Source organism: Enoplosus armatus, chromosome 10 (genome assembly GCF_043641665.1).
Source record: "Enoplosus armatus isolate fEnoArm2 chromosome 10, fEnoArm2.hap1, whole genome shotgun sequence".
Lineage (NCBI taxonomy): Eukaryota > Metazoa > Chordata > Actinopteri > Centrarchiformes > Enoplosidae > Enoplosus > Enoplosus armatus.
Genome location: NC_092189.1, coordinates 5,895,921 through 6,033,332, shown reverse-complemented (window position 1 = coordinate 6,033,332; position 137,412 = coordinate 5,895,921). Strand labels below are relative to the sequence as shown.

At 43.5% G+C, this 137,412-nt stretch overlaps 10 protein-coding genes across 10 annotated transcripts; 3 read left to right on the top strand and 7 right to left on the bottom strand.

The window, feature by feature from the left end:
* Nucleotides 1-24,860: 24,860 nt before the first annotated feature.
* On the bottom strand, nt 24,861-30,085 carry LOC139290923 (transmembrane protein 182-like). The gene is made up of 5 exons (XM_070912748.1): nt 29,912-30,085; nt 26,574-26,697; nt 26,248-26,346; nt 25,422-25,559; nt 24,861-25,081 (listed from the first exon to the last, which is right to left on the bottom strand). Exons 1-5 carry the CDS (start codon nt 30,083-30,085, stop codon nt 24,861-24,863), a joined length of 756 nt encoding a protein of 251 aa, XP_070768849.1.
* Nucleotides 30,086-30,824: 739 nt separating this feature from the next.
* LOC139290922 (sodium/hydrogen exchanger 2-like) lies at nt 30,825-36,926 on the bottom strand. Its single transcript, XM_070912747.1, has 13 exons — nt 36,674-36,926; nt 36,178-36,400; nt 34,907-35,147; nt 34,572-34,822; nt 34,255-34,472; nt 33,971-34,167; nt 33,734-33,823; nt 32,797-32,867; nt 32,454-32,588; nt 32,050-32,146; nt 31,804-31,932; nt 31,373-31,436; nt 30,825-31,015 (listed from the first exon to the last, which is right to left on the bottom strand). The coding sequence occupies exons 1-13, from the start codon at nt 36,924-36,926 to the stop codon at nt 30,825-30,827; spliced, it is 2,160 nt and encodes a 719-aa protein (XP_070768848.1).
* Nucleotides 36,927-44,795: 7,869 nt separating this feature from the next.
* Nucleotides 44,796-55,299, bottom strand: sh3bgrl (SH3 domain binding glutamate-rich protein like). Its single transcript, XM_070913351.1, has 4 exons — nt 55,072-55,299; nt 47,932-48,117; nt 46,130-46,210; nt 44,796-45,739 (listed from the first exon to the last, which is right to left on the bottom strand). The coding sequence occupies exons 1-4, from the start codon at nt 55,114-55,116 to the stop codon at nt 45,704-45,706; spliced, it is 348 nt and encodes a 115-aa protein (XP_070769452.1). The 5' UTR covers nt 55,117-55,299; the 3' UTR covers nt 44,796-45,703.
* A 997-nt stretch (nt 55,300-56,296) lies between these two features.
* hmgn6 (high mobility group nucleosome binding domain 6) lies at nt 56,297-59,613 on the top strand. The gene is made up of 6 exons (XM_070913316.1): nt 56,297-56,418; nt 57,375-57,407; nt 57,599-57,628; nt 58,327-58,374; nt 58,467-58,586; nt 58,697-59,613. Exons 1-6 carry the CDS (start codon nt 56,404-56,406, stop codon nt 58,742-58,744), a joined length of 294 nt encoding a protein of 97 aa, XP_070769417.1. The 5' UTR covers nt 56,297-56,403; the 3' UTR covers nt 58,745-59,613.
* Nucleotides 59,614-64,620: 5,007 nt separating this feature from the next.
* Nucleotides 64,621-75,328, bottom strand: LOC139291685 (terminal nucleotidyltransferase 5C). The gene is made up of 6 exons (XM_070913789.1): nt 75,132-75,328; nt 71,860-72,130; nt 71,160-71,465; nt 69,906-69,911; nt 68,162-68,684; nt 64,621-64,718 (listed from the first exon to the last, which is right to left on the bottom strand). Exons 1-6 carry the CDS (start codon nt 75,326-75,328, stop codon nt 64,621-64,623), a joined length of 1,401 nt encoding a protein of 466 aa, XP_070769890.1.
* A 1,063-nt stretch (nt 75,329-76,391) lies between these two features.
* LOC139290989 (charged multivesicular body protein 1b-like) lies at nt 76,392-80,737 on the top strand. Its single transcript, XM_070912852.1, has 8 exons — nt 76,392-76,513; nt 76,880-76,977; nt 77,085-77,231; nt 78,443-78,511; nt 78,624-78,731; nt 78,871-78,914; nt 79,149-79,221; nt 79,936-80,737. Exons 1-8 carry the CDS (start codon nt 76,498-76,500, stop codon nt 79,981-79,983), a joined length of 603 nt encoding a protein of 200 aa, XP_070768953.1. The 5' UTR covers nt 76,392-76,497; the 3' UTR covers nt 79,984-80,737.
* An 8,982-nt stretch (nt 80,738-89,719) lies between these two features.
* tbx22 (T-box transcription factor 22) lies at nt 89,720-96,220 on the bottom strand. Its single transcript, XM_070913644.1, has 8 exons — nt 96,082-96,220; nt 95,376-95,631; nt 93,812-93,913; nt 93,536-93,710; nt 91,508-91,672; nt 90,659-90,723; nt 90,336-90,421; nt 89,720-90,252 (listed from the first exon to the last, which is right to left on the bottom strand). The coding sequence occupies exons 1-8, from the start codon at nt 96,218-96,220 to the stop codon at nt 89,720-89,722; spliced, it is 1,521 nt and encodes a 506-aa protein (XP_070769745.1).
* Nucleotides 96,221-109,832: 13,612 nt separating this feature from the next.
* LOC139291865 (integral membrane protein 2A-like) lies at nt 109,833-116,866 on the top strand. The gene is made up of 6 exons (XM_070913985.1): nt 109,833-110,125; nt 110,543-110,680; nt 112,964-113,149; nt 113,269-113,379; nt 114,385-114,529; nt 115,422-116,866. The coding sequence occupies exons 1-6, from the start codon at nt 110,054-110,056 to the stop codon at nt 115,514-115,516; spliced, it is 747 nt and encodes a 248-aa protein (XP_070770086.1). The 5' UTR covers nt 109,833-110,053; the 3' UTR covers nt 115,517-116,866.
* On the bottom strand, nt 116,802-131,704 carry LOC139291684 (uncharacterized). Its single transcript, XM_070913788.1, has 4 exons — nt 131,129-131,704; nt 130,527-131,004; nt 119,205-119,425; nt 116,802-118,058 (listed from the first exon to the last, which is right to left on the bottom strand). The coding sequence occupies exons 1-4, from the start codon at nt 131,702-131,704 to the stop codon at nt 117,225-117,227; spliced, it is 2,109 nt and encodes a 702-aa protein (XP_070769889.1). The 3' UTR covers nt 116,802-117,224.
* Nucleotides 123,177-127,449, bottom strand: p2ry10 (P2Y receptor family member 10). Its single transcript, XM_070913983.1, has 4 exons — nt 127,160-127,449; nt 124,929-125,203; nt 124,663-124,843; nt 123,177-124,486 (listed from the first exon to the last, which is right to left on the bottom strand). Exons 2-4 carry the CDS (start codon nt 125,111-125,113, stop codon nt 123,557-123,559), a joined length of 1,296 nt encoding a protein of 431 aa, XP_070770084.1. The 5' UTR covers nt 125,114-125,203; nt 127,160-127,449; the 3' UTR covers nt 123,177-123,556.
* Nucleotides 131,705-137,412: the final 5,708 nt, after the last annotated feature.

Genomic DNA, 137,412 nt, shown 5'->3' with positions numbered 1-137,412 from the left:
GCCTGTCCAGATGACCAATTAGTGCATAGTACACATGTAGAAATGTGACTGTTGTGGCTTAAATCAGATAAGAGAAACATATATAACCCTCCGTAGTTTGTGTGAGCTAAACAAACAACAAAGGATGGATTTCCAATGTGGAATAACTGCATTACATTCAGCATGTGAAAAGACTGTCTGCATTTACCAGCCAGGAGAGATGAGGTGCGGTTGACCTTGGCATGTGTGCGAACACATGCACACAAACGAAGCACACGCGCACACAGCATGTAGGTGTGTGTGTTGGGGGGGGGGGGGGGGGGGGGGGGGGGCTGACAAATGGCAGTTCAGCAGCTCAGTTAGATGGTAAATGTGTGTTTAAACAATGCAGAGTGACGCTTACACACGCAACACTTAGAGGCCGGTCGGTGATATAAGATTGATTTGGTTCACTCTCTCACTCTCTCTCTCACTCACTCTTTGAAACACACACACGCACACACACACAGTGGAATATGAGTGATGTGATTCAGGACACCTCTCGGCAGCCACTCTGCTTTCCATCCTAACGCCTGAGCAGAATACTAATCACTGGATCACATTACAGAGAGAGAGAGAGACAGAGAGATATGGTTGCGGCTATAGGAGGAGAAGAAGCAGCATGGAATAGCATGGATTATATCAGATAACAGAAATACAAAGGTGGGCTTCACAGGCCATGGTGTTTTTTTTTCTACATCTACACCTTCCTGTGAGCAGCATGCAAATACTGTGGGCTAGTAATGAAAAAGTAATGTCACTGGCAGGTGAGAGCAAAGCTAAACAGCAGGGTTGGAAACAGAGATGAGATCAGAGAGAGGAGAGAAGTTCTGTCCACCTGGATGAAAGTCATCTACGAGAGGCAGCTGCTATAGAAACAGTTCTTCCCTGTAACTGCAGTAGAGCTGCAACGATAGCCATTAGTTGATCGACAGAAAGCAAATCGGAAACTATTTTGATTGTCATTTTTCAATCGAAAAGTCATACAATTTGATTGAATTTGGATTTCCAGGTTCTCAAATTTGGATTTTGGCTTTTGGTTGGACAAACCAAGACATTAGATAAGGTCATAACATACTGTGATGTTTTATAGACCAAACGATTAATCGAATAATTGAAAAAATAATCTGCAGATTAATCGATAACAAAAAAAATCATTAGATGCAACTGCAGTTATAAAGATAAGGACATAAGGATAACTGCACTGCCTTTATTTGAGTACCTTCATTTTTATGCTACTTCTTAACAACATTAGAGGCAAACATTGTACCCCTTACTCCACTACATTAATTTAACAGCTACCAAGATTGTTTTTTTTGTTTTTTTACAGAACATATAACCAACCTTTAACATACAATGCCAATGTAAGCTAGCTGGTGAGAAAGCCGCAGCTAACTTTGGCAAAAACTGAAACAAAATGTACTTGTTGCTTTTTCCCTGCCTATAATGTCCATTTGAGTTTGTTGCTCCACATTACTAAATGGGGCAGCAGCAAAATCCAATCATGATGCAAAATGAAAAACCTAGAAAAACTATTGCTAAAGGCATCTAGCTTAGCAGAGTAGCCGTAGCCTAACCGCCATGTCAGCTTTGACTGTAGTGGCATTCAACATGGTGTCATCAAGATATATTAAACTCACATATTTAAATCTATTCAATTATAAACTTGTAAGACTTGTAAATATTAATAGTAGAAGGACAGACAGATTATTCTGACGTTAAAATATCCAACAGTGTGTCAAATAGTTTAAAGACGGCTAAACATCCACCAGCTACAACCTTAAAATGTTGCATACTAATATCAGTAATAGTAATATTACACTGACACGGGCCATTTTGCTGCAGAATAAGAACTTCTACCGTTTAGTTTAGTTTAAGACTTTAAAGCTGCACTAGTCAATATTTTCATGTTAGCAATGGGGAAAATGACCATGTGTAATGTGAAAGGGGTCACTTGTAGTGATGAACCCACAGAAAATTGTCACCCAAACCTGCAGTCCCCCTCATTTTAGCCTCTTTCAGCTCTTTGTTTTGGTTTTCTGCCCCACAACTTTTCTATTCTCATTACTCCTAATGTAAAATACCTTCCCAGCACTAAACAGCAGACAAACAAAAACCTGCTGGTGAACAAAGTTTACTTTATTATTAAGTTATTATACTGTATGACAATGTTGTCTTTAGAGCTTGTTGCAGGCTTGGGGGCACCAAGTGGCCAAAATGTATAAATGCTGCTTCAAGTACAGTTTTCTGATAATAATTATGTACTTTTACTTTTAAGCAACATTTTGATTTCTACATGTAATGGCATATTTTTGCACTGTGGTGTTGCTAAGTAAAGGATCTGAATACTTTTTTCTTTTTTACCGCTGTTGGAAACAGACGAAAAGGCAAAGAAAAGAAGCTGCATCCACCTGTACAGGACTCATCCTCAAGAGGCAGCCCGTTGTAGAGACATTTAGTCCCATTAGCTGAAGTAATCGGAAAAAATTGTTTGAGTCACGAGCAATGACTCAGATTAAAGCTCATTTTCGACTAATCTGGATCATCAAATGCCAGTTTAGGCAGGGCAGTGTCCTTTATTCTCAGCGCTGCAATTGCCTGTACGGCCAACATGCAAAACACAAACACTCACACTAAATCTCACACACACACTCTCCTTCTCCTCGCCCTCCCTCCTCCCCTCCCTCTCCCCAACCCCATGCTGAAGCAATTACGTCCAGTGTGTGAGTCTTCTACAGGCAGTGTGAGGGTGATTGATGATGCTGTCAGCACAGGGAACATGTTTTAACGTCAGAATAATCTCCCTGCTAATATATTACATCCACTGGATAGGGTTCAATCATTACTAATAGCGCCGCTAAGTTGGTGAGAGGGGAGCTGGTGTTGAGAGCACGTGCCTTCATGCGTGTGTGTGTGTGTGTGTGTGTGTGTCTCTCTCTCTCTCATTAATCAGAGCAGAAGTAGAGGCAGGGAAATCTAGTAAGGCTAACCAATAAACAAGTATGCCAGTGCGAGGTGGAATAAGCAGCCTGCGAGAAGTGTTTACTTCTTACATAATTACTCACTCGTATCCTATAGTCAGTGAATCAACTGAGACGCTGTTATTGTGAATGTGAGAGTCTTACCACCACTTGATATAATATCGTCTTATGAAATGAAAGAGGTGGAAAGAATGGAGCACAAAGGCATCCAACGCTTCAAAAAGAGGCAGCCTTGTGGTGTCTAATCCGCGCTGTCTAATCTCTCAAATTGCTGTGACGTTTGATGAAGGGGATCGAGCTGGTGTGAGGAGAGGAACGGGCCCCGTCACAGACTGTGTATGTGTTGTGGGTTTTTTTTTTTTTTTTTGCTGATGTGTACAGTACAGATCCTGCTGTGCCCTCCGCTTCTGAACAAATCCGTCTTTAAATACGAGCTGTGTTGTTTACAGCGGTTCTCTGCCTCCAGACACCATCCTCTCTCTGCCTACACTGCCTCTGTTCATTTGACACTGCCTCCTCTCTTATCTGCTTTACGTACTTGCTGATCAGATGCACCATCCCCCAACTTCCTATAGCTAGGGTAGAATATGCATGTTGACGCATGTTGCATGCACGGGCGTACACATGCATATACATCTGGGAACATGGGAGAAAGACAGACGGAAGGAAAGAAAGACTGCGTGTGTTTGCAGGAGGGAGTCTGTGGGGATTGGTGTTATATTCTGCTGGTGTCAGCTGGCTCGTGGCCTGCAGATTAATGTATGTGTCTGTGTGTGTGTGTGTGTATGTGTGCACACGCACATGTGCGTGGCGCAAACAAAGGCGCCCTCACAAACACCCGTAAACAGATTAGCTCGTCTGCTGAGAAACAAAGGGTTAAGAGAGAATGCAGATTTCACAGGGAAGGGGAGGGAGCTGAAGCTGTGCGTCTAGTTTTGGGGTGTGTGTGTGTGTGTGTGTGTGTGTGTGTGTGTGTGTGTGTGTGTGTGTGTGTGTGTGAGGGGTGAGCGGGGCCAGCGCAGCGGTGGAGCGTCGTGATCCCTCTCCCTAATACTGTGTGGAGAATCTCCTCGCTGGGCTCAGCTGCCAATTCTCCCCACTGTAACAGTTCCATTCTCCTCCTCAGCCGCTGAAACAATACGGCCATGCCTTTCTGTGCATCTCCACACAAAGAGCCCAGCACAGAGACAGACGCTCAGAGTGAACTGAGACACAGCACCAGGACAATAGACTGAGAACGGTTTTGTTCGGCATTGTGTTGTGTGTTTGTGGGGACAAACAATAAAGAAAGTTCCAAGGGACAAGCAACTTTCTCCTCACAAACTTTAAGAGGATGCACAGTTTACAGAAGTAGGAGCTGGGGATTTGCTTCCTCTTGAGAATCTGCTGGTCAACTGTGTGTCAGTCTTAGCTCAAAGAACATTTAGATAACTCAACTTGGAGTCACACTTGGGGGAAAAAAAAACATGTCTTCCAGCACCTTTTAGCATGAAATATAACTTAGGTCTGACCTATTGACAGGCCTCGATCACTCTGTGTTAGCAAGCTTTTCCTGCCAATCCACTTAACATTTCCATGGACACAACTCAGTTATACATCATACAGACATAATAAGTGAAAGCTCCTCTAAGATGTATGTTTAAAAGCAACAGAAAAAGGAGCATATATGCAGAATTTCCTACAACACACCTCTCATTATCCTAGACACACACACACACACACACACACATTGGAAGTTCCCCCTCTACTGGTGGCGGCGGATGCTGAGACTTACTGCCCCAGAGGACCACCTCCCTGGGACCTTGAGCCAATCACGACAGCCGAAACAAGCCCTTTATCTACAGGGGCTTATTAAGCTAATTCAATTAGCATGTTGTGGTTTCTGAACCCAAATACGATTAGCCTGTTATTACTGTGTTATCAGGGTCCCTTGTTACAGTAACAGCAGGTTACTTTTGGCTGCGTCATTGGCTCTTTTTCTCTCTCTGTCTCTCTTGCCTGCATAGCACTGGAGCTTTTCACATGTTCACACATATCAGCTCCTTATCTGTTAGATAGATACAGTGTCATGGAAATCAAAGATATAGCGCATCTCGTACCAGCTGAAGCTACACCTGCGTTCAGGCATTTATTATAGCGTTCTTAAAGCTGCACTAATCAATATTTTTCCGTTAATCAAATCAAATAAACATGTGCAATGTGAAAGGAATCACTTGTGATGAACTCAGATAATTATCACCAACTCTTCAGTTCCCTTACAGAGTGATAAAGCGTCTTGCAGCACACTGTTTTAGATTTACGGCCCACAACTTTACTGTTTTGGTTCACTCTTACCGCTCTCATGTTGCGGTGGCAGCTTGTTGCGCTGCCTTCAAGTAGCTAAAAATCAATGAATGCAGACTTCAGTGAAAAAGTGAACTGATAGAAACTATTTGTAAAATGGTCCGCTTAAACTAAAGGCATAGTGTGGGAGAATTTGATGATTTTGTTTTTCTTCTCCAAAATCTTGAGCTTCTACCTCCTACTCTCAAAGAGCACCACTTTGTTTAGTACCAATTTCTTTAACGGTAGATATCTAGCTTTGGAACGACACTATACCGTCATTACGTTTATCTTTGTATTTCATTAGCATTTACTCAGGATTATATAATATTAACAGTGCAAAGGCTGAGGTTTAAATCTTTTACAAGGAGGCTACAAAACATAACAGACTTATGATGAACTAGATAAAATATGAAAAGAATAAACAAAGATTGCAAAACATGTAACATCAAAAGGTTGAAGAAGAATAGATAAAAATAACACCTATAAACAAACCAACAAAGTAATTAAAAATGAAGAAATTAAATACATAAAAAGGATAAATAAAAGCCTTGTATATGTTGTAGTGTTTGGACCCAAAACTCCATGGATGTTTAGTCTCAATGAACCTGTGTGAACACAGCGTCCATTGTGCACCGAAGCTCCCTTTACCAGCTGGGCAGGGAGTCATAGAGGCCGGCTTCAGTGGGAGAGTGGGAGGTGGGCAGACTGGGTGGAAGGAGGTGCAGGGGTGAGGGAGGCAGGGAGCTGGGTGAGGGGGCTGAGAGACCAGGTTGGGGAGTCAGCTGGTCTCTCCGAGCCTGTGATTAATACACTGGGGCTGCTCTGCACCACCTCCACACCACACTGTCCTCACCTCCAATTAGCATGCTAATGAACCTGCACATGTGTGACTGTGTGTGTATGTGTGTGTGTGTGTGTGTGTGTGTGTGTCACCTGAGGGCTCTTTCTCACTGTGCAGCATAAACAGAAACAGGCTGGTAGTCAGAGGAATGGCTGCTGCTCTGCTAATTGAGACTGTGTGTGTGTGTGTGTGTGTGTGTGTGTGTGTGTGTGTGTGTGTGTGCGCGCGCGCGTTATGGACTGTGACCCTAGTCTTACTCGCTGCTGTTATGGTAACCGCTTGAATAGGAATGTTTTCTCTGTCTAGTTATACCTGTCATGGTGACCTTTGTTCTGTGTGATTGCTGAGAGGTGGACATGAGCAGTCACAGCTCGTTCTCCATGGGTAACATGATTTACAGGTCCACCATGACATGAGGAGGCATATGCAAATATTCAGAGGCTGTACACACACAATACACAGTCAACACGTACACACATGCAGATGAACACTATATCAAAATATGTGTTGAGGAAACTACTCGACTACTTTTTAAAGATAATTAACTTAATCTAATAATTAATGTAGTTAACTCAAATTGTAATCCCCTTTTACTTCCCCTTCAGTAGCACGAAGGTTGGAAAACCATTTCAGTGTTAAGATGGATGTTATAAAGCCATGTGAGGCAAATTTATACATTTCATAAATTAAATTGACTTAAAGGAATACTTTGACATGGGAAATGAATTCACTTTCGAGCAGCTGTTTAGCTTAGCTTAGCACAAAGACTGAAAACAGAGGGAAACAGCTAGCCTGGCTCTATCCAAAATCCAAACTGATGCTGTGGTGTTACGTTTTTTTTTTGACGAGTGCAGTAACTTCCTGGAGTCTCCACTGGTTGCCTGGCAACCTCACAATGACAAAAAAAAAGTCTGGCATAAAACCCCTTGTAAAATGTAATGTATTATTTTTACACTTTCGTATTATTTTTGTATGAATTAAACAAACAACATTTAAAATGTAAATTAATAAGCTTTGGAGGTGCAGGTATGTCAATTTTGTTCCCTTCAGTTCAAATGTATTCAATTTCAATCCACAATTATTCAAAATAAACATCTGTGGATTTGAAAAACATGTTTGGGTGCACAGTCTGTGTCTTTCGTAAAAGCAGATGGTATGACAGGCCATCCTCACTACTAAAGTGAAAAGAGAAACAAAGGCAGCATGGACGAGGCAGGACATGTAGAAGCATAGCTTTTCTTCTTTTCTCTCTTTACCAGTAGCACCACAGTTTATGGGTAACATGGTCTCTATAGAGTGCTGCAGGAAGGAGTCCTCAAACCCGGAAATCACAAACTAACTTACTAACAAGTGACTAAATGAGACTACAGAGGTTGTTGCGGACATTAAACGTCTTCATGTCGAACACGGAAAGTCATCTACTCACTAGTCCGCCTTTACAGCCTCGTTGTGTTTATACTTGCGCTCTTGCAAACTATTCTAACTCAAACTTTCTAACTGACACAGCCGTGACCACTGGCCAGATCAGGTCACGCTAAGAGGAAAGGCTTTTGTAGAGGAGGTGTAAGCGTGTAAAATCAAATAAGAAGTTGGAAGCTTAGTGGTGGTGATGTTGAAGTAATGCGACCGTGGTGTAGTTCGTTCATAGCCTAACATCAGCTTCTGGTGATTGAATCTACGCTTAAGAAATCATAAAGGTGGTGTTTATTTGTGAAGATTATCTTGCTGAACAGAACCTGTAAGTATCATAAACTTCAGTTTGCCACATGGAAAAAGTCCATTGGCTTTTTGTTGAGGGAACCAGGGCGATGCTAACTTTCTGGTTGGCCTACAAAAATACGTCATCCAGCACTCTATATTTAGGCAAACTCAAGCACTTCTGTACAATAAATACTTCCTTGTGCTTTTGTTAGTGGTGCTGCAACAAAACCATAATTTCATAGTCCAGCATCCAAAATGTAGAAAGTAGTAATCACACATTTCATCAGTTCTCAAAATCTCCGTTTCACAAGTGTATTTTGGCTCTGCTGAAAACAACAACAACAACAACAACAACAACAACCACTCTTTTCTCTGCCTTTTGGACACAAGAATAAGGATTAGTTCGCATGCTTTATGGTCAGTGAACCTTACAAAAACTGTACATCAACTCACAATTTAAACATTTGTGTACATGTATATCCAAGAATGTCTGTGCATTTAAGTGCCTGTGTGCGCGCATACTGCTTGTGTGTGTACAGACGCAGACAGGGAAACAGTAAGCAGCAGTGCTACAGTAACCTTTGCAATAATCAGTTCTGTCTGATGGGCCTCTTTAATTAACCTTGTAGGAAATTAATCCCAGTGTTAAATGGACAAGAAAAAGATGTTTGATTACCACCGCGAGCCAACTGGGACTTCTCCCTCTGTCTAATTGCCCAGGAAGAGAGAACAAGAGAAAAAGTAGCCAGAATGAGAAATGAGAAACAGATAGGCAGAGAGAGGCGAGAGGGGAGAGGGGAGAGTGAAGCGCCTCGAATCCTGTGGTGTCATTAGCGTCTGTGTGAATGTCAGTTAGTCCCTGGAGCGCTGATAAGGCTTCACCAAGAAGAGAGAGGAGAGGGGAAAAGAGAGGACAGGGAGGAGAAGGACATTGAGGAAAAAGGAGGAAACATTTAGTTAAACTGAGAGGGGCAAAACACTTTACATAATGTACAGACATTCCTGAGTAGTTGCCTGGTAATAAGTAAGGAAATACGAGGCGAACAGGTAGTTCCTAAATAAAAGCCCCAGCATGCTTCCAACTAACTCAACTAACTCTTGTACAACATGTCGTCGTTTACACCTGCTCTAAATGTAGAGCATCCTCCCATCCTATCTCCTGCGTTTCTTTGTAGCGTCAACACGATGATCTCACAAACAGAAGTAACAGCGCACACTTTGGGACACTCTCTTGAGAGAGACAAGGTTAACTTTCACACCTCTGCTGACTGGCCAATCATTTCGCAAAGTGGGTGGGACTATTTTCGAAAGTTACAAAAATTGGCAGAAGCTGACAAGGACATTGTAACGCGCTGAGGCCTTAACTCTGAATCAAGGACTATGTAGCAAATTAATTAAATTAATGAAGTCACTGCTAGACACTATGCTAATGAACCAGTGTGTAATTAGCTCAAAGATGCTCAAAGATATCTGATATCTGCGAGTCTTATTATTATTTTTGTGTCCCGTAAAAGTAAAGTGGATTATTTTACGAAAGCTGATGAACAACAGTTTTTAATGGGAATGTACTGTTAGTTAATGAATTAAAAATATGTAGGAATTCAATATCAGAAAGTAATTTAATAACATAGTATCTATAGCAGTCGGTTCTCAAGCCATTATATGCTATATAGTTTGGAGTAAGTCAGAACTACGAGGAGGTGATAGTGTGACACAGCTGTTCAGATCACAATATAAAAGTGTTTAATCTCACATCCATCCATCTACCAATCCACATCCCTGCGTTCCTCACAGCTACTTCGAGCCCTCTTTCCCCGAGGCCTGTTCGAGCAGGTGCTTCCCCTCTCTCTCCTCGCTAATGGCTCCAGATCTTTGCACTGACCTCAGCTATCCATGACTCATCCCGCAGCGTGCTGGCTCCGTGTGTCAGTGTTATGTGTGTTGGCTGTGTTCATCGGTGTGTGTCGACTTCCCGGATCCCTGCAGGTGTCTGTATCAATAATCCAGAGGGCAGAGCGAAGAGAACCAGCAGAGGCTACATCCGTTCGGCTTTGGCTGTTTAGTCTGTCCACTGAGATCGGGGTTCGTCTGATTGTTGTGTCACAGAGTTTGGCCCAGTGGTCTGTCTTCTCAGTCTATTTATTATAGACTAACTTTCTGATCAGTTAAAGAAAAAAAAAATATTGGCTATATGTTCCTCATTGGATTACAAGGTAACATGATAACACTGCAAGTTAACAACCAAATAAATAATAACTTTGAAATAAGGATTTAACAAGGATCTAATTTGGAAAATTACACCTTCTGAACAATGTGTCAGGTAAGTAGGCAATCCTGACAACAAAACAACAAAAGAAAATCTATTTATCCTAGGGAATGAAACAAGAAAATAATACATTGACCACATTTTGAAAAATGTCAGTTACTCATCACTTATTACTTGCTTTTTACTTTTGTTACTCAGCCCAGCTTCGTCCAAAGGTGTCTTCCAACAGCCCCGAAGCCTCTACACCCACTTGTCGCATCTTCAGCGTCGTGTTCCGGCAGCGACGCGGCCGCCGGAGTTGATCGCAGTCACTCTCGACAATGCTTGTGATTCCACCAAATGAGTGGAAGCTACGAAATGCCACAAATATTGCAACACAAATTGACTGACTGTGTAAACAAATGTTACCTATTGAATATGCAGGCTTCTCCTTTCTTGAGATGTAGCCTCTGACAAATATCTTAGAAATTAATATCTAATATGCATCATCTAATTACCAGGTAAAAGTTATCTTTCTCAAGTCTTAGTAACTTACACCCCATTTACTCCTGGTATTAAAACATGATCTGTATCCGGACACCTTATCCCGATAAAGAAAAATGCATGTTAATGCAAGGTGTTAATGCAGAATGTGATCTGGAGGTAGTCTGGCTCCCAATCTTAGGTAGGTGTAAAGTGAGTATTAATGCTGGTATTTAAAAAGTTAATTTGAATAATAATAAATAGACAAATACTGACCATGAGATGACTGACTTGATAGACATGACTCTCAGATTAGCATGTATATGTGAGTCTATTTGAATATTGTCCTTGTCAGTCGAGCGTTCACTAACTTCACTGTCTGCAGCTCACCTTGCCTCCTGCTCTTTACGAGCTTGTTAGTGTTAACTCATCAGCGGGGTCAAACGCTGAAAACACACATTACAACACAGCCAAAAGATCACGTTACACAATTTGAATAAATACAAGGCAATTTGTCACTGTCATGTCAGAGTTGCCCCTTTCTCTGTCTGCCCTCGCTGGCTCTCTCATCCTCCCTCCCCACCCCTCCTCTTCCTCCTCCACGCCCTGCCTCCTCTGCCCCGCCACGGCAGCAGGAAGCAGTAATGGTGATTGTATTAACCCCTCGTAGAGAGCACTGACCTTCGCTTCTGCTCAGCTGGAGGTAATAGTCCAGGAACACACACACACACACACACTACAGGATTCAGCCAAAGTTGAAGAATTTGGAGGAATTTGGGGAATTGTGCAATTAGATGTGTCTAGTGTTTTACAATATTGTGACAAATTATGTCAACAGTTTGGCTAAAAGTGGCTGTTCGGTTTCCAACAAGGCCCCTTTGAAAACAGTTTTGGACTTCCTTTTGGCTTAAGTGTAGTGTTTTCTCCCGGGAGGGAAGCCAGGACTCCCTAATAATACAGACAATCTATTATTGCCATTCTGGTAAACAAAGTTTAACCATTTCTTTGTCATATAAAGTTATGATATTGTATCACCTTCACAGTCTCTCCATTTTTCACATCCATCTTTTTCTCCTGATGGACAAGAGTCATAATTCCAACAGCTGACTTGTGAGGACAGTCTTTGAGTTTTGGTAAAAACTGTGCAACATTACCATAGCCGCAGGTGCAGTGGGAAATTATATCCCGCATATGTTATGGGGGTTATATTGCTAAAATGGTTGCTTATATGCTGTCCACACACACACACACACACACACACACACACACACAGTAGGCACCCTGCCAGGAACAACTTTGAATTTCCCCAATTTTGCATTAGTGGCAGCCTGTGCGGAAGACCTTCTGGTTGCTTGTTACAATTGTTTGAGCTCCTCTGTATAATAAATAATTGGCATTAATAATTAGCTAGATAAGGAATACGGTGGGCACCATATTTAGTTATGTTTTATATGTGGTTCATCTCACTCTACATTTTTATATACTTTGCTAAGGTTTCTCATGATTGTTTTATTTTATGTACAGCCCTTTGAGACATACTGAGACATAATATTGGGCTATAATAAACTTTGACTTGACTATGTCGGCTGTTGTTGTATGACACAGATAAGAGTGGTGTGTAAGTCATGTACTGATACCGAACTGAACATTTAATCATTACCAGTGAACATTTGAACATGTCCCACTTGAGGCCTTATTTTCTTAGAGGACTGTCTCACTTTGCTTCCTCACAACAGCTGGCCCCTGTTTTTTTTTTTTAATGGACCAGCATCACCTCCACTGGTAGCTATCTTAAAAGACCTGCAATATTTTCATTTGCCAGCTTGACAGAGGATTAGTGTATCTATCACCAGTGACTCCCTGTCCATGTGATATCTTGTCAAAATATCACCCACATTAAGCCAGACACCTTCACACAGAGATCTGCAGTCCAGACAAATAGAAAAGGAAGAGAAAGGATATAGAAATACTCAGAATGAAGATGTTCTTACTTAGAAATTGTAGCTGTTACAGTATAATAGAAGACATGTGTTGAAATATAGTATAAGTCGCATGTACACTTTTTGTGTGGAACAAACCACCTAATCTAGTTTGCCAGAAAGGAAAAGGCCTTTAATAAAAGAATTTCTCAGAGATGTGTGTGTGAGGCGGAAGTCAGACGGGGCACCTCCGAGTGTACAGGGGTTAGCACAACAGCCCAGACCTCCTGCACTCTTTCATCTGGCTGTTTCAACATCCCTCCATCCCCTCCACCCTTCCCACTCCACTCTCTTAAACAAATCCTCTTCTTTCTGACAACCTAATATTCACACACACACACACAAAGCCCCGGGGCAGAGCTGTGACCTATCCAGACTTTGACCTGAGTGGGTGAAACAGTCAAAGTCCTCATGGACCCAGATGTCCTCTCTTGGTTTTTAAAACCGCACAGTCTCTCCTTTACTTTCTTTTCTCCTCTCCTCTTCCTCGCTCGTTCTCCTTTCCCTCCAGCCCCTCTGGAGACTCAGTGATAACCAGGGTAGACGCGAGGAGGAAGGGAGCGGAGGAAAGAGGGGTGGAGGGGAGGGTGGGTGTGGGGGGTGTGGGGGGTTGAGAGGGAGTTGTGATGTCCCGACTCAGGGATATTTAATCCTCTCTGTGAGGGGCGAGCGTCTCTCTCCCTCTGTTTGGCTTTGAGAGATCAAAGAGGCAGTTCAGATCCTGGCGAGATCGCTCGCGCTCTCCTCCTGAGTGGACCAGAGACTCAGACTCACACACACACACACACTTAAGTACTTGGGCTGACTGGCAAGGACGTTGGTGGTGGTGGTGGTGGTAATGAGGCAGTGATTGATGGGACTTTATGCTACTTCGCTGCACTGTCTTAAACCACCAGTATACGAGTGCATTCCAAATAAAATCAAATCTGTGTGCAGAAGAAAAATGGCTGGTTAAGACAGAAAAGAAGACCCACATTTGGCTTCTATCAACAGTATCATGTGATTTCCTTTGGAGTTGAATTTTTTTCGTTAGTTTAAAAGTTAACTTCTTGCTTTAAGAGTCTTTGCACTCCAGCATGCTCCCACTGTGACTCACAAAGCTTCTTCTTTGGCATGGACGCAATAAAACAAAAACACACCTGGAGTATACTTTGTGCTTCAGGCCATGATCATAACGCTAACATGGATACATTTGAAAAAGCATCCTTTTTCTGCTTTGGCCCCCCACCCACACAGAGTTGATAATTCATCCACCAGAAACAGATAGTTTTGAGAGCACTCTCCAAAATGAAAACATTTGAAAATTCAGGACTTCCATTGCGATGTCTCAGGGGAAAGTTGAGTTTTTTGATGTCTTATTGTCACATGAAACCTGACATTCTGGTGCACTCCATTCTTAATACATAATGGAGGTGTCCCTTTGGGATAGTGGGCTAAGATGTATAGCATGTAATCACAACGTCACCAATCACAACATCATCAATTTGATTTTGGCTGGCGACCTCCGTTTCATATCTTGCTCTCTTTTTGCTTTCTTCCCAGTGTTTCTTGCCCATGTGTATTGTCAAATAAAGGCACAATGCATTTGAACATTTCTGTTCCCCTAATGAATTGTTTTTTGCTTATGACCAAATACCTACAAAACGTAGCATGCTAATATGTTAAATTAAGATGGTAAATATAGTAAACATTATACCTGCTAAACATCAGTATTTGTCCCTTGTCGCTGTGAGCATGTTAGCATACTGAGGTTAGCATGGTCAAGGCAGACCTCCTTCAGTGTCCATGGCTGTAAATGGTCCTCTGTGTCTTAGGGTACCCTGCAATGTGGCATTTAGTTTAAATGAAATAGGGTAGAACTATTTTGTCAGAAAGAAACACACTCTCATGGGAAGACAACCAAGACGTTCAAAGTAGCTACAAGGAACATCCGTTTGCTGTAACACTGAGCAAAACCTCAGAATATAAACAATGACAATGTTTTTTTTTTATTTTCAATGCCAACATTTTAAAACTGATCTCTTTCTACAATATCTGCTCATGGCAAATACAGTATGGTTTAAGGTGAGGGAAGGGTTGTGGTTGTGGCTATAGTTAGGATTAAGCAACTAAAACGCTTGATTACGCTCAGCAATCCAATATGGATGTAAAACCTGGAGATTCAAGCCTGATCTGCCTGTATAGGTGGTGGTCTATAACATCAGGTGTTATCCCTGGAAATTCCTGCAGACTTGGCTCAGAACATGTTAAACAACTCTGTGAATGTACTCAGAGGCGGGGCCCTTTATTGTTGGATGCAATAATGAAATGAGTTTCACACCCATTGCAGCCTTGCCAAATGTTTATTACTTAAAAGATATTCTCTGAGTCATGAAGTGAGTACATTTCAGCGCTTTCTGTTTCATCACCCTGGAGGAGTTTGTTAACAGTGGGAGCTAAAAACCGTATAGCTGGCGATAACAAAAGTGATGATTCCAATGTTTCCTTTCTATTTGTATTTTAATTTTGTACCAATCCCCTGAAACACACACACACACACACACACACACACACACACACACACACAGACTCAATGCACTTGCACACACACAAATGTAAACCCACGGCTCCCCTGCCACTCGGCTTCTGAGGTTTGCAGGTCTCTGATAGGAAGCCTCTGAAATGGAAAAGAGATAAGAGTAAATAAACAAACAAATACAATAAAACCGAATTTGTGCTGGTTCAGTGCACACAGAGGGAGAGGGGGAGAGGGAAATGGAGGGAGTGTGCTCTGCAAGGCCTGACGACGAACCCCACAAAGATGCATTCTCAATAAAGCAAAGCAAGGTAAATACCTAAGTGAATTCATGCAACTTCCATTTATTCAGTGAAATCTGTTGAGACTGTGCACTGATAGAGAGACACACCATTTGGCTCTCTAACAATGGAGCTATCAGTTACTGCCTCTGTGTTCCCTCGATATGATCTCCGTCCATTTTATACAACTGAATTGCTCCAAAAAAAAAAAAAAAAAAAGCATTTTATTTCCATCACAATAATGTCATCCGGTGTTGTCAGCTAATTCTCAATGGCATAACAAGCTTTTTCTTTCAGCCCTTTTCGATACCTTAGCGGAGGAACCGTGCTAAACCAAATGTTCCGCGCAGCCAATCTGCCTTTAAAGCAGAGCCACGGGCTTTGATGTGCGCCCACACCAACACGGCACTCCAACAGCCTTTCTTCTCAGATGTTGCTTAATTACACTATCATAGTCTGTTAATTACCTTATCAGTGGCGCATAATCCCATGGTCAGTGTCTGAACGCCATGTATCAAAGCAAAGTGAGTCTCTTTCATGTGGTTTTTTTTTTGGTCCTGATTAGTGAATTCAGTGGCACCAAACAGAAATGTAAAGACGATAAGATGCAGTTTTAAGCAGGGTTTTGTGTTGAAGCTATTGCTTGATGAACAACGGTTTCCCGCCCAGTACTTCAGTGTGGCAACTCTGGATATAGCGCAGGGGACAACTTGCTGGGAGAAATAACATAATCTCTGGGATTTCACTCTAAAAAGGGGGAACTTTGCCACTCGGTCCAACCTCTCATTTTTAAACCAAAATCTTTCAGGATTTGAGCAGAGATTAACGTTACTGTTCGATCACACTGTGATTTTACTTGACTCACTCTCCCACAACTCGACTCTCATACACTCACTTGCTGATTGTAATGAGCGCTGTCACGGCACGGGCTGAGATGGCCACAGAGCTCATCGAAGCGCTGCAAGTTTTTAGGGAGTCCCGCACCTTATTGATCACATGGTTGTGTTCGGATGGTCGTGGAGCAGATGGACTTTAACAGCAGGAGACTTGAGGCAGGGGCTAGGTGCAGAACAACCAGGTGTTTACTTCGCCCTCAATGAAGACATAGTAACAAATAACAGTCACACACATAACATTCTGTGGACCAGCAGCAGCGTGTGGTCCTGACAGCAGCCGGGCTTGATGGAAACTAGCAGCCTTTCTTTTTGTGTATGCTTTAAACAAAGATATCATGTAATAATTACTGAGCTTTAGAGCTGTTGGTAAACTTTGTTTTTTTTTTCATTGTAACTTCAAAAAGGCCGAGGCTAGCTCCCTGCTTCCAGCTGGCTAGCAGCTCCATGCTCTGTGCTACAGACATGAGATTTATCAATCTTTGCATCTTGGAAAGAAAACATATTTTGCAAAAATATATAACTTCAACTGTTTGAGCCGTCACTGACATGCTGCTAGTTTCCCTGTTGATTAGCAACACAATAAAACAAAACAGTGTGTGCATGAAATTGTGAGCAAAACGGCCATGTTAAAGACGGTAGTCCTTGTAGGCAGGGCCAGCCTAAGCATAGGCCGTCGCCTAGGACCCCACCATATCATAGAAACGTGTTTTGCATAAATGTCCGGCCAGGCACTTAAAAGGAGGCCAGTGATTGAATTAATTAGTTTTACACATATCTAGTGTATATTCATACATTTACGCTTATTTTGGCTAACATCTATCTATTACATAATTTTGTAGATGCACTTAGGAATTATCTGGGACATCCACAGCCCAGCGCTGCACAACCCGGCGACTCTGCTACTGAGGGAGTCAAAGTATAGACTCTTCATCTTCTGCTGCTCCATCTTCTGCCTGCAGCAGCTGAGTTTAGTCAAGTTGGTTTGTTTATTGTGGAATTGAGTTATTATTGCAAATCACAGTTGCATACACTCTTAAAAGAGATGAGGATGGAAAACGTTACCACCACCACATCTGTCACAGGAAACGAATAAATGGGGGAAAAATGAAGAGAAGCCGGCCTTTACTGCTTTTGCTGCAAGCTCTTCTCCCAGAGAAATTACAAACTGATCGCTGATCCCTGCATGTAGGCATGCACATCTGTATTGAGATGTTACGTGAGAGAATAAACTCCAAGCAAATATAATATCTGAATTTATGATGGAAAATCATAATCTTCTATGCTGTTGGTTTGAAATCATGGGGTGACTGTAAACACTTCTTGACTGGCATCTGTATGCTTACCTTGAGTGCATCTGATGTGTTGCATATGTGTGGATTTGATCTCCGCACAGCTCTGTTTCGATGTGGAGACGATAATTAAGAAATAATTGGAGGGGCTCGAGAAATGTTTCTCAAGCGTGGAAGATGCCTGCCTAAATGTTAATTCCACTCAGATTATGTTAACGTATGCACAGATGTTAATGTAGACTCCACGTTGGGCTCTTGTGTTGTGCACCTCAGTGCTTTCCCAGCGTGCATGTGTTCTTCCCCTCAGCTCTGCCAGCAGCCTACTGGATCTGTCAACTTGGGGAAAATTTCCATTTTGCAGCTAACTCTGCAGCCTTTTGATGGATACGTCTTGCCGACTTTTATCTCTCGGCGCGTCTGCAAACTAATTAATATTTTTTTTCTCGCGCTCTCTCTCTCTCTCCCCTTCAGGCAAATATTTGTTTCCTCAGAAGTGAGCGTGGGCAAACCTTCCTCACAGCTCCATATGCTGCCAGCTGCCAATCAAGTGGGCTGGAACCCTGAAACTAATCGCAACCCCCTCCTCCTCTCTCCTCTGTCTCCTCTTCCTCTCCTTCAGCAGAAATGAAAGAAGTGTGTGTGTGTGTGTGTGTGTGTAGGGGGATGTTTAAGGAAAATAAAGACATACAGTAGAGAAGAAGAAAGGGGATGGTTGAGACACAAGCCCAAAGCGATGTCTCCTCTGTTCTGTCCGTCCACACAGAGCTCTTCCTGCCTGTCTCTATGCTAAGCTCTTTGTTTTTATTTTACTTTATTGTATTTATTTGTTGTTCAGATGGATTGTACTCTAACTGTACTGGATTTGGTTTGTTTGCCAGACAGCTCCAAGAGTGAACAGTGCGTGTACACAGTGATTTGTGTGTGTGTGTGTGTGTGTGTGTGTGTGTGTGTGTGTGTGTGTGTGCCAGGGCCAAAACACAGACTGGGCAGAAACAGCTTTACTTCTCCCTACAGATCAGCAGCAGGTGAATGAAGAAGGCAGCAGCAACACAAATGATTCATGTTGTGTGGTATATCAGTCACACTGCTGTATTATTGGACCGTTTGTCTCTGAACCCCAACACAAACACGCATATACTCCGTGTTGGCTTGGGACATTTAGACACTAACCCTAATGTAACTTATACGTGGCTTGTTGTTTGGTCATGGGTGGTCCGAAACTGTGTTGGTAGATAATTGGTATTCTTGGTAAATATACCACCAGGTATAGTGTGTAGGTTAGGTCGACTGCTTGTTCATTTTTGTTTGTCCTCAAAAATGGCATCAGAGATAGATTTGAGGCGGGATTGTCAACCAGTGGGAGGACTTATCTCTCCGTGGTCCACATCACATGGAGTCAGACTGATGCATGGCGAATCCGAAAGGGTTCAGTTTGCTTCAAACTAACTGGGTTGTACAACGTGTTGTCCATTTATGTTCAAAGGCAAAAGTGTTTTGAAGTGTTCCCTGTATAAGTGGTCCAAAAGGCCAAGCTGTGACGGCAGGCGCTGAGGCCTTCACTTTGACCAAACTCTAGCAAACACAGGAACTATCTTAGCTTTGTGAAACACCAGGTTTGTCAGCAGTTACACAAACTGTGGAACACAAACCAACCATCCACTTTATCCCTAAATGTGGTATAATGCAGAAATGATGCTTATATATTCATATCATATCATTTTATAAACAAATATAGAAGCAACACTATAGTCCCTTTTCTTTGGCATTGCTGCTATCTGAACCGCGCCTCACCAGTCGAATGTAAAGACAAGCTGTTTCCATCTACTTTACATCCTGTATTTGTTTTCTTAAGACTATACACAACAGCACCTTTATTTGTAATGTCTTTACTGTTAATTATCAGCAGAAACTACATCTGCTGAATGTGCTGTAACATTTGAAAACACACATTATATTCATTAGTTTGAACAAGGTGGGTGATACACAGGAATGTTTGCACATTCTCTCAGAAGACATAATGGCCTTCACTAATAAGTTGACTATTGTATCATGCCTTGCTATGTGGTAGTTGAGCCTGCCTGTTGTACACATAGCAGCCATTCAGGCACACACAGACATACACACACACACCTCTTTACTGTTTCCCTCCTGCTATCATCAGATGTGTGTGCAAGTGATCCTGTCTTTGTGAGGTTAATTGAAGGCAGGAGCTCTGACTGTCTGAGACATAATCTGTCTGCATGAAAATGTGTGTGTGTGTGTGTGTGTGTGTGTGAGTGAGTGAGTGAGTGATGGGGGGTGTTTGAGGGGAGGGATGCCTTTAATAAGACCACACTAGTTATTTATACAAAAATAGAAAAAAGAAACACACACAGCAACTCTTCTTTATCCCTCCACCTGCTCCCTCTCTTACCTCAACTACCCCCCAATACAGATTAGTGTGTGTGTGTGTGTGTGTGTGTGTGTGTGTGTGTGTGTGTGTGTGTGTGTGTGTGTGTTGAGGGGGGGCGTTCCTGGGGATTTGGGGTGTACAAAAGAAACAAAAAAAGCAAGAGTGATGCCATAAGGCTTGCTTTTCTCTCATATCAGCTCTTATTATCAGTCATTTTTGACAGGGGAAAAACCTTTATCTGAGAGAAACTGTGTCCGTCTGGCCCGGCGCATGAGCACACACTCATGAGCACACACACACACACACACACGCACATTAAAAAGCCATGCTCGGGGGCCTAGCAGGCTGAGGCTCACACACACAGAGCAGGTAATCGGCTCACTAGTAGAGTAAGGGGGTTAGAGAAAGGAAGGAAAGCGCTCTCACCAAGTGTATCCCCCCTCTTTGACTGGATTAGAGCCCACCAGTATTCAGTCCAGGTGCTCCGGTGGACAGAGGGGTGAGGGGTCCACGTAGGGTTAATTTTCCCTACCTAGTGTGAGACCAGAGCCTGCTGTGTGCTGTCTGACACGTCACATATATGGGACCTTTAGCAAATACTGGAAAATTAGCAGCAAATAATGCTGCCATGCCATAAAATATACAGATCTATGCATTATACATCACACACACACACACGCAGTACACACTCATTACCCCTAATCAACAAGACGTATGCTCTTTGGGCTCCATGGGTCTGTTGGGGTTAATTTGCAAACCATTTATTACTTTATTATCATGTCATGTCTTAATTCACGTGATGCTCGCTATGCCATATGCATAATATTATAACGCCATAATTGCTGACACTTCAAGTGCAAGATTATTTCTTCCTTAAATGAAGTGATAGTGTGTTTCCATTGTTGTGGATGACAAGGGAGGAGACATACGAGTTAATTAACTATGATTAGGAAGAGCTACAGTCACTGAACAAGCCGGGGTTCTAGCTCAATACTCTGCTCGGTAATTGCTTCCTTTCCTTTCCTCCACTTTCCTTTCCTTTCCACTCACTGCTCCCTCATATTTGTCCCCTCAGTCCATACAGGCATAGGAGAGTTTCCCTTTGAGGAGGAGGGCTGGAGAGCCCTCTGCTGGCTGAGTGTGGCAATTCAACCACAGCCATGAAAAGAAGATGAAGACCAGTTACCGGCTACTTAGCTAGGTTGTGGATAAAAGCTCATTACTAGTTTGTCAGACAGCTGAATGTTTGAAGGAGAACAGAAAAAGTAATTTGTCATCAGTCCATCTTCATCTTCCTGATTTTAGGGGGCTATCTTCAGATAACTCAGTAAAGTGTGCCTCTTGGAACGAGCTGGGCCAGAAAGCGGTCAGAAACATTCATCTTTGTGATTAAAATGAGAGTCAAACCCACACAAAAAAAACAACAAATATTTCAAGACGTTTTAAAAACATTTTAACATAGTTTGACTTTAAATATCTTATGCACAGCAGGCAGAAACAACTCTGACACTTTATTCATACTGTATTTTGAGGGTCTTCATGTTCCATAATTGTTGACTTCTCGGCCCACAAGAGAATGGCCATATTCAAAGCTATCCGTCTTTACTCCAAAGAAAGATGTGTCAACTACTTCCTGCCAGATTTCTGTTAAATTTGCTGTGAATAGTCAGGACCCCCTGACCTCTCCACCCACAAGCCACTGTTGGGCAACTACTGTCGCATCACAGCAAGAAGGTCCTGGGTTCGAATCCTGACTGGGAATCAATAAAGGATAACTTCACTTACATAAAAACAACTAAACCAACTAATCAACTAAAAGGCAGATTTTGATGATATTTGTTAGTCACATTCATGCCATTTGACTTGAATGACTTTTCATCCAGTGCCACCGCCAGCGCAAACTTTACATTGTAGCCCCATTACTGGTAAGGCTCTAAGAATAGCTCATTCATAACTGCAGCTGCAGTTGTCCACAATTCCAGGAGCCAACATTGCTTTGACATTTGTACACCAATAAACTTCCCATCTCCGTGAAAGAGCAATGCACAGCTGCTTCCCTAAACATTGCAATAGGAAGCATCCAGGATTGTCTGCCATGCAGTGGATAAGATAGTCCCGAACTAGGCTTGTGAGTTACTAGGAGCGTCAGTGACAAGCACATCACTGGCATCTCTTTTACCACCACTGGCTTTCACTTAGCTTCTGCCAGCAGTCCTACTTTTGCAGTTGTACAGGTTCATAAAGAGAAAAAGAAAACTGCACACAGAAAGGACCAGTGTTCCTACAGCACCTCTGCTGAGAGGCAATGGTGCTAACCACTGAGCCACTGATGCAGCCAGTGTGTGTTGCACTAAAGAGTACCACCTGCAGTGCATTGCTCACACTCACTGCCTTTTCTTCTTTTTTCACTGCTACATTTCCACTGCTGCTTCAAATCCTTTCAGTGCTTACACCTTAGCTGCAACTGACACTTCAACTCCTTTTAGTGTTTGTAATTCAACTGACATTACAACTCCTTTCTGTGCTTATAAGTGCTTTTAAGTGCTTCAACCTTAACTGTACAGAACATGTACAGTTCAATCAGAAAATGTAGCCTTTTCCAGTTGTTGTTGCTCCACTCATCTGTATAATATGGTCCTATGAATAATGGTTTTTACTGTTCAGGCAGAAGCTATTGAAAACAACTTAAAGAGTCAGTTAAAAAACATCTTTTCTCACTCTCCCTTAGCAGTATCTAGCCATTAAAATAGCAGTTAAGTATAGAGGATTTGAGATAACCACCTCTGCATCCACCTCAAACCCATGGAGGTAAATGGAATTTTGTTTGCGGTGTTCAAAGCATTGAACAAGATGAAAAAAAGTGATGTGTCTTTCCCTATACAATGACAGATAGGGACAAGTCATTCTGTAAAAAGTAGTTCCAATGAAACATGTTCCTGTTTAATGTAATTTAAACGAACCACAACACACATTTAATTTACCTCCATTGTTTTGGGATGGTGGCAGAATACGGATACGGACATAAATAAAATAGCCCTCTCCCTGCTCTGTATGGCGCTGTATTTTCCCCTTGTGTTCTTTTTCTTTATCTTTAAATTGTGTTCATCTCTCAATCAACTCTGCTACTATTTTAAATTGCACACCTCACATTCTTCAGATGGAGTTATGTGTTTTCTTTTTTCCTCTCTTTATTTTATCTTTCTTCTTGGCTTCTTCTACCCCCCCCCCCCCCCCCCCCTTTTTTTATCCATCTGTCTGTCTTAAGGAGCAGAGTTAATAAGGCCTCATAGTTTGTGATGTCACAGAGGAGATGAGATATTATTCTTTCTGCTGCTGGAGACAAAGATGTATCCTTTATTTTTGTGTTTTGTTTTATTGAAACACTTTTATTTAAACACTTACAAACGATTAAAACATTTTTTGTCCTGAAAGCTACATTGAATTTACTGTTTTCTAGCCAAGCAAGGTAGCGATCATGCTGTTGCGGACAGACAGGCATAAAATATTCTATATATCATATATCTGTCATCAGAAATGATCATCAAATAAAATCACATGTTCTCAAATAACCAATAACAATCATGTAAAAGACCATAGCCACGATGTACCAAAATTAGAGGGTATCCTCTGACATTAAACTCAGTTGACCTATAGCATTTGAATCCTACGGTGCTATATTACAGCATTGCACTCTGAGGTACACTATCTTACATAAGTCAGATCTAGGATCAGCAGCGAATGTGCTGCAAAAGAATACAGTATATTTCAATTATTAAAATTGTTGTGTTCTGGACAGTTTGATCACAGCATGTGTGTGTGTTTGAAAGTGTATTTCTATGTGTTTGATCAGTGAGTTCTTTGATGCCCCCCCCCCTCACACACACACACACACACACACACCACCACTCCTGCTCCTCAGTAGAGCAGATGAAAGCTGATATTTGTGATTTCCACACGCTGCCCATTCAGACCAATGAAAAAGGAGGATGATCTAATATTGTGGCAGTTACGATACAATCACAAGTCTGTGCTTCCCATTCGGATAGCGGTGAGGAAAAGAAAGAACACCCATGAGGACATGGGTCATTTTGTCTGTGTGTGCAATAGATTATCTATTAGAGGCAGGGGCTTGAGAATTTCTGAATTGAAAGTTTCTGTAAACACATGGGGTGGTACAGAGGAACATGACAGTATGAGGCAGCAAAGAGAAAGCCTAAGGATTTCAATGAGGGAGTGAAATGTGATTGGGGTGAAGGGGGCAGGTGGCCGGCCTGCTGTACACCAACCAAACCCACAAACAGCTGTTCATTTCTCAAAGCCCCCCTTGTGCCCCCCTACAAGCATCAATTCTCTCTCTATCCGCCCTATATCCATCCCTCTCCTGCTCCCCCACCCTCTATCCAAAGCTACCGTTTCTGTCTCCAGTCCATCCAACCATTCCTCCCTCCCACCTCACCCCCGCTCCAGCTAGCCTACTTTGATCGTGTGCCAAAATCAGGATGGGAAGGAGGGGGACACAGCTGATTCACCCATACATTTCTCACCTTCCGCTCTATGGACTTGAAGCATTACTATAATATTATTACTTACGAAATATTGAAAAAAAGTCTTGGCACATCATGTATTGCTCCTTAATGCCATGTATCATATCCCTATCACACCACATGAATCCCACTGTAACACTCTCTTATTGTGGTATTATTATTCTATAGTAATTAGCAAAGCAAGTTATAGAAAACTGAAACACCAAATCAGTGTCTCTGACTGCATGCTACTTGACATCCAAAGGGCGGTGCTGAAATATTGATCTCATCTTTCCAGCCAGTATTCACATCCCACAAGTGTTCTGCTGAGTCCCAGTTGCAGGACATAAAAAGGTCAGTCCTCTCTTCCCCTACAGGCCAGATGGCAAGCTCACTTGCTGGCACGCAACGCACGGCCCACCAGCATGAAGACCAGTCCGGACACGAGCTCCAGAGGCACGCCGGCGCAGGCCACCATGAACGACAGGCCGTAGAGCACTGAGACCTGTGCGTGTGGACATGCCTCTCCTCTCTCCTGTAGGACGTAGCGCTTCACCTCCACCACCTCCATCCACAGCACGTAGAGCAGCAGCGTGACCAGGAACAAGCAGGCTGGGGAGGGATTTAAGGAGTGTCAGAGAGACAGTGAGACACAGATAGAGGCTATCACGGCTGTGAGCAACACCAGAGGAATGCAGCTCCTACTCATCTCTACTGTTACCACGGTAGCAGTGTTTAAACCTGCTGTTGTTATAGCGACAGTGACATCTGCTGCTCTGAGTGTCCGCTATGTGTTTGTCATGTGACAGGTATGAACAGCTGACAGCAGCAATGGCTGCAACATGTGTCTGTGTCTGTACATTCACATATCCCCCTGGCAGCACATTTCACATTGCAGATAAAAAAAAACTATGGTTATGAACTCCACACGTGCACACAGGCTGTATTTTACCAGCAGCAATGAGGAAAGCACCGCCCAGCTTGTACGGTTTGTGGCTGATGAAGGGGACACCACAGACCAAGAGGAAGCCTCCAGCTAGAGCTGCGACCAGGCCAAGGATTATCAGCACGGTCCAGAAACCCCGAAACACTGCAAGAAATACAAGCAGGCCACCATCAGAGCAGTTACCTATCTATGTATGAAGACACTGCAAATGTGGTCATTTTAGCAGTCCGGAAAGGAGTGAAGAAAGTAAAGAAGTGTACTGGTTTGCAGGTGTAATGAAGAACCATGAACACCATCTTTGCACTTATGGCATTCCTTTTCCCAGTCATTTATATGCTCCTCCAGCTTCTCACTGTTACTGTATAATGTTGATGATTTGGGAATTTAAGCTTATTTTACTGTTATTCTCACTGTAAATGGCCAAAAGTAAATTGTGATTTTTTGTTCATGTGTGTGAAGAAGTGGCTGTAAAAAAAAGACTGAGCCTGTGTGTGTATATACAGATGAGTGAATTGAAGAAAAAAATCAACATGGAGTCTCTTGGTAAGGTGTTAAGCCAACATGAGCCAACATGAACAGCTTCAGTGCTCTTACATAGATTCTACAAGTCTGTAGAACTATAAGAGGGATGAAACACCATTATTCTTCCTAAAGATATCACCTCATTTGGTGTTTTTATGATTGTTGATTTCATACTCATCAAACCGCTCAATGAGCCCTCATGTCTTGTACGAAAGCATCTGCATTCACTGTGTTATTTCACTTTCATTTATTCATTCAGTGTGTCCTTGACTTTGTCTCCTGTCTGTAAGTATGTGAGTGAGTGTGGTACCTGCTGTAGCATCATAACTTGGATGAGGCACCTGTCCAAGTGCAACAGGCAGAGGGAAGAGGTAACCATGGACGCAGACCTTGGATTCTGGCTGGTTTGCTACATGAAAAAGAGTAAAACGTGTACAGAGTAAAAAAAAACTGAAGAAAATGAGAAGTGTACTGGATGTAATAAAATACATAAGAAACACCACACGAGAGCAACATTTAGAGAAAAGCCAAAAACACAGACATTGTTCTTTCCTGCACTTAGCATGTCAAGCAGACCACACTGCCGAGCATGAGACGTGCAACCACATTGGACAAGCCCCAACAAAAAATGCATACTGAAGAGAGTGGCCAGGACTGCATGTGCTGTGGGCTCCACCTGAAACACACATCGCCAGAAGAAGCCCTCGTGGTGCAGAGTGAGAGATGGAGGAGGGACGGTGACGGTCTCCACCAACTGGATCTAAAGAAGACAAGAGGACAGACTGACATCAGCAGACAAACAGAGAGATGGACGCTCAAATGTCTGCAGATGGATGAACCTTAATTTCTGTCAGCTTTGTCAACGCGTCTCCGTTAGCTGCTCTTCGTGATTCTGTGCTTCAGTGGTGCCACGGCATCAAACGTGGTTCTGATTATGGCCTGCTCGCCTGTGAGGTTTTCAAGGGGAACTCATGAAACACGCATGAGCGATATACTCTCCATTTGCTTGTCAAAAGTATGATTGATGGTCCCGAATAACACACAGCAACTTTAATCATCCTCTTTTATTGAAAATGAAAGACTTTGTTGTGCTGTGATGTTTGGGAGGAGTTCACCGGGGGATTGGCCTTTTATAAATGTATCCCTGACTTTGCATTTTTGTGAATTTTCTCACAAATGTGGCATGGAAGAATAAACTGGAAAATCAAAAGGATCACTCCACTGAGTTTACACATGAGGATCAGTTAACTTGTTGCCTGTTAAAACAGTTGTGTGATGGCTCTGGAGGAGGTTTGTCAAGACTGAGAAAGTAGCCCCGATAATGTCATTGAAGCGACCATCACAGGAGTCGCAGGGAGGTGGTGGTGGTGGGGTGGGTGGTCTTGTACAATGCCAAGGTCCAGGACTCACATCCAGAGACCAGTTTGGTTTAATTAATGTAAAAACGTAATCAGGTCTGCTTTACGTTCCCTACTAAATGTATTTTCTGGTGCAAAGTAGTTGTATATCATTTTAGTGAGACCACTAGACCACCAGGGTACTCAGAAGCTACACATTTTTAGCCATGCTAGTGGCGTGTCTCAGGGACTTCAATGTCTGGTTGGTCAGTTGGTCCATCACTATGGTCGAGACTGAAATACTGTATGTCAACAACTATTGGATGGATTCCTATTAAATTTGTATAGACATCCATGGCTCCTACTTTGATTTAGTGCTAATTAGCAAATTAAACTAAACCAAGAAGCTGAACAAGGTAAACATTGGTCGCAGCGTATGAGCTGGTTCCTGAAGCGTATCGGCAATGTTTCAGGAATTTGAGAAGGAAGGAACATCAGACTCATGTTGAATTTGGGCGGGATTTGATCGTACAGTTTAATCGCCGGTGTTTTGTATCAGATGTTAAGACTTTTCAAGAACTGTGTGATTTAGTAGCACCTGAGCACAATATTGCGCAACCAGGTGTCAGCTTATCATCCCCAAAGTCAAGGTGCTTTAGAGCGCTTTCATCCGACCCTGAAGTCACTCTTGAGCGCCTCCTGCACCGAGCTCGATCGCAACCGGGAGGAGGCCGGTTCGGTTCTTTTCAAAACAGTTCAATTCATATCAGCTGATTTATTCGGTCATTGAGAAAGAGGCCCTCACATTAATTTGGGGATTACAGCATGTTGATGTGTATGTTGGTTCTGGGACCCCTCTTGTAGTGTACACAGACCATAATCCTGTGCCTTCTTCTCGCTCCTTGTTTGTCTGTCCTGCTCTCTCTTAAAATGCTCCTACAGGTATCAAGGTTGCTTGGGGGGGGGGGGGGGGGGGGGGGGGGGACCCCTCCCACTCTTGTTTGTGGTTCAGGTGTGTCAGGAGGATAATACTGATAATACTGATGTACAGGATTCACTGTATTATTGTGTATAGGTTAGCATTGGTTTACTACATTTGTTTTGTTTAATCCATCATTATCTGTGTGGTCTCTGAGCTGGTTCATGACAATACCCTCTCAACATCCACGTGTTAGCATTTTCATTGTGAGCATGTTAGCATGCTGACGTTAGCATTTCGCCAAAGCGCCACTGTGTCAAGGTAAAGCCCCATAGAGCCATTAGCAGGGCTGTAGACACTTAACCTCCTGAGACCCGGCCCATTCATTTATGTCCTTTATAATGGACATTTTGTTCACCTGTATCTTTCTTAATTAGTTGGAGTTACCCTTCCAAGTCCTATAGTATTCTGTAGGGGACATCCTGGGCTTTCCAGTGATGTGTCATGTGATGGGTTTGCATGCTGGGAACTTTTTATACTTTTTTCCTCTATCAAGATGGCTGCCATACCAACAACCACATTTTATGGAAAGAGGAGAGGCAAGTCAAATATTCTTTATCTATTACTATTTTTACCATGATAATTATATATATTCTTGTTCATAAACATGTTAAGAACAATATTTTTACATCTGAAAACAGTTTCATTATTTCTGTTTTGAAATAACAGGCATTTAATGAATGTCAACTGTAGTGGACACCAGGACCATTTTAATGTATTTAATGACTGCACATTGTTGTAGGAGAAAGAAGTGAAGCAGAGAGGATTCTATACCGGATAGTAGAGGGAGATTCAGATTTGGAGCTTTCAGATGAGGAAAAGGATGAGGAGGATGAGTATCAGCCTGTGATAGGTGAAGATGATGATGAAGAAGGAGAGGAAGAAGATGCAGGAGAATCTGATGAGAGTCAGAGGCAGAGAGGGAGCAGCAAAGTCGTCGTGCTCTGTGGGCCACGACTAACTTGTATGTTTTATTTAGTTTCAGGCTAATGTATTACATTTTATGATCATGTTAAGATTATTATTAAAATAAAAAATATATTTAAAAAAATTTATTTAAAAGTTTTTTTAGGCCCAAATAGATAGGAAATCACACTAAAACAGAAATTGTAAGACACTTTTTTCCCTTGGTTCTCAGGAGGTTAAGTCTTGTTAGCTGACTACGTTACAAACTGGGGGCATGACGTTTGAAAGACATGGGCGTACAGAGGGTCTGACAGACAGATTCTATTGGTTGCATTGTGAAGAAGAAGAAGCGAAGGATCCAGTATTTTTCGAGCTTGATCCATACTAAAAGTCACTAAAAGTCAGGATGTATTCACCTCTTCTGCATTTTGATCCATTCCCTTTTAAATCCATCTCACTCAAGTCAACCAACTTAATGAAAGTGCGAGACTAAATTATTTTGGTACCTCTTTAAATATCCTGTAGTGGCATAGCGTGCACACCACTGTCACACAGCATCTGATCAGGTTCCACATTGGTATCTTTGTGGTTCCACATGTGATGTTTCAGTGATGAAACTGCTCTGACTATTATTATAGACACTTGTTTAGCTGGAGGTCATTGACCATTTCTGACAGCAAGCAGTAAGATCTGCAATCACTGTGTGTATCTGTGAATATCTACAGTGATGTGCACACATGTATCTGTCCTACCTCAGTGCCATTGGCATCTTTTTCCCCTGTCAGTGTTGTTTGCGTCGGCCATGTATACGGTCCACAGTCGTCACTGGCCACCAGCCAGTAGTCTGTACCAAAGGCTAAGAAGAAACACAGAGTCCCCACTACCCCAAAAATCCCCCCTGCCAAGGTTGCAGCTCCCACCCTCATAACTCCAGCCTAAATCCTCCTTCACTGTGCTGTTTCTCCTCCGCTTTCAGTCTTCAGCTGCTCACTGGTGTCCACTCTGCGACCCTCTGCCCAGCCCCAGTCCTAAAGAAAACAACCTGGCTCTCCCAGCCACTCCCTGGCATGCTGGGAGCTGTGGGGAAAAGAAGCTTCAGTAAATGAGGGGGTCAGACGGGGGAGGGGTGGGGTGGGTTATTTTAGGAAAGCAGTGAGCCTGTCCTCGTCAAATTACCCGTGGGTGTGCTGTGCATTTATAAAGGAAACAAGGAGAGGCAGGATTTGTGTGTGTGTGTGTTCTTATAACGTGGACAGCGAGTATCAGCGTTTATGACTGCGAGGTATTTCTATGGTAGGTGTTACACTTGGAGCGCCACTTTGAAAATGAATTAGACTAGAGACACCAATGACCCTCAGACCTCCACCAAAAGGTATTCAAGAGGTGAAACATGGAGCTAAGAAAAGTATTATTGCAGCTGGAAAACACTTGAAAGGATCAAGCCAGAAAGTTGAATTATTTAATCCATTTTAAAAGTTTTAATTAGAAGATATCCATGAAATTGCTAAAACCTTTCATCAAGCCAGTCTTGAAACCCACAACTCTAAGGCTAAATAAATATGAGGTACTTATCACTTTATGGAGCCATTTTGAAATGACTGAACACACTGAATTCATTGATTTACATTTCTTTTCCTCTCTTTCTGTCTTTCTCACAGTCTGTCTTCACTGCTGCTTCTCGTTCTCCAAAACAAAGCTGAGTTGTTTCTTTGGGGCTCTTCCCACAGGTGCTTGGTGTTGTGGAGAGAGCTGGTCCTCTCTGGCAGCAGCAGATTCTGGATCCACTGGCCCCGTCGGAGCTGAGGAAGCCGGAAATGATGAGTCCTGGAGGAGAGACCTCGGGCTTATGGAGCACACTGGCCAAGAGAAGAGAGGCTACAGTAAGCTCAAGACCCACAAAGTCAGAACAGTCACACCGTTATTGTCAGGGTCAAAGGTCAGGAGGGACAATCTGATGATACGTCTCTATATTCTTAGCCTGTGTTTTCTAGTGAAAACAGAGAGAAAACAGAAGAGTGGAGAGAAAAAAGTTGCGTATGGATAAAAACAGCCTCTCTGTCATCCATTTACCAATACTTGTCTTTTCCCACAGCAGTGTCTTAGACACACAGAGAAACATACATAAATACATACATACAGTCTGGGATAGAAGTTGGAAACCTCAAGTAAAAAACTTTTTTTTTAAATAGGTCTTGAATTGTCTTTCACGTTACCTGTGTGAGACCTGCTGAGTCCTGCTCTCACTCTGCGTGAGCCACTGAACTCTCCATCCTCCCCCTGTCCCAATGGAAGTACACAGTAAATATTATATTATATTCATAATAATAATTAGAACTAAATCCATAATCAAGCTCATTGACACTTCTTGAGTAAAGTTGCATTTTCATGACATAAATAATGATATATATCAAAATAAATGTCACCCTCTTTTTATTTTCATTAAGTGCTTTCATGAAAAGTCAAGTTTGAAATAAATCTTGAGGCATTTGCTTATGAAACATTCTGTATAAGATATTTTGAGGATAAAATCATTTATGTTTTTCAATTGAACAATTCATTACAGGTAGTCTGCAGAATGGCAACAATATGTGTCAGACTGAATGACTTGCAAATGTGTACGTGTGAGTGTACATGGATACAGTACCTGTGGCCAGTGTGTGATTGTATTGTACGTGTGTCTCTCTCCCAGACTCTGGTGTCTGTGAAGAGGCTTCCTCGCTCTGTCCGTGGTGGCGTCCTGGTGCAAAGTGTGTCTGCTGTAGGCTGGTGTCTGCTGGAGTGACAGCACATACATGAACCCCAATAGTAGATGAATGGTACATACCTATAGTGCACGTTCAGTGATGCCTTAGACAAAACAGAAGTACACAAACCGAAGCTGTGAATGTACCTTGTTGTTGAAGTTTTGAAGGTTTCTGGAGAGAATACGCCTGATGCTGTCCATCTCCTCTGGTAAGAGGGGGCGGCTGTGGGAGCGAGGGTCCACTCTGAAAGTGAGGCGTGAATATTCACATCCATTTAGCCAAAAACTGTGTTGTGAAGACTGACATATTTAATCAGTTCTCAGTGGCATGACTGGAGAATTGCCAGGGTAGGTGGAGATATTCTGTAACTTTTAACTTTTAAACTGATGCAAATATTATTGTGAGAGATTCTCATGAACCGTGATGATCTTGAAACTTTCCTTCGTTCTATACTCAATCCTATACTCAATGAACTTCATTGAAGTCCTGGAGATCCCTGAGCCCTACTACGAGAGATGCTGACATAAAGTAAAAGAAAAAGTTTCCTCACAGTGGTGGCGCCTCCTCGTCTCCCCTCTGCTCCCTTCTCTCCAGCTCCTGGTAAACTCTGAGGATGCTGGAGCGAGCCTGGTTATCCTCACGGATCAGGAAACGACGAAGGTACTTCTTGTTGAACTGCTCAAACCTCACATACGCACACACACACATAAAACACATTACAGTAACCAGGTGACATCATTATGAGTCCGAACTGTGGAAAACGATCAGGAACTTTTGCATGCGGTGTTTGCTGCCACCTACTGGTCATTTCAGGTCCTATTTATTTTATGGCCACACAAACACTTGTAGGGGAAACAGAAGATAAAAGTAAAAATAAAACAAGAAAAACTAACTTGTCCTTCCAGTAGTGCTGCCCCCAGTAGCCAACCACGTCCTCTATTCCTGCCAGCAGGTGATCAATGAGCTAAGAGGAGACATGATGTGAGTATACCATTCAAAGATTTGTTTGGCCTCCATATATCACTTTCCATAGAACATTTTGAATGCGTGTCATGGTCTGTGTTTCCAAGTGGGCATCCATCTCTGCATGTTGCATATCTGCTGAGAAAGTATAATCAGACAATAGATTGCACTTTCTATGCTGGACTGTCACTATCACTTTCATTTTCACAGATAAAAGGGAAAAGGTCACAAAAGCAGAAGATCTGTGTTTACACACAGAGGCCTGACAGCAGTGAAACATTAAAGACTCATTTCTATTAGAAAAAACTACTAAACTAAAGCCCATCGCTGTGGCAGCTTTACACACAAGGAGGATCGGATTTTGCACTATACAAGATACTGTATGATGAACCAAAACAGCTAGAAACGTATTTGAAGAAACTGCTACGTTATACATACTAACACCAAATGAATCCTTCCACTTTTGGTAGATACTTTTCTTTGATACATGAAAATTAAAAATACAGTGAAGGCGTAAAGCTAAATAGTAAGCACTTTTAAATGAAAAAATAGCAATAGATCATGTTGTTTCGTTAAAAATGTAAACTATGTCATACTGAGATAATGTCATATAAATGAAAAGTGTTGTATTAATAAATCTCACTGTGTTATCTTTATTGCTATAAAAACAGCTGAGATGTAAGTATGCTGCACCTGAATGATCAGACATTCATTATTTTAGTGTCTACATTCCTCTCCTTCAATGGATATGTTGACTAATTACACCTGGAATGCAGCACACTAAAAACACATATACAGTATATGCTGTATTCCTTAAAGCCCATGTTGCAGGCCCAGCACGTCGCTGTAAGTGCTGTCATTTCTCACCCTGCTGTGGATCTCCTCACTGACAGTGGGCAGAGCTCTCTTCTTCCTCTTCACATCCAGCAGCTCTACGAGAGGCTTAATGGTCATCCCCTGGAAACCAGACAAAACCAAACTCAACAAACGGAACCAAAGAGTGCTCCAGGAAGCCAAACAAGTGTAATGCAAAGAAGAAAAACTGCTATCTGAAAATACAGGGATTGGTCTTTCATCAAAATTCACACGACATTATTCCCCCACCTGTACAAAGACAGTGAAGAGGATGACCACAATGGTAGTTGTGATGAAGAGCCTTTTCTTCGGGAAGTCATCGATCAGGAAGACGAGGGAGAAACAGATTGCTCCTCTCAGGCCTCCGTAGGCAATGATGAACTGATCTCGAAAGGTCACGGTGTTCCTCCGGAGCTTGTTCACCACAGCAGTCAGCAGCAGAACACCTTCAGAGGAAGGTTGTTCATCAAGCTCCCGGCCAGGGCATCATTGTCAGCTTTTTTAAAGTGCAGGAAAGATTTTTTTAAAGCTACCTGTGGCCCTCCAGATGAGGCAGAGCAGCAGCGTGGAGCAGACAAAGGGCCAGCTCCACATGTGGACATCCTGTATTGTGGACACGCCAAGGAAGATGAAGATTAGGGTTTCACTCACGCTGCTCCACATCTTCAGGAAGTACTGAATGCTGGTGTTGCTGCGCTCAGACACGTTAGCCTCCACATACTGCTTCATGGTCACAGCGCAGGTCACAATGCTGAAAAACAAAAATGTATAATCAAATCACTAACCAAACCACGCTAAACATATGCAAAAGGAGGTCTTTGAGTTTAAGTTGGTACTCAGCAGCACTCACGCCATGATACCAGAGAGGTGAAGCATCTCTGAGGTCAGGTAGGACAAGTAGGAGTAGAGGAAGACAAAGAGCGGGGCGATGACCTGGGCTCTGGAGGTGAACCGTGAGGTGAGGGCCGCCACCAGACCAAAGAAGAGGCCCACACACAGGCCGCCGAGGCCCACCACCACCACCCTGCACCCCCCCAGCAACACATCCAGCCCTGACACTGACGGCAGACGGAGGAAGGACTCAAACAGCTTGTAGAGCACCTGAGAGGACGAGAGACGTATTATGCACAGAATGAGAGGTTTTATTTTATTTTGAGATCCCCTGGCGACCGCCTCTCCCCTCACCACGGTAACGGCGTCGTTGAGCAGCGACTCGCCAAACACCAAGATATGCAGCTGTTCGTTAACGTGCATCTCCTGGAAGACAGAGAGCACGGCCACTGGGTCGACGGCAGCGATCAGAGAGCCAAACAGCAGGCAGTGGAGCAGAGAGATATCTCCCAGGGAGCTCTGGGCCAGCAGACACACACCGTACAGGGACAGGCCGATGCCCAGCACGTTCCACAAGGTCCCCAGCACCGCGTACCTGGAGATATATATACAGAATCATCAACGTTACAGGAAACAGGAATGATACCGCTTGGCAACGTGCTCAAGTTAACATCAAAGAAAACTTGAAGCCAGATGTCCCCAATATAACTCTATAAACTCTATAAATTCCCTTAAATCAGCATTAATTGATTTTGTTGGTCAGCATAACAAGCTGTAAACACAACACTGACATCCCCTTAGTTAACTGAAGAGCCGGAGAACTGTCTGTCTCTTTAGCTGCTAAATGCTCCAATATGTTCACCAGTTAGTCGCTAACTTTGTCTGTCTGCCGTTCAGTGCAGGTCAGGTAGTTTACAATCAGTTTGTCAGAACTTTTTGCTGAAAACAGCTGCCTGATGTCTGGTAACCGAGCGTGCCTGGCACTGAACCAGTAAAAAACAGTAAAGTTGTGGGCCGTAAAAACCGAAACAATGAGTTGAAAGACACAAAAACACGCTGAGGGGAATTGCTGAGTTGGGTGATCATCATCAGTGGTAATATGCTGATGTCTGGCAAGCCATAATGTTAACCACGTTCACCATCTTGTGTGTTAGCATGCTGACATTTGCTAATTAGCGCTTAACAAAAAGTATAGTTGAGGCGAATTGGAATTTTTCAAATATCTGTCTATCTATTGAATGTCTGCACAAAAGATTTGTCCAACAGTTGTTGAGAAATCTCTATCTGGATCAAAATGGACTGACCAACAACATCCATACAGCAACACATCAATTATGTTTAATTATAATACATATAATAATTAATTATGTATCTATATATCTATACAGGGATTCATTGATGCTGTTGAAGTTCGATGGAAAAGTGTATGTATTTCCCTGTAATTCAAACATAGTTGGCACATTTGAAAACTTAATCATAACTGGGGAACTTCATTTTGATTTTAAAACAAAACAAAAAGTCTAATAATATGTTAAAAAGAAAAAGTGCACTCAACATATTTTGCACACAGACCCACACGATCATACACACACACATAAAAATGAAAACATTGACCGTGTACCAACCAGAGGATGGTGCCGAGGTTTTCAAAGAACAGCCTCCCTGGCAGGAAGTATCCTGCGTCCAGGACGATAGGGGGGAGCAGAAAGAGGAAGAAAGCATCAGCGCTGAGAGTCGGGGGAGCAGAGTGGCGAACCCCATAGATCACTCCTCCGACCAAGAGGCCCACCATGATGAGGAGACAGCTCTCGGGGACGACCGCTGGGACTCGACCTGACCAGTGGAAACCTGGAGGTTATGAGACACACCATACATAATACATACACACACATCTGGGTAGTGATGTGTTGCTTGGACTGGCTTTATATATTCTAAATATAAAGACAATTTCAATACATTCCTTTATTACAACTTGGGAAGAATGACACACTCTTGAATGTCAATATGTTTTAAAGTAAAAGTAAAAAACCACATTACTTCCTAAAACACATCTAACCACCTCCAATAGTATCTCATCTGATGTTGGCTTTTCATGTGAGCAGAAAACCAATTGAAGCTTACCCAGCTTGGCCAGTGAGGCCAGCATGATCCACAGCACAATCTCAAAGGGGGCCTGCACATGGTGATAGTCCACACTGAAAACCCTCAGAGCCATGGGCAGATCCACAGACAGGCTGCCGTCGCTGCTGTTGAAGCCCAGCAAGGGGGGCAAGTTGTGAGGCTGAGGGAGCTCAGCAGAGGGGGTCAGGGCCAAACATGCAGGCCAGAGCAGGCAGGCAGAGAGCAGCAGAGAGAGAGTCCACAGAGCAGCCATCCTGCAGCCATGCTGGGACAACAGGAGAGAGAGACGGGGAGAGAATAGGCCAGGGGTTATTGAGATAGGGGGAGGGCGAGCGGCACACACTCATACACACACAAAACAACCTGACCACAACTCATGCAGCCACTAATGTGCACAGGAATCCCTGAGCTAGCAATGATATCCAAACAGCAGTGCTCAACACACGCACACACACACACTCGCTTAGGCAAACTTTGGGGACGCATGTGAAAACTACTCATCTTGGGGACACCTCTTTCTGAGTGGTTCAGTTCAATAGACTACAAACGACACCCACATAATGAAAATTACTTCACATTTCAGATACAACCATCTTTTGTTCCATGTGAAACTATACCTTCAGTTTTGGGACAAGTGTCATTCAACCAAGCTTTAAGGTCACATGGTACACTCACATGGCACTTTGTGTTTTAATTTTTTTTAAGTATGAAAGGTTGTCATTATGGTCTGCTAGTAACAGTTATCAATTAATCTACTGATTATTTCCTTTTGCATTTAACTGATTATGTCTTTAGCCTGTGAAATGTAAACCATAGTTACAAGAGCTCATCACAAGTTCCCAAAGCCCAATGTGATGTCTTCAAATTACTTATTTTGTCTTGACAGACACAAAACTGAGAGAAACAATGACCAGATCTTCATAAATGACTAAGATAAGAAAAGATTTCAACTTTATTGATACCACAGAGGGAAATTGAAGAAACAAGGGATGGGATAATTGGATTGATGTGATAATCAGTATTGTCACGGATTGATTTATTGACTAATCGTTTCAGCTTAATGACTCTCACCCAGGACCACCATTACAATAACATTAACTGTAATTTATTTTGCAGAAATTGTTTATTGCTTATAAAGACCAGCTCATCCTAAAACATTAAGATGGGTCACTAGTGAGAACATTTAAGTAAGGTACCTGGCTTGTCTGTTAGCGCTCACACTCTGTAGATCATTTCTATAGACTATTTAATAAGTAAGGAAACATCCAAAAAAAGAGCCAAATTAAATGTTGTTACTGACAACATTTCAAAGAGAAGCTATCTGGCTCAAAAAGACAAATACAGCTACAAGCATCATAAATACCCCAAACCTGTCCTTATGTCACTGTTGTTTGAAAACAGCGACCTTGAAACCCAGAAAGCTTGCTTATGTCTAAGCCTAGTATTCTAAATCTGGTAGCAGTATATCACTCGTTAGGCTTGTGTCTTTTTCTGTCATGGTGCATTAATGCTGGAGTGTCAATGTGGCACCATGCTATCGAACACTTGTGTCGTTCTGTACAGTCCAAGTGTGACTTTTCTTCTCTGTAATGTGCATGAACCTTTATTTGATCATTACGCAGAACATTTCACATTTTCTAGTACCATAATGTCAATATTCCAAGTAGGTGCTATTATAGTATTTTTGTTGTTTAACTGACTTGTTTGTGCACAACACTCCTTTATCCAAAAAGCAACAGTGCCAACCCTGCTGGTGCCACATTACTAGAAACACGGACACATGCACAACCACCCCGGTAACAAACCGTATGTAACATCGGAAGAAAGTTAGGCAAACAACCTTTCTAACCATCTCAAGCTTTGTGTTCAGTGGTGGTTGGTAAAGACTTTGTTGAGTTCTTTAATACATAATTGTAATTTTAGCAACGCTAGATTACTTATCACAACGTCCCCATCTCTGTCCCCCTCTGTTCAGCCACATCTCCATTTTCCCAGACTCCTTTGGCGCTATTCTTTACTTGTCCACCAGATGCCCTCAGACTCTTCTACCTGCCCTAGTCTCTGGACTCCCACATACACCTGCCCACCTACGTCTCATCGCCCCGTCAGTACTTAAACCAGCCCCTTTTCCCCAGTCAGTGCCAGATTGTCAATATTGCTTATGTCTTTGCCTTCCAGCCATCAGAACCCACCCAGAACCCTGCTCACCTGTCGTGCCCCTCAGGATTTCCTGACCATCGCCTTGAGTAAATTTCTCTTTATCCTACCTGCTTTCTGAGAGTGTATTTGTCTGTGTTTGAGTCCTCCTCCCCTTGTCAGTATTAGCGAACAGGGGACTCCTATCAAGCTGTACAATAAAAGTGTTCCTCTTTTTCTGTATCAACAAACAAATTGCATTCCGATATGAGTAGACTGAGGATATAAGTACATTTCAAAATTGATGACCTGTACTTGTGAAAACTGGTCAGTGTAGTTGTTTTTGGGAAAGTTTTAAAGGTCTTGTAAGTCTGATGTGTTTTGAGTGATTTAATTTAAATGAAGTGTTCATTTACAATAAATACTTGTAATAAATACTTGTTCATTCTTCTCTAGAGGCAACAAAATGATTTAAATTTGCAGCCAAGACAATATATTTCCCTCCAGTGTCTTATAATTAAATTCAGGAGTTTTTCATCTTTCCACATAGTCCTCATTTCATTTCAATATGCTTGCAGTACAGTCAGTTTCATGGCCAACATAAGGACTGGTATCAGATTAGGTCCTCCATTGAATCACCCAAAATATAGCGAGAGCTTACTTGTTCTGGTCATTTACACAAAAAATTAGCTGTTAATACTAAAAATATGTTGCATGTGCAAGCTTGTGACTCTTTCCTGTCTTCCAAAATTTCAAACAGATGGCATGTGAAAATATTTTTCTTCAGCTGTTGGAAAGTTGTTGCATGTTCTGCTCTAGTCTACAAGAACAGACTGACCCTGAGTTTGACTTTTTCTAAAATCTGTTTTTTGATAAATCAAACAATAACCTGCTTAAAATTAACCAGTTTGCCGGAGCACCTCAGTGCAGATGACCTCGGGGAAATGGCTCGTCATTTGAAATCTAAATAGGATAGTTTGTTTTAATTCAATAAAAAGGAATACAGAATAATAAACCTAGAACTCAATTAGAACATGTTGTATATATTCTTTCTTAAATTCTTCATCAGTGCTTAATAAATGAGTAATGAGAACAAAGTTTGGGACACCAGATTGTGAAAAGTCCATTTATCCTCCTCTAGCATTACATGCTTTGTCTCTTTAGCTAGCTTTGCAGTGGAGAGGTTAACCACTACCTTATGTACTATGCCTATTCTAGTACATGTATAAACAGGAAAGTGTTACAGCATTTTGAAGTTGTGTAGCCTCTAGGATTGACAGCTTTGACTGAGGTCCTGCTGTCCTCAAACCCAGTTTGAGGACACACTGAATGTGACGTTGTCTTCTCAGGACTGTGTGGGCTTGTACAAACTGTGCTTCATAGGCCTTTCTCACAGCAGACATTTGACTTGTAATAACAGTAAAAGCATAGATGCTACTAAAAACATTAACAATGGCTCTGCTCTGTCCACGTGTCCCAGTAAGTCATGACAGTGTGCCAGCATGCACAGTACCAGGACCCTGAAACTGAAGCAGCAAAATGGAGTTCACACAAGATTATAGATTTCCTGTAGCTCCTAGAGGTTTCGACTTTGATCTATGTATATCCCAAGGGTTAAATCTCCCTTTTCCTCCCCTTTTTGTTTGTATTTAATTTCTAGATTAGCAGTTGTAAATTACCTGGAAATTAAAAAAAGAAATGCCCTAATCTCTACATAGAGGCTGCATGTAACAAAGCCTGATTAAACACTGTCTCCTCAAAATCTGTTAATTAGAGAAAGCCTTAGTGAATCTCTGTTTTCTATCTCTTTGCACGGATCAGTGAATCATGTTTCCAGAAAGCCCTACGTGTCACTATTACTTTCACTGTGGGTACATGGGAAGACCAGCTGTGAGGATTTGCCCTTTGCAGGTTACAAATCTACCTTAAGCAGATAAATGCAGCATAAATCTTCAGGCTATGGCTTTTGTCAGTTCATTTTGGATCATACTGTGATGTGCAGGTGCTTTTAGGAAAACTGATGACTCCGGCAAAAGAGTCAGCATGGTGTAAATTTGGAACCTGTCAGGTTGTGATGCACAACCATCACTATGCCTTCTCTTGGATACTTTAGCAAGAATTTATTTACTGTCAACTTTTATTCATTCATAATCCATTTAACCATTTACAGTATTTATAGTCTACTTACAGTATTACAGTGATGTGAATACCCTGGACCGCTGGACAGGTCTCTAGTCCTTCTCAGGTTTCATACAGACAGGCCAAGTGATGTGAGGTATGACCTTGAAATTCATGTGGACTTCAGAGGAACATGCAAGCTCCACATAAAAAGTAACTTCTGGCTTCATCATATTGCCTCAGAATAAAGGGGAAAAAACACCCTGAAACAGAATTAAAATTCTGCTATTCTAATTATACCTGGCAGTGAAGTCAATATCTACGTACACACATGGACAACTGTCACCCTAATGTGGAAATCAGAGCATCAAGATTTAATTTACGTAATCAAAGTTGGTCCATTGGAATCAAAATTTTCAAAATTTGACTGTCTTGGTAGATTTATATATATATGTGTTTGTGTGTGTGTGTGTGTGTGTGTGTGTGTGTGTGTGTGTGTGTGTTTTGTTGTTAAATAAACCTCTAACAGAAAACTTCCATAACTTGTGTTTTGTTAATCAGTTTGTTAAAAGACATATGAGTTGAAGTGACGTTATTATTATTAAAAGACTGACATGTCACTTAAAAAAACAAGACATGAGTGCACAATATTGAATCTGAACATTTCTTGAAGACTGAATATCTTGCTATGACAGAACATATGACCAAATATAATACTTACCAGCAAATAAAAACAGCACATTAAAAGAAAATTTAAAAAATGACTACTTATTTGTTGATTCTTCTATTTTGCTTCATTCAGACCACGTGGATTACTTTACACTAGGTTACATCTATATACAAGGCAACTTCAATGTGCAGCATAAGCTCACACTGGACGACAGTTTGCTTCAATTTAATAAATACATTACACACACTCCCACTTATAATGTCAATAGAATAAATTCATATGTATGTCTGGTGAAGTCAGGATGGTGCAGTACTAAAGTTTAACAGCAGATGGCACATGAGAGCAGGTACATTTGAGGCATCATTTCATCAAGCAAGTAAACAAAGACATTGTGTAAATATAGGTAAACAAAAATAAAAGCATGCACTTGTTGTCACGTCTCAGTTGCATGGCATCACATTTAATACTTTTGCATGATTGCATTCACTGCAGATGAGTATTGTCAGCCTCTGAAATCCTCAGCACAGGGGAGCTGAAGTTGGATGAGCAGGGAGGTAAGTTCTGGGTGCTCAGATAACTAATCTTCTTGCCACTGTCCCCCCCTGAACCTTCCTCCAGACTGGCCTCCAGTGAGTCCGGCCCCTGAGGCTGGCTACTGGGCTGCGGCGGAGGCACCAGGCCGTGCAGGAGGCTGTTCCCCAGGTGGGAGTTGCATCGAGCCAAGTTGTCAGTCAGATGCTGCATGTACACCTCCTCCAGCTGTTTGTCCAGCAGCCCATTCAGCACCGAGTTAGACATGGGCTCCAAACCCGATCCAGGCAGGTCCAAGCTGATGTTCACACTGGCCCCCATAACCAGATAACCCTGGTCTGGTATCGATGAAACAGCCTTGCCTTGCAGCACCTGTTGGGCTGCCCACTCTGGTTGACGGCAGACTTCAGGGACAAAACCAGGCTGGGTGAGGGTGGCTCTCAGTAGGTTGTGTGAGATGCGGCCCGAGTCAGCCACCTGCAGGTCTGGATACTGTACCAGGAGGCTACAATCGTCTAAGCAAACAGTAAAGTCAGGGTCCAGGGTGAGGACAGGTGGACACCCAGGGATTGAGAGGCCCACAGGACCTTGAGGCACCACTTTCAGTCCCTGGAATTGGTTAGGGTCTAGTTCTTCCTGGTGTGGACCTGATTACAGAAAATAAACTGGTCAATTTAATTTAGTCTGGATTATATCTGACAAAGGAAAAACATTTTAGCAAAAGTGAGGCAAGGGAACTAGACAGTGAAAAGTTAAAGTTAGTACTTGAAAGCAGTGCAGAAAGCTGAACTTATCACTACATGAGCAGTTCTATCAGGCTGTTTACCTGCTTCAGCTGAGTCTGTCTGGCGGTCAGTGGCATTTGAGTCGGAGAGAAGGCAGTTGAACGGATTCACACAAGCAGTGTGTGTCTGCGATCTCTTTAGCTTGGAAGCGGAGGCAAACTTTCTCTCCTCCCTGTAACGCAGCACTCTGAGAAAACCTTCACCCAACATGGCACAGAAGTCCTGTTCTTTTCTGCCTCTTTTTACCCAACTTCTTCTTCTTAGGATTGTCAGTCTTAAGCGCAAATGTGAGGCACAGTGTGAGTACGTATGTAATTGTACAGCTCTACTGGCTTGTTTCACTTCTGCAACTGAAAACTGGCCCATCCACGCCCACCACGTACTTCTCTTATTCGTCTGTAACTGAAAATCACAGTTGAGAGAAAAGAGAACAGTACACTTATACACCAGCTGAGAAACCTTACCATGGTAAGCCGAGGGGCAGAAGTGTTCAGATCTTTTACTGAAGTGAGAGTACCAATACAACGCAATCCAAAAATACCAATAATATTATAAGTAAAAGTCCTGCATTAAGAATCCTACTTCAGTAAAAGTATAGATGCATTATCAGCAAAACATATTTAAAGTATCAAAAAGTACTCATTCTGCAGAAACATGGCCCCTGTGAGTGTTATATTGTGATAAATTACATTATTAGATTGTTTATACTGATGCAGTAATGTGTAAGCTGATTAAGTTGGAGGTACTTTATGTAGTTTAGTGGTTCCATACTCAAGGGTCGGGTCAAAAGATGAATCTGAGAGGTCGTGAGATGATTAATGGGGAAGAAGAAGAAGAAAAAGTTCTGCTACACAAAAAAAAAGCTCACATTAGCTTTTTTTGTGAAATATTGAAGAGTTTAACCAATCAAACAATTATTTAAATGAAGCCATCTGAGAAGAAGGGGGAACTGAAGACAACTCACAGAAAAATGAAACAAGACACTGCTGTTGCGGTCTTAAACGGAAAGCAGGTTTGATCGTTAATAAGTTAGAGAAGTCATGTGTACATCCACAGAACCTCAGTGGGACAGGTGCTGGATAATAAACAATCAATATAATCACAATACAAGGGGCACCCACACATTGCCATCACAGCTGCTATTCATTTTATTAGTTTCAGTTACAGTATTAGACAGGAATAATCATCTTCACTGTATTCAAATAGTGTCAATACTGAAGAAGCGGAAGGCAGAGCGATATCATGAAAACAACTGAGAATATGTTTGAGTCGTGTGCACATCCACCAAACCTCAGTGGGAAACAAAGGGAGCTGTGATCCCAGCGTGCAGAGTGCTCCTTGTATTGCAATTTTATTCTTTAATGTTGCATAAGCTTAGCATGTTATTTTATGTCCAATCTAATTTCTGAAAAGTAAGTTGTCAAGTAAGTTGTTGTAGCTGTCACAAAAATTGTAGTATGAAGTGCAATATTTGCCTCTGAAATGTGGTGGAGTAGAAATCTAAAATAGCACACCATGGAAATACTGAATAAAGGTCCAAACACCTAAAACTTCCGAGAAGCACTTTGAGTGGTTGGATAATATTCTGGGGAAATCTGGAGAATGTTGCACATCAGAAATAACAGTAACTCAACAAGGAGTGATGACATCCTACTGTCTCTTTCACAATGTTTATATCATAAAACCAAGGAAATCCCCCGTTCCAAATGCTTTAATTCTTGCTTATGGCAGCACACAAGCCATGTTCAATGAAAGATTAGTCACATTCTGTAAACTTAAAAGGATTTATTGTGCATAAAAATAACAGTGTGCTGTAAGAAGGCAGAATTTATTTCAAATTTGTTTGACTGTGTCAACTCATTTCACGACAACCACCACGGAGCACTGAGAGTCAGACTTGCAGTCTTTTTTTGCAGTCTTATCTTTATTTTATTTTAGGGAAGATATCAACTGATGTAAGACAGGGATCACCAACACAATGTGAAACATGAAGCGTGTAGTGAACTGAAACAGCGATCCAACCCCCCTAAAAACAAAAACAGCAAATAAAAAAAAATCCCTACAACCTCAATTTCACATCCCGAACATGTTTGCAGACTTGTAATTTTGGCAGGTATTATCATTTTTAAACATACATCATCTTGTAGAAAAAGGTTTGCTATTAAAACAGCATTAAGACAATATAAAGTAAATCTAAACATAGACAATGGGATTGTAATAAAGAACGTTTACAGAAGGTGCTGCAGTTTTGGCGATGACATGACTGGCAGGAGCACAACATGTGACTCAGTGTTGACTTGTACTAATTAAAGTTACATAAATGTCGAGTTGCATAAATGAAAATAATGTCTGATGTCAACATGGATGACTTTTCTGTCGGCCAAATGATTAATCTGCGTTACACTTCTCAAAGTGTGGACATTTTGTTGTGTCTGATGATTGTTCTCAAACAGGAAGCTACACGTTCATGCTAATAGTTGATTGACATGTCATTAGGCCAATAGGCTTAGCAGGCTGAGGTTAATGGGAGGGAGCAGAGCTGTTTGTAGTTACCCATAATGCTCTGCTTTGGTACCTCCTTTCACTACGGCTGACAAGGCACAGCTGAACACAGATTAATAATAAAAAAAAACATACTGAAAAGAGTAAATCAAAACCGTCCACATATTTATAAGCTGAGTGAAATGTTGCTTCTTTTTTTTTTTCCTGGATCAGTTCCAGGTCAGTCTGGGTCCAGGTCTGGGTTTTACGTCTAGGCCTGAGGTCTCAGGTAGAAACGGTGGAAAGCTGCTACTGCTGTGCCTTCTTCGCTAGAGCCTCGGCCTCCTGCAGAGAGACAGAGACAGAGGGGGAGAAAGGAGGACTGTGTTATATTAAAATGGAGGATATTGGTTTATATATCCCCTGCCACAGCACAGAGGAAAACCCCTCTGTTTCTATGGTAACTGGCACACCTCCCTGCAGGGCCTGTTGTGGCAGAGAGGAGGCGCCAGCGTGCAGGAGTGAGAGGAAAAGGAGAAGAGGCCTGCTTGGGTGTAAGGATATCATGAACAGATGTATTATGTAATATGTGTGTTTTCTGTATGGAAATCACACTGTGAGGATAAATATATATTTAGGCACATAAGCTGGTGTTACAGGAAATATGGTTAGGCCTTAGGAATGCCGTTCAAAGAAAGGACAGACATCAATGTGTCTTTGTGTTCATAAACTTACCTTTGAGCCCGGGGGAGCAGTCAGACCCAGAAATGCATACACAGCGTTGTCCTCTCTGGCATCGAAGAAGGCCTCATAGTTCTGAGAAAGAAGAAGACACAGAGGGGAACTTCAGATGCCGATCGATCAGAGGATCAGCTCGCCTAAATCTGACCTCCAACCTGTGGAATGATAATGTGAAACAGGCTTTGGATCAGCGCCTGAGGGCGACAATCTGCACGACAATGCCAAATGGACATGTCTGTGGGAAACAGTGGAGGTTGTGTTATTTGTCTAGGGAGAGGCCTCGGTAGTCAATCTGATGAGGGGGGGGGGCGGGTATTGTCTTTGAGAATGTAACCCAGAGTAAACAAGCCAACACATTCACCCAGTTACTGTTCAGTTGCCTGCAGTCTGCCTCAGTCTTGATCCCTCACTCCTTCTCATTCCTTTGTTTCCCCTCGATTTTCTCCCACACACACATACCGGTACACAGACAAACAGCTGCAAGTATCCCAAGTATCCTGGGAAATGCCGTTCTCTTTGTCTGTGACATTCAATACAGCCCATCCTGCATGTGGGACTTCACTTCCAGGCATCCCTTAGCTGCACAGCATGGCGCCTCAGTGTGGCCTGGCTAAAGGCCCTGCATCTTTCCAATGGGTGTAAACTAGCATCTGCTAGCACAGGACAGAGGGCTAGGGTACATGGTGGAGTGTATCTGAGCAAGGCTGTAGCCAGGATATGAGAAACACTGCAACACGTTTCTGAGAAGCTACCCAAAAGCTGTGGGATATTCTGATATTCTTCTTTCATTTTTTCCTCATTTTGTCAATTCATTTAACAGTTCACATTTCAAATCTCCGCACATGATGTTTAAAGGAATCGTTTGACAGCTTGAGAAATACGCTTGTTCACTTTCTGGCAAGAGTAAGTTGAGAAGGCGCAAGGTGACGATTACCTAAAGCTAAGTTAACCTTAAGCACAAAAGCTGGAAGCAGGGGGGATCAGTTAGCCTGGCTCTGTCCAAAGGTAAACACATCTGCCTACCAGCACCTCTAAAGCTCACTAATTACCATTTTATATCATGTTTGTTTAATAATAGTACAAAAATATAAGTGACATTTTTATTTTTTTTTTTACAATTTTTACATTTTGCAGCTTTTTTACTTTGGTTTTTCCACAGGTTAAACAAACGAGATATAATGTGAGCTTTAGGCAGATTGTCAGCTTTGGACAGAGTCAGGCTAGCTCTTTCCCTGTGTTTCCAGTCTTTATGCTAGGCTAAGCTAACCAGCTGCTGGCTTCAGCTTCATATTTAACAGACAGATATAAGAGTGGTATAAATTACATTTTGTAATGCAACACTTATGGATACCAACTGCCATGAAACTCAACAGAAGATGTAGAAGATAGGGCCAGGCCAGATGTACGTGTACGGGACGGAAGACGTCTCTTTTTACTTTCAGGAACATGGCGGGCGAGGAGCTGTGCCAATGTTTTTGTCATGTATTTAATATTCAAGAGGTTTTCAAGTTTTCAAGTTTTTAGTTATCAACAGAACAGATTTTCCTCAATATCGATCCCTGCTCTCATTCACACATGCAGTAAAAACCTTTCAGGGACAGACCGCATGTGTGAAAGGGGCTTAAATCTAAAAACATCAGAATCAGCGTTCGATACCCACCATGCATGATTTGTGTGTACTGAGAACATGAGCTTGATGTCCTCAATGGTAGCTACAGGTCTGTATGTGACCTATCAGAGTACATGAACAATCATGTGCCAATAATTCACAGCATCTGTGTGCATATATGCCTCACCCCGCAATATTCGCTTTCGTTAAATATCTGTGGGGGCAGAGGGTTCCCCGTGGCCGGCCTGGACTCCTCAGGAACATTCTCTCTCATCCACTTCCTGTTGGCCTCGTTGGCAGCGATGTCACACTCCTCGAATTCGATCTTATTGGCCGCCAGGAAGCCCATCACATCCTGCTGCTGCTTTTTAATCTGCGTGCGGGGGGAGATGAGAGAGGGGAAGTTGTCAGTTAGACATTTGTTAACCTCAGCCTTATGAGGAAACATAAGGGCCTGGTTCACCATACTGTCATCAGTCTGCTGCAAAAATAAGGACACTTCTTCTCTGCTGTGAGTAATGACACTACAGAGATCGCTGGCTGCTCTGTTACTAAGTTACCACTCGTTTGCTGACAAGTGAAAGAAGTGACACAAGAGTATTGAAGAGGGTGAACTTGGGCAAGGATAAGCAGGGACAGATTGTGTTTTATCTGAGTGAAAAATGCCAGATAGTGAGGAAGACGGCAACTCCCAAGACTGGACTCCTGTCATCCTGTTACAATTTAACAGGATGTTTCACTTTATTGTATAAAATGGGAGAATTTCAAAAGCATTTGTAATGTGTTAATTTGACAAATTGTCAAAGACTATCATTTTTATACAATAAAGTGAGCATATTTCCCACAAAGAGAGACTGCGTTGGCAGTCCACACATGAGAGTTCCTGTCTTTATCACTATCGGGGATTTTCATGCAGATGTGATTACTTCTGACAGGCACCCAGTTGTCACAAAAGGGCGTTCTGTTGCACTGACACAGCAGCACCATATCTAACACTTTTAAAATAGTCCTTTTTCATCTAAGAGGAACTGAGTGTAACAGGAGTGTATCAAGAATGACACAGTGACATCCTCTGGGATCTCACTTACATGAGACAGTAAAGAAGCTACAGAATGGATAGATATGTGTGCTTGTCTGGATGTGTTGTTTCTTCTTCTGCCTCTATCTACATGGACGTGTGTGTGATTTAGAGTATGAAATTGTGGTCCAATGAGGTCTCAGTGGGTGTGTGTGTAAGAGGGAGGATGGCCCTACAAGGCCAGACGGAAACAAGAGCTCCTCTGGGACTCGAGAGGAGGTAACTGGTCAAACACGAGCCAAATAAGGCCTGCTGCAAGGAGACACACACATCCAGCCTCAGCTGCACACACACACACACACACACACACACACACACACACACACACACACACACACACACACACACACACACACACACACACACACACACACTCACACACCTAAAATCAAACTAAGCCAACTTCATGGTTAAAACACTACAAGGATAATCAATTTATTGTCTTCCTGTCAGTCCAGACACCTCCATGTGAGGTCCCCTCTCAGCTTTATAGTGCGCAGACGAGGCAGGTGGATTATTTAACAGCCATCTGCGGAAACAACACCGAGGCATGGAAATGAGGGAGCTGACAATGCTGGCAGATTAGCCGTGGTGCAGTTTGAATCATTTAATGGCAGTTGCACTCCCGGGGCCAAAGTCCTAAAACCAGCTCTTTCCCCCCACCTGCTCTGGAAAGCAGCGCGGGACGAAGCAACGGAGTGGAACGCCATGAGCTCAAACTCACTCTGTCTCTAAACACAGACAATCCTCTCTCTGATGGAGGAATCTGCACTGCCTCCTCTTTCTCCCTTCCGGCTTACATTAGCATAGCACACAATAAGCCGGTACTCTTACCCAATGCAACAATAAATAACTTTCACCTAAACTGCTAAAATGACAAGTTTAACAGAAGGATATACTTTCTCCTCTTTTCTCCTTTCTTTCGGAGCACTCTGGCCATTCCCCCAGGAAGCCTGCATTGTACTGTTGCCAAGCAAAATTAATTTGTAGGGCAAACTGGCCTCATGCCATCTGCCCCTAACTCTAATTGCACAGTGACAGTTCCCAGCTCTGCCCCTTTTAGCCCTTTGAATTGCTCTCTGGCGTCTTGAGTGGAGCTCCTGGTGATTTTAATGTGGAAGAAAACAGACTGTCCCCGGGTTTGGGTGTGGTAATAAACAACTACTCTTCTCCTGTTGCCTTGTATTATTCACTCCTTATCAATCTCTCTGGAATGCTAGAAAATTACTCCTCCGTCCTTGCAATAAAGACAAGAGAGTGAGAGAGATCAGCCAGGCAGGACCCGTAGGCCTCAAGCCTTGATTTCCATAACTCATGCTTTCTCTCACAATACCTAAACAACTTGCCTTGGTATGCAAATATAAACTGACATTTAGCTTGACATGCAAATGCAGGGGAGAGAGAGTGTTTGTTTTGTCTTGACATGGATCACACAGTAACTCTTAGGTGTTTTTAGCCATGCTAGCGTCCAAACTGAAATATCTCAACAATTATCGGATGGGTTACCACAAAGTTTTGTTCAGACATTCACGGTCCCCAGAGGAGGAATCCAGATTTTCTTTACTGCTACATTGACCTGCTGCAATGTTTTCACTTGTCATGACCTCAACATCAACTCGATGGAATGGCATTCATGACATTCATGGTTCCCAGATGATGTACTGATGACTTCGGTAATCCCCTGACTTTTCCTATAGCGCCACCATGAGGCTGGCTTTGGCTGAAATGTCTGGACATTGGATGGATTGCCATGAAATTGGGTACAAACATTCATGTCCCCCTAAGGATGAATTATAATAACTTAAGTGATCCCCAGACTACACCTCTAGTGCCATCATGAGGTCAAGTTTTAATTTGTCCAATACTTTGGTTAATGACCAAACACCTACAAAACTAACGACATTCCCGTCAGCCTCAGCTGTACTCTGTGTTGTGCCAATTAGCAAATGTTACATGCTCATACACTATAGTAAGATGATGAAAACATTATCATACTTAGCATCAGAATGATAACATTGTACAACTTCCCCCCCGGGATCAATAAAGTATATCTGTCATTGCAAACATGTTAGCGTGTTGATATTAGCATTTAGCTCAAAGCACCACTGCACAGCCCTCCCAGAGCTGCTAGCATGGCTATAGACTCTTATTTAATGAATTAGTGCTGCCAGGAGAATTGTTACTTAGGAGCTTACTACACTGATTTCAAATGTTTTAATACACTGATACAGAAACTGCACGAAACAAACACTTGCAAACATTGTTTGACACTAATCTGTTTTTTACTGCACAGATATCAATTTTATCAACACTGACCTGGCTCTCTACTTATCACATCCCCAGCACAGACCATGTACACACCTATGGATGAGCTGCAGCAATCATTAGATGATTCATTGTGTCCACAAAAATACGTAAGTTTGAAATGACCAAAACTGCATTTGGGTATTCATGCATTAATATGAGCACACTAAAAAGTTTCTGATTCATGCAATATCTGTTATTTTGTTAATTCAATTTCTAACAACAATTCATTTACAATGTATTTACTGTGGAAACTAAGGCTTATAAGGGATGTTACAGAGAAGCATATCTATTGTGGCATGATTAAGTCAAAATGACTCCATGTTGAACCTAAGAAAGCCACAGATGTGGAGAAGGAATCTGATATGCTCTTTGGTTTACACTCAGCATCGTCATCATCATGATCATCATCATGTGAGTTATGGCAGGGCAATAAGATCAGATCCCTGAAAATGAGATCAGATCCCTGAAAAAGGGCAGAACTCTGGCAGACAATGGCAGGCATTGATTGGATGCACTGTGTCCACAACACAGGCTCGGATCAATATGGTGGAGACTGATTCGATCAGTTATGTCAACTCGGAGTCTGGGTCAATTCACGTTCAGTTCACTCAGATGAAAAGGAAAAGCCATTTAAACTGAATTTGTCAAAACTTCTTGATAAATAAGACTAAATCTAATGTCTCAGGAGTCCAACCCTTGAAGGAAAATCCACCATCTGGACTACAGGAAACATGAATCAAGCCCAGCCCTGTGTGTTTGTGGGGGATAAAGGTTTCTGTCTTGATTAGATTAGAGTTCAAGTTTGATTTGTGTTGAAAACCGACACTTACTGGAATTTTAGCAACACCAGTAGCCTCCACCCAACCCTGAGCTCAGTCAGCATTACAACATCGTTACAAAAGAGCCTTACGCTGCTGCTCTGGCTGGGTTCCCTCACTGCTGCCTGAAGGTGAAACAACAGCAAACGACCTGTCTGACTCACTGTAGCAGCCGCCCAACTCAAGCCTGACCTATACACCCTAATGTCAAACCTACAGTGGAAGAAGGGCAACAAATCTGAGGCAGAAGACATCTACTGTACACACCGAAAAAATAAGTCATTACAGATTCTTAGTACATTTATTGTGGCAATAAAATTGAACAATAGTGTAGCTGCAATGCATAAAAGGAAATGAGGCAGTAAGTATGCTGTAAATGTTTTGGGCTTTTTGCACGGACGTACTTTCAGTTTAAAGTTGGCCATGTGCTCCACAGTCTAGATACACCTCTGCAGGTGTATGTGTGTGTGTATTTACATGAGTGTATTTAGACGAACATCCTTATTTGGTATCCAAATGTGGCCTCAATGTAACCTAAGAACCAGGTAAAACAAGAATAAGTGGTACTATTCTCTCAAAGACACTGTATGTACAAATATTCTTTACTTTTTTGTCACAGCTAAGGTTAAAATAAGGATATTGAGGGTAGTATGACTTCATCTTTACAAAGCCATTGACGGTAACACACAGTCTCTCTGGAGAATTCACAGTGAGTCGCCATTTCTTCAGGTGACTCAAACACTCTGCTTCTCATTACTGGGTGGAAATATGATGTCAGCTCTCATTCACTTTGCAGGGATACCACCCTCCACAAGGGACCAGCACAGGTCAGAGGTCAGGGGGACTAAGCTGGCAATCAGCGCTTTGCTCAGGGACTCTAAACCACACTAACTGTGGCAGGAAACAGACCTAAAATAACCATTTTTTGTAGCTTATAATGTTCCTTTCTGAAAGGCGTTGATTCCACATAATGTATCTATAGAGCCAATGGGCACACACACACACACCCAACCTAATCTAGTCACCATTCATGCACATTTGAAATATTGAGGAACAATCATGTTGACACGGCGCGCCTCAGTTCTTGATTATTTGTAATTAGCGTACCATACTTCTCTCCTACTGACCTTTGTGCATTGTTACACATATTTTGTCAGTCAGCTGAGGCTGTCTTATATTAGAAATTGAAGAGTTCAGTCCAGTCAACCTTAAAACACATGGTTATTGAGATGTTTACCAGCCTTGGTGCTACGTGGAAGCATTTCTGATAACTTTTGGCTGTTATACGGATCAGACTCTGCATGAAATCAATGAGCGTTAAAAGCTATAAATGGGCTCTAACATGGAACAGAACATTATGTCTTTAGAGAGTACAACTGTCTGAATAATGCTGATGGTTGTAGCTTGTCAGGCGCTGAATACATCCCTCTGGCTGATTTTACACTGTCACTGTCTCACTGACCTGCAGTCGCTTCCTTGTTGTTTTTGAAATACTCCTACTTGTCTCCCTGTCTTTGTCTGTTGCTCCATCACGTGCTGAACTAGATTGGAGTGATTAATGTAGCGGCAGACACCGCTGGATAGCGGAATGCAATCACATTGTTTTGTAGTGACTGATGCAATCGAACTGCAAGCTTGGTGAGGGCAGAGGGCTTCCACCACAATGTGACACTCTGCAGCTTTGTAGTGTTCTGAATGTCTTTTTAAAATGGTATTACATAAAAGATAGATCTGACATGGAGATTCTAACATAAATACTGTATAACTCAGAAGTCCTATGAACTTTGTAATGTTATCTAAATCAATCCAAAGAAAGTACCATAACAGGATGAAGATAAACCAGACGTAATGTGTGTATGGCACTTTAGTCAGTAACACTGTAAATGTAGAATGGAGATGATAAAACGAGTGTGTCTGTGCAGCATTTAGGAGGACACGAGCTCGTCCACTTGCTCTAGCGGACTCTCCTAGAGGCAGATCAATGGGAGGTAATGCATTTTCCCAGACAGCCTCCGGCACAGTGATGGCATCATTGGCTCTGAACTGCGGCCGCTCTGACTTTACAGGAAGCTCCCTGTCCTGTAAGACTTGCTCCTGAGCTTTTGCAAAATGTCATTCACTGTGAGGGCAATAAAGTCACTCTGCACCGTCCAACTGAAAAAAGGCTCTGTGTCTGATCACCTCCTCTGTATGTGAGCTGTGAAAAACAAGCTGCTCAGGGTAAATCATCCTCAAGGTGGTCTAAACCACAGGATGTGACAAAGGGACTTAGTTTGCACTGTGACAGCAAGAAAATATGGCCAAATTTGCACGATTTAAGATTTTAGTAACAATTCACAACTTACGTGAATACCGGTAATATTTTTTTAATATATTTTGCATCACTGATTATGTTGAGGATCTTGCAGTAGCTGTAAGCTAAATTGTATATTCCTACAAATCCAGACTTCCAACGAGTCCTAAACAGAGCATAAGTGTTCCTGGGCTGCAGCTGCAGGTCTAAAAGGGGGGCCCTGGAGAATTGCATCACCATCATTCCTCTACACTCTGCAAGAAACTGGCAGGAATGAATGCTGAAGGTCTTCTAAGCTACAGGGCAGTGAAGGCAACACTCAGGACTCTGCTCTCTAGAGCAAGTCAGATCTGTCCCCCTATCAAAACACACAGACTGTGGACCACCCTATCCTGGCATCAGGTGACAGGACAGACTACTCTAAGTGCATTTCTGGGTTTTCACTGCATGCCTTTCCTGTTGTTCGGCCTGGTTGCAGCTGCAACACTAAACTGTCACGTCAGGAAACACTGTGACAAACCACAGCTGAGAGAGAGAGAAGTCACCGGCCTCAAACTTCCTGTCTGTCTCTGTGACAAAGATAAAGACGGCATAGACTTTGAGAGACCCCCCCATCACAGTCCTGGACACAGTCTTGAGGAGGGCAGAGCAGCATGCTCACTGATGAGTCAGACCTCTCCAGACTGAGGGGATGGCAGCTGGACGGACATCAGTTAGTGAGTTCAGTAAAAGTTCAGCTGCCTTTCTGTTGCCTAACAAGCGCTGGATGCTGCACATGAATCCAGACCTCACACATTTAAAAAAAAGCCATGCCAATCGTTTATCCCTTACCGAAGTGGATCCAGAGGACGATGCTATGTACACTTTGATCACCATGTTAAATCCCTGATGCTGGCACGGAGTCCGGTAAGCAGCGGTGGGTTGGCCTGCTCCTCGCAGACACTTTGCAGGCGGGTGGCTCGGCAGCGGGACAAAAGACAACAACAACAACAACAACAAACTTCCCCGGCTGAAACCCTGCGTGTCTGATGAAGGCAGCGCAGACTATCTGCGCAAAGGCTCCCGTTCTCGGCACTGGATGGAGCTTTGCATTCCTCCTCCGCCTCTCCTCTGCCTCCCCGCCCCTTCTGCTCTCTCTCTCCCTCTCTCTCTATCTCTCTCCCTCTCTCTCTCTCTGGAGCACACACACTCGTACAAGACACGTACAATCCCGCGCAGAGAGGCAATAGGCCCATCGTGATGGCAAGACAACAGGGTTATATTGTCTGAATATCGCAGCATCGACCCCCATTGTCTGCAAGCCAGCCAGTGGCCATTGTTCTTTTAACCTTGCAAATGTGCAGTTGCAGGTGTTTGTACCAAATGCTCGCATGATAAATAAACGAGGCTGTGAATAAAAAAAAAAAATCAAATCTGCTGTCATTTTGAACACTTCTGAGCGCTTTTGTGTAACAGCACAGCCTCTGGAGCGCCGTCTTGAGCAGCCACATCATTAGACGGGCTTTGTGGGCCCCCTGCAGGCGTCTGGGGCAGACGACGCAAAGGCTTTTCCCTGAAACGAATTTAGGAAAGCCGACTGACAAACAAAAAAAAAAAAAATGTGTCGAAGAGGAGTGGGCGCCATATTGGACTCAAACACGGAGTGAATTTATGGTGAAATTCCTCCTTGCTGGCCGCTGCAGAGGCAGTGAGCCCTGGGTTTTTTTTGGACGAGCCAGCGAGGATGCACGGCTTTACACTGGGGCTTGTTGCCCGCCGCCGGGGCCTGTACAGCGGTGCACACAGGGCCGGCCGTGCGGCCTCGTTCTCACTGTAATCGAACACACTTGCATGAAGGCAACATGTCCTCGAATGCAACCCTTTCATTCTTGCAGGCTTCCTCCCATCTCGCCCTGCAAGAAGCCATTCGCGCAGACCCCAGATCATCACCGGCTCCAAAATTCCAAGTGTTCTGCAGCCCCGAATGGCGTCACCTGATTGGCCGAGAGCCTATCAATCATGCCTTTAGCCGCACCCCTCCCCCCATTCAACCACTCGCCTCTCTGTTCCAGTGTGTTTACTACACTGCCGAGCATAAGGGAGACACTCGTCTTCACATGCACTGAACCCACTGAGAAAAACAGTTTTTAGTTGTATTTGTAAGAAAACCTCCACGAGCTCAACATGCCCAAGAGAAAGGTACGTATTCTGAAAATACTAAAAATAGTTTGAAGGGGATATCAGCTATTAATGCAATGCAAACGATTGTGAAGACATCCCTCTGAGACATTACTTAATTATAACGCAATGTATAACCGTTATTTATCGCCGGTAATTTTTGCCTATTTTCTAGATATAATGTACATTTTTTGTGTGTTAGAATGAATATTTTCCTGCGCGGACGCGGCTTATAAAACGCGTTTTCTTCCGAGAGCCGCTGTCCTTTGGAGAGTCAGAAGTCTCTTTCGGTCTCCATGCAGTTAAAGCACAAGCAGCAGCCATGCTTTGCAGCTCTTGTCCACCTTCGTCGCCGACCTACCGAGAACAAACGCTCCACTTATCGTCAGTTCGCCACCAAACCGGCCGAAAGTGGCACCAGAAAATGCTTTAGTGCCTTTACTTTGCGTTTTGGCCGCAAAAACAAACATTCGCCGTCGCGTTTCGATAAAATTGTATATTTTCTCTCTTTGTTCATAGTCCCAAATGGCTGCGATGACGTCGCTCTGCCGCCGGGTGGCGCGCGCGAGCCGTAGCAGGTCCCTCCCCCTACTCAAAGACTCCCGCGCCAGCTTTCAAATCTGAGCTTCATGCATTGAATGAGAGAAAGAGATGGGGGAGTGAAAGGGAAAAGCAGGGCCTGGGCCCTCAGAATATGGCTCCAGAGGCCCACATGGCTCGGCTCTCACAGCCCCATACTGAAATCACACATTGCCCCAACATTTCAGGCCTGTGATGCTTTAAAATGACCTCTATTTCAAATAAATTTTACTTTTCACATGAAACTGAAAAGTTTTTTCAGCAGGTCCATAATTATTCGTAATACGCGCCTGAAGAATTTAGCAACTCTTTCCTGTTAATATAAACACTATTTAACCTCTTAGTAATGCTATTTTTCATTTTTCCTATTTTAACCTGTTTGTATTTGTGTTTTTCAGTCACAGGGAACAGAAGGAGGAGAAAAGGAGGAGGTAAGAGGCGGGGGGCACGTAAAGTAACACCTCACACACATGATTAAAGGGACATTTTAGTCAGTATGTGGGATATGTGAGGGCGTCATTGGGAGGAAAGTCCTTTTGGTGTTGAATTCAAATGTGTGTTTCCTGAATACAGTCCCAATCAAAATAAAAGCCCCGTGATAACACTCTTTGTTCTGTTTCAGCCCCAGAGGAGATCAGCTCGGTTATCAGCGGTAAGAAGACACACACACAAACTCGACCAACTCATTTACATGAGCAGATTCGGTCAGAGAGCCATGTAAATCATGGTAGAGTGCTTAAAAGTAGTAACACACATGTGATTAATTAGATCAAACAGAACTTTTAGAGAAGCAGAAACGGGTATAGAAACAGGTTTTCTGTTTATAAAACACTTAAATTTCATTCCTAGCCGTACAACACTTCAAAACGTGTAATTTTGACATTATTAAGCTTAAGAATTAGTTAAGATTATTTAAGTAGTGAATTAGGTGGTAATTAAGTTGACAGACATACTTTAATGTTGACACAAAGCCTTAATACACAAAGAAAACATGATTTGGAAAGTGAAAAGAGCAGCGCTGGTACTATACATACTAAATTCCAACAGTGGGCATAATAGAGGCTCTCAGGATTATTACTTTTAATATCTTAATATTGTCCAAATTCCTCAATTATTAGGTCGAGGGCAGTCATATTAATGTTATAAACCCTCAGACAATGTCTGTAGTAAAAGAAGTTTCCTTGTAGGGTGCATTTTTCTTTGTCGTCCACTTAAAAAGCATCATATGGGAGCCAGGATCATCTCGTACCTTCAGAACAACAAGAAAAAAATGTAAATTAGAATGGAAAGTACTTTTTGTATTCAAATGTAGCTGTTCCTTGATCCCTCTGCCTTTTTTTCTTTTCCCAGAAACCGGCCCCACCCAAGCCGGAACCAAAGGCCAAGAAGGCAGCAAAGGTGAGCGATACCGAACTCGCATCACAAAGCTGAAGACACAGGTAGCGTGTGAATATTCAGCCTGCTAACTGCCTGTTTTGTGGCCGCCGCAGAAAGAAAAGGCTGTGAATGATAAGAAGGAGGACAAGAAGACCAAGAAGGCGAAGGAGAACGCAGAGGCAGAGGCAAACGAAGAAAACCACTCTGAGAACGGAGAGGCCAAGACCAACGAGGTGGGTAGACTGCACAAGAGAAAAGTTTGCTGTTTCAGACTTCACACTGACGGTTGCAACTTGAAAATAGCTCAAAGTTTTGACCTTGGCCCGTCTGCTTTGTCCCACAGGTGGAGGCAGCCCCTGAGGAGGCCAAGGAGGAGGCAAAGTCCGAGTAGCACCACTGCCCAAGCTTCCTCCTCCTCTACAATCCCTGTCCCCCCTCCCCCCGAACCCCCAGCCAGCCAGCCAGCCCCCCCAAGTCTCTCACATGGTTTCCCTCCAAGGCGTATTGTTAACAGAGGAATATTTTTATCAATGATTTTATAAGTATCCGTACAGATTTTTAGCACAAAAAGCAAAGCTGATTATGGAGCACCTTGCAGATTTGCAGTGGTCATATCAAGTGTCTGCAAGCAAGATGAACACACTAAAATCTTTTTTAAATGGCATTTCATGATTGTTGAAGGCTTGTGTGGTGTAGAAAGTGCGTCCCTGCCGGATTGGCTATGTTGTGAGTTGTGTATTCCTGTGTTTTTCCTCCTTCCCCAGATCTCCCACCCTCCTCCTCCCCTCTTCTTCCTCCACAGATTAGACCTTCCTCCCCCCTACAGTTCAGCCTTTATCCATGTTTTATTAACGGTTCAGCCATGTTAACGTGGGTGATTCTTTTAGACCTCTAAATGTGCAGTGAGTTCCCTTTTTGCTTCTGTCTCGTTTTCTTTTTTTTTTTTTTTTTTTTCATTGAAATCGTGTTTTAAAAACAAAAAAAAGCGTGTTGAAGTGTGTTGTCCATAAGAAAGAGGAAGACGAAGAACATGTGAAACATTCCGGGAACAGCGATTGCCTCCGACCTGTCTCCTAGACGACCCTGCGTGTAAAAACAGCTCCTGCTCCATCCACGCTGTCACGTCAGCTTTTCTAAACACTCTGGTTTTTTTAAAACAATTGAATTTGGAAACCTTCTCTGACAAATGCAGGTGTCTGATCCCTCTCTTATGTTCTGAAATTCTCTTAATAAAAAGAAGTCCTGGGAATTTTCCTCGAAGCAGTGTCTCCAGTTTGTTTCTTTAAGACATAAAGAGTGAAAGAGGAACGGTATTAATAGTCGATAAACTTTGTAAGCATGCATCTACAGCCAAAGTCAACTTCAGTAACGGCTCAGTCTCAAACTCCAGGGGTCATTTTGTAAGTAACTGAGACGTATGTCCTCTCGAAATGCCAATGTGAGGCTACATACCGTAGCCTGTAAACCTGTACTCAACCTAGTCCCAATGCAGTCTCCATTATTAACCACACGTGAGAGCCTTTCTGTGTCGTCCTGTATAAAATCAGACCTTTAATGCACAGGTTGCATTCATTTTAATAGATGCCAGACATCAAACGGCATCCAGACTGTTGCTGTGACCTCTCACTTAATGAAACATGCCTGTAACGTCATTTCACTGTAGACGAATCCAACATTTCCTTTTGAGGATGCTGCTGCAGGATACAGATTCTTAACCGGGGCGACTCGTGCTATTTACTCGCCTTGTCTAATCAAAGTTTGCTGATCCTCCAAACTTATTGTAGCCGAGGATTGAAACAGACCTGTTGCTACAGATCCACAAGGAGGGCAGGTTGGCAGAAGGTCAGCCATGGTTGGGACACTTTGCCCAAGATTCCATGATAAGGAGTGTGTGTCTTACTGGGAGACATTTGCATCTTCATTCCTCATCCTTAAAGAATGATTCACCCCTGTTGTGAATCAAGTAAAGGCCATTATACTCAGCAACTGAATAAAGGCCTCTACTGAAGCCTACATCTTGTAGCCATCACAAGACAAAAGGCAGTGATGGTGCTCAGTGTGTCTTTCCCTACAGAGGCCTGTACCCATCTGAAGGAGCAGACAGTGTCCGTCCACCCTGCATCTGTATCCCCCTGTAGGCTTCACACACTCAAGATTTAATTCTGCATGAACTCAAGCGAGAGCGCCGTGACCCACATCCACGTCAACCCCTCGAACTAAATATCACAGATTTCATTTAGCAGCATCATATATACAGAGAGAGAGCTCCTTATTTAGCTTGTGCGCACAAAGCTGCATGTTAGAAGCCTGGCAGGACAAAAATGCATGTAGTCTATTAAGCAAACACAGCATGAATAGGCTACTTTTTTTATGAGCTTTGTGTGTGTGTGTGTGTGTGTGTGTGTGCACATTTGCCTGCAGCATTGACACTGTGTCAATGTGAATGTGTATGCATGTTTGCAAGCCCGACCCTCTCTTTGCTGTGCATTAAAATATGCCAGTGAACATCTTCTTTGATTACATGGTGCAAAGTATTTGCAGTGCTCTCTATCAAAAAGATTAAACAAGATGTCATTGGCTGCAGCTGCCTGCAGCGGGCCTTCTTTCTTACAGACTGCAGCACTTGCGAGAGTTCATATTACTGTGAATCACTGCCTGCATTTCCCACAGATTGTGACGCCGCGTTTCTTTTCCTCCGCTGTTCTGTGCAGCAGTTGCAGCCCCTCTGACCTGCATTGTCATGGCCGAGCACCGGGCTCCATTTTGTCGATATTTAGCCGTGTGCAGAGCGTTGCTGCAGCGCGCCGCCGCTAGATGGCAGCCTTGTCTTATCTTTGCTCCTGCAGACGCAGAGGAGCTTTGATTAAGCACACATTTTATTAACTGATGTGTTAAACCGTGTTGTTATGTTTCCTGAGGCGCATCGCCAGGGCTCTTTGAATGGATTTCTTCGTGAAAAAGCACTTCAAACACTCAAAAGTGCTTTCATTAAAAAAAAAAGTCTTTTCATTCACATCTCCCCTCATACTTTCTTTTAATCATCTGTCGGCATCTTGTTTGTTTACTTTCATATTTAACCTGCATTCAGCCAGGCGGCTCAATTAAGAGCAGCTTCTCGAGCCCGGGCTCTGACTTCAGCATCCTCTGTGTGAGATGTGCCGGTGATGTGATGGGGGGAATAAAAGGAAAGTGCATTATTGATCAGACACAAAGTTTCTGATCTCGGCCCCGGTGGTCTCTCTTTTCCCGCGCCACCTTCTTTCATTCTGGCAGTCCTTGTGATATTCCCCGGCTCCTGCACCTTCATTGATCCGTCCATTCATCCTGTCTCCTGTGATCAGCCCTCTGACTCGTTAACGGCTTGATGCAGACACACGCACACACACACACACACACACACGCACGCTCTCTCTCTCTCTCTCTCTCTCTCGCGAGGCATTCTGACATCAAAGAGCTAATTACTCCAATATTATTTCATCTTTCGTCTGTGCATGCTCGCTGCCTGGCCCGCCTGAACTGAATGTTTGTCTGCCCGCTTAACTGTCTGTCTGACCATCTGCCAGTCTGCCTGCCTGCTTGTCTGCAGTTCATCCTCCTCTGCCTCTTTTCAGTGTCTAGTAACCACAAGGGAGTTTCGCCCCCCCCCCCCCCCCAGCGGTGCACTCTCTCCTTCTGTCCCCTCTAACTTTCACTGATGGGTTATGATTTGTTGACTAAAATAGCTCCCCACTTTCCCTTTTAAAACATGTGCATATCCTATTCTGTCATCCCACGCATTTCCAGCCTCTGTCTCCTCCCCGCACTCATCCATTCACATGCGCTGTCCGCATCATTCTGATCAGGGTCTCGCACGCAGGATGGGCTGAATGAGGAGTGTGTGACTGTGGTGTGTATGTAGTGCGAAGGGTGTGGGGGCGGTGGGGGTTCTCTGCGTGAAGGATGAGGATGACCTTTTACGAGGAAGTGATTTAAATGATGTCCTGTCGTCACCAGGGATACCAGTGTGTGAATGTGGATGAGCATTTGTTGTGGAAAGAACGTCACACCTTTGCACATGCTTACACACACACACACACACACACACACGCACGCACGCACGCAATAGCGAGAGGACAGTATGCGCACACACACACACAAGTTGCCCACAGGTACACACTGACATGTTGTGTGGAGAAGCCTGAGTCAAAAGTCCTCCCTCCGGACCGGACCTTAGTGATGCTTGAAATGAACAGATGTTTAGTTGCAAGGTCCTCCAATGCGCCACTCTGAGAGGATGTTGCTGTCTTAAATTGTTTGTGTTCGACTGTCTTGTTTATCTGCGGGCTACGGGGGTGGGACGTGCAAGAGCGAGGGAATGGGAAGAGGCAGGGTGAGAAGGAGAGGAAGAGAAAGTACCGGGAGGTGAGGAAGAAGAAGAGGTAGGGAGGGGGCAAAGAGAGGAGAGGAAGTGTGCGGGGGGGGGAGAGCTGGATGCAGATGGGGATCTATTCTCTCCGCGCACGCAGACGAGATGGAAATGAGTGGGCGTCTGTGACGTCAATCAGTGTAGACACACACACACACACACACACAGTGAGACACTCCCCTCCTCCTCCTCCAGTCCCATGCTAATACATGCTTCACTGCAAACAGCAGCATTGCTACGGATCACAGGCATAAACATCAGCAGCACACACAAACAGCGCCCCCCCCCACACACACAACTCACACACCACCAAATACAAACACGAGCATAAGCACACACAGACACGCAGATCTGGGTTTCATCTGTGACCTGGCCAATGATGTCAGGCTGTCATTTGTCTCATTCAAAAAGAAAATCAGTTTGGTGCCATAGGCAGACTTAGAAACCAGTGGTGGAAGAAGTGCTCAGATCTTTTACTGCATACTGCTTTACTAGTAAAAGTACAGATACAACAGTGTAAAAGTACTCAATTTCAAGCGAAAGTCCTGCATTCATAATCATACTTAAAAAACAAAACATGAGGATAATCAGCAGAATGTACTTTTACCAAAAGTAAAAGTACTAGTTCTGGATGGCCTCTAGTTTATAGGTTATTATTATTATATATGACATTATCAGATTGACCATCACTGTGTAAATGGCATATTATTGTTCTTGAACTACTTCATAACCAGTTCTGTCCAGCTGTTTCCTCCAAAAGGTCACAAGATACATTGGGGAGGTTGTGAGATGATTGATGGGGTGGTAAAGAAGAAAAATAAAGTTCTGCTGAAGAGTCAAGAAGCCATCGGAGAAATTTAGAGAGGAAACATCTCTGTTTTGGTGGAACTGCTAACAACTCATAGATATGTTAAATGTGACATGGAGCCCCAACTGGATCCTGCTTTTTTTTTAAGCCTGAAAGGTTGGGAGCCACTGGCACATGGGCTGCTGTGTGAGCTAAAATAATTGGTAAACTTCTACACCAGCCAGCTGCATGTACAGCTGTGCAGCCTTCCTCAGTAAATTGTACCCCTCACTCGGTTGTAAATCTGCCTTTCTGTCCGCCTGATTGATCGCCTGTTATGTAAGCTTGTGTCTTTGTCACATGGCCGACATTATGATCCACGATGCTGCGTTTGGTTTGCATAATTAACAAAGTGCGGTCTCAGTGATCCACAGGTTCCTGAATGGATTTGATGGCCGAGAGACAAGCAGACAGGAGACACAGACACCATTCAGGAAGCATAATCGTCTCTCGCTACACTCCCCCTTCTGCATCACTGCACGATTTGGACTGATGCAAGAGGGGTTAAAGTAATTGTGGCACAATCTGAGCCTGAAAATAGCCCCGACGGATTGAAGTTGTAAGTGGAATAACAAAGTGACGTGATCGACAGGTTCGATTCCTCAAGGGTGTCTGATTCAGGCTCCATGTATGGCGTGCATTTGGCATGTTCGCCTTTAAGAAATCATCCATCCCTGTCACAGAGTCGTGACGACACAGACTTCTATCTAGAGAAATGAAAAACTATTTTTGAAACACTCCTCTCTGCCTTCCCAATGTTGCTGTTAAGGATGAATTAGCGGATAAAGTAAAGAGTGAATCAATTTCAATGTGGGGGCGGTGTGTGTGTGTGTGTGTGTGTGTGTGTGCGTTTCTGATGAGGGGGGATTGGAGGTGTGTGTGTGTGTGTGTGTGTGGTGGGTGGCATTAAAACTAAAGATGCAGCAGCCACTTGCCTTGCCAATTGCTCTATTTCTTTGAGTAAAATGGTTTTCTTGGCTGTTTTTCATCAAGGTTTTTATCCTCTTACCCTCAGCTAGAAGAGGACTGAGTCATAGCAGTCAGGGAAGCAGGTGGGTGGGAGGCACAGGGAGGGGGGCGGTGGGGAGGGAGGACTTGGGTAGTATGGGTTAAGGGGGGGTGAGGGGGAGGTTGTAGTGAATGAAAAAAAAAATTATGAATGGTGTATACTATGGATCCATTTCATTACTTGGTGTTCATCAGTCACAGAAACAACTATTCTGTCTGCAGAGGAGCATAAAACCCTCACAAATGATTATGGCTTCTATTAGTTGTGTGCCACTAAGTGTTTTATAATAGCAGGCTTCAGTGGTGACTGTAAACACAGCTCTCACATGACACTTTAAAGGGGCTGCTAATTGACAGAAAGTTACAGAGGAATTCATTTGGACGACAAGACGAAGGGAGATTCGTGATTATTCTTCATTCACACTTCAGATAGAGATAACATGTTTCGTGCCTTCAGCCTCTGCAAACCTCGACTTGATGCTTTTGTTTTCATTTGTGCTGCAGAGGCTTCATGTGCCCACAACCCATTCCTATTCGAACTCTGAGGCGTGAAAAAGACTTGGAGATCTGAACAACATAAACAGCCTTTTGCTTGTTTGTCAAACCTGTATGGGAGATTATGAAATGATTCAGAGAAGACAGTCAAATCAAATGTGTTGGCCAGAGCATGTGAGAGGCAGATGTGTGGGTGATGTTCTCTTTTTGTCTCAGTGAGTTTGTTGAGGGTGGATGGGTGGGCAGGCCATTAGGAAAATTGATGTGCATGCAGCTGTGTACGTGCGTGTGCTCGTACCTATGTGTGTGTGTGTGTGTGTGTGTGTGTGTGTGTGTGTGCGCCTGCTCTAACATCACTGCTGCCGTCACTGCAGCCAACTCACAGTGACTGACTGAAGGCCTGACAACCTCCCACGCTCTCCCCAACAACTCCCCTGCTCCTGCTCCTCTCGCCTCGCTTTATCCATAACCTCACCCCGCACTCTCTCCCTCTCTGTCCTTTTGTTTTCTGTCTCCCCCTCATCTCTATTTTCTCATCCATCCATCTCTCTGTCCGCTATCCTTATCTCTCATTTCACCCACCTTTTTTTTCCCCTTCTTTTTGCTTGTTTTCATCTCTCACCCCCTCATTTGGTGTGTGGGTCTTCCCTCTCTTCCGTCATGCTCTCTGCGCCCACCTCGCTGGCTGTCTCTGTCTCTATGGAAACCCCCGAGTGGACAAGAGTGGCTCAGAGGTCTGTGAGACACACTGATACAGACCCTATTAGATCACACGCTTTCTTTCTGTCCCAGAGAGCCGCACCCTTGCAACCTTGCACACACAAGTGCAAGCTTATACTGTGTGTAAATTGATGTTGTGTGACCATGCCACTAGCTGCCATCACACACGAGCCCCCCTCCTCACAGTGAGAGACGCCCCATCTCCCCTTGTGCCCATGACTTATCAGTGGTGTAAAAATGGAGGAAAGGGTGGAGGCAATGAGGGAGTAAGGAGTGAGCTCTATTGTTTCATTATACTGTAGGTCTCTTCAATTACCAGGTGGAGAAAGGGACCACCTGATGCCACCTCTGCACATATATTCCCTTCTGAAGCGCGCGCACACACACACACACACGTATACACATACTCTCTGGCCCCCTCCTCCCCTTTCAGTCTCACACCTCACGAACCATATTCTCCTCACATTTACACATTGTTGAGCCTGCTGTGTTGCGTAGAGCGTGCGTCATTCGTGTCCAAATACATCTAAAGGACAGGTGATTTGTGATAAGAGGCCTCAGACAGACAGAATTTCACAGCTTTGGGTCGCTCTCCTGGGCACCATCGTGATTTGACGGTCACGCTTAAGTGGATCATTGCAGAGCGCAATCATGGGGAGGATACGTCAGCTGTGCAGCGGGAAAAGTGGAAGGGGGGAGGTGGATGAGAATGGAGCAAAAAGACAAGAAAGTGATGTTGTGAAGGTTTGAGTTTCCCCTTTATTTTTTTATCAAAATGTACATGAATAAACTACAACAAAGGACTACATTAAAGAAGACATCAAAACGGGCAGCAATAACAGGGGTCAACAACTGAACACACACCCAACCCAGCCCCAGGCCCACCCCATTAAACCCCCCAGTGCAGTGAGATAAAGACATGCCAATGATGTCTCACATTTAGGCACTTGATTTCCCTACCAAACCATCTTTGGTCAGAGTTGTTGTTGCACTTATATTCAAACAGGTTTGAGGTGGATTTGAACTTGTTTCATGTTGATTCTGACTGCGTGAATTAGAGGATGCTTTGATTCATGCTGAGAGGAGTCACACCAGTTTAAATGTAATTCCTTCGGTTTAAGACAGATCTGCATCTGCCACTGTTTAGCGATGACCCAAAGATGGTTGTAACCTGGCCACCTCGGCAGAGTAAACTTTAGCATTAAATAAATCAACACTAGATGGTACAGTACTTCACATGGTTACAGAAAGGACTCCACAAGGAAACGAATCAAGCACTACATCTTAACACAATTTACCTGAAAACAATGCAGTGTATCCGCACACGATATACTGTAATCAATACGCTGTACAGTCTATTGCAAAGGCATTGTTGTTGGCATTTTTCTGTAGGAACTAACCAGTCTGTTTACCACTGAGTATTATCTTGGAAAGTCTTGCAAAAATAGATCAATTTTTATTAAATTAAAAGCCTTTGCTTTGACTTCAGGATGTGATGTATATATATATTTAGCTACTCATGCATTGTCTAACTTTGTGTGCATACAGTATACTGTATGTATGTTTGCGTGTATGCATGTGTGTGTGTTTGTCTGTATGTGTTGTGCATGCATGTGTGAGTTCTGATGAAAGTACTGTACACACTGGTAGACTTGTCCCTCAGTATTTTTTCTGAACACACCCCTTCAGTAAAGGTTTAACAAAGTTACATTAAACTGTTTAAGAAGCATAGTAGTCACACAGTATTTGGCAGTGAGAGAACAGTCCTAATTTATCCATGCACAATATCAACCACAGGCAAGGTCCACATTCTGAACAAACCCATTAAGAACAACACAGTAAGAACATGAAAAGAGTGTACAAGGATTCAAGAACCTGGAAGTGTGTATTTTGTGTGTGTTTGTGTGTGTGTGTGTGTGTGTGTGTGTGTGTGTGTGTGAATGTCAACAGCGCAGTTGGTTCCCCAGGGAGACCAAAGGGCTATGACTCATGCAGTGCATACAGCATTTTCTGGAATTTTAACAATATCGGAAGAATTATTATTTTCCCACAAAGCCCAGATAATTACATATAATCATATTAGAACCTTACAGAGTACTCAGGGAGTTTACTGTAAAAACCCACTCAATCCCACCCCCATAGGTCTATTATAGACCAAACAGTTTATCCCTGGATTATATTTCCATTCTCCAGCTCTTTCTTCGTGGCAAGCACCTTCCCCTTGGTCGACTGTGTGTTTTGTGTAATTGCGTGTGTTTGTGTGTGTGTTTAGACTAGTCCAGTCTGTGAGTGCAGGTGTAAGGGGTACGGTTGGTAAAGCAGAGTTGATCCCCCCTGGGGTATGTAATAGCTGCAGTAGCTGGGTTCTGCTAAATAGGGGGCACTGTGCTCAGCAAGGTATGGGGCAGGCTGGTAGAAGCATGTCACATGGTCTGTGTTGGGGATAATGTTCTGCTCTCCTAGAACCTTCAGTGCCAGCACTGTGATCATGTTCAGCGTCTGACGCCTCTCGTGTCCCATCAGACACACTGTGCTGTCGTCTACCACGCGACGCAGCGTCATCAGGTACTGGTACTTGCTTCTCTCCTCGCCGATAAAGTGGTTCTTCAAGTAGGACAGGATCTTCCTCTGCTGCTCCTGCACATCAGGGAAATCGATGAAAAAGCGTGAGCACATGTAGCGCTCCAGTGTCTTTATCTGAGTCTCGCTGGCCGGCCGGTAGTCCCTGACCAACAGGTTGCTGTATTTCAACAAGCCACCACCTCGAATCTCCTCAGGGTTCCTGGTAGCGATTAGGCGGTAGCGCAGGTGGTCCATAGCTGCCTCAAAGTCACCGTACATGCTCTCTGCCAGGACCTCGACAGCAGGGACCGAGCCAGATGCCTGTGGAGCGTTGCTCTGTTCAGGCATGTCTATGGTTACCTTAGGGGCCTCTTTGTTCTCAGGCACGGAGCTGGATGCCTCATCGACTTGTGGAGGGGCAGATTCCCCTGGGCCTCCAGACTGAGAGTGAGGCAGCACATGTGAGGTTGAGCTCGGGATTGTGATTGGAAAAGAGACAGGCTCTGCAACCCGAGGCAACGATGAGATATAATCTTGTTCCTTTTTATCCTCCAACTGTAGGAGAGGAATTCCTGGCTTAGGGGAGGACTCTTTAATCTGTTCCTCACTGTCTGTATTCAGTATCAAAGGCTCCATGTCTGAAGATACCTGAGGTACAAGGTCCTCTGACTCCACCGGCGGAGTGAGGCAGAGGAGGGGAGGGCTGAGGCAGGGTGAAGGGGGGCTAAGACAGAGTGGAGGAGGGCTGAGGCTTAGCATAGGAGGGGTGAGGTAAGGAGGTGAGCTGAGGCAGGATGAGGTAGGGCTGCAACTCAGGGGTGGAGAGCTAAAGCTGGTAGCAGGGCTGATGGTGCTCAGCATCGGAGATGGGAGGCAGTGAGATGGTGGGGTCAGACATGGGGGAGGGCTGAGGCTGGGGGGCGAGGGAGTGAAGCAGGGAGGGGAAAGACTGAGTACGGGAGTGGTGAGACAGGAAACAGGAGGGGTGACACAGTGGGAAGAAGAGGGTGAACTAAGTGTGGTCTCTTGTAGGCTGCCGTTTGGCTGATTCAAGTCCATCTTTTTGGTCGGTAGTTCTCTGTTTTCATCTTCATCGCTGAGCTCAACTTCTGAGGTATGTACAAGTTCTTGGGTGTTTGAGCTGGACGTATCAGTGTGTGAAACTAATGTGTCCACTGAGTCAAGAGGCTCTGATTGTTCAGGTGCAGGGACAGTTTCTCTAGGGTTGGACTGGCTTTGCTCATCAAAAGCCACATGTGTAGATGGTGTCTCTTCTAGGCTCTGAATACTGGTCTCACATGAACTCTCTGTGATTAGCTCAGAGGATGATGGCTCTTGAGGTAAAGCTGATATGGGATCTGCAACGAAGTCGGAGGTTATATCAGGGGCTGGATCAGGAGCTGAGGTAAGGTCTGGGTTTGAAGCTAGGTTACTGAAAAAGTTGGGTTCAGGCCCAGGGTTTGTTTCAGTAGAGATACTGGTTGTTGGGGTAGTTGTAGGGTCTGAACTTGGAGCTGTTGGCTTTGGGTCAAAGGCTATCTCAGGTTCAGGGCTAGGGCAGGGATTTAGATCTAGACAGGGTGCTATGACAGGTTCGCTTTCAGAGACTGGACTGGGGTAAGGATTGGTGGCAACCTTTCTACACATCCTCCGAGGGGGTTTGGGAGAGGAGTGTTTGAGCACCACCATGTGAGATAGTCTATCTGAGGCCTTACTAGAGGGAGAGGAGGAGGTCTTTTTGTCAGAAACAAGGCTGGGTGGTGCAGGTAAAATATCCTGAGTATCTGGGGGGCTGACGGAATCAAGTGTGTTTGGTGTTTTATCTGAGTTGTCTGTGTGTAGTGTGCTGTGAATCTCAAGTGTATCCTGTGTGTCGTGAAGTGTAAGAGATATGGAAGAGGTGGAGCAGGAACAATCAATATCCTGTGCGTCTTCTATGTCTTTTGCTTCTGATGCAAAAATCTCTTCTGTCATTTCACTTATTTCTGTGTCATTTTCCGTCTCTGCTTCCTCTCCTGTCTCTGTTTCTACTTTCCTTTCATCTGCTAACTGTGCCTCCATCTTTGCATGTGATGATGTGCTAGAGTCTGGAGCAGACACATGTTGTGTTTTATCTTCCTCGTTGCTTCTCTGATCCTCGCTGAAACACTTAGAGAAGTCTGTGCTGTGCCATTCTTCTGCCAGGTTTAGAGACTCTGTCTGGGTTTTGTTTGAGGTTTTTGGCGGCTCGGACTGTCCCATCTGCTCTGTGAGTTCTTTCTGTTCCTCGGGGGGGTTCGTGTGGTTAGATTGTTCTTTCTGGACAGAGAGTTCCTTGTGATTTGAGTGTGCTGGTTGTTGGCCATCACAGGGCTGTGTTTGCTCTGACTGTTCTGGCTCGTGTCTGAGTTCAATCTGAGCTGGTGGTTCACTTTTCTCAGAGGTTTGTTTCTTTTCTGACAAAAGGTTTAGAGATGTCTGGTCAGAGACGTCTGTCTCAATGAGGTTTTCTCTGTGTTCTGACGCTTCTTTCAGCTCTGCAGGTGTTTCCTCTTTGTTGTCTTTTTCAACTTCGGAGGGTTTTGTCTGGTTCGAATGTTCAGCTTGTTGTGAGTGGTCTGTCTGGGACTCCTTTTCATGTACCTCATCTCTCTGTTGTGTCTGGCTGATCTGAGTCCCCTCTTTGCTGGATAAGTCTCTACCAGTGGACTTCTCTGTGTCTGGAGCAGTGGCCTGTTTGAGCAGAGAGGGAGAGTCTTTAGTCTGATTCTCAGCAGGCTGGTCTTTAACATCAAATGTATTTTTTTTGTGCTGTGAATCCTGCTGCATGTAGGACTCCAGGAGTCGATCCAGAATAATCTGGAAGGAGTCAACGCTGAACTCAAACTGCCGTCTCAGCGTGCTCACAAATTTGAGCTCCAGGTTTTTGCCGCTGTTGTTTGAGAGTGAGATGAGGCTCCAGCGGTCGTGTTCGTTGAAGACCTTGACCATTTTCTGGACGTAGGCCTCCTTCATTGTAGCGCTGCTTATCCGCTCCCTGTTGACCCCAGCAGGTAGACAGTCCAGCAAGCAGCCCAGCACTGACTCTTTGATCACCTGCAAGGAGAAGACGTCAACAACATGACAGCTACAACTAATGACTGCAATCTGAGTGCAATTATGCTTGTATCATTCAACTGATGCTCTTGTGGTTTAGTTTTCTGTATAATGCAGTTAAAAATATTAAAAACCAGTACTATTGATTCAGCCTTATGGTAAAATGTTCCACAATTAAATTACGGTTTGGATTACAATAACTTTATTAAATCATTGTCAATAAAGCACCACAAAAATCATTACTGCAACACTCTAGAGAAACCAGAGATTCAGTGCTGTGCTCAATACATAATACAGCAGAATGAATGCTGGTTAATGCAGATGATTGAACCCCAACGCTCAACTCTTATTATATTGACCATTGACCATTGGCCAAGTAGTATAGTAATTATACCTGGAACTCCTCCTGACTGGGCAACTCCACTCCAAAGATGATGTCCAGGTCCTTGTAGCTCGTTCCGTTGTCTCGGACGAGGACGTGGCTGGCCGTGGAGCCATTCAGACGAACATCTCTTACTGTGATTCCCTGCTTCTGCAGCCTGGCCCGCACAGCTATGATGATGTCTCGAGGACGCAGCTCCAGAGTGGGAAAGTTCCCGCGGCCGTGAATGGGAACCACATCTGACAAAACCTGATGGAGGACCTCCACCTGCTCAGCGTTCAGGCTGTGGAACCGCTGACTGGATTTGGTTTCAGACATGCTGCTGCCCTGAAGGGAGGGGAGGAGGACGACAATGAGAGTTTATTACAACTCCCCAACAAAATGTGCTATGTGTCTCTCTGTCTCTCTCACACACACTTAGCACTAACTCACACTCATATGCACACTCCCTACCAGTCTGCTGTCTGCAAGTCACAGCTTGGCTGACAGCTTTTCCACAATGCTAATGTAACTGCTGTGTTGACAAGCTGACACATGGAGCGATCCACATAGATGTGCTTTGCATAAATATTCTTCCACTGCTCAACCAGATCACCACAAATCAAGAGGAAGTGTTTGACTGAAATCACAGAATAAATATAAAAATACACTTATACTCAATTATTGTGAAGGATAATAATAGTAATAATAATAACTTAATTAAATCTAAACTAAATCTTTGTTTATTGTTTCCACCAGAGGAGCAAGGGTTAAGCAGAATGAGTCATCTCCAGCAGACTGCATTAATCACACCAACGTCACTAATTAAAGACACACATCTGTTTTTGTCTCCGTGTTTGCAGCACATGATGTGTATACATTACAAACACTGACTCCCACACGCATTCATGTGAGTGCACACAAGCTTTTGTATAACACCTTTTGTAAATTGTTGTACAAATTGGAACAAAGTGGGATTTAATATCGGCCAATTATTTTTGTTTGGCTTCCACATGTGTAATCCTCCCAGCAGTTAACGCACGCAGCCTCTGCATCCACCAAGTCCATCGATCAATCTCTGCAAACTAGACATATTTTCCAATAAACCAAATAACATTTGCCAAACCAAGTCAGCCAGAGGAGTCTCTGTTATGGGATTGAGTGTGTGATTGTGGGCACATGTAAATGTTTCAGGGAATGAGTGCCCGTGTTTGAGAGTGCAACTGTGGTTCATAGCAGCCCATTATGATCTATTGTTTGCTTTAATCAATAGATGTCACTCAGTGCTACAGCTGAATGCTGCTGATTGCTATGATTTGTCAATACCAGCAGGGTAAACATTGGGATACTAATGAGCAGTAATGGGATGCTTTCTGGTAGCAGTTTGTCAGACATCAGAGGGCTATAGTCTGTAACAACCACAAATAATCTATTATAGGGAGTGTTTATAAAGCCTCTAATTCATGTTGCGCACATTTCAATAAACACTAAAGAACAGTACTTCACTCCATAGCATCTGTAAAGCTACAAAAGGCAACATCTCTGCTCATTCAAAAATAACTGAGTGTGCTTACCAGGAGACAAAGAAGTTGAGTCTGAGAAGCTTCTAAAAAAAACAGTTGTGGATAAGACATCTGTCTGTGCCCCCACCTTAATAAGTTGCAAAAAGCAGTAATCATACATCCAGATGCGATAAATACAGTTCCAGATGTTGACACTGATCATATACACAATGAAACAATGTGTTGAGGAGGCAGAGAGGTACTGCGGGACTGTTTTCCAGCTAGCCCCTGTGTCTCCCCCTCCCCTTTCGCACTCTTCTGCAAACTTGCAGCCTGAGTGACTCATCCAGGCGTATCGGCTCAGCTCGCACATAATCTATGGCCACTGGAAACCCAACAAATCGGAGGGTCTCATACACACTGGACTAAATCCAAAACAAACACAAACAATAATGCTTCTGTAAACTTAGGTTGCCGTCTCCAGTATAAAATCTATCTAAGTAGTCTACAGGAAAACAAACAATTCTGTCCTGTGGACATAAACTCTAGATAAAGCCAGAGTAGCCCTCTGTGTCCCTGACTTTTTAAATTATATAGTGATCTTGTATGTATCTAAACATCATTTTTTTCTCTTACATTCACTTAAACAATTATGATCCCACGAACTATGGTTAAACAACTCAGTATTTGTTGTCAAGCAATGTTGTATAAAATATATATAGGCTAGAATATAGGATCATTAAAATGTTACTGATAAACTTGTGCCCTGACAATACTTTTCCAAAGAATAATGGGAGTTGTTTCCCCATAAAATAACCACCAACTGGAGGTTATAGTTTATCTTCTGTACTGTTTCACAGTCTGTCAACACTGGAACTGATCCAGTGCCCTGCTGAATTTCACCTTGCCCTGCTGGTCTTCACTCTAATCACCTAATCACGCACTTACTACTCCTGAGATACCGGTTGAGGGCAATTAACCGCAATTAAGTGATACAGGGCAGACGTACTTCTGAGTAGAAGGATTAAAAACACATTAGACACCGGTTTGTAAGCTCCATGCAGTGAATTACACAACTTTACAGAGCTGAAGGTTCTTACCTGTTGCTGTGGCATTTGAGGGAGCGACTGGCTCCTGGCTTGACAGAAGGACGAAACCTCGGGTATCCACCGAGCTTCAGGTCCGAGGAGTCTGTGTCTCTTGTACGTGGGTTTGTCTCTCTCTTGAAGTCCCTACCCACTCCGGTTAGGCTCGTTGCTGATGCGGCTCTGTCCCTGGCTATAAGGCATATGAGGCTAGAGTCTGTGCGCGAGTTCATTCGGGCGCTGTCCAGGAGCTCGCGTGGTGCTGAAATGAAGACTGAAATGAGTCCTCGCGCTCTTGTTTTCTCCTCCGGCCGCCCGGAGCGTAACGCAGTTTCCATAGCGACCTGCCGTCATTCAGTTATGACTGGGGAGTGTGTGTGCGCGTGTGTGTGTGTGTGTGTGTGTGTACACCAGTCTACGGTCACAACAATGATGGTGGAGTTGTGTGTGGTGCTGGTGGCGCGTGGGGCGTTAACAGGTGTAATATAATGTGTGCCCGTCTTAAAAATAAATGTTTAAAATACGAGCTAAATTCAGAACCGAGAGCAGGGACCTTCAGCTAAAGCCTGAGCATTGTACTGCCTGAATGAATGACTGTACAGACTCTCCGGGTAATTACAACCTTAAGTAAGCCGGTCGAATGGAGAAGCACTTTATTGTGTGCCTGCTCTGGTGTGTTTAAATGGACTGAAATACACAGCGTCACCTCAAATGTTACACCGTGGCTGTGACGGGGTTGAGGCCAGACCTAACCCTAACAGCTAGCTCAAACCTCAGGGAGGCAACCTCGGAGGACCCTGCTATTAAGCCGTCAGTTGAACTCGTAGGCTGGTTTTGGGGGACGTTTTTGAAACACCTCTCATTCACTGCTTCACTCTCCCTCGCGCACACATCTATATGTAGTGCTGTGTCCATTCAGAGTATCAGCAGATACAGTATGAGTCATCCATGCTGCTCCCTCCCCCTGACCCAGCCGTTAATCCCCCCTACCCCAGCCCCCTTAGGCTGGCCGGTGTACGCACACACCGGAACCTTTTTTTTCTCTCCGGACAACCACAGATCCTGTTTCTCCTCATGCTGCCTTTTCTTGTCGTGTGTTCCATCTCTTCAGCACCAACTAGCCTAAATCCCTCTAAGTGTCCCCGTCAGCTCACAGACCAGTCCAGACTACCATTCTCTCCATGCAAAACTCTACAAAGAACGGTTACAGATGTTACATACTCAGAAATAAAGAGAAAGAAACATGTTTGAAAGCGTTAAAGCAGGCAGCGAGTGTCTCTGTAGAAAAGGTCAATTTACTCCTTCGCCAAAAAAGCACAAATGACGTCACTAGACGTGTACCACAACCTACCGATACCGGGTACAAACTATTTTTAGCCAGGATGGAACTTGTCTGCCTTGGACACGCGCGCCCGTCCACTTCTCGAACAGTCGTGACGTAGGAGGCGCGAGCACGCCATGCAAAATCGTGACCGTGTGACGACGGTGAAAGGTAGACAGTAGCGATTGTATTCAAAGATAAAGACAAGTCAAGATAGTTCCCGTATCATGGTCTAGCCACATGTCTATGGGTCCAACCATCGCTCCGGCGAATCGATGCTATTATCCAGTAGAAAAGGCAATTCATATCGCGCATGGACCCATTATAATTAACTCATAGGCTGGGTATATAATATGAAGGGGGATTTGTGAATAGTGAGTACTGCTTAAACATCAAGTGCCGCGCATGCGTCACATGAGAACGTCTAATTTTCAATGTTGCATGAGCTGTTTACGAAGTTTTTTCTTACCTGAATGAATTACAAAAGCTCTACCGCACGAAAAATTATGTTCCAGCAATTACGAGACAGTCGTTTTGACTGCGAGACAAATGCGGAACTGCCACTCTGCCCAACTGATTTTGAGCAAATGCGGAAGTACGCAGAAGTGAAGACTCTGGCCTTGCTACAGTGACGAATGTACGCTAGCTTGGAAATAAAATCAAAACAAACAGTTCTGGGAAATAAGTGAGTGGCTGGATGTACTTTGTAACGTTAACGTTACATAACCAGACTGAGTAGTTGTCTCAGAAAGAGACCTTCATCATGTCGAATATGGAGAGTATCCTTTCATGTGAAGTCTAACATGCATAACGGTAGATACTGTCTCCTAGCAGTAGCAGTGGGTATACAAATGTAAGATTGGTTTGGTATCTAACACTTAGTCCTGTTTTGCAGTAACTGTTAGCTTGTCAGTTCTGCCCAGTCATTCAGTGATGAAGGAAAACGGTGGTAGGCTAACTAGCTCGCCCAATTTGATGACTCTTTGATTAAATCTGTACTTGTTTAGGAAAATCAATGTGTCTTGCCTGCACTGAGTTGGGTTGGATTAGCTCAATGTCTTTGGGTGCTTCAGTTTATATTCAGTATATGTTTTATCATCCTAATACCACTACTAAAATTAACCATCCCTTGACTAGCCACACAGAACACTTGTTCAACCTCAAGTTTGCTGCCAAGGAGCTGCAGCGCAACTCCAAGAAATGTGACAAAGAGGAAAGGGCAGAAAAATCTAAAGTGAAGCAGGTGGGCATGTTAAACTGTGGATTTACTGGAGACGAGGATCCAGGGACTAGCTGGGCGATCAGTGAAGCTATAGACGTGTATGTACTTCTCTTTACTTTGTTTCTCAGGCCATCCACAAGGGTAACATGGAGGCAGCCAGGATCCATGCAGAGAACGCCATCCGTCAGAAGCACCAGTCCATCAACTTCTTGAGGATGAGTGCACGTGTGGATGCTGTGGCTTCCAGGGTCCAGACGGCTGTCACTATGAACCAGGTCAGGATTGCAGGTCAATGGTTTATAGAAGACTTGTTTTCTGATGTTACGTAAAACAGTTAAATGACAACATACCTATTCTTTTTGCTGCAGTCACTCATCCGTTTTTCAAGATAAACTCTTCTTCAGAGTGTTGCCAGATAATTTATGTGCAGAGGCTTGTACTGTCTGCTGTAGGGAAAAATCAACTCCACCACGAATGATGATTCCATCTTGTTTCCTACCTTTTACATTTAATGTCATGCCTGGTTAACATTATTTTTGGGGCCATTTCCTGCCTTTATTAGATTGCAATAATAGAAAGAGATGAATAGAAAGGAGGTGAGAGATTGGCAACAAAGGCTCATGGTGAGTGTCTTAACCCCTAAGCCAGGGTGGCGGCCCAGCATTGTAACTTCTGAAAAACAACAGATCCAGACAGTAGCTATCCACTTTATTAACCCAACGGCCTCCTGGGTAGATATATTGAGAATGACCCTCTATATTCACTGACAAAGATGTAGAAATCAAATGGCCTTTCCCTCATAATAATTATGTGCTTATACGGTATATGTACATATATACATCTTATTTCAGAAGGTGAACAGCTGCAGAGTGTAATTCACTCACTCAAAAGTCCTACACAAAGGAGTCAAAGGAAGAGAGTGAGCGGAAAAAGGCTAGCAGACATGCAAACAAAAAGCCACCAGTTACATAATGTCATTAGATGTGCTTTAGACTTAAGGCTTTTAACTTCTAGCTCTTATGAGTGACAGCCTCTTTAAATTCCTTTCATTATCTACTCTGTTTCATAGAATATAACTTGTCTATAGAGATGGAAGCACAGTGTGAGATGGCATTGCCGAAAAACACCCCTTACAACCTCAGTATGTTGTTGTAATACTGCTGCCTGTCTCATGAAACATTAACACAATAGTATTATATGATCACCTCAATTACCATAATTTTGACATCTATTTGTGCGCTGGTTTTCCTCCTTGAAACATTAGGGATGCTTTTAGGATGAGAGGTAGTCATGGCTGAGTATCTGGTTAAAAAGGTAAAAGTGACACCTAGTGGAAATTTAAGGATACATCACTTTAAGCTATTCCATGTTAACATCCATCTCCCTTTCTGACTTCAAATACCCTGATCCTGTTTTGAATCACAAGAAAAGTAAAAAGTGAGAAGCAGCCTCAGCACTTTATTTTATGCTGTTTTTTCCCCCCCAGGTATCTAAATCCATGTCGGGAGTGGTCAAGTCTATGGATTCTACACTGAAAAGCATGAACTTGGAGAAGGTAAAAAGCTGACATGAGCACAGACAGACACATACACACAAACAAAGTGGAACAGAATATGTTAATTAAGATTTTTGGGAATGTTGTTTTCTGTGTTGATCTTTCTCTACAGATCTCTGCATTAATGGACAAGTTTGAAAACCAATTTGAAACTCTGGATGTGCAGACAGCTCAAATGGAAGACACAATGGGCAACACCACTACTCTGACTACACCTCAGGTATTATAAGCACTCTCCTCTTACAACCAGGGAAGACTCTGCGCCTGTGGCCACTTATGAAGGCTTAACCCCAGTAATAATTCAGACATTGAATCCTCTAAACACATATTTTTGAAATTATTGTTTGCTTGGTTCCTAGAATGAAGTGGATATGCTGTTGCATGAGATGGCTGATGAAGCAGGGTGAGTATGGCCCATATCCCCAAACAATTTGAAAATAATAACAGTAGTTTATTTATACTTTATTTAAAGGACTTTCATATAAAAATCTTGGAAGGAAAATCTCTTTACAATCTGTTTACAAAAAAGCCCCTTAAGAATAATGCTACAATTTTGATATCCCCCATTTTGTTGATTTTCTTTAAGAGCTAAGCAGCCAAGCAGAAATGATGGTGAAACTGTTGTGTGTTTTTTTAGGTTGGATCTTAACCTGGAGCTTCCTGCAGGCCAGACTACCTCACTGGCTTCATCTGTGGCATCACCAGAGCAGGTAACACATCCACTCTTATCGTTATGCTGTTGCTATTTTTGGTGTTTTTACATCCCAGAAACAGAAATTCACACATTATCTTCAGTTACTAGTGTCACTCAAATGGAAATTTAAAGTGATACTCCACTGAAACACTCCCTTTAATTATGTACAGTACATAGGTTCTAACATTGACAAGTCTTCCCAATGAACAAAATTATTAAAATATCCACAGAAAGTTCTGAAAACACTCCTCTGTCTTCATGGAGAGTGATAGCGTGACACAGAAGCCTTTTTTCATCTGAACAATGACTGGAACATTGCGATCATACGGATCAATGGCAGAAAGGTGGATTGTGTGGCAGGAAGTATGAGCAAGTTGTTCCTAAATATGTTTTGATACATTTTCCATTATGACAACTCACCAGTGGAATCCACTGTAACCAGCAGAATTCAAGATGACCACAGCAGCTGTTCGTGAGACATAACTACAAAATGTATGCCTCCACCTTTCAAGCCTGTTACGATTGACTGATATTCTGAGAAGTATCACTTTATGTGCCATTTCTTGAGCTGCCCCACTGACTGATTTTATTTCAGCCACTAATACTATAATAAGATAAAGATAGGAGTGGAGTTTGAGAGGAAAATATTTGTCTCAAAATATTACCAATACAATAGTATCTTTGTCCAGATCTGCCCGTTACTGTTTTACCTGTTTTGTGTTGTTTTCAGGATGAGCTCTCCCAGAGGCTGTCCAGACTGCGAGACCAGGTGTCATAATGACGTAGAAAATGACGAGATCACGAGGAGAGAGGAGAGCAGGAGAAGCAAGAAGAGACAGGGAGTGAAAAAGTGGAGAACAAACAAAACGAAAGGTGCCATGTGCCTGCAAGCTCTGTGCCCTCCTCTGAGCTGCAGGAGAAATAAAGAGCTGTCTCATAACAGAAAAGGACCGAGAGGAAGCAACATGATATTTACAGTCCTTCTATAGTAATGTTCATATGCACACTCATATTTAACATGTATTCTGATTATTTATTAGCTCAGCAATAGGACACTACTGTGCTGGTATGGTTCTTTATTTTAAGGTGGTGTAAGTTGGACATATTCCCTGATGGGATTCTTTGTGCAAATCATTGAGGAAAAAACAATTGTGTACTGTTTAATAGCTAATACCTCTTTCCAAACTGGTTATGCACTATGTATAAAATGCAAAGACCAATATATTTATTTATTTATTTATTTATTTACTGAGTGACTGACTGGATATTGCTAAGAGCATGCTTGTATCAGAATGTCCTGCATGACTGAAGATGTGGGGACCTCTAGTATTGCTGCCTTGTCCTTTTGTGTTTTGCTCCAGATTTTGGCTGCACTGCTGGAACTCAAACGTATTTTATTTGTTATATTTCACCCAAAAAGAGGGCTCATTGTAAATGTTTGCCTTGAGTATGCTTTTGAGAAAGCTGGAATATCATTGATTTTCTGCATGTAGCAGTAACCACTCTCAAACCACGCACTTATATGCAGCAACAGAGAGTCATTAAAAAAGTTTTTAAGACGTTTTACTTGTCACATTTTTTGACAGTTTATAGCTGTGTTTTTGCATCTCTGCTGCATGCCTCCCTGTCCCTCCTTTTTCCATTTTACCCCTCCTCTTTCTCTCCTCCAACAGGGAACAGATGAGAGGTCAAAGGTGTCACCTGTAGAGGAAGCGGCCTTCTGCCGCTCGCATGCCAGTGCCTCATTTTACACACACACACACACACACACACACACACACACACACACAGAGTTTTCCATATTCCAGGGGGAGGCGAGACTCAGCTGGGAGCCATTACAGGTGCTGTCCAAGCACACACAAATATCTATACATGAACACACCCGCAGCCCCGTAGCTGATGGGAGTCCTCCAGAGTGACACTCAGCCACCTCTGACCCTCTTTGTGTCCTTCCTAATCATCATCAGCACACACTTAACTACATTCACAATCATCATCAGTGCCCCCAGACTGACACAAGTCTCTATTTTGCCTATTACGCACATACTTCTTCAAGTCCTCAGTCGTTATAGTTATCCAGAAAAACACTGGCCCCAGTGATCCAGCAGCTGTCAGTCATTTCTGCCAGGAGTTAGATCACCTGGAATTAAAATTCCATGTCCCTCTGCTGTCAGAGCCACAAAATCTATTTGGTAAGTTTTGTTTTAAATCTATTTCTAACCTTCAGTGGCCATCTCTTTAAGTATGATTAAAGCCAGGAGAGTCTTTCATGGCCTGTTTTCTCTCCGCTTTGTGCATCTCAACATGTGTGCAGGGATGCTTCTTCCAGATGTGCTGGAGACAGCGCCTGCATGAGCACTGCTCTGGGGGAAACCTGTGTTTGTGGATGTGTGGGTGTCAGGTGTTGATACCTAGTGGCTTTCTTCCTCACTCCTAGAGGAGCGGTACTTGCTGACAGGCAGGGATCCGGTGGGCCGGTGGTCTTGTCCCTGTGGCTGACCTGTAGCTGCTCAGAGCCACACACGCTGGCTCTGTGAAAAAGCTCTAATTACAACAAGGGGGATTGGTTAGACTACTACATGATTCACACACAGGATATGAAACAATATGTCCAGATGGTTAGTCACGAGCTTTTCAGCAGGAAAAGATGCGTGTTGCTGAAGCCCAGTTTCTTGAGAATAAAATTTGATGTAACACTATTTTACAGGTCTGTAATTTCTGAGTCATTTTCAAGAGACATTTTCTTGAAACAACTATGTAATTTGACACGTATTGGAAAATGGAGACAGTGTTCACCAGGAAAACTTGCCATTGTTTATTTCAGCATAACTTAGAGTGTCTTTTAGTCAGTGCACATCAGGTCAGCTGGACATGGAAAAATGTGAAATTTGTCTGCGGGCAAGCGCACAATTAAACATACAGAATATTAATGATAACGTTTTCAATAATAAACTAATAATGAATTAATGTTTATGTGTGTTTTTGAAAGAACAATAAATCAGATGAAGACATTTGAAGATGTCACCATGGGCAAGTTGGCTCTGGCAAGTTGTGATGAGCATTATTTCACTACTTTTTAAGGTTTCATACACTAAATGATTAATCAATTATTTGAAAAAAGAATGCAGATTTATTTATTCATTATTTATCGAAATAATCTCTAGTTGCAGCCCTACTTGCGTTTAAATGGAGCAGTTCTGTCTAGAAAATTCCCATTTCCCCCAGGATTAGTACCAGATTACATGGTTATTCCTAGGAAACTTCCTGAGAAATTATAAAAAAAAATTTAAGAATTAGTGACCTGCAAAATATAGTGTTACCAGATGTCCTTATGTGAACTTCAACTTAAATCTTTATGCTGCATATTTATAGTATATATTATGAGAATTTTATATATAGCACATATAATATAAACAAGTATATGTGTATATTGTTTTTTGTTTTGTTTATATTCTTTGTGGTGTACCTTTTAAAGTTGTTTTATAGTGACAGTTCTTCTGTTACAGCGTATCATCAGTTCAGTGTAGACAGTTTAGAGACTCATCATCTATTTAAGGTGGAGTTTGAGATGGAAAAGTTTCATACAGTGAGGCAGGACAGGCTCCTTTTTCCTCTTTTCCTCTCCTTGTCCTCTGTCTCCTCCTCAGCCTCCAATTTGAAATATTCTATTACAATGCGTGAAGGGTCAGGTCAAACACAGGAAGCCGAGCTGATTGGTTCTACTTGGATATCGACGGGCATGTGTGACCAATCGTTGCTGCCCAGGGCTTTCCCCACTCTCCATCTGCTGCTGCTGCTGCTGCTGATAAGTGTGTGTCTAATCGTTCCAGTCCAAGGCTCTCCCCAGTTTCCACTCACCTCTTGACCATTGCTTCCTGTCAGATGTGTTAACGCTGCTTTTAATCAGTTTTACTGTCTCGTGCACACACACACACGCGCATGGATACAGCTGGCCCTATCCATCCCTGCTCTCCAGAGCACGCTTCATTAAGATTTCACCTCACCCCATCACCCACCCCGATATCTCTTACAGTCAAACAACCCGTGAACATGGACATGTAGCCTTGGCTTCTACTCTTTATTGAGGCTGTCTGCCCGTCTTTGTGTCTACACACATGAATGCAGCATGGACTGTGTGCCACGCCTCATTATTACATTACAGTTCATCACCTCACATAGGCAACTGCCGCCTCAGGCTAAATCAAACAAAGAGAGAGTTCTCATTTGCCCCATGTGCTTCAAACTGTAAACACTTTTCTTCTTTCTTTTCCTGGTTTGGCTCTCTAGGGTGCTCAGCAAATGTTAGCATGCTAACACACTAAACTAAGATGGTGAACACTATACCTGCTAAACATCCGACTAGCATTGCCATTGTGTGCATGTTAGCATACTGACATTAGCATGGCTGTAGACTCTTAGTCTTGTTTATATATCTTGCATGTTTCTATGTAGTATCAAAACAATGGAAGTAGTCGATATAAATGTGATCTTTAACATGTGGTGTCTTGAAAAAAGTATACACTATGTTAAAATGCAATTCAAATGAGAAATCATCCTCGTTAAATCGTTGTGCTTGTATTTACTTTCTTGTTGTAACCGACAAACTTCCACCCAGTTATTTCAAATTGAACACGCTGTAACTACAGCGTGTCTCACTTTGCTGGATTGTGTTGTAAATTCATTCTGGGTTAGGCCGTGAAGTTGAAGGGGTTAATAAGGTGTTACTCTAGTTGTTGACTGCTTATAATGAGAAAAAAAGGAAGAGATGAGATCTATTAATAGGACTTGTGCCTCTGGAATTACATTATTATTATACCAGTGGATATGACTGTTAGGAGTGTGTGTGTGTGTGTGTGTGTGTGTGTGTGTGTGTGTGGTGCATATGGTAAAACACTCTGCAGGTCTGCTGTTAGTCACACTCCCGCGTCTCAAATTGAATTAGCGTTGACAGCGCACAGCGCCAGCCGCGTGTATGTGTGTGTGCACTGGGGGCACTAGCTGTTGGCAAACTGTCTGTGTGTGTGTGTGTGTGTGTGTGTGTGTCTGTGTGTGTGTGTGTGTGTGAAACAGAAGAGAAAGAGGGCCTTCCCCCCTGAAATCAATTAAGCGAGTATAGGTCTGTAGTTGTGGGGGTAAGGGGGGCACATCCTGTAGAGGGCAGCCCAGACAGACAGCACCATCTGGGGCAGCAGGCGGGTCGACCCTGGGTTGAGACATGAAAGAAGTGGGGCGAGGATAAGAGGAGAGGAGAGTCCAGGCCAACATTAAATCATTCTTTTCTCTCCACCCCGTACCCTCACCCCAGCCCCTCATCTGCCATCCGATACATCAGCCACGGAGCATCATTCTCACTCAATCACTGTCCGTCTCTTTCCTTATTCCCCCCTCTCTCTGCTGTATCTGTCCCAGGAGTGATAACCTGTCATACACAGGAAGCAAAAAGAGGTACGAACCATCTATTCCTCTGTCAGAGATATGGGCAAAGAGAAAAAGAATATCTCACATCTCTTGTTCTAAAAGGGTTGATTTATAGTTCTGCATAAAATAAAAACACTGGCAGAGGTCCTCTCTCTCTCTCACACACACACTCACACAAATGCACACATGCACCTGTAGAATCCCCCTCAGGTCCATCAGACGGGGGAAGGAATTAGCACATACACTCTCTCTTTTGGGGGGAGGGATGGACCCCGTGTGATGGACAGCCAGGGTCAGAGTGTGCGTTGTGTTTGTTGGTCATGAGCTGAGTGCTGACAGCCTTCTTTCAGCCACCCTGCACTCAAACACACAGCTCCACTGATGACTAAACGATCAGCCGAACAAGAACGGGTAAAGACTTTAAGTACATTAAGATGCCATGTTAAACAGGATCATTCATGTGACCCTGACTGTTCTAAAGCTAAAGTGAAGGTGGGTTTAGCAGATACAGGAGAATAGCAGTAATCAGATCCTTTAATCAAGTAAAAGTAGCAATACCACCATGTAAAGTACAAGTGTTATCAACAAAAGTAAAACTATGCAGAAAAAAATGGCCTCTGTCATTCTTATGTTAGTATAGATTAAATCATCAGATTTACTACAGATGTGTTAACATGGAATTTTAATATTGTAGCTGGCCGCTGTAGCTAGTGGAGCTAATTTTTTAACATAATGTTAATATTTTACATAATGTCTGGTAATTTTATTTACTATCTAACAATGCAGCAGATATTTTATGTTTGTCACGTTTTAAAATCTTAATCTGTAAAGTAACTACAACTATATAAGTATACTATATAAGTAGAAAAGTAGAAATACTCCACGATGAGTAAAAGTACAGCAGTTTTTGTAACGAAATGTTCTTTTTTTTTTATATTATCAAAACCTTGCTGTTCAAAGAAAACCATGTATTTGGAAATGTGATAATTTCAGGAAAATTGAATGATTAAGTGTTTCTTTATGGATTGAGAAAATTCTCCTAATTCTTAAAGTTAAGAATTAAGATGATCTAAAAATGCATTGTCACACAGCTGAAAGCGATGGTGTTTTTCTTCAACCATGTTAAGCAGATGTTCACAGGACGGTGATGAAAAGGCCCGCTCAGTGTTATATTATCATATTATTATTGACTCCATTTACATGTAAGACATACTTTAATATTGTAGTTGGTTACTGCTTTATATACTTTGGGGTGGTTAATTGTAAATCCGTGCATCATATTTTATATGGGACAAAACATATGTTTTGTATGTAAAATCTTAATCTGAAAAGTAACTGTATTAAATGTAGTGGAGTAAAAAGTGTAATATATTCCCTTTAAGGTGTGGCACAGTAGAAGTAGGAAGGAAGTATTGAAAAACCTCCAAATTCACTTCACAGAAATGAGGGCGTAAAGGTGATAACAGAGAGGTGAGGGAAAGTACACGAGCTGTTTGGGTCATTAACACTTTCTCTGATAATGGGAAATTCACACACACACACACACACACAAACATGCAGGCCAGGTGCCAGGCCACATGTTTAAGCAGTTTGTCCTCCACTCATCTAACCTCTGCTCCTGTTGGACAGGGGCCTGTCAGGGAGCACATGCCGATGTAATGCCCCAGTGACCCGTGTCTACACACACTTGTGGCCATACTGCAAGCAGTAAGCATATACACACACACACACACACACACACAAATACAAAACAACATGCAAATCCATGTAGGCTCCTGGTCCTGTCAGCACTCCTGTGATCTAATGCTGCAAGACTTCTGATCACAACAGAGGAGGATCTCAGAGTCTCCGTCCGTATTTAAAACTAACCTGCTGATGTTCCCAGCAGCAGAAGAGGTCTTTGAGAGAAAAAGAAAACAGTGGTGCAACGAGAGGAGAGGAGTTTCACTATCCAGGAGGCAAAACATAGTTTGGGCAGTGTGTGCCTGCTGATAGGGCAGTGGAGGAGCGCTTAATAACTGTTAAACTGCCCTTGCTTTTCACATTACTCACTCAGAGTAATTCAATTTCAGCCACAGCTGGTTTCACTTTCAACTTTACAGCTGAGCTCAGTCACGTCCCATAATCTGACCTGATAAATAACCAGCTTTTATTGAGTTTGCAGAGAAAATAGCGTCCAGTGTAAACCTTCACAAGAGACTCACAGAGCCGAATACGAGCGAGGCTGGAGGGCACGGAGCTGACTGGGCAAAGGACTGTGTGTGTGTGTGTGTGTGTGTGTGTGTACTTCTGAGTGCTTGTGAGCGAATGTATGGCAGCTATTATTAGGAGATAACTGACGTGTGTGTGTGCCGTGTATGTTAATCTAATGAAGGCAGAGTATATTTACACGTCCCGACTCTCTGCCGAGCTTCTCTCCTGTTTCAGGATGCCATTTCACATGATTGGAAACAAATGACTTCAGAGTCAAATTTCTCTCCCTTTACTGCCTGTCAATCACTCCGGGAGCGGCCCAGAAACTTCCCTCCTTGTGTTATTACAAAGTCGAATCAGCGCAGTTTCCATGTTATTCCAGCCACCACCTTCAAGAGGATTATGTTGACACATTATCAAGGAAATTAACAATGTTGGGGGAGGCGAACAGCGTGGTAAATCATCGACAGGCTGATAAAAGGTTAACTCAACAGTGGTTTTCAACTGACTCTGGGGTCTTTGATAAGATAAGACAGACCAGTATGAACGGAGCAGTAGCAAATACCACTTTACAAACTAACAAAGGAATTCAGAAGGAGTTCGACACTTTGCGAACGTTTAATCACTTTCTTGCCGAGAGTTAGATGAGATGATTGACACTCTCATACCTGACCTGACTATTAAATATGAAGCTACAGCCAGCAGCCGGTTAGCTTAGCCTAGCATAAAAATTGGAGACAGAGGGAAAAAGCTAGCTCGGCTCTGTTTGTTTAATCCATACAAAAGCCGAAGTGTAAAAATGAAGGATGTTGCGGCACCCCGCCGAGAAATAGCTCGCCACATAACTTGTCCCAAGACTACAAAATGCCGTTTTTAAACTTTGTTTTTTGTACGAATTAAACAAATGAGAAAAGGCGTGTTAATTAGTGAGCTTTAGAGGTGCTGGTAGGTAGATTTTGTTTCTTTTGGACAGAGCCAGGCTAGTTTCCCCCGTTCCCAGTCTTTATGCTAAGTTAAGCTAACCAGCTGCTGGCTGTAGCTTCATATTTATCGTACAGACATGAGAGTGTTTTCGATCTTCTCATTTAACTCTCAGCAACAAAGCAAAAAAAGGTATTTCCCATCACGTCAAACTATTTCTCTTACTAGGAAAGCTGTTGTAAGTTGAGTGACTCGTACATTGTTACTCATTGTTTCATCAAGCACCATTTGTGCTGCTGCAAAATACAAAGTACACAAACACCCTAATCAAAAGCTAATCTTCCGAACGTTACCGCTTGCAATATTTAGACACTAATAATGACAGGTGCTCACATCTTATTCTATGTAATGTGTGTTTCTGTATTACTCTGTTGGAGAGCGGCAGGTGCAGATTTCAGCTCTCCTGGTATGAAAGCAATTTGTCTAATTGACAGATCAGGAATTAGTCGGGAGTTTAAAATGATTGTCCTGCACAGCCAAACATGGAAATGACAGACAGTATCGAATAACCAGCACAGATTATGTCTGTCTGCAGACAAAGGGCAGGCTGTTTGATAGCAAGCGCACCTGACCGCGCACTGAAGCCCGGGCCATCCCCTGCCTGAGTTCCTCAATTAACTCCTTCCTGCTATTTCCACGTCCAGCGCGCATTAGCTCACTGCCTTTGCTTGGCCATGACAAGTAAATTGCTGTTTGGTTATGACCGTTTGTCGGGAAACAGGCCATTTCCCCCGCTTTGCCTAAACCGCTGTTCCTAGCTCTGCTGAGAGGGAGGGAGGGATGGTGCAGGGTTTTGAGTCTGAGCTGAAGGCAGGAATTATCACATCAGCGGCTGAACGGGCGTGCCCCCTTTGGTATGGACAAAAAAACACAGCATTATGTTGGCCCACAGGAGTGAGAGGGTTTCATTCGGCACACTAGAATTCACTTTTCTGAAAGCCTCCCACATGAAGCCTTCACACAGCAATATTGATTCACTGTTGGTCCTGGAACAATGTTACAACAATCACTACAATGGCGATGACGCGGCTGCTTTAGCACATTTTAGAGGCCAAGTAGCCTTATTCCAATCTGGTTAAAGACCTCATAAAGGCATGTATAGAATAACCCTTTCACCCCCATGCGTCTCTGATTAGCCCTGTTATTGGTAATAAAGTACAGGAATGGAAACTGGCCGGCTGAATCCTGGCAGCTGTTGTTCTTCCCCTAAAATCACAGAGACCTGATGAGCTCATGTTATTAGTCAGGGGTGGCCAAGCCTGACACTGAGATTCAGTGCTTGAAAAACACAAAACACACTTTTGTTTCATTTCTTACTCAAAATCACTTCCTGTTGCACAACAGCACATATGTGTTTCTGTATACATTGTATATCCAAGTGAATACAACTGTAAAACACCTCTTTCACTGTTTATACAAACTGTACGTATGGAAAAAGAACATGTTCGATGCTGGCGTATGATCTGAACAAAACATATGAAAAATACTTTAATGGGCACTTATAGTCAGTTTAACATTTAACAGTTCATTAATGTTTATATTACATACCTCAGGTCCTACTGCTGATGCTCTTTGGTAACACCACTACAGCGTGTGAAGTAGTTAAGGCGGGACAAGAGGCAAAGGAACTGCACTTTCTGTCCCAAATTAAAATCTACATCCTGTCTACACACTCCAATGTTGGGCTTTGTGGCTCTAGTTGAGTGTGCACAGTGACGAGGAGCAGCTCGTGACCTGCTTTAGGATCAGTTTCTGTGCTGGTAAATCCCACACAGTTACAAAACATCCCCACAGCCACAGCTCTGTCTTTATTGTTCCTCTGAGTCTTGCTCGAATAGAGAATCAGCCCCCCTCTGTTTTGTTGCAATAAGCTTTGGCTTGTTACACTCAATGGGCCGGAGCCTGAAAGTGCGGTCCAGCTGTCAGAGGCAGTGGTTGGTGGTCGGGTGCCACGGAGACTGGCGCAGCAGACAGTCTGTGGTGTCTTCGGCCAGTTTGGCGTGCCGGGAAATAGCTGCAAGCTGGGGGTTCAGGGGGAAGCTGTAGCGGTAAAGACAGTAGGGGCCCGCATTGTCAGAGAGATGAGGGAAGAGAGAAGGCCCCTGAGGGCTGAGAGGGCTGTGGAGGGGGAAGAGGCAGGGGGAGCTCCCCGGGGACCCGTGAAGACATGGGTCCCTGCAGTGGGGAGGCTTCTTTGCCTGCAGCACCGAGAGGAGCGGGAGGTCTGTTAGCGGAGGCAGCGGGGGCAGGCCCCTCAGTCTGTCCGCTCCCAGGGAGGAGAAGGCTCTGCCGGGCGGCGGCGAGGCGGTGGAAGCCTTGCCGTAGAGAGGAAGAGCGATGGTGTGGAGGGCGGCGTCCTGGCAGGAGAGCGTGGAGACGGAGAACGGATGAAGGGACGAAGAAGAGGAGAGAGGGAGGAGACTCTTCAAGCTGCTGGTGGGCGACCCTGAGCTCCCTGTCGGAAAAAAAAAAAGACGTCAGAAACTGGAATCACAAAGACAAAAACAGCTTGAAGCAGAGACGTAACAAGAGCTGCACCTTGGAGCTGAATGGTGAACGGCTTGAAGTCCAAGCTGAGAGGGCCTCTCCAGGGATATGACTCCAACAAGCCATCCAACACTCCCCTGCACACACAAGCACACACACACACACATACTGTAAAAGCACTGAATAATGTTATTCCAGGTATTTAAATAGTGGTTCTGAGAGGTGTGAAATTCTGCACTACACAGTTCAACTTCATTTGAAGGTTTTATGTGGTGTCAAATGTCAGTAGTTGAACCTTAAATCCCTCTTGGGCCCTTCGATGGAGTACTTTCTGAGCTAAAGCAAGTGTTGATGTTTGGCGAGGTTTTCCATACCTATTCCTTCCTGGATCTCTGAAGCCCTTGGCGAACGGGTTCCTGTCGATCTTTAGTTTCGTGATCTTGCACCAGGGGAGAGGAACAGACATGGGTTAGAGTGGACATGTCAGCCGCTGATGTGTTAAGCTAACAATGAGCTCAGCTTTACAACAGCATTGGAGAGTGGCAGGGCTCTCGCCCTCAGGGACCGCATCTCCCAGCAGCACCCAGGGCGATCGGCCATGTCAAACAGGGTTCTCGGAGGTCGTGCAGGTTTTATTTGGTGCTTTAATGGGCTGTGGACTCCAGCAGTCCAGCTCGTTACTGAGTTTCTGTAATAATACGTTTGCTGATCGTAAAATGAGCCCTGATGAAAAGAGCTGGCAGTCCCCGCGGACGGCTCTGTTACTGGAGGAATGGTGGCCAACAGTGGGGTCAGCTCCCCCTGCACAGGAACACACACACCCTCTCTGAGCAACTCTGAGCAACTGGCCCGGCAGAAAATCAGGACGCTGCAATTTATGATTTTGCTGAGACCGCACAGACCTCATCACCATCATGACGTCCACATTAAAGCATTTTTGAGCTGTTGATTGGATCGTTGAGGACTGTCACCATGTGCACGACCATTGAAAAGATATTTGTTTTCTTCATATTTCTGGCACATAAAGAATGTAGAATGTAAATACGTAACATCAGATATGCAACAGATTTCTACAGTAGCAAATAACCAAACATGTTGAATATATCGTATTCTTCTGTGTTTCATAAGAAGTCCCTAAACCCGTCGGTCAAATCCATTGTTTGAGATCATGTTACAGTTTTTTGCTGCTCTTCAGGATCAGTTACAGTCTCGGTGAGCGTTACCTGTTGATTCTGGTAGGCTGTGACTGTGGTGAACTCGGTCTCTGGGAAGGAGAAGCTGTGCACTCCTTCAGCAGGCAGCGACTGGATCTGCGACAAGTCCATCCGAGGGTCGTGCCGGATGACGTGCACACGTGGCTTGTATTTATGCATCGACTGAAGGATGATCTGGATGAAGAGATGAAGAGGATGTTTGAAATTGCACAAGCTGAGCCGCCATTGTATCATTATCTTTAAGTTGAACTGCAGTAAGAAACATTTAGGGCTGTAAGTGTGAGGTTATCGGTTCATCTGAGGATTCTTTTTTTCAATCAACCGATTAATTGTTTGGTTTGTGAAATGTCCGACAATAGTGAAAAATATCCATCGCTATTTACTAAAGCTCAAGGTGACGTCATCAAATGCCTCTTTTGTCCAAAAACCCAAGGATACCAAATTTACACTCACTCACATAAGACAAAGAGTAGCAACAAATCTTTGTGGTTCAGAAGCTGGAATCTACCATATTTAACTCTATAAACTCTATAATATTAAAATGAAACTGTCCAAATAGTTACTGTTCATTTTTCTGTTAATTAACTAATTGATGAATTGTTTCAGCTCTACAGCATGCCATTAATTGCCCAGCAGTTTGTGGATGTTGTTAAAAGAAAAAGTTTCAAATCATTCTTAAAGATACACACATTTAAATACACGTTGATGTGTATGCAAATCAATTTCCTCAGTTACGCAAATGAACTACAACAGGTGATATATGAAGGTAATATGATAATAAAACAAAACATGAAATTTACAACAACGTAACAACAAGCACCATAATCTATGAAAACACAATAATACTAGTATTGTATAGTACTGTATAGTATTACTGTGTGTACATTAAAACGGATATAGATTTAGGTAAAACGCGCTAATGAACAAATAATACTAACAAAACATCAGATATTCAATTACTGTATCATATAAATATCAACTAACTAACCATTTCATGGAAATTGTCATGATTTTAATTTGACATCAAAAAATTAAACAATCAGGTTTCAAGTACGAAACTTGTACGAAATAAAAGAAGTTTGTCTGAGTAAAACTGATTTCCCAATTTTGCATGTTATTATTTTCATTTTTGCATGTTATTATTTTCATTATTTTCATTTTGGATGTTTCATATATATATATACATATATATATGTATATATATATGTATGTATATATATATATATATATATATATATATATATATATATATATATATATATATATATATATGTATATATGTATATATATACATATATATATGTATTTTGTATAGGTATTTTGTAAAATGTTTGACTGCTTTGGGGATTTTCTTTTTACCTGTTAAGGCAGAAGCCAAATAAAAATATATATGGTAATATTATATATGTAATAGAAAGCTTCTTTTTTTTTCTGAAATACCCAAAGCCAAACAGCAATATGTGTCATCTTCAAAAGAGGTAAGACGATCAACACTTTGTTTCAAACCAAAGCGGCCATGCAGGGTGCTAAACTGACCACAACAACAGCAGAGATCATGAGGCTGTCTCACAGTCTCTACGTTCCTTCACCACACACCAGAATAATGAATCCTGCACACATAGTGATTGCAGGGTGGTTTTTATAAACACCAGGATCAAGTGAAAAGCCTCCTATAGCCTCCCCAGTCACCACATCTGTCCCATCTGCAACATCGCTGAACCTTTACAGGAAGTTGAGAAGGATTTCCACTTCCTCCATCCCTGAAAGACATACAGGCTCTCCAGTATTGGACTAATATGTGTCTGTGTGTGTGTGCCAGCAATCCAAGCAGGACTGGACTGACTGACTCTGCTGCTCCTTCACCCTTATGCATACCAGTATCAAATCAATATATGGAAATAATCCTATAATAATAATAATAATATTAAACAAGAAGACTCCCACTCCCACCATTGTCTCACCTGTGGACCTACACTGCACACGTGATCACTGTCTGAGAGAAAGAGGAAGCAGCTCGTGCTCAGATGGGTTACCTACATGTCCCTTATCGTCCATCTCGTTGTTGGTGAGTTTGACCCGGTCGAAGCTGATGACCTGGCGCATCCACGTCTCTCCCGCGCACGGCGAGTCCGGGTGCACGTAGAGCCTGGGGGAGATGCAGGAGTGGTCCGTGTTCCCAGCCACCATCCACTGCGAGCTGTGGTACACGTACCTGCGGGGGTATGCACGTGACAGTAAATTAACCAATAGATAAATAGGGAGTTTGATTCATTTAACACTCACACACACACACACACACACACACACACACACCTGTAGCGTTTGGAGTCCACGGGCATGACGTCCATTGCGATGTAATACTGCTGGCACGGGTCCAGATTGCGCACTTTGACGCGCACAGAGGGAAACATTCTCCTATGGACGAGAGGTGAGAAGAGAAGAAAGATCAGCAGAAATTTGGAAATGACTTAGCCAACGTTTTATCCGTTTTTAAGTCTTTCTTAAAACGGGTAAAGGTGTGTTTAGCCCGCCTGGATTTTGCATCATAAAACCCGCACAGAAAGAGATCAAGAACTGCAACTTTCCTGCCTGCGGAGGCCAAGTTCAGAGGGAAGTTCAGGGACCTCGAGGGGCCGTGAGGGCATCTTCACTGCCGAGATTTATAGCGTGTGTTCTCCGTAATTGAATAAACGGAAGCTAGATTTCAGCAAGTAGTTAGGTCCCAATAACTCATTTCTGGGAAGAAAAAAATAAATAAAGACGCACATGGCCACCTATCAGACCACAGATGGGTTTTCTGAAACTGAAAGATGAAGAAGTTAATTTGATCGACCAAGAATATCTCTGTGTCACAAGATGGCATTATGTAACTGAGTCCTGGATCTTATAAAACCGGTCTGACGTTTAATTCAGATCGACAGAATTTAATAATTCCCTATATATATGGAATTATATATATATATATATATATATATATATATATATATATATATATATAAGTAAATATATTTACTATATATTTACTATATATATATATATATATAGTAAATTATATATATATATATATATATATATATATATATATATATATATATATATAGTAAATTATATATATATATATATTTACTCTATTTCTATATATTTCGTATAGTCCATGGAGTATATTTCTACATGTTATAGTACAAAGTAAATACTAGTCGATATATTATTATAATATTATATAATATTAGCCGATAACTCCCGAGCTCAGCTAAATAGTTTACAAAGTAAAACTGACGGCTCCGCTGCAGCGCCTTCAGAGCCGCTTCACAGCTGATAAACGCGCACCTGTGACCGCAGAGCGGTTCATGTAAATATCATATCATTGATGATGACTCCTCCAGCTTGCACTTGGTTTATAACAGACACTCGATCACAGAAACTAACGTGTAATTATGACGGATTGAAAACGAAAGGCACATATTTTTTTAAACCCCAGGTTTATAGGTCGTCCCTGTTTGGCGGCAGAGTTCGGGGCCTGCTCTTATTTCTAAACTGACTTTTGAAATGGTTTTTTTTTTATCACTTTTTTTTTTGTTTGTTGAAAGAGTAAAGGATTAGAAGATTGCATGGGAATGTTGTTTCGTTTTAGCTGATGAGTCAAGTTTTTTACGCGTAAAGATAATGAAGCACAGACAGCCCAAATAATACCATTCATTAAGAAGAGACCCAGTAACTGCCTGTCCAACAGTTACTGTTCCTCCTGGATATGTAGGCCAAATAAGGTTGGAGTTTGGAAGCTTTGCAGGGTAGAAACAATGCATAAAGTCCATGGTTTGCAACAGTGTAAGCCCTCTCCCTGCTGCTACAGATCACTATAAAATCGGTCGTTTCGTACCTGCCAGCTTTGGTGATGATCATCTCGGTGCCGATCTCATAGAATCTCTTCCACAGCTCGGAGCCCTGCAGGTCTACCCGGACCTCTCTGTCCGGGCGGCAGTCGCTCTCCTTCGGCTTGCTCTCCTCTCCGCCGGGGTCAGCCTCCTCAGCCCCTGATCTGACAGTCTGTCTGTCCGGGTCACAGGAGGGGTCCTCTGCCCTCCTCGGTGTTGAACCTGCTTTCTTCGTCTGACTGACTGGATATTCGTTCAGGCCTGTAAAGGGGCAAAGACTGGCATGAGAAAGGAAGCCTGGTAATGTATGCAATAATAAGTAACATTTTGTTTTGCAAAACAATTTGCAAGTTAGCTGCAACTTTAACTTTCTGACTTGAACAAGCTGTAGACATTACCAATGTTTTATCTTACAAAAAGAAACAGGCAGAAAGTTGCTCCAGTTTGGAAACTAACATGGAGAATATTTACAAAACTTTTTTCTCCTAGAAAATAATTAAATTTGATCATTTTGGTTTTTAACTGATGGAATACAGACATAAGTTCAATTGGGAAAATGTAACAAATTAATGAAATATACGTCTAATAAAGTCAAATAACTTGCAAGCTGCCGGTTGTGTAATGGGTTTCGTTGTTCCATCTTGTGCGTAAAATGCGTGCATATTAAAGCAATGAGGTGTTCTCGAAAATCCGCCAGTCCTCCTGCCTCACCCGTGAAGATGCTCGTGTCGCTGCCGGTGTCTCCAGCTGAACTTGACTCGTGTCCCTCCGACACTTTCATCCTCTTGCAGGGTTTCCCGACCAGCGCCTCCACCGAAAACGCGTGAGCCCGGGAACTCAGACCCTGCATCTTGGCGAAAGTCTTTCTGCGAGTCGTGTATCCGCTTGCACTTTGACTTTGTCCCGCACAAGACTCAGTTGACCCAGCTGATTCAGGACAGGACGGGGCAGAACAGGCAGCAGCAGCACCTCAGGGAGCCCCTCTTCTCTCACGGCGGCCCCGTGACGCTGCGTAATTGATCCGGTGCGTTCCCATGTGTTCTCCAAGACGCGCACCCTCATCCAAAATCCTTGATTATTGGCACGCCTCTCCTCCTCACTACAATATTTCCCTCTCCCCCCTTTATCCGTGTCTGTGTCTCCCCTTTCCTCCCTGTCTCGCTGAGGGCTTGTTCCTCTGGTTCCCCTCTGCGTCACAGAGAGGGAGGGAAGAGCGCAGCGTGCATTCCTCCACATGGGCCTACGCTGCAAAAAATATCCATCCTGATACTTATCCCGGCCTGAAAACCCTAGTTTCCTGAGACCAATCGGACATATATGTTACTGCAAAGGTGAAATAAAAACTTTTCTCTCAAAAGCAATCACATTTTTCCTTTTGGAAATATCACGACCTTGAAACGATGCAAAATGAAGCAGATTACTTTAGCAGAATCAACAAGTGTCATTTGACTCAAGACAGTCATTGAATTCAGTTTGTTTGCATGGAGACACGTCAAATTATGCAATTAATTGACACTTTCCTACTAGCTGATGAAAACTAACTGGACTCAGTAAAAAACAGATATTTTTTGCAGTGTTCGGTCGGTCTCAGTGGCCTTTGAGCGAACAGGACAACCAGCAGCAGCTTCTTTACGCTCGGTGTTATGATGATGATGATGATGATGATGATGCCATTCAGGCTGAACGGTAAAATCTGGACTTTTTTTTTGTTTTTTTTAGGTTTGTGCTATTTTGTGATATAATGCAGGTTCAGTGGATTCAAAAATATAAAATAATAATAAAACGAATTGGTGAAACATCATATAGCTGATGAAGTAACACAGGCAGGATTTCAGTCTCCAATTTAAATGAAATTAGTGAAGCACATTTTCTCTCGGTTTTTTTTTGTTTGAGCACAAGGAAGCTTTCTGATTGACCTGCGTGCTTTCCATGTTGCTTCCCTCCATTTAGACATCCGATAGATAAATAGAAAGAACATTTTAGAGCACTGGAGGGGGAGTGTAAGGCACAAATATTTAAGTCTTTTAATTCGGACCATCTGGAAGGTAAAATATCTCCATGAAACTCGCTGCGTTTCTGTTGAAGCTAACATTTCCTATATTAATTTGAAGGCTTTTCCTTAAAGCGGTCTCTTGTCTCCGCGTCCCCTCCGGTATAGAAGAAGGGCTCTCTCTCTCTGTCTCTCTCTCTCTGTCTCTCTCTCTCTTTGCGGTGCCCGGTGAGGGTGTGCGCCAGTCTGGTTCTCATAAGTGCGGAGATCAGATGGAGTTCGGCGCACAGGGGAGGGGAAACTGGGCCGTAATGACAGCTCGGGATTATTACATTACTGCTCGACATGAAATAGATCCGCTTTACACAAATACTAGTCGGTGAAGGCTCTATTTAAAATGTTTTTTAATCACATGATATAATTGCTGTGAGGAGAAAACAAATGAGGGCTGTGTTTACGGCACGGTTGGTTTGCCTGGTGATGGAAATCTCTGACAACAGCCGGGAAATGGAGAACTATGACCAACCGGAATCACATGCTCTCTGTCATCATAACCTGTTTCAGGACTGCGGCCTGGATTTATGTTTATTCCTGCCCAACTTGTCGCTTTCTCCCAAATACTGTAACGGAAGTGCATCCCAAACACACGGCCTGCAGGGACACGCGCCACAGAAACAACCGGCTCTTAATGAAATAAAAGACTCCTTCCAGTCCTGTGTGAGGGATTCTTTTTCCATCTTGTCTTCAGCAGTCAGCTCATAAATCTTCGTCATGGGATTATGGGGTGTCAGCCGAGTGACGCCCGGCTGCGCTGAGCACAACAGGAAGCTGCTTCTCCTTGTTTCTTTTTCATTCTTAATCCAGCGCGAATCTGCGTTTTGTCCCATCCGGGGATGTTTGGCACACATGTTTCCTCTTATTACGCACAACACGCACGCCTGGCGGAAACAGGACACTCAAATCCAATTTAGCGCGGTGGCCCTCAGGTTTCCATTAAGGCGGAAGTTTAATGACCAGCTGCAATTAGGCTTTCCGATCATTTGGCGCCTTCAGGGCCGCTCGCTCGCTGTTGATTTGTGTAGAAAACGGCCCAATTAATGCTCACTGGTGAATCATCATCAACTGAAACGTGCACCCGCAAACTGCAGCAGGCTCAAGTGCATCGCTTTCATCATGGAGGGTTAGCTGGTTAAAGGGACATGGCTTTTATGAATTAAATAGTTTTTTCCCCTTCATTTCAATACAAATGCTTTGCTCACTCATTGTGCCATGTTTCCACTATGACTTGATGACTGACACTTAGGCTGAAGTGTGTGTGTGTGTGTGTGTGTGTGTAGCTGTAGGCTGGTGGTGCCCAAAGAGTAATCACGACCAGCCGTAAAATGATGGTAGGCGTCTGTCTGTACTGTATATGTGCACATGCTCACAAATGAATGCATGTGTGTGTGTGTGTGTGTGTGTGTGTTTATAAACAGGCCTGTCTGTCTGTTGCTCAGTGCTGAGTGGATGTGACGGCCCCCCTGATGGTTTGTTTTAAGCTGGATCCTGATGCTGAGCAGTGTGTGTGTGTGTGTGTGTGTGTGTGTGTGAGGGTTATTCTGGGCATGGGCTGCCGGAGCGGATGCCCACTCACTGCCAAACGTCAAACTTCCACCACCCGTCCGCCGTGACATATGTGGAGTGTTTGAATATAGACCGCTGCACACACTTAGTGTGTTGTGGCACTGATGGGATGTGAGCTCTCTGTGTTGTCATGAGTGAAGGCTCACCTGGGAAACACACACACACTCCATGCTGAGACAATGATGTGCTGATTATTTCTAACACTGGTGACATCCGTTTGACCCTGAAAGCCTCATCTTTAGTGAGGATTTTAAGTAGCATACAGGCTGCTTGTTATTTAGGGTACTCATGTTGTTACTGGCTGCTTCTACCATTTCTACTTTAAATAGACAGAAGAAGAAGAAGAAGAAGAAGACGAGAGCAGAAACAGACTGAAGGCAACCAGTCAAAGCTTTTTACAACATGACCGATTACAGAGTGACAAATTCCTTTGACCCTGACATGTCATCAGCTCCATGGTGTGTGTGTGTGTGTGTGTGTGTGTGTGTGAGTGTGTAGTGTCACATCTGCTACTCATAACCTCCTTCTTGTCCCTCTCTCAGGGGGTACAGCTGTCTGAGGTCCGGAGCGTCTCTCAGACTGTCGGGTCCCTGCAGGGATCCTCTTCTGCAGAGTCTTCTCATGGCTTCTGCTTCTGGTCGCTGATCACATCCCTCTCTGACTGTACGAGTTAATTGACTGTGTCTGCCAACACAGTTGCAATCTCGCCCCTTGATTTGCTGTTGGAAAGCATCCAAAACTCTCTGCCTCCAATCAGCTGTTTCTGAGAGAAATGTGTGTTCAATCTGATTTGGCTGCTGATGACGAAGAGGAAAATCTCACCCTGTGAGTTAAAGCTGGTTTGGTCTTTTCTTGGGATTTGTTGACTGTATGAAAACTAACACATTTTGCCAGCCTTATCCTTTAAAGATGTCAACACTCAGCTGCTCTTGTCTTGATACAGATGCTGTTTGTCCCTGTCCCTCGGTGCAGCACCTCTGCTCTCTGCTCTCTGGGTCTCTGGGCTGGCAGCGCTTGAGGAACCTGGGCACGAGGCCTGGTACTGCCGCCTTCCCCCTGCCCACAGTGTAGGAAGATTTAATGGCTCATGTGCCACGGCATCCAGCCTTCACTGGCTCCTTCTGCCTCAGCCTGGCCCGGGTGGGTAACGAGGGAGGAGGGCAAGAGGAAAGGAGGAGAAGAGAGCCACATCTCTGCCAAGACGCAGCCTCCTCCTCTCACCGCAAGTGTGTTGTGAATTATCTTCTCCCTCTCCCCCCTTCTATCTCTCTTTCTCCTCCTAAGCCGTTAGTTATCCCTTGCTACTCACCCTCTTCCTATTAAACACATATAGATCTTCATCTGTCCACAACGCTTTCATGAGGCCCGCAGTGAATCCAGCTCTATGGCACATTCATCTCACTTGTTTGGATAGCTAATTCTTTTTGATGAAAATTGCCTTTTCTTTCTCTCTCTCTCTCTCTCTCTCTCTCTCTCTCTCTCTCTCTGTCTCTCTCCCTTCCTTTCTCTCCCTCCCTGACTGCCAGTAACTGTGTGGTTAATGGTTGCGGTAGAAAGAAACAAAAACAGCCATAATTGATAATGAGAGTCAGACTCTGCATGTGAGGATCTCAGTCGAGCGCCTTTTCTCTCCTCTCCATCTCATCAGCTCCTCGGAGTGACGGCTCAGACGGGGGGCGGCACTGCCAAGCAGGCCTCTTCCCAGAAGGATGTCAAGGGGTGGAAAACTAATCCGCAGGCTGTTAGATGGTAATTTCCTAATACCATAATGTGTAACATTATATTGGACTGATTGGATAAAAGTGTGAACAACAGACTGTTAGCCGATGTAAAGGTATAATATGTAACATTTCCACGTTAAAATGTCACCTATGTATGCATTTCATTCGGTCACATGTCAATGGCGTCATATCCCCTTTACCCCCTCTAGTTGCTATAACTTTCCCGGGGAAACACAGGAAGCACCAGATGATATGTCAGAGAGTGAGGAAGGAAGGAATACAATGTCAGAGAATTTTAATCAGTAACAGTAACATAGCATTTCTTCTGCCACACAGCATCATTTTTTCATTAACTGCATGCCATTTTGCAACACAGTGATACAGTAGAGATTTATGATCTTTCAATATCGATCTAGCCTGCTACAATGTGCTACAATGACTCATGCCAGCCACCAAGCCACACATATTAGATGTGTGAATTGAATTGAATTCGCCACATAACGTTAGCTACAGTGGCGGTATGGGCAGTCATCTAATGGTAAGTTAGCAAGGTAACGTTACGTTAGCTATTATTTTCCTTAGAATGAAATCACATAATGTGAATAAATGTGACTAAAAATAACGTGAATAAAACTTTAATACGTTTCTCATCCATGAACATGATCATCAGGTAGATTTTCATCTGTGATGGTGGTTGTTTAACAATGACAATTCCCATGATCCCACGCTACTTCACAACGTTGTCAAACTGCATTTTTTGTTATTGTTTTGATTGAGAGACCCCTAGCGGCAGAAATGACATACCGTGTGTTTAAGTGAGCACTTTAAATGTGTTGAGGGCTCCTTTTGGTGTTGGTAACATGCATGGTGAAGGGAAGTAGTAATTATTTAGGGGAAACCATCGTTTTGAGCGCGTATGTGGTGGGAGGTTGTTGAAAAACCCCACAGTCACACACGTCTTTATCTGTTTTTGTCCCACTGAGCGCAATCATTCTGAACACAAATATTTTTTATCAAAGCCTCGCCACAGTGGAGGGGAATTATTTTTAGATTGCCCCGATAAATGAGGGGTTTCATATATCTGGATGTGGTCGGGGGGCGAAGAAGAGTGAAAATTTGGGAGAAAAGAGAGAAAAAAATCTGGCAGGGCCACAAAAGCTTTCAAAACAACACGTGAAAAATCTGCCGTTCTTTAACAGTTAGCTTGTCATTTTTATTTGCCTCTTCAGATGGTGGCAGCGGTTGTCTTTCAGGTCGTGCCAGCTGGGATTGGCTGCTGGCTGGAAGGCGCAGGCTTGGCCCCGGGTAGCGCTCTTATTATCATCACCACACACTGTAATTCACATGTCAATCACAACCCGGAGCGGCGCAGGGCCGAGGGGAAAGGGGCTGGTTAGAAGGGGCCGCTGGCTGGGGTGATGGGCCGGGTGGGGCGGGGGCTGCGTGCTGAATACTTCCAGCAGGCCCTAATCGGACCTTTCATCCCTCATCTCGGCAGAATGGGCCTGGATAGGGGTATGATTGGTTATACGGGGCTGGCCTGAGCTGAAGCAGGAGGCTGCTGGACGGGCTGCTGTAAGAATAGGAGCGACCTCTGAGGAAGGTTAAACTGTCAGGGTTTGGCCGGTCTGGCCTGGCTCGAGTTAGACTCTAGCTGGAGTAGGCAGGATGAACTGAGCAATGAATGAGAATAGAGGAAACAGTGTTGATCCAGCAAGAACTCTATGTTTTTCAGCCAACAGTTACAAAGATGAAAATGTCCATTTATGCTGAGGAACAGTTGGTAGTGTAGTGTACATTCATAGTTTGGGGAATGAGACAAAGACTGGAAGCCCTGCAACCTTCTCCAGATTAAAGCGGGTTGCACCAGCTATCGGAAGTTCAAACTTAGCCTAGTTATAACTTACAGGCATACGCATCATTAAATCAATTACACCACACAAGCTTGATCTTTTTTACATTTTCGTTGCCACTTAATACTTGCGCCCATTAACTGCCAGGTGTAACTATTGTGCAGCCAACTGAATGAACTGACAAAGCTAACATTAGCTTGCTAATATGACGTGTTTGGTGTGAGTGAAAGATGTCAACACAACATACCTAAAATTACAAAAAGTTATGCCAATGAAGTTTTGCTAAATGATCAGGTTAGCATGTTTGGATTCCCTCATTCTAAACTGCATGAACACGCCACACACATATCCCTCCATGTATACATTAGTAAGAAGGTTTACAAAGGTTTAGCAGTTAAGTGAAATATTGTTTTCATGCTGCAACACAGTTTGGTAAATCTGTAGTTTGAAACGAGCTTGAAACAGTGACTAACCCTACCAAGTATGAGTCGCTGGTGGAGCCCAGGCCCCTTGCAATTCCACTGAATGCCATCACCAGTGATACGATGTGACACAACACCTGAACATGAATGTTAATGGCTTTGACACCGACATGTTAGCTGGAGAGACTAATTAATCCTGCTACTGCACCACTGAAGTCAGTCTTTCAGAAGAAAAATCAGAGTCATTCAGCATCTCTTTAGCCGTGTCCAGATTGTCCTCACAAGTATAGAAAAGCATTTTTCTCTTTTCTGACTTTATTCCCACCCCACGAGACTTTCTGCTGCCCCATAGAGACACTATAATTTAAACGCTGCCGAAATGGGAACTCAAAAGACAACATGCTATTTCAATCAAAAGCCCAGTTCGAGCCCCATCATCCTGTCTGCCAAAAAGCGTGGTGTAACTCACACACACACATAAGCACACACACGCAGAAAGCTCGCTTGCCAACGTGTGGTTTGCATTCACGATGCCTTAATGCCTTGTGGTTAGTGCTCTATCAGGGCCATGAGAAATGATTTATTAGTGGCTCCCGCCTGTATTTATAGATAATGAGCCTCCGTCAGTGTTAATAAAGAGATCCATTCTCAGCCTGGAAACGCAGTACCTCTTTAAGGGATTACTGTCACTGCTAAACAATAGCTCGTCCTCCAAACATAGCCTTGTAGCGTGTGCATTTAGCAGTGTGTAAAAGTGGATTCATGTATGTTGTGGGAGGGGGGATAAAATAGAAACAGGGCTGGAGCAGGAGAAGCAATCCGTCTGACCTCCTTAACACAGGCTCATTCATTAAAGATACACATTTATCCTCACACAGAACAACTTTCCCATTGTTGTATTCAAACTTTCAAAGCTTTCCACTGATCCATTTTTGTAGAAGCTGGTGTTGGCAGCAACCACTCCTCATTCGCTGTGGCTCAGATGTTGGAGAAGAGCATGAATAAGTGTTTCCCTTGTAGACCTACATTTTCACTTTTATCTGTCTATATGTCAGTCACATGTACAAGTGTGTGTGTGTGTGTGTGTGTGTGTGTGTGTGTGTGAGATGATGATGATAAAAGGGAGACACATGAGCACTCTGGCAGTGAAGCGTGTTTGTGTGACATCATTCTGTCTCCCTCTGGTTCCAATCAGCCCATCCTCCCCTGTTAATGACACCTGATAGATTAATGACTGATAAAGAGTATGTGTGTGTGTGTGTGTGTGTGTGTGTGTGTGTGTGTGTGTGTGTGTGTGTGTTTGGTAGGGCCCCACAGAAAGCCCGCAATCAGACGGCTCTCAAATTAGCGCTCCATAACTACATCCTGACCATGGCTTAGACTTTTGAAGCGCAGGAAAGTCCTTCCAGAAAATCAGACACACACACACTCCTACACACACACGCAGGCTATCACTTTCATCCACAGTATATCACATCACATTTGTCTTCCTTCTAGCATGGTGAACTTTGACATGGTGAGAAACAGGGATGGTGTTGGGGATGTCATCAATTTTAGCAGCTTACTCTTATATCCTCCAGCCCTTCCCCCCTACGTCAAGTATGCGCACACACACACACACACACACACACACACACACACGCACACAGAGAAACCCTCACACACAGCATTATTATAAAATACAACACTTTTAGGTATCATGGGTCATATGAAATCATACAGCGCTGTGAAGGACCACACATTCATCATAGACACAGAGTTGCACAAATGTTACAATCCACAAGTTTTTATTTGACCAACCTCAAGTCAGTTTATTTTTAAGTAGTAGTAGTAATAACAATGATAATAAACTGTTTACATAGAATTCATGAAAGCCAAGGATTACAAAGTGCTTTACAAAATGGAAAAACATAAAACAACTTATAGAGAAGCAAAGCGTAAAAATGGTAAAATCAGTGAAAATATGTAAACATAAAAAAAGATCAAGTAAAAAGAATAAAAACAAGAAAAAGATATATAACGACTATTTCTTATATGGTTATGATAAATATCTGTATTAATTTTGAATAAATAATTTATTAGGGCTTTTTGGATAGAATAGCCCACTAATAAAGTTGACTTTTTGGTTTCCAGTTCCAGTTTCCAAATTCCCTTTATTTCAGTGTATTTGTCAGGGACAGTGCATATTGAATATGCCAGAATTAGCCAGGAGGCTAGTTTTCAACTGTAGTCTCTGGCCAGGTGTGAAGTTGGCAGCTTAAAGTCAATCTAAAATCCAGTTTAAGAACAATGATGTTTAGAACAATGATCATGATGTAAGGCATATCAATTTGGCTGGTGTGTAGCCTCCTCAACCATTACTTGCCCGTTTTTAATGACTGTAAAGCCTTAATAAATTACTTATTAACCATGAATAAAACCAATAGTTCCTGCATGAGTTGTTGTAAAATGTTTGAATGGTTTTTGGCCAATAAATAATAGTTTAATTTTGAATCCAGTTGAAGTGAGAGGAATGAAGAATTGTTCTGCATTGACAGATGTTTACTCTCTCTCATCCACAGGGAGCTTTCCACTACACTCACAGTCGTCTACCATTTGATAGTAAAGTGTATTGCTCAATGGCACTTCAACGGTAGTTGCCGAAAGAAAGGGGAGTGTCACTTTTCCTGTATTATCCCAGCCTCTAAATGGCCTCCTCCATAACCTCTGCAGGCTACTAAAACCTTATTACGGGCCTTTTGGAGTCCAGGTGGGACTGTAGCCTTGTGGCTTTCAGCCATAAGAGTTTCAGTCTGTCAGTCCTCTGCTGTACCTGCTGTATGATGTGAAGATAGTTCCTCTCTGAGTTCAATAAGGAAGCCTTGAAACAACCTCTGTGTCATAATTGAATAAAAAATACAGATCAGTGTGTCGTCCCCTAGTGTGTGTGTGTGTGTGTGTGTGTGCGCGTGTGTGTGCGTGCGTGCGTGCGTGCGTGTGTGTGTGCATGTGTGTGTGTGTACTTTCTGCTCCTCCTGTGAACCTGACAGAGGTGACGTCACTGAATCTGGAAGTGATTCGACCAGGCTATGGTGCTATTGGCCACGATTCAGAAGAGGGTGAGGTTGTGTGTGTGTGTGTGTGTGTGTGTGTGTGCGTGTGTGCGTGTGTGTGTGTGCTCTACCGGCACAAAGTCAACATGGCCGAAGCCTACATGTAGCGCTCTGGAGCAGCCTCATGATGATGAGGTAATTTCCCCAGAGTTTAACCCTCAGGAACATAACAGACATGCGTCCATTTCCATCCCTCCATTCTTCTCTGTAGCCTTTCATCCTTTTTCATCCCATTTGATTCTTCCACTCTTCCCTTTCTACCGGTGCCAGTTGCTTACCTTGAGTGGTCCTTCATCACATACATGTGTGACCTACCTCTTTCCTTTCTTCCAGTCATACCTTTTGTCCTCTCCTTCACTCTTGTGCTTCAAAAATCATTTCATTCCATAGTTTTCTTCTTTTTTTGTCTTTTCACCACCTCTCTGCTACTTCCAACAGACAGACAGCAACATTAGGTCACATGTTTAGAGTAAAACACCCATTCCTCATATAAAACGTGTATTCCATCTGACCTCATACATTATTTTAGCCTCAGAAATGACTCCAGCAACTAACAAATGTGTTAAAATTCAGTGTGTTTGTAAGAAGAAGTGAAAGAGAGTGATGTGTTTAAATGAAAGGTTTTAATCGAGATGAACTTTTCAAGTTAATTGTTCATTAGTTTGCCCAGCTCTTTGTAAGTTAAAACTTAAGCTAGCTATAACATCAGAGTTAAGTGGAGATTTACGTAACACTAAATTTCAAGAGGTTGCACCACACACATTGCTTATGTAGAGGTTAGTTGTTACTTATTATTTACATCCAGTAATAGCCATATGTAACTGTTATGTAACTAACTGAGTGCACTGACAAAGCTAACGTTAGCTTGCTGACATCCCTTTTAGAGAGAATAGTAAAAGTGCTGAGAAATGTGGCTGATAAATCCGAATAGGCACTTGATAAAATGGAGTTTAATAATAATGTAAACTGGAAAGATTTTAAATGACCTTTCACAAAAATAACACAACATTACTAAAAGCTATGCCAGGAACATTTTTCTAAGTAACCAAATAACACTAGCTAAGTTAGCATGATCAGATATTTCTCGCTCGTTTTTAACTGCAACACACAACTGACTGTTAAATTCAATATATCTCTATCTATGTTTTTTGGAGGGTGATACTATACACTATAGTACTTTCTGTGTACATAGTTTGCTTTTTCTTAGACAGCACTACAAATGTTTCCTAGCTAATGATTTATACAGCATTCTCTCTAAGACATTTCTTAGGTTTTAATGGTGCAACAGCACGAGCTAGCTAAAACTAGCTAGAAGTTACTAAAAACTCAGGGAAGGCTTTATGCACAAAACTTATGAATAGCTGGTGCAACCCAATCCTGATCTTTATTGTGACGTTACCCCCCCTTAACCACCCCACCAGAGCTCCTTCAGCATGACATTATTACATTTCCCTGAGGTGAGCCACGCTGAGAGGATGAAGACAGGCAGACAGGCGGTGCTATGGGACAGTGAAGGTAGCTTTAGAAGCTGATACTCGCAGGAAAGACTCATTTGTCACCCTTGTCTCAAAGCCACATGTGATTGCCAAAAGTGTGTGTGTGGTGGGGCAAGGATCATGGGAGTGTGATGCACGCTGATTTTTTTAGGAGGGGGGTCTGAAAGGGTGCTTTGAAGCAGCATCACTGCTCTCCGCCACATGTCTACCCATGAGATCTGCTCTCCTATATTTTCTCCACGTCTGTCCGCTCTCTCTCTCTCTGTCTCTCTCTCTCTTTTTGACCACTAAATGTTCTCCCACTCGAGGCACATGGTGATTATGGCGGGTCCACATGAAGACATGTCAGTGACGTTATGAAGCACTGAGCAGTGTCTAACTTTTTGGTTCAACGCAACTCTGTGGCCAGCTGTTACCATAGCAGTTTCTGGGCTGTGTGTGTGTGTGTGTGTGTGTGTGTGTGTGTGCCTGTACTGTATGTATGGCTTGGGAGGAGTGAAAGGGACAAACTCATTTGTCACTTGCGGCTTCACATGTCTGGTATTGAAATTGATGACAAATCTATGAGGTGTGTGTCTGTGTGAGTGTTCATATTTGTTGGCGTTGCGTGCGGGTGAGGTCATGCATGAGAGCTTCTTTTTCTTACACTTTTCGAAGCCAGCCATGCCCCTGCAGACTTTCACAGTTTGCTGACAGTGCAGGCAAGGAGTGTGTGTTTGTGTATACATCTGCATGTGTGTATTTTTATTGCTTTTATTGGACGTTTACAGCCGACCACAGGGAAACATTGGCATTCAGACTCCATCATGCACGCCTGCCATCCACCATCATGACGCCCGCTGCCTCCGTGTGCCTGTGCACAAAAACATGGGTGTCCATTTGTGTATGTTTTGCTCTTTTCCGTCTGAGAGGCACAGAAATTCTACCTAGCAGGCGTGTTAGAAAGTTTGAGACGTAAACTGGATGGACGGCGAGTTTAATCTGCCGTTAATCAGCTCCTCGGAAAACTCACTCAAGCATCAGACACTGCAGATTGCTCTGCCTCTCCCTTAACTCCCTCTCTGTGTTTTTCCCAGTCATCACTTTACTCTCCCCCAGAATCACTCCATTTCACCCCCACCTGCCTCCATGACGCCCCCCCCCCATCATCCCCTCTGCTTTTTTCTCTTCCTCTGTTGTGTGTGATGCTGAGAAGCCCTCAGGATTAAATCTAAGTCTTTTGTTTATCATCTCAGCTATTACTGCTAATTCTGGCTCTCCCTCTCTCTTGCTGCGTGTGTGCGTGTGTGTCCACGCATGCATGTGTGGGCAAGCTCTCAGATCAAACACAGCGTAAGACGAGCCCATAAACAAGCCTTCAGGACCACTTAGGGTTTTCAGGGAGAGTCAGTTTGGGGGGGTACACGGAGGGGGAGTTAGGTACAGAAATCAGCTGCTCTGTTTATGTACCTTTCAGTGGTGATTACCGGTCCAATCTGTCTGTTTAACAGAGGAAATATCATAGGCTCGCAGAGTGCGTGTGTGCTCTGTGTGTGTTTGTGGGGCTGGGAGATGCATGTGGCACAGTTGCAGTGCAGAGGGCTGGAGAGATGCCACGGAGTTGCGTGGAATTAGAGCGCTGGTGCAGCAGTAAGTGTTTATTTACTCATACGTTCAACCTTAACTTAGTCAGGAGAGTGAAAGCAGAGGAAGCAGGGGACCACCACAGACCAGAGGATTGAGGATATGTGTCAGACATACAGTATGGCCTTGGCACCGGCCTGTGTTTCCACACAGTGCAGTGAAGGCTGGGTACTGTGTGTGTCAGCGTGAGTGGGCAGACACACTGGCAGGTAGTACCCACGCTGAAGGAGGGAGAATATATTTACAGAGTCAGTTTACAGAGTGGAATATTCACAGGGATGAATAGGCTACTTTATACACTCAAAATATGACTTTCATTACATTACAGTGCAGTCAGTGCAACATTGAGTCATGTTTGTGTCATGGGCTGCACAGAATAAAGTAGGTAGAGGTGGACAAGTTTAACTGACAGTGTAATTCAAGTGTTGTGGGATTAGGTTCAGTCTAATGAATGGAACTGATTTTCATTAGAGGAACACATTGGTAGTTTCCACCTGCGGCCACTAGATGGCGCCAAAGTTACACAAGTAACCTCTCAAGAGAGGACACTGGAAGAAATAAACGAGGCAGTAAATGGTTTCAGTGGTCACTGTCTAACCAGCAATAACAGCCGTCGAAATTATCTCGGGCGTCAGCTGTTTGTACATGTTCTGTAGCTTGAAGTTAAAGTAGTTTCTCCAGCTTCCGTTTCGGATGTCGTATTAATCCCCCTCCAGCCACCGGAAGCGCTGGATAAAGCCGAGGTTGCAAAGTGCGTCACAGAGCGGAGCTGCTGAGAGTGAACGGAGCCTGCAGTCCAGCACCGACAGTCTCCCCTCTACTCTGCCTGCACAAGAAACCCGAGCCGACGTCTCCACTCCAGCATGGTGAAGATTGCTTTTAACTCGGCTCTGGCACAGAAGGCGCTGGGCAAAGAGGTGCCAGACTCTGTGAAGGTGAGCTAACGGGGTTTACAGTGCGGCGTCTGAGCCACAGTGAATGTTTTTAGCCTGGTAGCAGGCCTGCAGCGGCCGCGAGCCCTCGGTTGTGACCGTGGACTTCATCTGCGTGTATTTTATATGGTCGTTGTGTGTTCTCTTGCATTTTGCAAATTTGATCTGAAGAGGTTTGCAGGGTCCTTCGCCAAATGCGCGGAGAGCCTCGCTGCACCTGATGCAGCACACAGAGGGACCGCCCATCTTCTGAACAGCTGTTCTGCAGAGGCCAAACAGCGGGATTATAGATCGCCGAGTCAAAGCTGTATGCGTTGAATGTTGATATTTAATGCTAATGCTTAATATTATGATCACTGAAGAGTTGCTGAGAGTATTGCGTAGATATACATGTGTGTGTGTGTGTGTGTGTGTGTTTAGGACCCTGAGCTGGCCTCTGCTCCAGCGGGCAACGAGGGCTCCACAGGTCGCTGCCTGCTCACCCTGCTGGGCATCGCCTTCATCCTCAGCGGGCTCATCGTTGGGGGAGCATGTCTCTATCGATACTTCACCCCAAAGGTAAATATGTGTGTGTGTGCTTGCTTGTGTGTGTGTGTGTGTGTGATGGTGCATATTGTTATTACTAGTGGTATTAGTATTACCATTGTTATTAGAGTTGTAGATGAGCGTTTTATTGATGTAAGACTTGCTGGGTCTACCTGACATATGTGCCACAGGGGATGTGATGTGATCCAATATATCATTTACACAATCAGAATCTGTCCAGGCTGCATAGTGGTTTAAAGTTGCTATATTAACATTAAAAATGCTATTCAGTCAGGATCAGAACACACCAAGAGAGACAATCATGGGATACATGTGCCCAGTCTTTGTCATTGAAGTAACTGCAGCGGTTCAGGATAACCGGGTGGCGTAGTGGTGAGGATGCATGTCATTTACAGTCACTGCAATGTGCAGGGTTTTATTCCAGCTGGAGACCTTTGTCGTCATACCCGTCTCTCTCTTGTCCTGTGTTTCCCGTCTGCATCTACACTGTCACTGCCAGAGAAGAAAAATGTAAAAAGCTGTCTTGCGATGTTAAGAAATGCATAAAAAGTCTTCTGCACATGCACCACCTGATTTAAAGCAATTGAGTTTTTCGCAGCTGCTCCTTTTGGCTGGATAAATCTAAACATAGCACTGCTATTTTTACCTGCTTTTTTACCGTTATTATTATATTTATTAAGGTAGCAGAGCAAACCAGTTTCTTCCACAAGTCATCCTCCCAGCTTTTTTTGTCATAGCCCGAGCCCGAAACCATCTCAGATGCTGTTCTTTAATTCTCTGTGACTTTGACCACCACATGTGGTGGGGAGGGGGGGGGTTGGAAGAATTATTAAGGCGACTTTTCCACTGCTGATGGGACACTCTTCCCTTGGTGGAGAACTACAGTGCTGACTCACTCACTTCCGTCTTCAGGGAAAGTGCACACTTCGCCTTTTTGAATTTTGCTGTGTTGTCAGTGGGAGGGTCTCACATTCAATACAGCATCTCTGTGCCCACAGGGGTTCTTCTCTTATGCAAATTAAGTAAAGCCTTGAATATATTATTAAACTATTAATACAATGCATAAACACCTCCTTAGTTCAAATGAAATGTAACTTTGTTTAGGAGATCCCTCCTACTTACAAATTGTGATATTAAAGACTCAGCATTGTTGTTGCCTTAGTGTTCTGGTTTATTCCTAAATCCTCTATCTTGTTCAAGCAAGCAAGTTTCCTTTAAGCAACAATCTTTTATATTTTTCTAAATATCATATCACATTAGTCACTTGAATTTGATAAAGCAGCATTATGCCACTTCTAGTTGTTCTCCGCTCATTATTATGGTTTGGTTTCCCTCCCAACCTGTATTTTTCTCAGGAGTGTGTGGATTAAATCGTGGCTATTATTCAAACAATTATTAGACTTACATTCAACAGGCAGTGAGAAACTACATCAAGATGGCTGTACATGTCGCCCTGTTTCTGCGCAGTGTGTATTTTGGACAGTTGTTTCCTAACATGTAAGCTATGAAAACGTGTCATAAAACAATGTACCTGCAGAAATACACACAGTAAAAAAACAAGAATTACAGATACAGAAAAAAAGGAAAAAGAATTCAGTGGAGTATTGAGTGTATTTCCTGCCCTCTAGTGGTCAAATATCATTTTAATGTTGCTTTAAGCTTCATCAGCTTTGCTTCTTGGACGAAGTCTCGCCTCTTTTATGTTTCATGATTCCAAAATCTCAAAGATACACTGAGCTGTTGCCACTCATGAGCAAACTGTACTGTACCCAAACTAAACCCAGCATATGCTTTGGCGCCCCCTGGCGGCCTCAGCTTCCTAAACTGCTGCAGTATGGTATTTCTTAGGTGACAGTTGCAGAGCAGTGCAGAGTAATCACTGGCTGCATAGGTGTAAAACCAGTTGAGGCACTTTGCAGGATGCAGAGGCAAAGACCCGCCTCCCCACTTGTTTAAGAATAACAGTGTACCTTGGTGGCAGGTGTTGCTTTTGCTCCTGTGTATAGATGACGAAATGTTGCAGTTTGACGATTCACCTATATACTTCTAGTGCAGCTGGTTCATGCTGACTGTTTGGAGGTTGAAATTCAAGTAGATAAATTGAAGAAAGTGGGGACATTAAAGGAAGTAAATTAAAACATTTCATCCCAAAGTAACACCTTGAAAGTCCAGGAGTGTGTTTTTTCTTCAGCTGACCGACGATATCTGACCAAGGTGGTTATTTTCTGCCCGTATTTGTCTTTCTGTGCATGCAAAGTGATTGATTTTGCTCTCACTCGGGCACGTGTCCTCCAGAGGCTGTATCATGGTGCGATGCAGTTCAGCGACGTGTCGGCCGGAGATGGAGGAGAGAGCCAGCCATACTACCTGCCACGGGTGGAGGAGGAGGTGGAGATCTCTGACAACATGGCCGTCATCAGCGTCCCACCTCCCCGCTTCAGACCTGGAGACCCTGCGTACATCCTCCATGACTTCAACAGGGTAACGCTGAATACCCCACATACTGCACTGTAGATGCGGGTGCGCTCCTGTTAATGTGGTTTAAATTCTTACCTGATTACTTTGCGTGTGTGTGTGTGTGTGTGTGTGTGTGAGAGTAGAAGCTGACAGCATATCTGGACCTGACTCTGAGGACCTGCTTTGTGATTCCACTGAACACCTCGGTGGTGCTCCCCCCTCAGGACCTCATTGACCTCTTCTCACAGCTGATGGTGAGTAGCTTGTGTCCTCAGGATGCAGCTGCCAATAAGAAGAGAGCGAGCTTTGGATGGTACAGGAAAAACTGACACAGTGCTCTCACTCAAGCTCATGCATAAGCCGTAATATTAAGAACTAAATATTACCTGGGGAAATCCAGGGATTTATAATAATTTCAGAGATTTGTCTGTGCTTTAATCCTGTGCAAATCTGACGTGTTTATAATTTGTAAAGTAAAAATGTCCAGCACACATCACCTTCCCCTATTCCAGACAGTCTGGGATATTAGTAACTCTGTATGAATCAGACTGAGTAATCTCCACCCGAATTTAGAGCTCACATTTTTTTTCTCTTTCATTGTCTTTAGATATGTGATATGAAAAAAGGTGTCAGATGAACGCTAAATTAAATCTAAGGTGGAAGAAGTTTTCTTCGCTAAATCTTCAGCGGTGCTTTGAGCTAAATGCTAACATGCTCACAATGACAATGCTATCACGCTGGTGTTAAGCAGGTATAATGTTAACCATGTTTGAAAATTAAATTTTTGAATTCTGATGATGGCGCTAGATGAAAAGTTAAAGAATTGCCATCCCGTGCCAACCCAATTTTGAAAACGTTGTGTTGGTTCATATTTATGTCATGTGCAGGATCAGGAGTTTTAGCGACAGTGGAACATGATCAGCAAGACCAAGTTTTGAGATTCAGTCCCAAGACTGTGCGTAGGCACCGAGAGTTTCGTTTGTTTCAAAAAGTAAACATTTTCGCAGAGTTCTCCCCCCACGACAGGTTGAACAGCATTTGGCGTTTGGTGGGCGGTGGTGCGATCAGCGAATTTCATTATCAAGCATGAGAGTGCAGAAGTTTGGGGATGATTCATTAATTAGACAAAGTCCTTCCCACTCTTTGTTTTCACACTAGGCTGCAGTCGTGTTCTCTGAGCTGCTTTTCGTTTTCAGAAAGACTTGAAGTGTTTTAAGGATATATTATGATTCCTTCATGATCTCGTCTTCTTGTCCCAGTCCGGCTCTTACCGCAGCTACCTGGTGCACGAGGACCTGGTGGTGACGGAGCGTATCGATGATATCAAGCCTCTGGGCTTCTACATCCGCCGGCTGTGTGACGGAAAGGAAACATACAGAATGCAACGCCGCTCCAGCCTGCCAGGTCTGGATGTGCTGGACAGCTAAAACTGACATTTAATCGTGTTTGTTGTTTCCATCATTGTGTAGTAGTTGATGTGCTTTTCAGATGGCAGATAATTAATTTTTTCTAACAAAATGCTTCTCTATTTTAAAGTCAAACTGAAATTTGAATTCTCACTCTGTGGGAGGAATCATCAGCTATGATAATGATGCTGCTGCTATCTTTCAAATGAGGATAAAAACATTTTTGGACATATTTGTGGACACAGTGTCTCTGGGGCTTTATTCATAAATATCTGAGAGCCATTATCAACTCAAATACTCTCGATGTAGATCATTTAAAAGGCGCTGTACACAGACTGTACCCTCTTACTACACAACAACACAAAAGTAGCTAATTTAAGTGTTTCTTCGTCTTTCAGCAAGTCACCACATAGTGTTTGTTATGTACCGTCATTTAAGATGGCTGTCCCTTTTCTTCCTTTAAAGTGGAAGCTAGTTAGCTTAGCTTGTTAACGTTAGCACTGATTCCGACTAGCTTAGACATTACTTTATGCTGATATTATTTCAACACCTGCTGGGTCACTGGCACACTCACCGTTGTGTTCGTCCACACTATGGCAAGGTGGCACGGCTAGCTAGCCAACGTTAGCTGTCTTTCTTTCATGCGTCCAGTTGTGGTGATGGAAAATGACCCGACTGTCAAAACTCATGGCAATGGGTAGTGTTGTGACCTCAGCACGTACGTTACGCTGTGATTCACAGCATGGAGTAACTTAGTAACAGGACTACAGCTATAGCTATGGCTAACGTCGTCAGCCCCTCAGCGAGGTCAACCCGTTGACATTGATATAACAAACTGTTTTTAGTGCCTAATGTTAAACTAATGTGAGCATATCTTTTGTTTCTGTCAGGTGGGGGCATCCAGAAGCGCTCTACGAACGACTGTTTCACCATCCACCACTTTGAGAACAAGTTTGTGACGGAGACCAGGATCTGCAAGGCTTGATGGGAAGGCATGAGCATAGGTCAGAAAGCAAGCGAGTGAGAGAGAGAGTGATAGAGAGAGAGAGAGAGAGAGAGAGAGAGTAGGTGAAGGAGGGAACAACATTTAGCAGAAAGTTACTTTTGTATAAAACTCTAACAATAGTTTTTGCCTCCCCTGCTTTAACCCCAGTGATACGTGAGTTTAAGTTACAGCGTTATATAGCCTAACCCCCCTCCTCTGCTGTATTCCCCTGAACCTGTATAAGTCATAGCTCAAATAAGCACTAGTTAGTCTTGTACCAGCGTCAGCCTGCTTACTAAGGATATACTAAGTTTCATTTGTTATGTTGATTTTTGTTCTGTTATAGCTTCCTGCAGACTTATGCCATCGTTGTAACTGTATTACAACATCCAGTCACCTCCAGACGAGAGTTGTTAGTCCTTCCACTGAATATCCTAGTGATACTGAGAAGTCATTCATATCAGCCCTGTCTGTGCGTCAGCCTACTGTTCCCACAAGAGCAGCCTTGACAAAGATCTACTATATGTTATAGTGTCATACAGCACAAGTCACCCTGGAAATGTATGGTACCGTACAGCTACAGTACACATGTGACATGGTTGTCAGTGTCTTTTATGGATGGTAGCAGAGACGCTCAAGCCCGGAGCTCTCGGTCACCAGTTTTGTAGATATTTCCCAGAGTGCACTGCTGCTCCCAGAGGCCTCTGCTGTCCTGCTGTGTGATGATTTTATGTAATTGATGGTGTCATACCTGACGGTGAACTAGTCCAGCATCCTCTAATGACCTGTGTTTGTGTAGAAACTTCATTTGTGACAATGCACTTGAATGACGGTTGATGAGCTAAAGGAGTGAATAAGCTAAAGGGAAATTTCACCCAATTTGACTCTGAAAAACACTTATTCTTTCTGTTCAGCGTTTTTGAATTCTTATTCATGGATTTGTAGCCCCAGAATTACCTTTACTGACATAGCTGTGATAAGTAGCTTACTGTAAGTTGCTACATGTTTTGCAGAACTCTGTATATTTAGAATTGTCACAGGAACAATACGTTTGTAAAACAAAACCTCAATCAATCTGCATAAAACACTTGTCCTTGATTTTTGAAAGCCCTTAAGGAAAAGTTTTTTTTTAAAAATGGCCTTTTGCCAAATAAATCAGTCAGTGGTTTCCCACTCGATGCCTGCACAGAAAGACAATCAGACAGGAAGTGTGCTTGTAAAAACGTGTTTCTGTCTCAGCTTTTTAATAATAATACTAGAAGATTAGATTAAAAAAACAATGTTGTGTGCAGCTACTGAAATGAACTTCACTTTGTTGTTGAATAAAGTTGCATTTCTTTACCTACTGAATTTATTTGGCTGTTTGCTTATTATTATAGTACAAATGAAAGCAGATCTAGAGGCAAAGTGCAGCTGGTTTGCCTGTGTTCTGTATTTCCTGATGCTTATTAGAGATGTGGGAACAGATGGCAAGTTCATCCTTCATAACAGGAACCGCTCACTCTTCACCGGGGTCATACGAATTTAGAAAGAACAGACACACCTTTTATTGAACTATAAATAGAAAAAAAGTCACATTTTGAAACATACTCCCATATTTTCACATCCTAGTTTGCATCACATTTCCCTAGTTTTACAGAATGCATAGACTTTATCTCAGGGTTTAGTGGTTGAGATTCAACTCTTGGTCCTTCAACAAGAGAGCAATCTAGTCGTCCTCCAAGTCCTGTCCTCCAGTGATACAGGACAGGCGCCTGCTGAAAGTCATGCTCTCTGGTATTTCTGGCTTGCTGAGTCGCCTCCAGAACTCATCTGTTGTGAAATAGTACATGAGAGGGTCCAGGCTGCAGTTCAGGCTGGCCAGGCAGAGCGTGACAGGGTGACATCTCAGAATCAGGTCTCTGAGGGCGCAGCTGCTCAGGGCATTGGCTTTAACCAGGAAGTCCAGGGGCATGGTGACATGGTACGGAGCAAAGCACACTAGGAAGACCACAGCACAGCTTAGCACCATCCTTAACGCCCTCCGCTTCTCCCCTCTGTCATGAATCGCCCCCTCTGTCGGCTCCCGAAGGCTCCCGGCAGTCAGGCAGGTGCAGGCTAACACCAAGATGAGGGGGATGACGAAGCCCAACAGCTCCGCTATGATCAGGAGAAACCAGGCTGCTGGAATACTGACAGTCCTCATGGGCAGCTCTGAGAAACACACCAAGTCGGCAGGCGGGCCGCTGGCCTCTGAGGTGCCGAGACTTGAATGAGAGTTTAGTTCGCTGCTGGGGTTCCTCAGCAGAGGGAAGGGCAGGCAGCACAGGCCGACTAACAGCCAGCCGATGGCACATATAAACAAGTCTCCTTTTCGCCTGGACGAGTTGTACCTCAGCGGGCGCATGATGAGCTCACAGCGACGCACGCTGACGCACACCAGGAAGTAGATGGAGGCGTACATGTTGACATACTTGAGATAGAAGCAGATCATGCAGAGAGAGTGACCAAAGGGCCAGGTGTTGTTCAGGTAGTAGTAGATTCGCAGAGGCAGAGAGAGCACCTGAAGAGAGCAGAGAGTGTCAAGATGGCTGCAGAAGAACTACAAACTAGAGCAGGGCAACATGGCCAGAAATGCTAGAACGAAAAGAACGTTCACATCGTTCGATATCGATAATATCAATCACGATAAATGTCAAATCATTGTTTCATTCTAGTTAAAAGATTGATTTTTGAGTGAGTTTTTTTTTGCTTATTGCGCTCCAAGCCTGTCAGCCACTGTGACGACATGATTGGCTGTTTCTATCGAGGACAATTATATCGAGATAATTATCGTTGTATCACCCAGCCCTGCTACAAACAAACAATAACAAAAAAAACAAAACAAAACTCTGTTATGAATAATATGCTCTTATTGTGTCTTATTCAAATCATGTGGTAGATGTCCGCCTGACTTGACTAACTGCTAACTTTTTGCAGTGATTTTTTGCACAGCTTCTCAAAAGTGAGGAGTTGCTGTTGTTTTCTTTTTTAATCTCTGACTTTTTTGAACAGGTTAAACAGTAACGTTTTATTTTAACCCCTCTCTATATATAAAGAGTCAATAAATGGTTTAGAACATACTATAGCACACTTTATTGTAGTTGTATGCTGAAGTGTTTATTAATGTGTTTTTCAGCACCTATAACTCCTCCTCTGGTGTATAAACTAACATTGGATGACTGACTTTCAAGCTCAACATATCTTGATTTACATGTTTTATTACACAATGTAAACATGTCTGTGTGTTTGAACTATCTTTACAGCTGAATTTCGCTGAGTTATCAATCATTCATGAACTATTTACACACCAGTTATGGATGCTTCATAGGGGAAGTTATAATTGTTGACAAATACATTGATAAACACTTAAACATATATTCAATAATTATGTGTGCTTACAACTACAATATAATGTGTTCAAGTAAGTGTTATAAATGCTTATTAGTGGGTTTAAAGTCAAGCGGTTAATTGGAAAAATAATTCATAATGTCATCGGTAATGACAATAATCACTACCTGCTGCCCTACCATCCAACAGGAAATATCAATGATAAGATCTCTCGTCTAGACTAGAGGTGAGACAAACTGATAAATAGATATTTAAACATGGACTTACATGAATGAAAACCTGGTAAAACAAGCAAATATGAAGTACAGAAGATTCTTACCTGCATCAGGTCGGCCACAGCCAGGTTCATCATGAACAACACAGCCTTCTTGGTTTCTCTGACATAAACCCTGAACACCCAGAGCGCCAGCACGTTACCGAGCAGGCCTGGTGCTAGAATCACGCCGTACACCACTGAATACACATGGTGCTGGTATGTGCGGAGATCGTCGCTGTATGTACAGTTGTGGTTCATCTTAAGCGGATAACCGTTCAGACAAGCTGCCTCATGAACCGACCAGGAGGCTTGTATCAGGAAAGCTGCTGGAGGTCTGGTGATGGACGTGCTTGAGCATCCATGCTGTCCATCAGGGCGAGAGGGAGTTCATGCTTCTTTCAGTGAAGATAAAATGTTGATGTTTCAGACCGCATTTAATCCCAGTTCCCAATCTCTCGCCCAGTGCATAATGGGATAGGTGAAAGCAGGTATCTGTAGAAAACCGGAAGATAGCTGTAAATCAGCTTCTGATGGCAGCATGTTTTGCATGTTGCACACGTAGATATCAGGTTTTAGAAACACATATCACATTGTACAGCACTCTCATCCACACACACACACACACACACACATATGCAAACACACTCACATTCGTCAACCATAGTTGAACTTGTTAAACCAACTGTTTAAATGTGCAGAACATAGATACATTATTTGTGTGTGCATTTTTTGCAGTGCCATTTACAGTAAATATGTGAAAACCCACAGAGAAGTTGATGCTTCTATCACCCACGTAGCGTTCATTGCTGAGCGTCTCCAGCTGCAGGGTGTAAGTCTACAATAAGCTGGTGTGAAGCGCCTCGCAGCGGGGCATTAGTGAAACTAGCGTGTGGTTAGCAGGTCAGACCAAGACAAGCCTGCCCTCTCTAAGTGCTCTCTGTGCTTAGACATGAAGAACAGCTCTTTCTGTGGTTAATCCACCGTTTAAGAAAAAGTGACAGCTACATTATGTTTTTTGACATGCAGCACAAAACTGGGGTATTTTCAGAAGACTTTTTGGTAACCTGATGAACTTTTTAATTTTAGCTTAACGAATGGAAAGGTACAGTAATGTCTGGAACTGAGCTTCCAGCTTGTAGGCGTGACCCACCCACTGCTGTAAACATTAGTGGGTGGGTGCCGGCACAGCATGGGTTTTTTGCCTCAACCCATGTGTAAAACACACAGAATGTGAGCTATGAAGATTCATCCTCTTTTCATACAGCTGTGTCTCTTTTATCATCTGATTGGAAATGTAATTATGGAACAAACTGAAACATTTGAACTATTCAGAACATCATTATTTAAGGAAGTTTGACAAGCAGCAAGGGAACGGGAAAATGTGACAAATAATGATGATGATGCACAATTGTTTAACATCTAACGTGACCTTTTTCCAAACATAGTCCGAGTACGTTACGTTAAGGGAAATGGCGACTTCACTTCAGATGAAGTAGCCTCGATTATTTATTCTGCTGTCAGACTCTGACAGCTCTCCTCTGTGTCCTCTATGTCCTCTGTTACAAGTAAAAGTCCTGCATTTAAAATCTTCCTTGAGTAAAAGTACAAAGTATTATCAGCAAAACGTTCTTTGAATATCAAAGTAAAGTAGTCGTTCTGCAGAGTGCTGTAGTATTAAATATTAACATAAGTCGTTAATACTGATGCATCACTATGTAAGTAGCATTTTTGTATTGTAGCTGGTGAGCTAACTACCTCATAGACTGTTAGGTAGTTAAGTCCAATGGTTCCCAACCCAAGGGCCCAGCCCCCTCCAGAGATAAATCTGAGGGGTCATGAGATGATTAATGGGTGAGGAAAGAAAAATAAATTCTGCCACACAAATTTATGTTCATTTTTTTTTGGGGGGGGGGGGGGGGGGGGACTTTTGACATGACAAGGAGCTCCAACCAGACAATTGGGAGCCACTGATTTAATCATCAACAACGTGCTGTGTTTTATCAGCTTATCATATGGTTCAATGTCAAATCTTAATCTGAAAAGTAACTAGTAACTATCGCTGTAAAATAAATGTAGAGGAATAAAAAGTACAATATTTCCTTTGTGGAAGTATCAAGTATTGGAAATACTCAAGTGAAGTACTTTCCACCACTGCTTCCAGGGGAGGATATTAGCGAGCAGAGGAATTTTGGATCAGTACAGATATAAACTCTTCCACAGCACTCTGGCCTCGGCCTCTGCTCTCTGGCTGCCTCTCGCCCGACTTCACAGCACTCAGAAAAATCTCCCAGTGGACCCTCAGTCCTCAGTCCTCCTTTTAGCTTCACTGACCTTTGACCCTTGTGCGACTGTTTTAGTGTGATTCTTCTCTCGTTACTCTCACTTTTGCACGTACAGTATGCTGCTTCTGTCCGAGGCTGTACATATATGATCTCAAGGGACTTCTTAGTGATGACCAATAGCAGTTTCCTCCTTGCGGCTTAAGGAAATGGTCTCATGGATATAATGATCTATCAGTGCCAGCAAATATGTGATGTCCAGTAGTTACACATTATCTTATTGTGCCAGAAACATCATTGTATGTCTTTGCATCTTGTTGGTGTTTGGGTACACTAAGAAAACGGGGTTAGGGGTTTATGAATTAGTGAATGAATGAGTTATATGACATTTCTCTGTTTCAAGAAATAGCTGCACCCCTACCTTAGGATTCAGCAGTATTAGTCCTCCGATCTTGCCAATGGAAACGCATTATTTCATCCACTGTGATTCATCTCTCTGTGGGTTGTTGGCGCGTTACAGCCTTTCCACTCAGACACGACATCTGGCCTCGTGTATCAGCACCCAAAATGTTGGCAGCGAGCCAGCCCAGGTCCCTCCACGTGTGCTGTCCCAACACACCAAAACATGTCACGATCCCCATCCCAAGGTACTACACACACACGGATACAGACACAGGAAACACACAGGACACCCTGACTCTGGCCCACAGACACTCATTCACACCCTCAGCATAACAGACATTCCTCACGTTGGAGAAACATGCGTGATCCCCCATGAGGCATGACTCAACGCTGAAAGCATCCAGCTGTTACAGCCTCTCGCACACAAAAGCTTCAACTCTAAACTAATCTGTAATTTTGACAATTAGTATCTCACCTCTGTCGTCACACTTGAAGCTGCGTCGCATCAAAAAGCAGAAGGGTGAAGCATCAGCCAACACGCATGTCATCCCCTCCCTCCTCCGTCTCTGCTATTCACTTTCTCTATCCCTCCCTCTCTCTGTCTCACTCTTTTCTCTAACTTTATCTCTTTGTTCTGCCTTCTACTGTCCTTTTCAAAACAAATGGTATTTCCTGTTTTGATTGAAGTGATATCTATATCGGTCTTTCTCTCTGAGGGTCTCTGCTGTACTGAGGGTTTCAGCAGACATAGGGCTTCCTGTGAGTGTGGGGGTGTGGTTTACAAGAATGTTTGACACCATTACTTACTCGCTATTGTTCTGGCTACTTTTCTTTCTTGTGGACGACGTTGTACATCGTAATGTACCAGGACTGAGAGTCAATACTAAAGCTTTTTGGGGGCTTTTTTTAAAAACATTATCTCACATATTTCACAACATGATGTGTTCAGTTGCTAAACAGCAGACACAATTTGATGCAATGCAGCTGTATGACAGCAACAAAAAAAAAAGTTTGTGTTTTTTGGCGAGTAAATCAGACACCTGGCAGTTTTTCCTATGGTGGGCTGCATACATCTGCCGAGGGGGGGTAGCCTCAGACTTGGGTTTAGCAGATGCAAAAGGAGGCGGGTGGGTGGGGGGTAGCTTTCAGTTTAAAAGCCAACCTCAGAGCCTGGCAGTTACTGGTTTTTCAGAGCTGTCGCAACTGCTGCCAACTGTCTTCACCACTTTGCATTGTGAGAGGAAGTACAGCAAAAAAAGGAGGTGACGCTTGTTTTTCTTTGCTGTCAGCCAGATGAAACCTCATCATGAAGGGATCTTAGATACACAATACAGACAAACATCACAGCACCAGATGAGACAGAAAGAGCAGACTTGCCTTTATTTACAGCACATTTACATACAGCTTTGTAATTTAGGATATAGCTTATTCTAAGTTGTTTTACTAAATATGGACACCAAGCTGTGGGTTCTGTACATGATGATATCCACACATCATCTCAGCTGCTGATTGACGATGTTTGTCCTAAAGTGCCGTCCTCCGGGAGGTTCCTCACATTGAGGTCAAAGCTCTTTGTGTCAGTTTGTATTCATGTCACAGCTGTGACATGTGAAATCATCTCGTTGTCCAACATGGATCTTGTCAGTCTGTTTTCAAGTTTGACAGAAAGCATCATGGAGACGCATCTGTTTAGCTGTGTCCCTCCCTGAGGGAGAAGAACAAATGTGAATAATGCTACTCCCTGTCTGAGCAGCTACTCTCCATGCTCGTCAGTCTGTGCTGCGCGGGACGCTGGGTCGGGGAGCTGATCGGGGAGGAGAGGAGCGAGGCCGTGAAGGAGGAGGTGCGCCTTGTGAGGTGCAACCTGAACTCGGCTGTTAGAAAGTAATAGAGCAGAGGGTTGAGGCAGCAGCTCAGGCTCGCCAGGCACAGGGACACCGGGTGGAACTGACGCACGGCCACCCTCGTCGCACAGTGGGACACTATGTCCTGCGACACCATCAGATAGAGCAGGAAGTTGACGTGGTAGGGGGCAAAGCAGAACAAGAAGAGGGCCGAGCAGCTCAGCACCATCCGTAGAGCACGCCGCTTCTCACCGCTTGTCTGATATTTATCCTGAGCCTGAGAGTTGGAGGTGACTGACTGGAGTCGGCTGCATCCTGAGGAGTTGAGAGTGGGCGGGTTTTGCTGATCCTGGATCTGTCTTTGGTTGAGGGACTGGGCGATGCGGAAGGAGCTGTAACTGATGCAGGCCAAAGGAATCAAAAAACCAAACAGCTCGGCGAGAGCTATCATGGAGACCATCAGAGAGAGGGGCAGACGGCGCATGGGCAAATCTTTAAAACAGCCGTCTTTGGAGACAGGCCTCGTACCGCTGGGGCTTGTACCCAGAGGGGGCACGTAAATCTTGGTGTAACCTGAGGGATGCTGGGTAGAAATGGCATCCAGAGAATTGGACATGTTATAGACTGTCTGTGTGCCGAAGCTGGGACTGCTGCTGCTGCTGCTGCTGCTGCTGCTGCTCCGCATCACAATGAAAGGCGAGCAGGCCAGGCCAACCACCACCCACACTGTGATGCTGATCAACAGGTCATAGCGCCGCCTCCACTGGCGAGCGGAGAACGGATTGAGCAGGAAGACACACCTCTGCACGCTGATACACACCTAGAAACAGGAAGACATAGTGACGTGAAAATTAGCAAGCAGATTTAGAGCCACAGGAAGTACATTTGAAGAACTGAGGAGAAGGGAGTCACGGGCTAGGAACCTAATGACTTCCTGTTTTTCCCAAAGTTAATGCATTGACATTTGACTCCTTTTGCATAGATGAGAAAGCTTACCAGGAACACTATGGCGGCGTACATGTTGAGGTACTTGAGGTAGAAGCAAAACAAGCAGATGCCTCGTCCGAAGGGCCAGGTGTGTGTGAAGTAATAATAAACCCTGAGGGGCAGCGAGAGGATGTGGGCCAGGTCTGCCAACGCCAGGTTTATCATGAAGATCACCGTCTTTGTCTTCTTACTGAGGGGCAACATGCGGAAGAAGTTCTTAGCGTATGTCCGAGAATGCGTTTGACGCTTGACATGTGTGTGTTTTGTGTGAGTACCTGATGTGTCTGCAGAGGACCCAGAGGGCGGTGGTGTTGAGCAGCAGCCCAGGGATGAACATCAGCAGGTAGAAGTAGGTGTACATCTTGTCCATGCTCTGTTCCCAGACGGTCATATTGTCGTTACATTGTGAGGAGGAGTTGGCCAGGGACCCCCCCCAAGATCCAGACGTATTCAGAGTCATCCCCTCTTTCACACAGACACTGGTGACATAATTCAACTACCTTTTTCCTTTGGTCAATCCTTCATCTCTTTACTCAGACACCCTGAACACCTGAGAGAGAGAAAAAGGAGAGTTGATGGAACAAACGCTCCAAACAAAAAAACAACTGCCGCTTTTACTGTAATAACCTTTGTAAAGATTTAACGAATGGCTTTTAACATTAATAATGATTTAATAATGCTTTATGGATATGTTATAAGCTATTAATAAGGACAACACTACAGTTGCCAGGTTGTAAAAAATCTCTTTGGCTGGTGGTTGGCAAAACAATCTCATCTCAAGGTCAATTAGTAGCTTTTCCATCATAAAACACAATCTCCCTCAGCAGATAAAGTTTGCCCAGTTGTCTCGGAATTGTATAATATCCCAATGTCTATCTTTCTGATCATTTGAAGGACTTCTCGTCCATGTTGGCTCAAAAGCTGCGATTGAAAAGTTCACTCCTTAACTTGGAAACAGCAGTTGGCTGTTTTGTCAGCTGCTGTTTCCAGTTTCTAAAATGAACTTTCAATCTCATCGTTGCCAGGTGTTTATCCTCCACTGGCATGACACACTATTTTCTTTTGTTCATCAGGAAGACCCCTCCAATGGACTGTTGGACAACTTACCTTCTGGAAAAAAAAGGCTGCGGGGCGTCTAAGCCACATTCCATTTTTAACAACTTGGTATACATTTACATCTGCAGACTTGATGGGCTGTGTCTGCAGTTTCAAATGTGAGGAAGCCATTAATAAAGCTGTTATGAGTTTCACACTTTCTAATAAGCCATCAAGTCTACGCTTACAGATACAGTTACAGTTATATACAAAAGTCTACAGTTGTAAATATCATTAAGTGGTTCATAAATGTATTGTGTTCCAGATGCAGCCTTTTTTTTGGAGTGGTCTTCCTGATGAACTAAAGAGCTGGTGGAGGATAAAAAACAGCCAATGAGATTTTTCCCAACCTGGAAACCCCAAAAGTTGTTCTTACTAATGGCTTATAGCTGAAGCATTTGACAAATATTAATAATTAGTTGCAACTCACTGTCTTATGAGAAAGTGGTGCCCAAATATTACATATTATCACAGAAAACAAATTAAATACTAAATTCCTGTACTTCGTAAATGTAACAGGCAATGTGCAGCAACCTACCTCAAAATGATTTGACCCTGTATCATCCTGCTATGGCGTATTTTTTGACTGTGCAATGTATTCGCAGGGCGCCAAATTCAATAGGTTTATGAAAACTACTGATAGAAAGTGCAATAAATCAGAGATGTCTCTGCGTGGCAAAAGATTGCAGCAGGAAACCAGTAACTCCGCTTATCACTTCAGCATCGCCCTTCCTTCTGCCATCAAGACGAGAGGCCACACCCTTCCTCTGCCAGTCCCAGAGGTGAAAGAGAGAAACAGCAACAGTTTTGTTGCTGCTCTACTGTCATTTCGACCAGTTTCGACTCTTGCTCCTATTGGCTGTTAGGGCTATCAGTACGCCACAGTCATGCCCTCACGTTACCTGTGCAGTTAAGAGTTGCAGTAACAGTAACATAGTAACAGCATCACCCTGAGACTTGAGTTTAAGGAAGTAATACGCACGTCAACTTTTGTGGGAACTAATGGGGATAAATTGGCGACTTGCATTTCTGCAGCACTGTGAAAAAAACATGTCACTTTGAAAACACAGTTTCTCTAACTCTATGTCAAATCATTGATTACATTTCAAAACAATTACAACAAATAAGTCTGCCACAACAACAATAACAATATTGACAACAATAAACTTTACTTTAACTTTACATTTTACTAATTTGACTTTAATTGTGCCTATAACATGAAACCCGTAATGTGCACACACTGATACATTTAGATTTTCCGTCAAATGCTAAGTGAAAGAGGATTTAAGAACAGACCTCCTATCATCAGCAAAATGTGAAGCGAGAGTTTGACCACAAATGTTCAGACAAAGAACATCTGTGTGACCGCCTCACAGACATTATTTCTCCAAACAAAAACATGCGTCATTACCTTGTGCTTCTCCCTGTGCGATCAGCGTGGAGGTGGAGAGGTCAGAGCCAGGAGTGACCACCAGTGACAGCATGCTCCAGCAGTTTCACACTCCTCTGCAAACGGCCGGCCGAGGCACAAACGCACTCTCCTCCTCGAGCTGCACAGTTGCAAATGGGGTCAACAGCGAGCCTTCCTGCCGCACTTTAGCAGCAGAGAGAAAAAAAACCTGCCCGTGTGTGCATGTGAAGTCAGCATTAACCACCAATGATGTGGTTTCTGTTTGAATGTGTAGTCGCATGAGGTGATGGCGTCTGGTGTGGGTTGTTCTCAGACTCATCTGGCTCTCCGCTTCTTGGGTTTTGTGATGAGGGGAAGGGGAAGCTCTGTCCTCATGCATGTGAGTGCTTTTCTGCCATTTGCTACGTCACAGAGGCCCTAGCAACACAGCCAAAACTTCAGATGCACGCAGTGCTGTGCCCGCAGACGTGGGTGAGTGTGTGGTTCAGAAAAACAAAATGACACTTACACTTGCATTCATCTAAAAGAAGACAGATGGGGAGGCAGATGTTAGCTTCTCTTACCTCTGAAATGTTGGTGGTCTGGTCAGTGTGGTCAGTTGTATACACACGTCTGCACTGTTATACTGTATTGTAGTGTTGTAATGTCTCAATTTGCATCCTGCAATGTTCAGAGTTGTGACAAAAATGCAAGCGTTCATCCGCTTCCCCTATCAGATGCCACACTTCCTTATTTATAGCTGTTGCTTATCAGAGCAATCATTTTGTGAGGTGGATTTGTGTGTAGATGTCAGAAGTTTCATGTGTGCTTTAGTCCTCTAAAGCTTCTAAAAGGCTTGACTTTTTTTTCCCTGGGGATACTGATAGTGAGAATAGGTTATTTGCACTTTATGCTTATGGTTTCAGTTGTTTGGCATCTATAAAAACGTGTCTCTAAAATGCAAAGCCACAGTTCAGCGTAATGGCAGTGGCCTGATTCAGCCTGTTAGTTTCACACCACAGGGTGCATGTGAAGTCACACCCAGAGAGGATGACTTGGAACAGGTTCCCAGGCACCTGCGTGGCCCCTGTGAAGCTTCCTGTGTCACTACAGGGTGGTTTCAGTTCAAGAGACAGGCTGACTGTCAGCAAACATGTAGAACACACGATAGTTAATGGTCACCAGAGTCTATTCTGGTGTTTTCACTACAATTATTGTTCTAACTGATGCCCACTAGGGGTCAGAACAGGCCAATACTCACAGTTTACTGAGGACTGCTCCTTTAAAGGACACGTTTGAAGGGTTGAGTGTCTTCTGCTGCACATTCTTGACGTGAACCACTCATGGGGTAAAGGCCAGTTGTTGCATATTTTTCTACACTCCCACTCCTCTTATTTCCCGCTCTGCAGTACTTCTCTCCACTCCAACATGTCAGTCCTCCTCTCTGCTACCCTTGACCTCAAAATCCCTGAGTCCATCTACTGTCGTCTGTCTGTCTCTGCTGCTAGATGCACATGGTCACATCACTCACACTACCAGAGAGGCCTACTAGGATTACCACATATTTTTCTTTTTCTCTTTCTCGCACTCTGGACATACCACTGCTGCAGGTATATGGAGGCCTTTTGCATTCCTGAGTATGGCCATGAATTTCTGACTCTGCATGGCTCTATGAAAGAATGGATAAACAACTTGTACTAACATCTTGCATAATGTCCCAGACAGAAATTGGTTCCCCTCTCCAGCAGGAGCATGTAGCATGCATACAGAAGCATAGAGACAACCCTGCTGCCGGTCCTTACAGTAGCTCAATGCACTGTCACTGTTAAAGGCTAACACACAAGCAAGCCCGGGAACTTGGCAGAGCTAAACAGTCACAATAGCTCTCTGAGCTTCTTTCTGCTTTCACTGACTGTGCTGTTTACTCCCTGGCATTTTGTTGCACATTTGATTCCATTTCATGGAATCCATCCATTTCATCTTACTGTCAGTTAGCAAGCTCGTCAGCTCGGTCGCTAACAGGAAAGTTCATACTTTAATCAAAAGAAGCATTTGTACCATCGACTCCTGTCTCACAACTATCTGCAAACACTTACAATCTGACAGAGGGGGCGTAAATAAAAGTGCAACACAGCTAATAAGCTAAGAAGCTACGACTCTCTAGCTCTCCATTCAATCAAAGCAGTCAAGATGGTTAGCTATCGGTCAACGACGCAAAGCCAGAGTTAGTTAGAGTTAGTTTCCCATTACAATGAATTTGATTTCAATGCGATTTTGCAGTTTGTGGTCTCCACTGGGGTCCTGCGTGATATAATTCATACATGCCAACTCAGCAAACTCCTGGATCTACTGACTAATGCCATTACTGTTGTGCGCTTCGTGCAGTGCGACACAAACACGATGATTTGGGGTATTTAGTACTCTGGAGTGTGTGCACATTGCTGTGTGTAAGAGACTTTGAGCAGATCTGCAGTCTAAGGCCAGATTAAGACAGAGAGACCTCATTCAGAAGCAAACAATGGACCATTGCTCCAGTCATAATAAGCATTTGGCCTGTGACACAGCACACAGGCCAAGGTCCTCGACTGGGTCAAAGCTGCCCTCTGCTCCGAGAACAAGACAGCACTGACTGCTGGATGAAAATGAGGACCAAGGAAGAGAAACTCCTCCATGAGTTCAAACCTACAGTCACGCTGACAAAGGCCAGCACAGAGTGTGTTTGACCGAACCAACAGGCGCGAGGCGGGGGACAGGAATAATAAATGCAGCCACGAAAGCAATTCAAAACAGACATTTAATGGCCTCGAAGTTCAACATGAGACACATTTAACTCAGCGCGCTGCTGTGTTATAATAACAATGGTTCTCACCACACTAAAGAGTGTCATAACATTAATGTCTAAAATTATATAATGTACTTTGAAAGCTCGGACTTCATAACAATAAAACTTAAAGGCTCAGTGTGTTACAAAAGTACTAAACAGCATATTTCAACAAAGTGGATGGAAATCTCCATCTTATCCACAATCCAGTGCATTTGTAAGTGTTTGTGTGTGTTAAGCCTGAGTGATGATGTGCTCGAGTCTCTTTTAGAGGCTCTGCGTGTCTCTGGACAATAGTCCCAGTGTGGCTGGGTTTTTGGTCCCCGTAGCGTTCACTCATAATAAACACACACAGATACATTCCTCTGCTCTCCATTGGTGGATTAATCCGTAAAGCCCAGGCCATACCTCAGGACTTACCTCAGGACTTAACTAATCTGCTGAGTTATGCGTTTGTCACTTCCAGGACCAAACAGCTGATTGCTTTATTTTTGAAAATCCAGGGCTCCTGTCGAACCCACCTTGTCCTTCTTTACCCCTGTTCATCTCTGCTGAGTCAGAACTGACTCTCAGACATCTTTGAGTCTTTCCCATTGCTGGCCGGAGTGTGTGTGTCTCTGGGGAGAGTGTTTGCTGTGTCCTGGGTCTCAGTGTCGCTGCGGGGGATGCTCTCGGGCCGGGAGCCGGACCCTTTGCCTCCCATTGTCAAGCTTTTCTGGAAGCTCTCTGAGGTGAAGTAGTAGACAACGGGGTCCAGGCAGCAGTTGAGGCTGGCCAGGCACAGAGTGATGGGGTAAAGAGTTCGGGCAAAGCGCTCCACAGCGCAGTTAGCCAGGGCCTGGGTCCGCACCAGGGCGTACAGGAAGAGGATGGAGTTATATGGGACAAAGCAGATGATGAAGATGGCCAGATGGACCAAAATCATCCGTAGGACACGTCTCTTGCTGTCACAGCCACGACCGACAGTCACCGGACGTCGCAGCGTCCTCAGAACAAGAGAGGAACATACCAAGTTGGCCAGGAGGGGGAGAAGGAAGCCCACAATCTGGGAAATAAATAAGAACCGTAACCAAACTTTGTGTAAAAGTGGAACATCACTGCTATGACTCTAGTTAGCTGCATAAATCGTGTGTGTGTTAACACGTATGAGTCTGTCTCTCGTCACTCACCTCGATGAAGATGGTGATTTTGGACAGGTAGGTCCTCCAGGTGCTCTTGGAGAAGCCCTCAAAGCATGTGGTGGCTCTGTTTGTGCTGTTAATGGTGGAGAAGAAGGTCACGGATATCCCTCCTCCTACGATGGTCAGCCACACGGCCGCACACACCAGCGCCGCGTTCCTGCGCGTGCGGATGGAGCGGGAGCGGAAAGGATAGACGATCGCCAGGAAGCGGTCTACGCTGATGCAGGTGAGGAAGAGCATGCTGCCGTAGATGTTGGTGATGAAGGCTGTTCCCGATACCTTACACAGTCCATCTCCGAATGGCCAATGGCGGTTAACATTGTAGAAGACCTTGAATGGCAGCGTAAACACAAAAACCAAATCGGATAAAGCTAAATTAGTCATAAACATTGTGGTCTCGTTGCGCATCTTCATCCGGAAGCAGAACACAAAGAGGGCCGCACAGTTGGTGATCAGGCCTAACACAAAGACCACACTGTAAACCACCGAGTACAAGTTGTACTTGAAGGAGTCGTCTATGCCGCAGTCCTCCATTCCGGTCTCGTTGAGCACCAGGCTAGCCATGGTGACAGTTTAAACGACGGGGGAGGGGGCTCCACAGAAAAAGGGGTACACCAAAGCCGTCAGGAAGGCGGGGGGCAGATATCTGGGGATCGGAGGTGTCAGCAGGGGATCCACCAGTCAAGTCCCCTCCGAGTCATCGTGGACTTTCAGACACACAAATGGGAGGCAGAGAGAGTCAGGATGCACGCCTGCAGGGCTGGTCAGTCATCCTGTGGAGAGAAGAGGAAGAGCACACAGTCACTTCCTCACTATAAAAGTTACAGACCAAAAAGCAAACAACTCCAGGCCTCCACAAGATGAAGCATATGGCGCACCTTTTCGTCTGTGTTACACAGACTGGAATCTTCAATGTAGCACGCAGGAGCCAGAACTGTTGGATATTTTCAACATTAGATTTGATTAAACCATTTAACTTTATACTCTTGATTTCGACCAACATCCGATATTTTTTTATAACATTAATCAGTGTGTCTTACACTGGCCACAGTAAAGCAAAGTAAAAATGGTGTACAAACTAAATAATTCGCAGAGAAGGAAAATATATCAGAAATGCTTAAAAATCCACAATATAACTACTTTTTAGTCCATTTTCAGGGTTGGCGTAGCCGTAACATTCAATGTTTTTTGCACATTTGTCAGTGTGTGTTGGCCTTTATGCAGTTCATGTGTTATCAGGTGAGTATAAATAAAGTCTCATCTGTCCACAGGGCTTTAGTTCACATGGCAGTGTGGCATGCGGCCCTCAGGCCATCATCAGGACTGTGAGAGGCTGCCAGAGACAGAAACATGTACTGCAGATTAGGAGGTAACACTTCAGCTGCATTCATTCATGAGCCAATGTTGAACAGCCCAAGGTAAACTCCAAGTACAGAAAGTATCTAAGCTCCCACTGGAGGTAAATAAGTCTGAACGTTGGCTCGATGCAGAGGCAGAGCTGCTCCCACCATCACAGAGCGATGCGGTCAGGAAACACAATCGTTTGGTTGTCAAACATGAACAATTATAATGACTTGACATTGTGAAAGACAATGCATTTACTTGAAGCACGATCTGTGTGTGATGTCGAAACAGGAACTAGATTGTTGGGAATGCGTTTTGTATCGTGTCTCCATCACAGTGTGACTGTCTTATATGAACACACTTGATATTCTACATCCACAATAGACTTCATTCCTGTATTAGTTATTGCTCTATTGCTCTCATCATACAAATGAACTTTTTTATAGTAGTAGTCAATAGTTCATGATTTGAATAATCACATCTGCACACCTGTCATTTGTTGAGTTGCTGCAAAAACGTGTTTGGATTCGAAGGAGAGAGATTACACATTTCCTTGTAACACAATATATATTACACCAACTAAGTGATTGCAGATTTGTGGTTTTATAGAAGTATTAAATGTGTGTATTATTGTGTAGAATCTTTAGAATTATAGCATCTTTTAAATTATTCTGGTAAAGTGTCTGGTGAAAATTGTTAGTCTGTTAGTCCGGAAAGTCAGAAACATTCAAACAAGGGAGCCACACATTATCTCATTGCACAAACACTGACACACTGTGATTCACTGTATACGCTTCCAGTAGTTTTTCCTGGCAAATAAACTGAATCGCAGAACATTTCAACGAAAATATTTCTCAGCAAAAACAGAAGCGGAGGTAATTTTCCTCTCTTACATCACTACTCCCTCAGTCTCTAAGGGGAAACCACCAATTAATCACATCAATTTCTAGTGAGGAGAAGTACTACGCAGCATGTTAAAAACAGCTGAATAATTGTGGCTTCTCTAAAATCTGAAAAAATAACGCTTGTGATGCCACCAGTGTTATCTCACCTTGGGATTGGAGACAAATATTCAAACGAAACCACGTGTTAAAAACTAAAGGAGTAGAGTTTGAAAGCTGTTTAATAGGCAGACACTATCCAGTTGCATTATGGGTAACGTAGGATCCAGCATTTTTGAAGCTTGGCCCAAAACCTCGGGACGTCTCGACCTCTGCGGTATTGATCTTGGCCATTCTTTTATCTGTCTTTACTAACATCTCTCTCCCAAATCCTCCAACTTCATGGGAGTGCAATTCTAAATCGCTGCATCACCTGATTTACAGAGCTGAACTGGCCTTATCTTGTGTTGTGTGGCACAGCCAAAGCAGCAGTGAGACGGTCGGAGTGTAAAGATCCTGATAAGATCTCTGGATAAGATTCACTCTTCACTGTCTTTTCACCACACACACACACACACACACAAAGGCAACGCTGTGAGTGTAAGCAGTCCATCAGGCCTGTCCTGTGCCAGCTGCAGAGTGACATCTTTACTGCATTTTCACACGCCTCCCAGAAAGTCTCCACCGGCCCTCACAATGCCCTCACTGTACCCGTCTGCACCAAACACACACTTACATATGCACAAGTCTCCACACGTGCATACGCAAGCAGGAAAACACTTACATGTGCCAGTCCTCACACACACACACTCTGTAGGGTTCTGTGTACTGTGGCTCAGTCCCAGGACCTCTGACAGTGCCGGCTTCATATTCAACTGATGTTGTTTCTGCAGGGAGTCTATGGAACACTAAGTTTGGCTGCTATACAGTTTATGTATGAAAGACACAAGAACCACCTCTACTTCAGACCTGCAGCAGAGACGCATTTAATAAGCATGTAGTGGATTTCCTGGAGTCCTTCCGCATGCACATGGATCTCATACAAGCCGTGGACAGCTGCACAGTTAAAGGGTTTCCCCCCGCGGTCACCCGTGGCAGTGACAGAAACAGGCCTCTGGGACCCGCTGATCTGAACGGATCGAGTTCAGGCTCGGCTCACATCCAGCTGTTCCTTTCTCTCACATGCTTATAGGAGGAAGAGGAGGCAGGGAGAGCTGAAGATGGAGGACAACCAGGCCTTCGGTGGACATCTCCACTGCCTTCAGCCAGTAGAGCTTATGGAGTTAGTACAGTTTCTAATCAGAAAGGTCTTGTTAGAATTACGTCTCGGGTTGCATCACACGAACATTAAATCCACAATATCCCTTTTAATGTCCAATTCTTATCCCAAAAAAATAGTTCCGTTTGTGTAGGGGCTGTGTAGAGGTGCTGCTCACACTGTCATTCAGTCAGCACCTACTTGTTGCTGCCTCATTATTCGTGTAATAAATTGCAGTAGCCTGTGTTGAAACCTGTGTTATTTGTACCTTAAACCACAACAGCTCAAACGCTTGTCACACGCAGTAAAGATCTCTACAGCCTGTAGATACAAGTCAACGTTTTGGTATAAAAGTACAAAAGTTGTGTCTAAACCAGTGTTTAAGTGTCTAAGTGGGGAAAGTAGCCGCTCAAACGTTTTCCTCAACTGAAGACTAAACATGTTTGTCAGCTAAACTGGGAAAAAAAAAATGTAATTGCGTGAACACAAAGCAGACTTACTGGCAGCTGAATGGACGGTGACAGCTCACCTCCTGCCCGCTGATGTTTGTCAGTCTGGCAGCGGAGCAGCTGTCAAAAGAAAAGCTCCATACTTTTCGTCCCTCGGATGTTTTGGCGCTGCTCAGCCTGTTTAAACTTTACATAAACAGCACGGACGAGCCCTCAAGCTAACCGGTGCGAGCTCTTCAATTAGTCCCGACGACTCTGTCGCTCTGTCCGTCCGCTGGAAATGGCAGGCCGCATCACATACACCGCGCCTGCTCACCCGAGGGGGGGCGAGGGGGGAGTGAGCGTGCGCGTGTGTGTGTGTGTGTGTGTGTGTGTGTGTGTGTGTGTGTGTGGAGAGAGCTGCTCGCACGGTCACAGGAAACGAGACAATGGCACCTCGGCTGGGCAGTAGGGGGAGGAGGAGGAGGGGGGTGAATAGGGGCTTGTGGAGAAGGAGGGAAGGACGGGGAGGTGGGGGGGGGGGCACAGGCCGGTGTCATCAGCTGGAGGGCTCACAACTTATAAGGACCAGCAACACACTCTTACTGCACATAGTCTTTCCCAGTATGTTCATGTGATAACAGACATCTCTGCTGTGTCAGTGGTCGAAAGTACTCTTGTACTATATTTGAGTATTTCCATTATATTACTTTCTCCTTCAACACAAGTACACAAGTACAATATTTTTTACTCCACTGCATTTATTTATTTATAGACTTTCTTTACAGTAGCTACTGAAAACAACACCTATATGCAAACCAAATACTGTATGAGTTGATTGTTCGCAACAGACTACATTTCTATTGTCTATTGGTTTTGTAAAAGAAACATTCTTCCTTTTTATTCTGTGTCTTTCATTTTGTATACATGCCTTTTGCAGTGTGAATGTAGACACTTATCGTAGCCTTGGCGGGTTCATAAACTATATTTGACAAATTAAAAATTGTTTCAAAGGAGATTAAGTGCTTGTGTAAATCAGAGAATAACTGAACTTCCTATGGTGAGAAACCGTCCTCAGACGACTTGCATCAGAGCATATGTGTACAAACTACATGTATAATCTTTTACCCCTTTTTTTTCACAATTTCACGCCAGCCAAATAGACAGTTAATTGTGATGTATGATACCTCAGAATAACAGCATGGTGCTATTTTGGCAGATCAAAGTCCTGCCACACCATTGTTACAAGACAATCTTCATGTCTGAGGTTACGAAAAGAGTTATTTTTAGCCAGGTGACAGGGCGTTGGACAGCTTCCCATTGTGTTCAGGCTGCAGGCTGGCATGGGGCTGTGTGTGTGTGTGTGTGTGTGTGTGTGTGAGCAACAGAGAGAGAGAGAGGGAGAGAGAGAGAGGCACTTGACAGAGGGGAAGTGGTCCTTGGGGGTAGCGTCTGGCAGGCTGATCACTCCACAATAGCAGCATGGAGGACAGGACATCCTGCTTACTGCATAAACTGAACTGAGGCACACACGCACGCACACACACGCACATCTAACATACACATGAATACATTACAGAACAGCAGATGTCTTTAACCTCTTGATTGTTGATGTTAGTTAAAGTTCATGTGTTTAAAGAAGTATTGAGATAAAAACATCTTTCCTAATGACGTTTCATAACATGATTTCCTTTGTTTAGTCAGCTCAAATATGGTATTGCTTTATTAGTTGGCAAGTTTCCATTAACAAGTCTTCTTAAGGAGTTTCCCATTAATTTGGAAAAGACATGATTTTGGCAGCAGTGTCCCAGTAGACCATTATGGGGGAAATGTCAATGGGGTAGAGGGTAAAAAACAATATTCAGAGACAATATTTTCCTTTCATACCCCGATCATACGGGAATTTGTTGTTGGCAGGAGACATCTGAAGATAAAAAATGGTTTACATTAGCAAAGCTGCATCATAATCCTTAACTCAAAGAAGTGACCTGAAACTTAACCATGACAGTTTTAGTTTTGTGAGGAAAAGATTATGATGCAGCTTTGCTAATGTAAACATTTTTGTTCGTCGAGTTTAGATGTCTCCTGCCAACGATAAATTCCTGTATGATCAACAGTGAGAGGAGACTGGTCTACAGCCATGCTAGTGGCCATACGAGGCTGCATGTGCTTCGACACAGCGGTGCTTTAAGCTAAATGCTAATGTCGGAATGCTAACATGCGCACAACGATAACACTAACATGTTGATGTTTTGTAGGTCTAATGTTCACACATATTATCCGTCTTAAAGTTTAAGTTATCTGGGTGGCTATTGGACAAACTGATATTTTGACCTGATGGAACTGGATGAAAAGTCGAGG

What these genes read in the sequence shown, in the direction of transcription:
- LOC139290923 (XM_070912748.1), bottom strand. Translation starts at nt 30,085, where the DNA reads ATGAGGGTGGGAGCTGCAACCTTGGCAGGGGGGATTTTTGGGGTAGTG. An exon ending in AAGATGCCAATGGCACTGAG is followed by an intron (nt 26,698 to 29,911) that starts GTAGGACAGATA and finishes TGTCTTCTTTAG; the next exon opens with ATCCAGTTGGTGGAGACCGT. An exon ending in TGCTTTCCTCATTGCTGCTG is followed by an intron (nt 25,082 to 25,421) that starts GTAAAATACAGC and finishes ATCCCTCCCCAG; the next exon opens with CCTGCTTGTTCCTGGTCACG.
- LOC139290922 (XM_070912747.1), bottom strand. Translation starts at nt 36,926, where the DNA reads ATGGCTGCTCTGTGGACTCTCTCTCTGCTGCTCTCTGCCTGCCTGCTC. An exon ending in GACGAGGAGGCGCCACCACT is followed by an intron (nt 32,147 to 32,453) that starts GTGAGGAAACTT and finishes CCTCACTTTCAG; the next exon opens with AGTGGACCCTCGCTCCCACA. An exon ending in ACTCAGCAGGTCTCACACAG is followed by an intron (nt 31,016 to 31,372) that starts GTAACGTGAAAG and finishes TCTCTTGGCCAG; the next exon opens with TGTGCTCCATAAGCCCGAGG.
- sh3bgrl (XM_070913351.1), bottom strand. Translation starts at nt 55,116, where the DNA reads ATGGTGATCAAAGTGTACATAGCATCGTCCTCTGGATCCACTTCG. An exon ending in CGTCCTCTGGATCCACTTCG is followed by an intron (nt 48,118 to 55,071) that starts GTAAGGGATAAA and finishes CCCCGCACGCAG; the next exon opens with ATTAAAAAGCAGCAGCAGGA. An exon ending in CTGCTCCCCCGGGCTCAAAG is followed by an intron (nt 45,740 to 46,129) that starts GTAAGTTTATGA and finishes GTCTCTCTGCAG; the next exon opens with GAGGCCGAGGCTCTAGCGAA.
- hmgn6 (XM_070913316.1), top strand. An exon ending in AGGCCAAGAAGGCAGCAAAG is followed by an intron (nt 58,375 to 58,466) that starts GTGAGCGATACC and finishes TGGCCGCCGCAG; the next exon opens with AAAGAAAAGGCTGTGAATGA. An exon ending in GAGAGGCCAAGACCAACGAG is followed by an intron (nt 58,587 to 58,696) that starts GTGGGTAGACTG and finishes TTTGTCCCACAG; the next exon opens with GTGGAGGCAGCCCCTGAGGA.
- LOC139291685 (XM_070913789.1), bottom strand. Translation starts at nt 75,328, where the DNA reads ATGGACACAGCACTACATATAGATGTGTGCGCGAGGGAGAGTGAAGCA. An exon ending in AACCCCGTCACAGCCACGGT is followed by an intron (nt 72,131 to 75,131) that starts GTAACATTTGAG and finishes GCGGTTCCACAG; the next exon opens with CCTGAACGCTGAGCAGGTGG. An exon ending in CCAGTCAGGAGGAGTTCCAG is followed by an intron (nt 71,466 to 71,859) that starts GTATAATTACTA and finishes TTCTCCTTGCAG; the next exon opens with GTGATCAAAGAGTCAGTGCT.
- LOC139290989 (XM_070912852.1), top strand. An exon ending in CGGCTGTCACTATGAACCAG is followed by an intron (nt 77,232 to 78,442) that starts GTCAGGATTGCA and finishes TTTCCCCCCCAG; the next exon opens with GTATCTAAATCCATGTCGGG. An exon ending in CTACTCTGACTACACCTCAG is followed by an intron (nt 78,732 to 78,870) that starts GTATTATAAGCA and finishes CTTGGTTCCTAG; the next exon opens with AATGAAGTGGATATGCTGTT.
- tbx22 (XM_070913644.1), bottom strand. Translation starts at nt 96,220, where the DNA reads ATGCAGGGTCTGAGTTCCCGGGCTCACGCGTTTTCGGTGGAGGCGCTG. An exon ending in CGACACGAGCATCTTCACGG is followed by an intron (nt 95,632 to 96,081) that starts GTGAGGCAGGAG and finishes GCCCCTTTACAG; the next exon opens with GCCTGAACGAATATCCAGTC. An exon ending in CAGCCTACCAGAATCAACAG is followed by an intron (nt 90,724 to 91,507) that starts GTAACGCTCACC and finishes CCCTGGTGCAAG; the next exon opens with ATCACGAAACTAAAGATCGA.
- LOC139291865 (XM_070913985.1), top strand. Translation starts at nt 110,054, where the DNA reads ATGGTGAAGATTGCTTTTAACTCGGCTCTGGCACAGAAGGCGCTGGGC. An exon ending in ATCGATACTTCACCCCAAAG is followed by an intron (nt 110,681 to 112,963) that starts GTAAATATGTGT and finishes CGTGTCCTCCAG; the next exon opens with AGGCTGTATCATGGTGCGAT. An exon ending in ACGCCGCTCCAGCCTGCCAG is followed by an intron (nt 114,530 to 115,421) that starts GTCTGGATGTGC and finishes TGTTTCTGTCAG; the next exon opens with GTGGGGGCATCCAGAAGCGC.
- p2ry10 (XM_070913983.1), bottom strand. Translation starts at nt 125,113, where the DNA reads ATGACTCTGAATACGTCTGGATCTTGGGGGGGGTCCCTGGCCAACTCC. An exon ending in GTCCTCTGCAGACACATCAG is followed by an intron (nt 124,844 to 124,928) that starts GTACTCACACAA and finishes GTTGCCCCTCAG; the next exon opens with TAAGAAGACAAAGACGGTGA. An exon ending in ACGCCGCCATAGTGTTCCTG is followed by an intron (nt 124,487 to 124,662) that starts GTAAGCTTTCTC and finishes TCCTGTTTCTAG; the next exon opens with GTGTGTATCAGCGTGCAGAG.
- LOC139291684 (XM_070913788.1), bottom strand. Translation starts at nt 131,704, where the DNA reads ATGGCTAGCCTGGTGCTCAACGAGACCGGAATGGAGGACTGCGGCATA. An exon ending in AGACTCAAAGATGTCTGAGA is followed by an intron (nt 119,426 to 130,526) that starts GTCAGTTCTGAC and finishes TTCATGAGGCAG; the next exon opens with CTTGTCTGAACGGTTATCCG. An exon ending in CTGTGGCCGACCTGATGCAG is followed by an intron (nt 118,059 to 119,204) that starts GTAAGAATCTTC and finishes TGCTCTCTTCAG; the next exon opens with GTGCTCTCTCTGCCTCTGCG.